We start from the raw sequence: 140,021 nt of genomic DNA, 5'->3' as shown, positions 1-140,021 counted from the left end.
TACATCACACACAGCTGTTCTAGACCCCAAACAGTGGCTTTTTGCATTGTGCAGTCTTGTGTAGACCTTCTGTAATGTCTTGCACCTGTTGTAAGGCACTGTAGACGCATATAGCTGGCCCATCCTGCCATATCATTGCCCTGCCCCCTTCCATAGCTGGGACCAGAAGTCAAAGAATACTCTTATTATTTCGCCGTTGCCTCAGGCCCCAACCAAACCCTTCTGGGTGACTGGCCATATCCAGTTCACAAGCCTGTCCCTGAGTTAATATCCCTAAAGCATGTGTCTGTAATTGCTTAGGGGTGATGGGTTGGGGGTAGGCTTGTCTTACCCAAACAGATAACACCCAAGTAGCTGATAGATAATCCAGGTCCTCGTGTTTTGTCTGTATCCACCAGCCATCCCAGGCAGTCAGAAGATCCATGAGCTGAGGGCTGTTACTTTTAGGCTGGAAAGAGACTTAGGCTTACAGGTCTCACATGTTAGTGGATGGTCACCTCAGGATTTCCCCCACAGTCCTCTGTTTCCCATCCTTATTTACCGACATCTTGGCACTCATGGGGGTTTCCTTAGCTTCCTGGCTGGTTGCACCCTGCAGGCCTGCAAGTCTTGTATTGACCTAACCTCAAGACCATAGCAAGAGCCCAGGAACAAGTGACAGAGACATCAACAGCTTACTGTACAGGGGGTCTTACATGACCAAATCAGAGTGTCCTGGAGCGATATCCCACCGTATGCAGCAGACGACAGGAGGGACACGGCAGCCAACTTTGCTACTCGGGAGAGGCTGCCATTTATAGGGGAATTGACGTCAGGTTGGCAGTTACCAGGGAAACCAGGGCCAGGCAGGGGGCAAGCACATAGGCAGTTACTAATTAAGCCCTATAATTAAGAGGATTGTATAGTCCTGTGAGTGCAGCAGGGCCCAGTCAAGCAGGGGATGTACAGGGAGCAAGAAAATAGCCATTTTCAGTGGCCTGAACATTATACCTGGCAACCACTAACCTCCTTTCTTTCTCTATGGATTTGCATACTCTTCAGTTCAGTTCCGTTCAGTCGCTCAGTCGTGTCTGACTCTTTTCGACCCCAAAGAATGCAGCACACCAGGCCTCCCTGTCCATTACTGACTCATGGAGCTTACTCAAACTCATGTCCATCCAGTCAGTGATGCTATCCAACTATCTCATCCTCTGTCGTCCCCTTTTCCTCCCACCTTCAATCTTTCCCAGCATCAGGGTCTTTTCCGACAGGTCAGTTCTTCACATCAGTCAGTTCAGTTGCTCAGTCGTGTCTGACTCTTTGCCACCCCATGAACCACAGCACGCCAGGCCTCCCTGTCCATCACCAACTCCTGGAGTCCACCCAAACCCATGTCCATTGAGTTGATAATGCCATCCAACCATCTCATCCTCTGTTGTCCCCTTCTCCTCCTGCCCTCAATCTTTCCCAGCATCGGGGTCTTTACAAACGAGTCAGATCTTCACATCAGGTGGCCAAAGTATTGGAGTTTCAGCTTCAACGTCAGTCCTTCCAATGAACACCCAGGACTGATTTCCTTTAGGATGGACTGGTTGGATCTCCTTGCAGTCCAAGGGACTCTCAAGAGTCTTCTCCAACACCACAGTTCAAAAGCATCAATTCTTCGGCACTCAGCTCTCTTTATAGTCCAACTCTCACATCCATACATGACCTCTGGAAAAACTATAGCCTTGACTAGACGGACCTTTGTTGGCAAAATATGTCTCTGTTTTTTAACATGCTATCTAGGTTGGTCATAACTTTCCTTCCAAGGAGTAAGCGTCTTTTAATTTCATGGCTGCAATCACCACCTGCAGTGATTTTGGAGTCCTCAAAAATAAAGTCTGACACTGTTTTCACTGTTTCCCCATCTATTTCCCATGAAGTGATGGGACCAGATGCCATGATCTTAGTTTTCTGAATGTTGAGCTTTAAGCCAACTTTTTCACTCTCCTCTTATATTTTCATCAAGAGGCTCTTTAGTTCTTCACTTTCTGCCATAAGGGTGGTGTCATCTGCATATCTGAGGTTATTGATATTTCTCCCGGTAATCTTGATTCCAGCTTGTGCTTCATCCGGCTCAGCATTTTGCATGATGTACTCTGCATATAAGTTAAATAAGCAGGGTGACAATATACAGCCTTGACGTACTCCTTTCCCAATTTGGAATCAGTCAATTCCATGTCCAGTTCTAACTGTTGCTTCCTGACCTGCATACAGATTTCTTAGGAGGCAGGTCAGGTGGTCTGGCATTCCCATCTCTTTCAGGATTTTCCACAGTTTGTTGTGATCCATACAGTGAAAGGCTTTGGTGTAATCAATAAAGCAGAAATAGATGGTTTTTCTGGAACTCTCTTGCTTTTTCAATGATCCAATGGATGTTGGCAATTTGACCTCTGGTTCCTCTGCCTTTTCTACATCCAGCTTGAACATCTGGCAGTTCGCGGTTCTTAACATTGCATATAAATTAACATAGTATAAGCATATAAGTTAACATTGCATATAACTTACATGCAATATAAGCATAAGTTAACATTGCCTACTCTTAACATTGCGTATAAATGGAATCATACAATGTGCGGCCTATTGTGGGGCTTCCCTGGTAGCTCAGCTGGTAAAGAATCCACCTGCAATGCAGGAGACCTGGGTTTGATCCCTGGGTTGGGACAATTCCCTGGAGGAGGGCATAGAAACTCACTCCTGTATTCTTGCCTGGAAAATCCCCATGGACAGAGCCGCCTGATGGGCTACAGTCCATGGAGTCGCAGAGAGTCGGACACGGCTGAGCGACTAAGCACAGCACAGCATGGTCAATTGTGCCTGGCTTCTTTCACTTGGCATAATGTTTAAATTAGTGTCTTCTGTGTCCAACCACAGTCAAACAAAAATGAATTCTGCCACATGTTATTCTGTCCCTTTAAAAAAATACACAGAAATGGTAGCATATTATTTACACTGGGAAATTACTGTTGGGTTCTTTGTGACAATGGCTGGTTCTCCTACTTCAGAATCCTGTGGTGGCTTTGTGTTCTCAGAATGGCAAGGACTTTCATCTGAAGATTCTAAGCATCTTTGTTGAATCAGCCCTTGGCTGCTTGCTCAGAGCACCCTGCCCGCTCTCTGATTGGGTCAGGCTGCTGGGATTGATTATCCCACTGCCCAATGAGGCAGCAAAACTGCAGCCCAACCCCGCCCCCTACCTCAAGGTGTGTCATAGAGGCTCCTACACACCTGGCCTGACCTCCCAAGACTCAACAGTGGGAAAACACTTGGATTGGTTCCTCTGCAATCATTGAAAGAATGATTACTTTAGAGTGGTAGGAAATTCCAAGTGAAGAAACAGTTTGGGGGGCTCTGACTCACATTTCCTTGGCTACAGTTTCTGGATTTCAACATGTTTGATAGACCAATTTCATTGATCTTTAAAACACCCAGCAGGTGTGGGGAGAGACAGTCACTCCTAGTTCTGGATAGAGGCCCGAGAGAGGAGGAGTTTGAGACATCAAAAGTGAATTTGGGAGGGGGGGCTTTTTTAAAGCCCAGGATGAGTATCGTCACAATCATTATCAAATAGCAGGCATCTCCTAGGCAACTAGTAACCTTGGACTTAGGAAATCTGGGTCCATGGAAGAACAATGAAGGAGTGACAAATCCAAGACTTGTTTCTTCAGTGCACAAGTGACTGGATGAACAGGTTCATAATGGGGCGTGCAGACTAGCTAGCAAGATGGAAAACACAGAGCATAAATAAAAATAATATAAGATTGTATTTTCTCAATGATGATTGATTGGTTTTGCCAAGATGTTTTTGTAGGAGTGTCAGAGGAAGGGTTGTATTTAAACTGAGGAAGGGTTGTATTTATAAAGGGTGGTTAACTTTGAAGCCCAAGATTTGGATCTAGCATTTGCAGGGACCTCCAACTTATCCATTTTGTGGAAGGCGGTCCTTTAAGGAAAGGAATATAGAAATTAGGTGTGTAAGTGAATATTTATTTAAAACAATAAAAGAACCCACAAACTACAAATTTCTGGATTCATGATTATTCAAATGTATTCCCTATTGATTGAATCCCATAGAACATATAGGTTCTCTCCCCTCATATAAAAAAAAATTATTTAATTTTGGCTGTGCTGGGTCTTCGTTGCTGCATGGGCTTTCTCTAATTGTGGAGCACAAGCTCCGGGCTGTGAGGGCTTCAGTAGTTGCGGTACATGGGCTCAGTAGTTGCAGATCCTAGGATCTAGGGCACCGTCTCAATAGTCGTGGTGCATGGGCTTAGTGGCTCCGGGGCATGTGGGATCTTCCTGGTCCAGGGATCAAACCTGTGTCTCCTGCAATGGCAGATGGATTCTTTACCACCGATCCACCAGGGAAGCCCCCTCCCCTCATTTTTATTCTTTATCTTTGTTCTGGTATAACTCTTTATTTCAAAATTCCTTTCTTCTAAGTCATTTATTCTATCTTCCCTCTGCTTTATTACAGATGCTATTTCATTCTTCAACTCATTCACTGAATTCTTCAACTCCAGAATTTTTGTCTGGCCCTTTTTTATATTTTCAATGTCTTTCATAAGTAGCTCATTTTGTTCATGTATCTTTTCCTAATATAATTGAGCTTTTTTTTTTCTTTTCTTTGGCTGTGCTGGATCTGTTGCTTTTGCACAGGCTTCCTCTGTTTCAGCGAGCAAGGGCTACTCTTGACTGCAGTGTGTGGGCTTCTCATTGTGGTGGCTTCTCCTGTGGAGCACAGACTCTAGGCACATGGGCTTCAGTAGTTGCGGCTTGTGGGCTCTAGAGTGCAAGCTCAGTAGTTGTGGCATATAGGCTTAGTTGCTCCTCAGCATGTAGAATCTTCCTGGACCAGGGATCAAACTCATGTTCCCTGCATTGGCAGGTGGGTTCCCATCCACCACACCACCAGGGAAGTCCTACTGAGCTGTTTTAATTCTTTTTGTAGCTTACTGAATTTCTTCAGTACCACTATTTTGAATTCTGTATCAGATAGATTGCAGTGTGCTGGGACTTTGGGCTCAGCTCTTGGAGAACTGTTGATAACTTTTGGTGATGGCGTATTTCCTCGACTTTTAAAGTTCTTTGTGTTTCTGTATTGCTGCTTTAGCGTTTGAAGTCTCTTTACTGGTTATCTTTGATGAGGTAGTGTTCTTTGGTGTTGCTTCTCCAGGGATCCCAGGTTTCTAAGGGGTAGACTTGCTCCACTCTCGTCCTCTCCTGGGGTAGAATTCTTCCTTCTGTTTCCTCTTGTTCTCATAACTCCGCACGCTGCCTGCAGGAAACCTCTCTTTTGTCTTCCAGAAGGTGGCACTGTAGCCTCAGTTTGCTGATTCTCACTTGTCCGTGGACCCTGGTCCATCTTTCTGAGTATTCAGATTACCTAACCTGTTCTCACTGCCACACTTGGGAGCACACGGGAGGAGCTGGCTGCAGGGTTGAGGGCGGGGGCTAGGGGGAGAGACGTGTGGGTTTAGCACTTGGAGCTTTGAGACGCCAGCGGGGCCAGGGGGAGATCTTCCAGTGGATACTCCCCAGAGGCTTGTGGGTGGTCCTGCTGAAGTCCTAAAGCAGCCGGCAGGACCTGCGCATGTTTAAAGCCCACAGATGTTACCACGTGCTTCCTTTCTTCTCCCTTCCCCATCATGGAGGTCCTGCCTCAGAAAATGCAGTGCTGCTGGAGAGAAATAAGGTCCTCCAAGCATAACCTGCCCAGCAGGAGGAGCCAGGCAGTCACTCACTGTTTTCACTTCACCTGTCCTCCATCAAGAGGCTGCTTTCAAACTACTCTGCCTGAGACATTGCTGCTGCGGGAAGCCCAGCCTGTTACATCTTTGCCGTAGGGAAGGAGGCTCCCTTGGCAAGTGCTACCCTTTCCTCTGCTTCCAAACTCTACCTCACGCTGATGGCATGACATAGTTCTCCCCTTACACAGACTTTTTTTAGTCGCTCAGTCATGTCTGACTTTTTGCGACCCCATGGACTGAAGCCCACCAGGCTCCTCTGTCCATGGAATTCTCCAGGCAAGAATACTGGAGTGGGTTGCCATTCCTTTCTCCAGGGATCTTCCCAACGCAGGGATCAAAGCTGGGTCTCCTGCCTTGCAGGCGGATTCTTTACCAACTGAGCCACCCTGGCCCTCCTCAAATTCTTTATTGCCCATGAGTAACCACCTAGTTCTGTACTAACCAGCTCCCCTCTTACCCAATCCCAGGGCATAGGGGTAGGGGTGGCTTGCCAACTCCTTGGATTCCATGACTGAGATCTGATATGTAAGAACTTCCTGGATATCCAGGTACAATGTGATGTGCAGAGGCACTTCTGTTTGGTTAAGGATATCCAAATAGTTGTTAATTAAAAGGGAGAGAAAAAAGAGATGCTCCACACCACCTAGAACACTTGTAATAAAAACCTCTCTGAGAACTGCTTGCTTGCAGCATTGAGGATACTGTTATGTGAGTGAATGAAGCTTATAACCTTTCTCCAATGCATAGAGAGATGAGTTTAAGAACAATTATAATAATACAGATGTTTCTAAAACTGCAATTTGCTTGCTGAGTTGAGAACAGTTTCTATCAGTGAGTGGCAGTTCTAGGCATCAACAGTGCATATACAGAAGTGTTTAAATACACTTGTCTTAAAGCAATTTTTCAAAACACTAACACTTGCTGCATTGAGAACAGCATTATATCAGTGAATGGAGGTTATGCCCATTCTGCACTGCATGTACAGAAATGTTTGGGAATGCTTATAATAAAGATTTTTCTAAGAAACTACTTGCTGCTGCATTGAGTACAGAGTTATATGTGAGAATGGAACAGGTTTTGCGATGCATGTGAAGTGCTAAGAATACCTGTAATACAGATGTTCCTAAGTACATTTTTTTCTGGCTGCTGTGACCACAGTTGTAACAGTAAATGGAAGTGGTGCACATTTCTCAATGCATTGAGAGAAGTATTTGAGAACATTTGCAAAAAAAAAAGATGTTTCTCAAGAACGGTACTTGCTTTCTTTATTGAGAACAGTGTACACTGGTGAATGGGAGTGGGCACCATCTACAAGGCATGAAGAGGTGTGTTTAAGAACATTGATACCACTATGGAGAACAGTATGGTGGTTCCTTTAAAAACTAAAAACAGAACTATTATATGATCCAGCAATCCCACTCCTGGGCATATATCCAGAGAAAACCATAATTCAAAAATATACATGTGCTTTATTTGTTCACAGCAGCACTATTTACAATAGCCAAAACATGGAAGCAACCTACGTATCCATCAACAGATGAATAAACATGTGGTACATATATACAATGGAACATTACTCAGCCATAAGAATGAAATAATGCCATTTGCAACCACATGGATGGACCCAGAGATGATCATACTAAGTGAAGTAAGCCAGACAAAAACAAATATCATATGATAACACATATGTAGAATCTAAAAAAATTATGCAAATGAAACTTACATATAAAACAGAAATAGATCCACTCATAGTCATAGAAAACAAACTTGTGATTACCAAAGTAGGGGCAGAGATAAATTAGGAGCTGAGGGTTAACATTCACACACACACTGCATAATGTGGATAAACATTTAACGTCTAATGGATAAACAACAAGGACTTACTGTAGAGCACAGGGAACTACACTCAGTATCTTGTAATAAAACCTATAAGGGAAAACAAGCCGGAAAAAATAGATGTATGTGTATGTATGAGTGAATCACTTTGTTGTACACCTGAAACATACAACATTATAAATCAACTATACTTCAATTTTTAAAGAAGCATCTAAGGCAATAATAGCTATCCAAAAAAAAAAAGGAACACTTGTAATAAAGATGTTTCTAAGAGTGCTACTTGTGGCTACATTGAGAACAGTGTTAAAATAGTGAATGGTAGTGATACCCATGTGGCAATGCATGTAGAGAAATTTACAAGCATATTTGTAATAAAGCTGTGTCTGGTAACAATCCTTATTTGCTGTGTTGAGAACAGTATTATATCATTTAGTGGAATTTATACCTATTCAGCAAATCATGTAAAAAATGTTTAATAGCTATAATAAAGTAAATAGGTGTTACTGTGAATGCTGTTTGCTGGCTGCAGAGGGAACTGTGTTATGTATCAGTGAATGGAAGACGCACCCACGCTGCAGCGCATGTTGACAAGTGAAAGAACACGAATGAGAAGACATTTCTAAAAATGCCACCTGATGCTGTATTGAAAACACTGTTTATACGCAAGAAAGGACCTGTCACCCATTCTGCAACTCATGTAGAGAAGTGTTTAAGGCCAATTGTAATAAAAACGCTTTCTAGAAACACTTGTTTGCTGTGTTTAAAACAGTTTTATATCAGTCAAAGGAGGTTATACTAGTTCTATAAAGCATGTACAAAAGTGTTTTAAACACTGTAATAAGATCATTTCTGAAACACCACTTATTAACACATTCTGTGTGGAGAAAAGTAATATATCCATGGAAGGAGGGGCACTCCTTTTGCAAGGCATGTGGAGAGGTTTTGAGAGCCCTTGTAATAAAGGTGTTTCTAAGGATGCTACTTGCTTGCCAAGTTGACAGTGTTTCCTGGGTGAATGGAAATGGCACCATTTCTGCAATGCATGTCAAGAAGTGTTTAAAACTACATGAAATAAAGATATGTCTAAAAACAATGCTTGGTAGGCGACTTGAGAGCAATACTACATCAGTGATTGACATTATGCCCATTCATTAAGGCATGGATGGAATTAAGAACAATTTTGGAAAGATTGTCCTAAGCACACAATTTGCTTTCTGCATTGGCAAAAGTCATATCAGGAAGTGAATGTTATAAAAAAGAATGTATATATGTATATAAGTAAATCACTTCTATACAGCAGAAATTAGTACAACACTGTAAGTCAACTATACCTCAATTTTTTTAAATAAAATAATTAATTACAACGAAAAAAAGAAAACAAATGTTACACACATTCCACACTGTATGAATAGAACTTTTTAGGGACACTTGTCATAAAGATGTTTCCAGGAACACTACTGCATGCTGTATTGAAAACAGTGCCCTGCCGATGAAAAGACATTGTACGCATTCTCAAACGCAGTCCAGGAGTCTTTCTGAACACCAGTTAAAAAGATGTTTCTAAGAATCCTACTTGCATGCTGCCTTACAACACTGTTTTATCAGCACATCAACTTAAAGAAAAAATGCACAACATAAGCGTTGTGAGTTTAAGGGAATTCCCTGGCAGTCCAGTGGTTAAAACTCTGCACTTCCAATTCAAAGGTACAAGTTTGATCCCTGGTCAGAGAAGTAAGATCCCACATGCTGTGCTGCCAAGAAAAAGAAAAGAGTTGTGAGTTTAAGTTTTATTCAGGGAACTTACTGGGGATGATAGCCCAGGAGACAGCCTCCCAGTAGTTCTGGGGGAACTGCTCTGAAGAGCTATGGAGGGAAGCTAGCTTATATGTGATTTTTGGCTATGGGACACTTAGAGTCTAGCATGTGTGTGCATGTTAAGACACTTCAGTCGTGTCTGACTCTTTGTGACCCTATGGACTATAGCCCGCCAGGCTCTTCTGTCCATGGGATTTTCCAGGGAAGAATACTGGAGTGGGCTCCCATGCCCTCCTCCAGGGATCTTCCTGACCCAGGGATTGAACCCCCATCTCTTACGTCTCCTGCATTGGCAGGCGGGTTCTACCACTAGTGCCACCTGGGAAGCCCAGAGTCTAGCACACATCTTGCTAAAAGATTACTGCTAGTCACAAAGAACAGACATCTCAAATGAATGATTTTAGTGCTTTTCTATGTATGGACAGATGCAAAATCTGGGTTCCTTCGAATTCTTCCTGAGATCTAACTATCTAAGAGAGCTGCTTGCCCAAAGCACAGAGAAGCTTATGATGGTCTTAATTTTCTCTCGGAGTGCACTGTCAGTCAGCAACTGCAGCCAGTTATAATTAATCCTAATCGAATTTAGTGGTTAGTGAAAACACTCTGATTTTCCAAGTGAATGGAAGTGGCACCCATCTGCAATGCATTTAGAGAAATGTTTAAAGACACTTGTTATAAAAATGCTTCAGAGAACTACTTATTTCCTGCATTAAGAACAGTGTTATATCATTGACTGGAAGTTATAACCATCTGTAATTCATGTAGAGAAGTGTTTAAGAAAACTTGTAATCTAGCTGTTTCTAAGAATGCTACTTACTGCTGCAATGAGAAAAGTGATAGTCATTTAATGAAAGTTATACTCATTCTGCAAAGAATGTACAGACCTGTTTCAGTTCAGTTCAGTTGCTCAGTCGTGTCCGACTCTTTGCAACCGCATGAACCGCAGCGTGCCAGGCCTCCCTGCCCATCACCAACTCCCAGAGTTTACCCAAACTCATGCCCATTGAGTCGGTGATGCCATCTAACCATCTCCTCCTCTGTCGTCCCCTTCTCCTCCTGCCTTTAATCTTTCCCAATTAAGAACACATAATAAACATGTTTCTAGTGCTCACTTCAGCAGCACATATACTAAAATTGGAATGATACACAGAAGATTAGTATGGCCCCTGTGCAAGGATGATAACACAAATTCGTGAAGCATTCCATATTTTTAAAGTTGATAGAGCCACTATGAAAGATGGTATGGAGATTCCTTTAAAAACTAGGAATAAAACCACCATATGACCCAGCAATCCCACCCCTAGGCATATACCCTGAGGAAGCCAAAACTGAAAAAGACACATGTATTCCATTGTTCATTGCAGCACTATTTACAATAGCTAGAACATGGCAGCTGCGTGGTGCTGGAGCAAGCAGCCATGAGGAGATACCCTAGGTCCAAGGTCAGAAGCAGTGACTGCGCTTTGCTGGAGCAAGCAGCTGTGAGGAGATAACCCACGTTCAAAGTCAGGAGCGGTGGCTGGGCTTTGTTGGAGCAGCTGTGAGGAGATACCCCACACCCAAGGGCAAAGGAGAAGTCCCAGCAAGACGGTAGGAGGGGCAAATTTGTGTTTAGAATCAAACCCCATTCCTGCCAGAGACACTCAGAGGGCTCAAACAAACCTGTGTGCACCAGGACTCAGGGACCCTACAGAGACTGAGACAGAACTGTGTTTGACCATCTCCTGTGGAGGTACGGGTCAGCAGTGGACTGCCACAGGGACAAGGGCTCTGGGTGCAGTAGGACTGGGTATGGCATAAGCCCTCTTGGAGGAGGTCACCATTAACCCCACCATAGAGCTGTCAGAACTTACACAGGACTGGGAAATAGACTCTTGGAGGGCACAACAGAACCTTGTGCACCAGGACCCAGGAGAAAGGAGCAGGGACCCCAAAAGACACTGACCCAGACTTGCCCGTGAGTGTCTAGGAGTCTCCAGTGGAGGTGTCGGTCGGTGGTGGCCTGCTGCAGGGTTGGGGGCCCTGAGTGTACCAGCACATGCATGGGATCTTCTGAAGGAGGTCACCATTATCTTCATTGCCTCCACCATAGTTTGGCCCCAGGTAAATAGTGGGAAAAGTGGCTGACTTTATTTTTCTGGGCTCCAAAATCACTGCAGATGGTGATTGCAGCCATGAAATTAAAAGACACTTACTCCTTGGAAGGAAAGTTATGACCAACCTAGATAGCATATTAAAAAGCAGAGACATTACTTTGTCAACACAGCTCTGTCTAGTCAAGGCTATGGTTTTGCCAGTGGTCACGTATGGATGTGAGAGTTGGACTATAAAGAAAGCTGAATGCTGAAGAATTGATGCTTTTGAACTGTGGTGTTGGAGAAGACTCTTGAGAGTCCCTTGGACTGCAAGGAGATCCAACCAGTCCATCCTAAATGAGATCAGTTCTGGGTGTTCATTGGTAGGACTGACATTGAAGCTGAAACTCCAATACTTTGGCCACCTGATGTGAAGAGCTGACTCATTGGAAAAGACCCTGATGCTGGGAAAGATTGAGGGCAGGAGGAGAAGGGGATGCCAGAGGATGAGATGGTTGGATGGCATCGCTGATTCAATGGATGTGGGTTTGGGTAAACTCTGGCAGTTGGTGATTGACAGAAGCCCGGCGTGCTGCGGTTTATGGGGTCGCAAAGAGTAGGACACAACTGAGCGACTAAACTAACTACTACTGACTAAACTAACTACTACTACTAAATAGCAGGGAGGGAACACAGCTCCACCCATTGACAGAAAATTGGATAAAAGATTTACCAAGCATGGCCCCGCATATCAGAACAAGACCCAATTTCCCCCTCAGTCAGTCTCTCCCATCAGGAAGCTTCCATAAGCCTCTTATCCTTCTCCATCAGAGGGCAGACAGACTGAAAACTACAATCACAGAAAACTAACCAATCTAAATCACATGGATCACAGCCTTGTCTAACTCAATGAAACTATGAGCCATGCCCTGTAGGGCCACCCAAGATGGACAGGTCATGGTGGAGAGTTCTGACAAAATGTGGTCCACTGGAGAAGGGAATGGCAAACCACTTCAGTACTCTTGCCTTGAGAACCCCATGAACAGTATGAAAAGGCAAAAAGATAGGACACTGAAAGATGAACTCCCCAGGTTGGTAGGTGACCAATATGCTACTGGAGATCAGTGGAGAAATAACTCCAGAAAGAATGAAGAGATGGAGCCAAAGAAAAAACAACACCCAGTAGTGGATGTGACTGGTGATGGAAGCAAGGTCTGATGCTGTAAAAGAACCATATTGCATAGGAACCTGGAATGTTAGGTCCATGAATCAAGGCAAATTGGAAGTGGTCAAATAGGAGATGGCAAGAGTGAACATGGACATTTTCAGTTTAGTTCAGTTCAGTTGCTCAGTCGTGTCCGACTCTTTGTGACCCCATGAATAGCAGCATGCCAGGCCTCCCTGTGCATCACCAACTCCCGGAGTTTACTCAAACTCATGCCCATTGAGTCGGTGATGCCATCCAGCCATCTCATCCTCTGTCGTCCCCTTCTCCTCCTGCCCTCAATCCCTCCCAGCATCAGGGTCTTTTCCAATGAGTCAGCTCTTCGCATCAGGTGGCCAAAGTATTGGAGTTCAGCTTCATCATTCAGTCCTTCAATAAACACCAGGATGATCTCCTTTAGGAGGACTGGTTGGATCTCCTTGCATCCAAGGGACTCTCAAGAGTCCTCTCCAACACCAGTTCAAAAGCATCAATTTTTCAGTGCTCAGTTTTCTTCACCATCCAACTCTCACATCCATACATGACCACTGGAAAAACCATAGCCTTGACTAGACGGACCTTTGTTGGCAAAGTAATGTCTCTGCTTTTTAATATGCTGTCTAGGTTGGTCATAACTTTCCTTCCAAGGAGTAAGCGTCTTTTAATTCATGGCTGCAATCACCATCTGCAGTGATTTTGGAGCCCCCAAAAAATAAAGTCAGCCACTGCTTCCACTGTTTCCCATCTATTTCCCATGAGGTGATGGGACCAGATGGGAATCAGAAAACTAAAATGGACTGGAATGGTGTGAATTTAACTTTCAGATGATCATTATATTCTACTACTGTGAGGCAAAGAATTCCTTTGAAAGAAATGGAGTAGCCAATCATAGTCAACAAGAGTCTGAAATGCAGTACTTAGATGAATTCTCAAAGTGAGAGAATGATCTCTGTTCGTTTCCAAGACAAACCATTCAATATCCATGGTAAATCCAAGTTCATTGCCTGACCATAATGCTGAAGAAGCTGAAGTTGAATGTTCTATGAAGACCTACAAGACCTTTTAGAACTAACACTCAAAAAAGATGCCCTTTTCATTATAGGGGACTGGAATGCAAAAGTAGGAAGTCAAGAGATACCTGGCTGCTGCTGCTAAGTCACTTCAGTCGTGTCCGACTCTGTGCAACCCCATAGACAGCAGCCCACCAGGCTCCTCTGTCCACAGGATTCTCTAGGCAAGAATACTGGAGTGGGTTGCGGTTTCCTTCTCCAAGAGTAACAGGCAAATTTGTCCTTGGGGTACAGAATGAAGCAGGGCAAAGGCTAATAGGGTTTTGCCAAGAGAACGCACCGCTCATAGCAAACACCCTCTTCGAACAACATAAGAGAAGACTCTACACATGGACATCACCAGATGGTCAATACCAAAATCAGGTTGATTATATTCTCTCAGTCAAAGGGGGAGAAGCACTATACAGTCAGCAAAAACAAGACCAGGAGCTGAGTGTGGCTCAGATCATGAAATCCTTATTGCCAAATTCAGACTTAAATTGAAGAAAGTAGGGAAAACCACTAAACCATACAGGTATGACCTAAATCAAATCCCTTACAGTTATACAGTGGAAGTGAGAAATAGATTTAAGGGACTAGATCTGATAGACACAGTGCCTGATGAACTATGGACAGAGGTTCCTGACATTATACAGGAAACAGGGATCAAGACCATCCCCAAGGAAAAGAAATGCAAAAAAGCAAAATGGCAGTCTGAGGAGGCCTTACAAATAGCTGAGAAAAGAAGAGAAGCAAAAAGCAAAGGAGAAAAGGAAAGAAATACCCATTTGAATGCAGAGTTCCAAAGACTAACAAGGAGAGAGAAGAAAGCCTTCCTCTGTGATCAATGCAAAGAAATAGACGAAAACAATAGAATGGGAAAGACTAGATATCTCTTCAAGAAAATTAGAGTTACCAAGGGAACATTTCATGCAAAGATGGGCTCAATAAAGGACAGAAACTGTATGAGCCTAACAGAAGCAGAAGATTTTAAGAAGAGGTGGCAAGAATATACAGAACTATCCAAAAAAGATCTTCACAACCCAGATAATCATGATGGTGTGATCACTCACCTAGAGCAAGACATCCTGGAATGTGAAGTCAAGTTGGCCTTAGGAAGCGTCATTACAAACAAAGCTAGTGGAGGTGATGGAATTTCAGTTGAGCTATTTCAAATCCTGAAAGATGATGCCATGAAAGTGCTACACTCAATATGCCAGCAAATTTGGAACATGCAGCAGTGGCCACAGGACTGGAAAAGGTCAGTTTTCATTCCAATCCCAAGGATAGGCAATGCCAAAGAATGCTCAAACTATCACACAATTGTACTCATCTCACACGCTAGTAAAGTAATGCTCAAAATTCTCCAAGCCAGGCTTCAACAATCCATGAACCATGAAATTCCAGATGTTCAAGCTGGATTTAGAAAAGGCAGAGGAACCAGAGATCAAATTGCCAACATCCGTTGGATCATCGAAAAAACAAGAGAGTTCCAGAAAAACATCTACTTCTGCTTTTATTGACTATGCCAAAGCCTTTGACTATGTGGAACACCACAAACTGTGGAAAATTCTTAACGAGATGGGAATACCAGACCACCTGACCTGCCTCCTGAGAAATCTGTATGCAGGTCAGGAAGCAACAGTTAGAATTGGACATGGAACAACAGACTGGTTCCAAATAGGAAAAGGAGTACGTCAAGGCTGTATATTGTCACCCTGCTTATTTAACTTATATGCAGCATACATCATGGGAAACACTGGGCTGGATGAAGCACGAGCTGGAGTCAAGATTTCCAGGAGAAATATCAATAACCTCAGATATGCAGATGACACCACCCTTATGGCAAAAAGCAAAGAAGAACTAAAGAGCCTCTTGATGAAAGTGAAAGAGGAGAGTGAAAAAGTTGGCTTAAAACTCAACATTCAGAAAACTAAGATCATGGCATCCAGTCCCATCACTTCATGGCAAATAGATGGGGAAACAGTGGAAACAGTGATAGACTTTATTTTGGGGGACTCCAAAATCCCTGCAGATGGTGATTGCAGCCATGAAATTAAAAGGAACTTACTCCTTGGAAGGAAAGTTATGACCAACCTAGACAGCATATTAAAAAGCAGAGACATTACTTTGCCAACAAAGGTCCGTCTGGTCAAGGCTGTGGTTTTTCCAGTAGTCGTGTATGGATGTGAGAGTTGGACTATAAAGAAAGCTGAGTGCCGAAGAATTGATGCTTTTGAACTGTGTTGTTAGAGAAGACTCTTGAGAGTCCCTTGTACTGCAAGGAGATCCAACCAGTCCATCCTGAAGGAGATCAGTCCTGGGTGTTCATTGGAAGGACTGATGCTGAAGCTGAAACTCCAATACTTTGGCCACCTGATGCAAAGACCTGACTCACTGGAAAAGACCCTTATTCTGGGAAAGATTGAGGGCAGGAGGAGAAGGGGACAACAGAGGATGAGGTGGTTGGATGGCATCACCAACTTGATGGACATGAGTTTGAGCAAGCTCTGGAAGTTGGTGATGGACAGGGAAGCCTGCCGTGCTGCAGTCCATGGAGTCCCAAAGAGTCGGACATGACTGAGTGACTAAACTGAGAACATGGAAGCAACCTAGATGTCTATCGACAGATGAATGGATAAAGAAGTTGTGATACATATACACAATGGAATATTACTCAGCCATAAAAAGGAATGCATGTGAGTCACTTCTGATGAGGTGGATGAACCTAGAACCTATTATACAGAGTGAAGTAAGTCAGAAAGAGAAAGATAAATATCATATTCAAATGCATATGTATGGAATCTAGAAAAATGGTACTGAAGAATTTATTTACAGGGCAGCAGTGGAGAAACAGACATAGAGAATAGACTTATGGACACAGGGAGAGGGGAGGAGAGAGTGAGATGTATGGAGAGAGTAACATGGAAACTTACATTACCACATGTAAAATAGATGGCCAAGGGAGTTTGCTGTCTGGCTCAGGAAACTCAAACAGGGGCTCTGTGTCAACCTAGAGGGGTGGGGTGGGGAGGGAGATGGGAGGGAGGTTCAAAAGGGAGGGGGTATATGTATACCTATGGCTGATTCATGTTGAGGTTTGACAGAAAACAACAAAATTCTGTAAAGCAATTATCCTTAAAAAAAAAAAAAAAGTTTCTAAGAATGCTACTTGCTTGCTGCCCTGAGAACAGTATTATATCATTTAATGGAAATTATGCTCATTTGGAAATCATGTTAAAGTGTTCTAAAACACTTGTACAAAAGATGTTTCAAAGAACACTACTTGCTCTTCGCATTGACCAGTGAGTTTTATCAGTGAATGAGAGACATATATTCAGCAATGCATTATAGATTAGTGTTTATGAACACTTGTAATAAAGGCGTTTCAAAGAAAAGGCTCACAGACAGAAAACAGATTTGTAGTTCACCAGTGGGGAGGGGGATAGAAGGTGGATTAGAAGCTTGGGATTAGAAGACACAAAATATTGTATATAGGATGGATAAACAAGGTCCTCCTGTATAGCACAGGGAAATATGTTCAATAACCTGTGATAAACCATAATGGAAAATAATATGAAGAGGAATATATATATACAACTGAATCACTTATCTGTTCAGCAGAAATTAACACATTATAAATCAACTAGACTTCAATACAATTTAAAAAAAATAAAAAACAAACCAAAATGTGTTTCTAGGAACACTACTTGCATGCATCATTGAGAACATGGTTTTGTCAGTGAAAGGGTAGCACCTATTCTGTAACTGCATGTACAGAATTTTTAAGAACACTTGAAATAGAGACTTCTAATAACACTACCTGCCTATTACATTGAGAATAGTGTTACATCATTGATGGAAATGGTAGGCATTCTGCCAAGCATTTAGACATGTTGTTTAAGAATCCTTGTAATAAAAAATGTTTTCTAAGAGTGATACACAGGGGTCTCCCATCCCCAGGCCACAGACTGCTACTGGTCTGTGGCCTGTTAGGAACCAGGTCACACAGCAAGAGGTGAGCAGTGGGCAAATAAGTGAAACTTCATTTGTATTTACAGCTGCTCCCTATGGCTCACGTTACCACCTGAGCTCAGGAAAACAAGCTCAGGGCTCCCACTGATTCTTCATATGGTGAGTTATATAATTGTTTCATTATATATCACAATGTAATAATAACAGGGCTTTCCTTGTAACTCAGATGGGAAAGAATCTGCCTTCATTGCAGGAGACCTGAGTTCGATCCCTGGGTTGGAAAGATCCCCTGGAGAAGGGAAAGGCAACTTACTCCAGTATTCTTGTCTGGAGAATTCCATGGACAGAGGAGCCTGGCAGGCTACAGTCCGTGTGCTTACAAAGAATCAGACATGACTAAGCGACTCACACACACACACACACAATAATAATAGAAATGAAGTGCACAGTAAATGTACTGTGCCTGAATCATCCTAAACCATCCCCCAGCCACCCGGTCTGTGGAAAAATTGTCTTCCGTGAAACCGGTCCCTGGTGACAAAAAGGTTAGGAGCTGTTGCTTTAAGCTGTTCCGCACGGCATTAGAGAAATGTTTCAGTCAGTTCAATCACTCAGTCGTGTCCGACTCTTTGCGACCCCATGGACTACAGCACACCAGGCCTCCCTGTCCATCACCAACTCCTGGAGTTTACTCATTCTCATGTCCATTGAGTCAGTGATGTCATCCAACCATCTCATCCTCTGTAATCCCCTTCTCCTTCTGCCTTCAATCTTTCCCAGCATCAGGGTCTTTTCAAATGAGTCAGCTCTTCGCATCAGGTGGCCAAAGTATTGGAGTTTCAGCTTCAACATCAGTCCTTCCAATGAACATTCAGGACTGATTTCCTTTAGGATGGACTGGTTGGGTCTCCTTGACTTGAGAAGTGTTTAAGAATATTTAAAATAAAAATGTTTCTAACCATTTGCTTGCTGCATTGAGAAGAGGATTATATGTGAATAAAAGTGGCCCCTATTGTGCCATGCATGTAGAGAAGTGTTTAAGGACATGTAATAAAGATGTTTCTAAAAATTTTACTTGCTTGATGTGCTGAGAACAGAGTTATCTCTGTGAATGGAAGTGGTATTTGTTCTGCAATGAATGGAGAGAACTATTAAGATCACTATGTATAATGCTGAAGAGCATGGGGAGAAAGGGAACCCTCCTCCACTGTTGGGGGAATGTAAATTGGTGCAGCTACTACGGAGAACAGTATGGAGATTCCTTAAAAAACTAAAAATAGAGTTACCATACAATCCAGCAACCTGGGCATATATCTAGAAAAGATGAAAACTATAAGTAAAAAAAATACATGCACCCCTATATTCACTGCAGCACTGTTTACAATAGCCAAAACATGGAAGCAAACTAAATGTCCATCAACAGATGAATGGATAAAGACAATGTGATATACATACAATGGACTGTTTACTTAGCCGTAAAAAATCAAATAATGCCACCTGCAGCAACAAGATGGACCTAAAGATTATTATACTAAGTGAAGTAAGTCAGAGAGAGAAATACAAATATTATATGATGTCAATTATATGTGGAATCTGAAAAATAATACAAATGAACTTATTTATAAAACAGAAACTGACTCACAGACATAGAAAACAAAGTGTGATTACCAAAAAGGGAAAGGAGTGGGTGGGGGGAGGAATTAATTAGAAACATGGATTAGGAACACGTGTGTGTACACACATACATAATAATGTGTATCTGTTAATTCCATGTTCCTAATTACATATAATATATATATTTTATCTATATATTAGGTATTATTATATCTATGTACTATATCTATTACATATATAATGGATAACTAACAAGGACTTACTGTATAGCACAGGGAACTATATTCAATATCTTGTAATAACCTACAATGGAAAATATCTGAAGAAAGGATGTATATAGAAGCATATGTATATCTGAATCACTTTGTTGTACACCTGAAACTAACACAATATTGTAAATCAACTTAGTTCAATAAAAAAATAAACTTTAAAAAATCCTAATTATAAAGACTTATCTAGAACTTCTTGTGCTTGCTGTATTGAGAACCGTTTCATTCAGTGAGTGGAAGTTATACCTATTTTGTAATGCCTGCACTTACATGTTTAGGAAAAACTGTAATAAAGATTTTCTAAGAATGCACCTTGCTTGCTGAATACAGTGTCATATCAGTTTTACCCATGCTAAGAGTTTTCTTTTATTTCTTTTATTTTTTGGCTGTGTTATGGCTTCCCAGGTAGCGTTAGTGGTAAAGAACTCACCTGCCCATGCAGGAGACTTAAGAGATGCGGGTTCAATCCCTGGGTGGGGAAGATCCCCTGGAGAAGCAAATGGTAACCCACCCCAGTATTCCTGCCTAGAGAATCCCTATGGACAGAGGAGCCTGGTGGGCTACAGTCCAGAGGGTCACAAAGAGTCAGACACAACTGAAGCAACTTAGCATGCACACACAGGTCTTCCTTGCTGTCAGTGGGCTTTCTCCAGTGGCAGCGAGTGGGGTCTGCTCTCTAGTTGTGGTGCATGGGCTTCTCATCATGCTGGCTTCTCTTTTTGTGGAGCATAGACTCTAGGGTGCACAGGCTTCAGTAGCTTCGACACGCGGCCTCAGTAGTTGTGATGCACTGGTTTAGTTGCCCCGAGGCATGTGGAATCTTCCTTGACCAGGGGACATGCATCAAACCCATTTCCCCTGCATTGGCAGGCAGATTCTTAACCACTGAACCACCAGAGAAGTCCTACCCACTCTGTACATGTGTGGTAGTGTGTAAGTACACTTATAATAGAGATATTTCCCTAAAAGTACTTGTAGCTTACACTGCAAAGTGTTGTTATCAGTGAATGAAAGTTATACCTGTTTTAAATTATTTTTAGTTGACAGATAATATTATATGAGTTTCAGTTGTACAATATTATTTGATATTTGTATATATACTGTGAAATTATCACAACTCTAGTTACCATCCATTGCCACACATAGTTCTATTTTTTCTTATGATGAGAACTTTTAAGATCTACTCTTAGCAACTTCCAGACCCACACTACGGGATTAACTATAGTCACCGTGCTGTACGTTACATTCCAGTAGTTATTCACAACTGGAAGTTTGCATCTTCTGACCCCGGTCATCCATTTCTCCTCCCATCCCCTGCCTCTGGCAACCAATCTGTTCCTTATATCTATGAACTTGGGTTTGTTTGTTTGTTTGTTTGTTTTAGATCCCACATATAAGTAAGATCATAGGTATTTGTCCCTCTTTGTCTGACTTATTTCCCTTAGTGTAATGCCCTCAAAGCCCATCCACGTTAACACAAATGGCAAAGATTTCCTTCTTTTTTAAAATTCACTTTGTAATGTATGTAGAGAAGTAATAACATAGCTATAAAGATGTTTTCAAGAGTAGTACTTACTTATTGCATTGAGAACAGTCATGTCTGTGATTAGACTTATACCTAAGGCTTCCCTGGTAGCTCAGCTGGTAAAGGAATCTGCCTGCAATGCAGGAGACCCCAGTTCAATCCCTAGGTTGGGAAGATCCGCTGGAGAAGGGATAGGCTACCCACTCCACTATTCTTGGGCTTACCTGATGGCTATTCTGTAGTAACTGTACGGAAGTGTTTAAAAGCTCTAGTAATAAAGATATTCCTAAGAAGGAACTGCTTGCTGTGTTATTGCTTGCTTGTTGTGTTAAGAAGTCTTATACTAGCGAATGGAAGTTACATCTACTCTGCAATGCACACAAAGAAGTTTTTAAGGATACTCACAAAGGATTGCCATTTTCATTTTAGAAATTTATTCAAAACTTATATCCCCCAATCTCCTTTATATGACTTTTTCTTTTTCTTTTCTTGGCCACATTGCTTGTGAAACTTCCCTGACCAGGGATTGAACCCTGCCACCTTGGAGAAGAAGCATGGAATCTTAACCACTGGGCCACCAGGGAAGTCAGTCTTACATAATCTTTATGTTTTAAAAGAACTTACTTATTTTTGGCTGTGCTGGGTCTTCGTTGCTGCACTGGCTTTTCTCTAGTTGCAGCACACAGGCTTCTCTTTACGGTGGCTTCTCTTATTGCAGAGCTCAGGCTCTAGGGCACTTGGGCTTCAGTAGCTGCAGCATGTGGGCTCAGGAATTGTGGCTCCCAGCCTCTAGAGCACCGGCTCAATAGTTGTGGTGCATGGGCTTAGTTGCTCTGTGGCATGGGGGATCTTCCAAGATCAGGGACTGAACCCATGTCTCCTGTATTGGCAGGTGGATTATATACCACTGACCCACCAGGGAAGCCCCTATCTTACATCATTTTTAAAACTAACCAACAAGATTGCTGGGAGAAACATCAGTAACCTCAGATATGCAGATGACACCACCCTTATGGCAGAAAGTGAAGAGGAACTAAAAAGCCTCTTGATGAAAGTGAAAGAGGAGAGTGAAAAAGTTGGCTTAAAGCTCAACATTCAGAAAACTAAGATCATGGCATCTGGTCCCATCACTTCATGGGAAATAGATGGGGAAACAGTGGAAACAGTGTCAGACTTTATTTTGGGGGGCTCCAAAATCCCTGCAGATGGTGATAGCAGGCATGAAATTAAAAGACGCTTACTCCTTGGAAGGAAAGTTATGACCAACCTAGATAGCATATTAAAAAGCAGAGACAGTACTTTGCCAACAAAGGTCCGTCTAGTCAAGGCTGTGGTTTTGCCAGTGGTCATGTATGGATGTGAGAGTTGGACTGTGAAGAAAGCTGAGCGCCAAAGAATTGATGCTTTTGAACTGTGTTGTTAGAGAAGACTCTTGAGAGTCCCTTGGACTGCAAGAAGATCCAACCAGTCCATCCTAAAGGAGATCAGTCCCGGGTGTTCATTGGAAGGACTGATGTTGAAGCTGAAACTCCAATACTTTGGCCACAAGATGCAGAGTTGACTCACTGGAAAAGACCCTGATGCTGGGAGGGATTGGGGGCAGAAGGAGAAGGGGACGACAGAGAATGAGATGGCTGGATGGCATCACCGACTCGATGGACATGAGTTTGAGTAAACTCCGGGAGTTGGTGATGGATAGGGAGGCCTGGCGTGCTGCAATTCATGGGGTCACGAAGAGTCAGACACGACTGAGCGACTGAACTGAACCGAACCAACTGTTTGGAATAATTGTGTCTGAAGAAAAAGCAAAGTTAGTATTAAGAAAACTTGAACAAAATAATTTTGCTAACTATAAATTTGAGGAATAATATACATTACTTCTTTAATTCATTAATCTAAAAAAAAGTTTTCTTTTTTTTTTTTAGAAAAAGGGCTGGGAAAAAAATGGAAACTGGAAAAAAAAAAGAACAACTCTTGAGTTGTCTCTTATGTTTGAGCTTTTGGAGAGTCATTGGTTAAGAATGTGAAAATGTGGCTTCCTACATCTGCCATCTGTCTGTGATTATCGCTTTGGCAGGCTGTCAACACTCTAGGCAAGCCTGGGTTTACAAGCTATGCTCTAGGAGTAAGCTGTTTTTAAAGAAAAACTATAATTATATTAATTTATAATACAGGCAACCATTTAACAAAAGTATGATTTGAGGCCTACAAAAAAGCTTATTTTTCCATGTATACTGATGACAGAAATATCAGCCAAATTAAAGAAAATGACAGCCACTGTTATTTATTGCTCACCACCTACGTGCATACAGTAGAAAAGAGAAGACAATGAATTCATACGAGAGAGGACTCAAGTGGGGAAGTGAAGCTTAAGTAGAAGTTACCTACTAAACAGGTCTTCTTCTAACCCTAAAACTCTATGGTTCTGTGGAAGAGAATGATAAACACAAATCATAAATGTCTATTCTGGTCCTTTGCCCAATTTTAAACTGGATTACTTTAATTTTTATTTTTGCTATTGAGTTCTACAGTTCAGCTCAGTTCAGTCACCAAGTCATGTCCACTCTTTGAGACCCCATGAAACACAGAACGCCAGGCCTCCCTGTCCATCACCAACTCCCGGAGTCTACCCAAACCCATGTCCATCGAGTTGGTGATGCCATCCAACCATCTCATCCTCTGTCGTCCCCTTCTCTTCCTGCCCCCAATCCCTCCCAGCATTAGGGTCTTTTCCAAGTCAACTCTTCTCATGAGGTGGCCGAAGAATTGGAGTTTCAGCTTCAACATCAGTCCTTCCAATGAACACCCGGGACTGATCTCCTTTAGGATGGACTGGTTGGATCTTCTTGCAGTCCAAGGGACTCTCAAGAGTCTTTGCCAACACTACAGTTCAAAAGCATCAATTCTTTGGCACCCAGCTTTCTTCACTGTCCAACTCTCACATCCATACATGATGTGAGATGGCAAAACCACAGCCTTGACTAGACGGACCTTTGTTGGCAAAGTACTGTCTCTGCTTTTTAATATGCTATCCAGGTTGGTCATAACTTTCCTTCCAAGGAATAAGGGTCTTTTAATTTCACGGCTGCAATCACCATCTGCAGTGATTTTGGAGCCCAAAAAAGTAAAGTCTGACACTGTTTCCACTGTTTCCCCATCTATTTCCCATGAAGTGATGGGACCAGATGCCATGATCTTAGTTTTCTGAATGTTGAGCTTTAAGCCAACTTTTTCACAAGTTCTTTATATATTTTGGTTTATTAATCCCTAATCAGATATATCTTTTGCAAATATTTTTCCCCATTGAATAAATTGTCCCCACTTTGTTTATGGTCTCTTTCTGTTCAGTTCAGTTCAGTCACTCAGTCGTGTCCCAACTCTTTGTGACCCCATGGACTGCAGCATGCCAGGCCTCCCTGACCATTACCAACTCCCGGAGTTTACTCAAACTCATGTCCATCGAGTCGGTGATGCCATCCAGCCATCTCATCCTCTGTCGTCCCCTTCTCCTCCCGCCTTCAATCTTTCCCAGCATCAGGGTCTTTTCCAATGAGTCAGCTCTTCGCATGAGGTGGCCAAAGTATTGGAGTTTCAGCTTCAACATCAGTCCTTTCAATGAACATTCAGGACTGGTTTCTTTTAGGATGGACTGATTAGATCTCCTTGTAGTCCAAGGGACTCTCAAAGAGTCTTCTCCAACTTTTTTGTTTGATGTAGTCTCACTTTTTGATTTTTTGTTTCATATGCTTTAGATGTGATTTCCTAAATACCAATACCAAAACCCATGTCTGGAATTTTGCTTTGTTTTTAAACTTTTTATTTTATATTGGTATAGCCAGTTAACAATGTTGTGATAGTTTCAGGTGGACAACAAAGGACTCAGCCATACATAGTAAGGAGTTTTTTTTCCCCTCTGTTTTCTTTCAGGAGTTTAATGGGCTTTAGGACTCACATTTACGTCTTTACTCCTTTCAAGTTAATTTTTTTGTGAATGGTGTAAGTTAGAAGTCATTTCACTCTTTAACATGTGACTATTTCCAACATCAAGACTCTCTTTTCTCCACTAAGTATTCTTGATCCCCTTGTCAATTATTAGTTTACTATATATGCTCAGGTTTATTTCTGATCTCTCAATTATGTTCCATTGGCCTATTTTTTTAATGCTGATACCATACTGTTTTGATGACTAAAGCTTCATAGTATAGCTTAAAATCAAGAAGTGTAATGCCTTATGCTTTGTTCTTTCTCAGGATTCATTTGGCTAATTGGGTCTTTTTGGTTTCATATAAATTTTAGGACAGTTTTTCTATTTCTGTCAAAAAAAATGTCATTGGACTCTTAATAGAGATTGCATCTATAGATGGCTTTTAGTAGTATTGACATTTTAATAATATTAATTATTCTAGAGATTTCCCTGGTGGTCCAGTGGTTAAGAATCTGCCATCTAGTGCAAGGGACATGGGTTCCATCCCTGCTGGGGAACTAAGTTCCCATAGGCCGCAGGGCAACTAAGCCCACATGCACTACAACTATTGAGCTCACACATTCTAGAGCCTGTGCACCACAACTGCTGAAGCCCGCTCACTCTAGAGCCCATGTGTACTCTGCAACCAGTGAAGCCAGCATGCTGCAACTAGAGAGAAGCCCCCATGTACTGCAAGGGAGAACCAGCATGCTTCAATGAACACCCAGCACAACCAAAATAAAAATAATTTTTTAAAAAAGACTAGAGATGAGAAATTATTATTTTTTTTTTTACTTCTAGATTAGTTTATTATAAAAAGATCTAACTCAGGAACAGCCAGATGAAAGAGACACACAGGGCAAAGGTACAGGGAAAGATTCAGTAGCTTCGCTAAATCTCCATGTGTTCCTCAACCCAGAAGCTCTCTGAACCCTGGCCTTCCAGGTTTTTATGGAGGCTTTATTACCTAGATATGATTGTTTAAGTCACTGGTCATTGGCTATTTTGTTTTATTTTTTAATTGGAGTATAACCACTCATCTGAATGCAATTTACAAGTAGTACTGTAAGAAACATGGCATCTGGTCCCATTACTTCATGGCAAATAGATGGGAAACAGCGAAGGGCTTCATTTTCTTGGATTCCAAAATCACTGCAGACGGTGACCGCAGCCATAAAATTAAAACACACTTGCTCCTTAGAAGAAAAGCTATGACAAACCTAGACAGCATATTAAAAAGCAGAGACATCACTTTGCTGACAAAGGTTAGTATTCCAGTAGTCATGTACAGATGTGAGAGTTGGACCATAAGAAAGGCTGAGCACCAAAGAATTGATGCTTTCCAACTGCGGTGCTGGAGAAGACTGTTGAGAGTCCCTTGGATAGCAAGGAGACCAAACTGGTCAATCCCAAAGCAAATCAACCCTGAATATTCATTGGAAGGACTGATGCTGAAGTTCCAATACTTTGGCCACCTGATGCAAAGCACCAACTCATTGGAAAAGACCCTGATGCTGGGAAACATTGAGGGCAAGAGGAGAAAGGGAACAACAGAGGATAAAATGGTTGGATGGCATCATCAACTCAATGGACATGAGTTTGAGCAAACTCCGGGAGACAGGGAAGGCCAGGGAAGCCTGGCATGCTGCAGTCCGTGGAGTTGCCAAGAGTTGGACACAACTTAGTGACTGGACAACAACTGTAAGAAACACATTTATTACAAATATTTTTAAACACTTCAGTCCTTGCATTACATTTGTGTACAAGTCTTATTAAACACTTCAGTATATGTGTTACAAAATGAGTACATTCATTCACTGAAAGAACACTGCCACAGCTTGCAAATGGCTTGTAAGAACTCTCTTACTACAAGTCACGTGTCAAAAATACTATATCAACGTGTAATAAATGTGAAAAGTCATTGAGACAAAAAAAAAGAACTCTCTTACTACAAATCATTACAGATAACAATAATAAAAGAACAATAAGAGAATACAACACTACGGACAACCCTACATACATAAATTCAATAGGTTAGATAAAATGGACTGATTTCTTTAAAGTCAAAAACTACCAAAATTCACCCAAGGTAAGTAGATAAACCTGAATAGTATGTATCTATTAAAGAAACTGAATTCATAGGTTAAAACCTTTCAAAAAAGAACTTTCCAGGCCAGAAGTTTCCACTGGTGAACTCTATTAAACATTTAAAGAAAAAATAATAATTCTACATATCTTCCAAAAAATAAAAGAGGAGGGAATGCTTCCCAAAAAAGTTTATAAAGTCAACAATAATGATACCAAAACCAGACAAAGGCAGTATAAGAAAACTAGAGACCAATATCCTTCATTAACACAGACACAAAAATCCTCAATAACATACTAGCAAGTTAAACCCAGGAGTATACAAAAAAGAATAATACACCAAGGCTGTGTATTGGTGGGATACACAATGGGATTTACCCCTGGAATGCAAAGCTGGCTCAATATTCCAAAAATCAACCAATGTTAACCACTAAAGACGAAAATAATCATGATCATATAACTTGATGCAGAAAAGTGAAGGTGAAAGTCACTCAGTTGTGTCCGACTCTTTGCGACCCCATGGGCTTAGTTCATGGAATTCTCCAGGCCAGAATACTCGAGTGGGTATCCTTTCCCTTCTCCAGGGGATCTTCCCAACCCAGGGATCAAACCCAGGTCTTCCACATTGCAGGCGGGTTCCTTAGCAGCTGAGCCACAAGGGAAGCCCAAGAATACTGGAGTGGGTAGCCTATCTGTTCTCCAGCAGATCTTCCTGACCCAGGATTTGAACCAGGGCCTCCTGCATTGCAGACAGATTCTTTACCAACTGAGCTATGAGGGCATGATGCAGAAAAAGTATCTGGCAAAACCTTACAACCATTCATTATAAAAACTGTCAGAAAACTAATGGTAAAGGTGAGTTTCCTTAATTTTATAAAAGGCACTTAGAAAAGCTCTGCATGTAACATTTTACTTAATAGTGAAATACTGAAACCAAAAGTTGGGAACAAAGCAAAGATGCCCACTCTCGCTATACCTAAGCAACATAGAACTGGAAATTCAAGTCAGTGCAATAAGGCAAGAAAAAGAAAAAAGGCAACCAGATTGTGAAAGGAGAAATGAAATTGTTTCTGTTCACAGATGACAAGATTATTTATGTAGATAACAGAATGGAATCTACCAAAAATCTTTTAAAATTTAAAGTGAGTGTTGTAAAGTTTCAAGATGAACATATGAAAATCAATTGATTTCTATGTGTTAGCAATAAACAACTGGAAACTGAAACAAACAAAATTCTATAACAGCTTCAAGATAATGAAACATGTATAAATCCAGCAAAACAGGTACTGGTTTTATACGCTGAAAATCTATTTATTTCACTCATGAAAGAAATCAAAGAAGGCCAAAGAACTTTCCTCAAATTGTTCTATAGGTTTAAGGCAATTCCAATTGAAATTCCAAAACAGCATTTTATAGACAAATTGATTCTAAAATGTCTTTGGAAAGTCAAAGGCAATAAAATAGCCAAAACAATTTTTAAAAGAACAAAATGAGAGGACTCACACTACCTGATATTAAGCATTACTGTAAAATTCAAGTTAATCGAGTTTACACAGTATTTTTAAAGGAAAAGACACTAGAGATAAATGGAACAGAATAGAGTCCAGAAACTGCACCACAGAGATAGCTAGCTGACTTTTTACAAAGGTTCAAAGGCAATTCAGTAGAGAAAGGATGATGTTTTCAAATAATAGTGCCAGAAAATTTGGGCATCCATAAGCAAATAAATGAATTCAACCTAAACCTCCCACTTCAAACAAAAATTAACTAAAAATGAATTCTAGATATAAACTGCACAACTATAGAAGAAAACAGAGAAAATGTTTATAACTTGGAGTCACCTGAGGTTATAGGCATGATTCAAAAGGGAAAAAAATGAGAAAAAATAACTGGTAAACTAGACTTCATCAAAAATTAATGTATTGGCTTTGAAAAATTATACTGAAAAAAAAAACACTGATAAGAGAATAAAAAGATAACCTACACACTGGGAGAAAATATTTATTAATCACATAACTAACAAAGGACTTATATAAAATACATAAAGAATTTTCAAAATTCGACAATAAGAAAACTAACCATTCATTTTTTTTAAATAGGCAAAAAATTTGAATAGATACTGCACCAGAGAGAATATACAGATGTAAATAAGCCAGTGAAAAGATGGTTAACATCGTAAGATATTTGAAGAATGTAAATTAAAGCCACAGTGAGTGGGACTTCCCTGGTGGTCCAGTGGTTAACACTCTGCCTTGCAGTGCAAGGAACATGGATTTGATCCCTGGTCAGGGAACTAAGATCCCATATACCATGGGGCTACTAAGCCTGTTCATTGCAACTACTGAGCCCCTACACCACAACTTGAGAGCCCCTGCACCACAATGAAGATCCTGCATGACGCAACAAAGGATCCGGCGTGCTATAACTAAGATCTGACACAGCCAGAAACCCATCCCTGCTATACACCTACTAGGGCGGTTAAAGACTCAAAATACTAAGTGCTGGCAAGGATACAGACTATCTGGCATCTGGTACATGTTTAACCTACATGTGTGGCTCTCCTCACTGGTGATATAAGTGTAACCTGGAAGGGTTAATTTTGACTCCATACTGGATCTACTCCTGTGACTTTTATCATTTTGCCGCTTTTGTTACTATAGGCAAACATAATGGCCTGCCTCTGGGAGCCCTGCCTGTCCCCCACCCCACAGCCTGACACTTGGGCCTTTGTTTGGCTCACAGGGAGATAGGCTGACTCTGCCCACCTGTGAAGGACTGACACTCTCGAGTTCTTCATGTGGGAAATGGCGCCCCTCGTCTGCTACTTACGGGCATGGCTCAGAAATTCACATTTTGGGGGCCAGAACTGCAGATAGCTGTGGCATCTCTGTTTACTGATACGACAGGAAATATTCCATTTCACCCTACCCGTGAAATTAATGTAAGGATGTGAAACTAACACAGCCCCCTGCCTGAGGCTTGCCATTTTAGGAGGTATTTGCAATAATTAAATGGTCTTTTTACTTTGTTTCCTTGCCTCCCCCCCACCCCCCATCTCTGATTCATAAAAGAACCTGGCATCCAGGCCCCGACAAGGTGGTTATTTCCGGACTTTAGTCTGCCATCTCCCCATCAGCTGGCTCTCCAAATAAAGTATTCCTTGTCTCAACACCTTCTCTCTCGAATTTACTGGCCTATTGTGTGGCAAGTAGAGTGAGCTTGGACTCGGTAACAAGCACTATGGAAAACAGTTCTACAGATTCCTACAAAGTTAAACATACACTAACTGTATAACCTTGTAAATCCTATGTCTCACCCAAGAGAGATGAAAAGCTCTGTTCACACAAAACCTCTATAGGAAGTCTATTCATAATCACCTAAACCTGGAAACAACTCAAATGTTCAACAGGTAAATGGGTAAACTGTGGACTATCTATGGCATGGAATGTTGTGCAACAAGAAAGAGAAATAGCAGCAACCTAGGTGAATCTCAAAGACATATTGAGTGAGAGAGGCTAGCCTCAAAAGGTTATATACAGTCAGGATCCATTTATATGACCTTCTGGAGAAGGCAAAACTATAGGGACACAGAACAACCAGGTGAGCAGGGACACATGACCACAATGGGACAGAATAAGGGGATGTCTTGATTTTGGTTGAGGTGAAGGGGTCTAAATATGTGTTAAAATCTATACTGAAAGAGTCCATTTTCCTGAATGTTAACTTTAAAAATTAAATTTATGGGGTGATTGGCCAGGGAAGTCCTCGCTCAATAAAGTTTTGAATTGCAAGACTAATTCCAGGTGGATAGTGCAGCAAGGGAAAAGGCCCTGAGGCAAGCAGCATGCCTGGGGATTTGAGAAACAGAGGACAACACATGGCCAGCACCCCAGTGAGAGGATGAAACACCCCCTGGCCTTGTGGGTGTCTGGGACAGTTCAAATGGGAAAGCAATGAGTGCAGGAATGCACCTGGCTCCTCACAGGACAGTGGAACTTGAGAGAGGGGTAGTGCAGGAGATAAGGCCAGTGGGGGTGCATGGACACAGAAATACTAGAGCCCCAGGGGCCACTGTAAGGACTTTGGCTTTACTGAGAGGTGGGGAAATGCTGGAGGCCTTTGCTCTAGAAGTAAAAGACACCATGTAACCTGTTTTTAAGACTTCTGAGGACAGACCTTAAAGGAACAAGGGTGGAAACAGGAAGCCTGGGAGCCTGGTTGGGAGATGTGAGCTTAACTCAGGCAGAAGGCAATGGCTCTGCATTGAAAGTTCTCTTCCTCCCACTTTGCTACCCCTGGGCCCTTTCTCCAGATGCCCTAGCACACCCTTTAGTGCCCCAGACCAAACACAGACTCCTAACAGGCAAGAAAACTGCCTCTACTCCTCAGGTCACAGACCTGGAAGGTAGAAGCTGAATCATGCATTGTGCAAAGCACTTGCCATCCAGGCTCTATAAGAACCCCAGAAACAAAGCCCCATTCAGGTCCCCACTCTTAGAGGAAAAGCCTGAGGCCTCTGGCCCAGGGTCACTCAGCTATGATGCCATTGTTAAAAAAATTAATAAACAGAAACTTCAGTTAAATAGAGCTGGGAGGTCAGAAGGGGGAGCTCTCACCCTCTACAATAGCAGACTGTTGAAGATTGTTGGGAAGAAAATTCTTCTCAATCCTGACAACAACCCAGCCAATTAAAAGCCCTGCCAACTTCCTTTCTCCTGCCTCCTTCCCTTGCCACATGGGGACTTGCCTGCAGCTCACTGTGGTTGCAGACCCTGAATTGCAATTCTCTGCCGATCTCAAATAAACCCAATTTTGCTGGAGAAGTAACTGACAGTCTGTTTTAGGTCAACATTTTGGTGGCTTTTACTGGGATCTAAAGACATCTGATGGGCTGGTAAGTAAACAGGTGATGTGCCTACCTGAGCCCATTACTGATGATTTTCTCATTGACCTTGGAATTTGAAGGTCTTCTTTCTCCTGTATCTGAGCCTCCACCCTCTTTGCATTTTGAAGCTCTCCAAGCTTTACCTGGGATCTGTTTCAAGGTTTTATCCTTTCTGGTTAAGGCCTTGTTCTGTACTCGAGTACTTGTTTGGAACTTCAGTCTGATTTTGAAGTCAGACTGTTCCAACTGGAACTGGCTAGGCTTCAGCCCATTCCTTTGAGCACAGAGGCTATTTCATTGGGATTGTGCCAGTTCAGCCTTCAGGCCATTCCTTTGGAATAGACAGAGGTTGTTTTATTGGAACTCTGCTGAGAAGCCTTCGGCCTGGCTCCACTAGGACCAACCTATTCCTTTAGAACTGGCTGGGTATTCGGTCTGCAGGCTGTTAGAGACATCTGAACTGTTCAAGCAGACTGTTTAAGCTATAAGCTGCTTGAGCTGTTGAGGCTTTTAAAAAATTCTTCTCTTACTCTAGGAAAAAACTTCTGAGAAATGGGATTCCAGTTACCTAAATATTTTGAGGGCACCCTTCTATAAGGACTCTGGCTGATTTTGTGCTTAAAAATTGTAACCCTTCCTCATGAGAATTTCTAGCTAGGCCAACCAACCTAAGGCAATCTAGAACATCATATGGCCATTATGGGGAACTTTAGAAATCCCCAAACTTACTTTTCTTAAAACCGAATGGGACTATCAGAGCCCTAAAATTTCCAAAACTGAATGGAATGCCTATTTTGATTGGTATTTTGAGGCTTCCAAACATTATCAGCAGCCTAAAATTGACTAAAATTGATCTAATATAAGACTGAGGCAAACAAATGATCAAAAAGACAGAATGGCTCCCCAAGCCTCAGGCTATGCCTCCAGGGCCATCCTGTCTCCCTTCCCTCAGCTGCTTGTGCTCAGGTCCCATCTCCAATGCCATCTTCCTGCTTCTCTCCTAGACCACCTGCACCTGCTCCTGCCCCTCAGTTCCCCAGCATGTATTCTCCCACTGAACTTCCCCTTGTCTCTAAAACTCTTCCCATTCCCTTTTCCTTTGAACTTTTCAGAACCTGTCCCTTTAAAATTAAGCCTCCTGAGGATCCAGAGGATAAACGCTCTGTTTTATATATTGCCTGGACTAAAGCTGAACTCTGAGACATAGTCAAAGATTTCTTCTCAAGTAACTGGAGAGCCTCACAGATTTGCTGAGGAATTTAATACAGTCCTTCAAACTCAGCAACTGTTTTCTTTAACTGAATCAGCTAGTTCATAACTTGTCACGAAGGCTAGGCCCAGCATTGGATGAAAACTGCTACTTGGGAATATCCTCAAAGGCCTTTAGAATTACAACTGGGAGCCCACCCTCCTAACTTCTATGATCAGGCTCAGGCAATCGCTAAGTGGTTTCATGGGGCAATGCCTACAGCTCTTCCAAAGCCTGCTGATTGGAATAAAATGCAGGCTTATACACAATAACCTAATGAATGTGTTCCTGACTATTCCAATTGACTTCAGATTGTTTTTAAAGAAAATTCTGATCTTCCTTCAGATGTTAATCCTACACAAGCAGCTTTTAACTCCATGTTTATTAGTGGGCTGAAGCAGGACCATTCCCTTTTAGCAAAAAGGACCAAGATGGAAGGGGAAATGTTCATTCCAGATTTAATTAATCTGGCAAACCAGCTCTCTCACACTGTAGAAGAGTCACCTAAAATGGAGACAGCTAAAATCCTTTATCTTCAACTCCAGCAAATGAAGCCTCCTAAATGAAACAAAAACTCTCCTAGTTTCTGCTATTATTGCAAAGATTCAGGACTTTGGGAAAGAGATTGTTACAAATTTAAGTGCTTCAGGCACCTTCAGTCTTTTAATTAGCCTTTTCAAGTGAAGTGAAGTGAAGTAGCTCAGTCGTGTCCACCTCTTTGCGACCTCATGGATTGCAGCCTACCAGGCTCCTCCGTCCATGGGATTCTCCAGGCAAGAATACTGGAGTGGGTTGCCATTTCCTTCTCCAGGGGATATTCCCAATCCAGGGATCGAATCCCAGTCTCCCGCATTGGAGGCAGACGCTTTAACCTCCGAGCCACCAGGAAAGCCTTTTCAACATCCTCCCAATTCTCAATGATTGGACTCCAAAGAACTCTAGAGGCTCTTCCAAATCCTTCCTCTTAACTGGCTTAGAGAAATATTTCTCCAGATTGGGGTCAATCTCTTCCAGTTCTGGCACTGAAGCCACCCTCTCACTGATCAGCCCCACTACCATAAAAGCAGCCCTTGCCTTCGAGTAAACAATTCAAATAGCAGGGATCTCTAAGGAATCTATTCCATGTTGTTTTAGGCCCTTTGAGAAATACACTCTTTTCTCCTTAGTTCTTCCCCCTCTATCCATTTATTAGGGCAAGACTTTTTAGAGAAGTATCATGCCAGAATTTCTTTCTCCCTAAAAGGGGAAATGATTTCAGAATTTGGCAGTACTCATCAAAGTAATCAACAAGGTGAATTAAATGACTCTTCAATATCTCTGCTCCATCTCTGATGATACTAGAGCTGATTCTATAAGCACAGATTATCTTCCCCTATTGAATCAGCTACCATCCTCCTTATAGGCAAAATCTCCAGCTGATATTGGCAAAATTCACAGATGTCCCCCATCAAGATTCAAACAAATCTCTCAAAACCTCTTCCCAGAATCACCACCATATACATAAAGAAGCCATTCCAGGCATAAAGGCCATAACAGAAGATACAAAGTTTAAGGCCTCATTATCCCTTGTATTAGCTCCTATAACACTCCCATTTTACAGGTGAGGAAACCTAAAAGCCAAGGGTATAGGTTTGTCCAGACATGGAAGTATTAAACAACACTGTTAACCCTTGACACCTTGTTGCTTTTCTCATGTGTTAGTAACAGCCATTCCTACAGAAGATAAATTCTTTACTGTAATTGATTTATACAGTACATTTCTGTAACATTCCAATTGAAACAACTAAATACCTTTCTGCCTTCACTGAAGAAGAAAAACTATCCACTTGAACAGTAATACCTGCTGGCTTACTGAGTCTCCTTATTTCTCAAAAACCCTGAAGGCTGATCTGATGATACAAAGTTTCCGAGAGGTTAAACTTTGATACAATATGTAGATGATTTGCTTCTCTACTCTCTTTCTCAAACCTTCTTGCAGAAGTCATCATCCACCTCCTGAAGTGTTTAGCCTTAAAGGGACATAAGGTGGTAAAGATAAACAGCAATCTGCCCCAAACCTAGGTTCATTATTTAGGGCATCTGATATCAGAACAAGGACAACATTTAGATCCAGTTAGACTTCCTGGTATCCTAAGTTTCTCTAAACCCAAAAGGAAGCACCAACCGTGAGGTGTTCTTAGGTTAGTTGAATACAGACAAAATTGAGTTCCAAATTTCTCTTATGGCCAAACCTCTGTATGTTTTACCAAAGCAAAACCACAACCCAATTTTAAGGTAAGAACCAAATGACATAGCTTTTAAGGACTTAAAGGAAAGTTTGATGAACCCACCTGCCTGTGGGCATCCCAATGATCAGATTCCCTTTTTGTATATGAAAAGGAAGGGACTGCCCTTGGGATACTCTCCCCAAAACATGGGGACCACCATCAACCCATAGGCCACTATGGCCAGCAACTGGACCCTGTCACACAGAAATACCCTTCTTCCCTAAAGCCATCATGGCCACTGTCATTACTGTTAAGGCTGCTGAGAAAATCATTGTGGGACCTCCTTTCCAAACCTCATGCAATAGTCCTCACGAATTCTCATCACACTCATTTCTCAGCCAGTCATCTCACCTCCAATGGAGTCCTTTCGTTAGCTGCTCTTCACATAACTCTTCTACACTGTGATAATCAGAACCCTGCTACTCTTCTGTCACCAATGAAGTACCCCACAACGGCTTAACCTTGACAGACCACCTCCTGACTCATAATGATCTGTAGGAAATTTCATTGGGAAACACTGACTTTTCATGTTTACTGATGGTTCTTATTTAAAAGGAGACAATGGCAGATACTGTGCTGGGCATGTTATCTCAACTTCTTTTGATGTTGTTGAGGCAGCATCTTTACCTGTGGCTACAGACAGAGGAGAGTGGTAGGCTACGGTCCATGGGGTCGCAAAGAGCCAGACACGACTGAGCGACTTCACTTGCACTTCCAGTTTGGCCCAACAGGCTGAATGATGTGCTCTTACACAGGCTCGTACTTCAGCCAAGAGCAAAACCGCCAATATTTATATTGATAATAGATACATTTTTGGAGTAGCTTATGATTTTGGAATATTGTGGAAGCAATGTGGTTTCCCAAATTCCTGCAGAAATAAAATTTAAAATGGCCCCAATGTTCAGGAATTGATGGATGCAACACTTTTATTCATCCTTGATTAGTAAGATCCAGGCTATTCTAAACTTGACTCTCTGGAAACTAAGGTAAATCACCTTGCTAAAATTTCTGCAAGGATTTCTGTCTTTAAAGGAACAGCAGCTAAACTTCTGTCTTGGTCCAAAGGGTTATTCCCCTGAATGAGAACTCTAAGCCCAAGAAGCCCAAAAATTGGCCCCAGGAAAAGAGAAACAAGATTGGAAATTCAATGACAGTTGGTTTGATAAAAAGAGAAAATTCTGGTTCAGACCAAACAATTACCCAGTCCTACCAGAGACTGAAATTCCCACTCTTCACCACTGTACATGCATTAAACCACCGGTAAAGAATCCTCCTGCAATGCAGGAGACCTAGGTTCAATCCCTGGGTTGGAAAGATTCCCTGGAGAAAGGAAAGGCTCCCCACTCCAGTATTCTGGCCTGGAGAATTCCATGGACTGTATAGTCCATGGGGTCACAAAGAATCAGACACAACTGAGTGACTTTCACTTTCTTTCACACTGACAAAATGATAGGCTTCATGAGTCAATATTGTTGGGGAAACATTAACAAAGCCCCAGAAAGTACCTATCTCACAGTCCCCTTTGTCTAAAATACACCCAGGGAAGCCTGTTTGTACTGCTTCTGGAAATTTTAGATTGCTGATGGGTCATCTGAGTTCTGGCAGATGGATTTCATGCAACTTCCTTCAGATCATGGATATAGGTATCTGTTAGTCATGGTCTGTTATGTTGGCACACTGGGCTAAAGCTTCCATTATAGATAGGTTACTACCCTCTTCTATGACTAAAGTACTTTTGGAATAGATTTATGCCTACCTGGGAAACTTCTTGTAAATTTCATAATGATCGAGGAACTCATTTCACTGTCCAGGTACTTCAACAAGTCTGCGCAGTTTGGCCAGTTTTACAACACTTATACTGTACTTACCACCCTCAATTCTCTGGTTTGATCAAACACACTAACAGCATTCAGTTCAGTTCAGTCACTCAGTCGTGTCCGACTCTTTGTGACCCCATGAACTGCAGCACGCCAGGCCTCCCTGTCCATCACCAACTCCTGGAGTTTACCCAAACACATGTCCATTGAGCCAGTGATGCCATCCAACTATCTCATCCTCTGTCTTCGCCGTCTCCTCCTGCCCTCAATCTTTCCCAGCATCAGGGTCTTTTCCAGTGCATCAGTTCTTCGCATCAGGTGGCCAAAGTATTGGAGTTTCAGCTTCAACATCAGTCCTTCCAATGAACACCCAGGACTGATATCCTTTAGGATGGACTGGTTGGATCTCCTTGCAGTCCAAGGGACTCTCAAGAGTCTTCTCCAACACCACAATTCAAAACCATCAATTCTTTGGCACTCAGCTTTCTTTATAGTCCAACTCTCACATGCATACATGACTACTGGAAAAACCATAGCCTTGACTAGACGGACCTTTGTTGACAAAGTAATGTCTCTGCTTTTTAATATGCTGTCTAGGTTGGCCATAACTTTCCTTCCAAGGAGTAAGTGTATTTTAATTTCATGGCTGTAGTCACCATCTGTGGTGATTTTGGAGTCCCCAAAAATAAAGTCAGTCACTGTTTCCCCATCTATTTGCCATGAAGTGATAGGACCAGATGCCATGATCTTAGTTTTCTGAATGTTGAGTTTAAGCCAACTTTTTCATTCTCATCTTTCACTTCCATCAAGAGGCTCTTTAGTTCTTCTTCACTTTCTGTCATAAGGGTGGTGTCATCTGCATATCTGAGGTTATTGACATTTCTCCCGGCAATCTTGATTCTAATTTGTGCTTCATCCAGCCCAGCATTTCTCATGATGTACTCTGCATATAAGTTAAATAAGCATGGTGACAATATACAGCCTTGACGTACTCCTTTTCCTATTTGGAACCAGTGTGTTGTTCCATGTCTAGTTCTAACTGTTGCTTCCTGACCTGCATATACGTTTCTCAAGAGGCAGGTCAGGTGGTCTGGTATTCCCATCTCGTTAAGAATTTTCCACAGTTTGTGGTGATCCACACAGTCAAAGACTTTGGCATAGTCAATAAAAGCAGAAGTAGATGTTTTTCTGGAACTTTCTCACTTTTTCAATGATCCAACGGATGTTGGCAATTTGATCTCTGGTCCCTCTGCCTTTTCTAAATCCACCTTGAACATCTGGAATTTCATGGTTCATGTATTGTTGAAGCCTGGCTTGGAGAATTTTGAGCATTACTTTACTAGCGTGTGAGATGAGTACAATTGTGTGATAGTTTGAGCATTCTTTGGCATTGCCTGTCCTTGGGATTGGAATGAAAACTGACCTTTTTCAGTCCTGTGGCCGCTGCTGCATGTTCCAAATTTGCTGGCATATTGAGTGTAGCACTTTCACAGCATCATCTTTTAGGATTTGAAATAGCTCAACTGAAATTCCCTCACCTCTACTAGCTTTGTTCGTAGTGATTCTTCCTAAGGCCCACTTGACCTCACATTCCAGGATGTCTGGCTCTAGGTAAATGATCACACCATCATGATTATCTGGGTCGTGAAGATCTTTTTTGTATAGTTCTTCTGTGTATTCTTGCCACCTCGTCTTAAAATCTGCTTCTGTTAGGTCCCTACCATTTCTGTCCTTTATTGTGCCCCATCTTTGTATGAAATGTTCCTTTGGTATCTCTAATTTCCTTGAAGAGATATCTAGTCTTTCCCACTCTATTGTTTTCCTCCATTTCTTTGCATTGATCACAGAGGAAGGCTTTCTTCTCTCTGTTAGTCTTTAGAACTCTGCATTCAAATGGGTATTTCCTTCCTTTTGTCCTTTGCTGTTCTCTTCTCTTCTCTTCACAGCTATTCTAAGGCCTCCTCAGACAACCATTTAGCCTTTTTGCATTTCTTTTTCTTGGGGATGGAGCTGGAGTGACTGTGAAGAGATACCCCACATCCAAGAGCAGAGAAGCCCCAGCAAGACGGTAGGTGCTAGAGCAGCGGCTGCGTGGCGCTGGAGCAAAGGAGAAGCCCCAACAAGATGGCAGCAGGGGCAAAATCATGTGTAGAATCAAAGCTCACACCCTCCAGAGACGCTCAGAGGGCTCAAACATACCTTGTGCACACCAGGACACAGAGACCCCACACAGACTAAGACAGAACTGTGTTTGAGTGTCTCCTGAGGAGGTGCCGGTCAGCAGTGGCCTGCCGCAGGGGCAGGGGCTCTGGGTGCAGTAGACATGGTTATGGCATAAGCCCACTTGGAGGAGGTCACCATTAACCCCACCACAGAGCTGCCAGAACTTACACAGAACTGGGGAGACAGACTCTTGGAGGGCACAAACAGAACCTTGTGTGCATCAGGACTCAGGAGAAAAGAGCAGTGATTCCACAAAAGACTGACCCAGACTTGCCCATGAGTGTCCAGGAGTCTCCAGCAGAGGTGTGGGTTGGTGGTGGCCTGCTGCAGGGTTGGGAGCACTGAGTGTAGCAGTGTGTGGTGGGACCTTTTGAAGGAGGTTGCCATTATCTTTATTACCATATTTTGGCCTCAGGTCAAATAACAGGGAAGGAACATAGCCCTGACCATCAACAGAAAATTGGATAAAAGATTTACCAAGCATGGCCCCGCATATCAGAACAAGACCCAATTTCCCCCTCAGTCAGTCTCTCCCATCAGGAAGCTTCCATAAGCCTCTTATCCTTCTCCATCAGAGGGCAGACAGACTGAAAACTACAATCACAGAAAACTAACCAATCTAAATCACATGGATCACAGCCTTGTCTAACTCAATGAAACTATGAGCCATGCCCTGTAGGGCCACCCAAGATGGACAGGTCATGGTGGAGAGTTCTGACAAAATGTGGTCCACTGGAGAAGGGAATGGCAAACCACTTCAGTACTCTTGCCTTGAGAACCCCATGAACAGTATGAAAAGGCAAAAAGATAGGACACTGAAAGATGAACTCCCCAGGTTGGTAGGTGACCAATATGCTACTGGAGATCAGTGGAGAAATAACTCCAGAAAGAATGAAGAGATGGAGCCAAAGAAAAAACAACACCCAGTAGTGGATGTGACTAGTGATGGAAGTAAAGTCTGATGCTGTAAAGAGCAACATTGCATAGGAACCTGGAATGTTAGGTCCATGAATCAAGGCAAAGTGGTCAAACAGAAGATGGCAAGAGTGAACATTGACATTTTAGGAATCAGCAAACTAAAATGGACTGGAATGGGTGAATTTAACTCAGGTGACCATTATATCTACTACTGTGGGCAAGAATTCCTTAGAAGAAATGGAGTAGCCATCATAGTCAACAAAAGAGTCCAATATGCAGTACTTAGATGCAATCTCAAAAGGAACAAAATGATTTCTGTTCATTTCCAAGGCAAACCATTCAATATCACAGTAATCCAGGTCTATGCCCCAACCAAAAATGCTGAAAAAGCTGAAGCTGAACAGTTCTATGAAGACCTACAAGAACTTTTAGAACACCCCCAAAAAGATGTCCTTTCCATTATAGGGGACTGGAATGCAAAAGCAGGAAGTCAAGAGATACCTGGAGTAACAGGCAAATTTGTCTTGGAGTACAGAATGAAGCAGGGGAAAGGCTAATAGAGAGAATGCATTGGTCACAGCAAACACTTCTGACAACACAAGAGAAGACAAGACCCTCTACACATGGACATCACCAGATGGTCAATACCAAAATCAGACTGATTATATTCTTTGCAGCCAAAGATGGAGAAGCTCTATACAGTCAGCAAAAACAAGACTGGGAGCTGACTGTGGCTCAGATCATGAACTCCTTATTGCCAAATTCAGACTTAAATTGAAGAAAGTAGGGAAAACCACTAGACCATTCAGGTATGACCTAAGAGCTTTATTAAGATTCAATTGGCAACACTTGTAGAGACCCTCCAAATCCCTCTTACAAAAGCATTGCTGTTGGTCTCTCTGAATCAAAGAGCCACCTCCTGTCGCGCTCTCACACCCTTTGAGATAATCACAGGATGTGCAGTGCACTGGACTCTTGCCTCTTTTGACCCCAACTAAAAAAAGGAGGGGTACACCAATACTACAAAGGCCTAATTGTTTTTTTTAAAATAACCATGTTTTAGGACTTCCCTGGGAGTCCAATAGTTAAGAATCCACTTTCCAATGCAGGGGACATGGTCCCCTAGTTGGGGAACTAAGATCCCACATATCACAAGTCAACTAAGCCCACGCACTGCAACTCCTGAGCCCGTGCATTCTATTGCCCGAGTGCCACAACTGGAGAGGAACCCACACGCCCCAGGAAAAGGTCCTGCATGCCACAGCAAGACCTGAAGCAGCCAAATGAATAAATATTTTAATGAAAAAACAGAACAAAGTCACGTTTTGGGAAAACAATCTTTTTCACAGTGCACGCTTGGGAGAGAAAGACCTTGATCATCGTATCTTGCAACCTGGAAATTTCATCTGTTGGAAAAGACACCAAGAGAAGGAGGCTGCTATCAGTATTGCTAACCCCCCTGTGCTGCAAAGCTCCAAGGAATACAACTCCTATTTTCATATGATACACCTAAGGAAAGCACCAAACCCTGTCTGGACCTTCAAATCATCTGGTGACCTGAAAGTAGATTTCCCTGAATTGAAGCAGATGACATCTGCTGAGACAGCTTTCCAAAGATACTTAGACCAGGCCTGTTGGAAATTTGTCACCAAACCTTTGATGACATAATGCTACACAGGCTCTTTAACATCGAGGAACTTGGTAACATATGGACTTCCGATAAAAAGTGCCTAAGAGTTCTCCCTCCTACCCCTCGATTCTTAAATATGACCTCAACAGATCTCCAATCTGTGCATTTTCTCCCTGATGTGGGACACTACACCGAGGAAAAGCCTTTCCTTGCACAGAAGGTCAATAAGACCCTGAAACTAGAAAACCTGACTCAGATTAGTGATGCTTTCAGAAAAAGATCTTGATCGAAAGGGGAAAATGTTAAAAAAAAATTAACAGAAACCTCAAGAGTTGGGAGACCAGAAGGGTGAGCACTCATGCCCTATAATGATAGCAAGAGCCCAACAGAAAGAAAGACTTCCACTTCTTTCCTGACAAGGACTCAGCCAACAAAAAGCCATGGACTCACGTTTACCTATAGGCCTCCCAAATTCCTTTTTCCCCTCTATAAAAGTTTTCCTCTCCATTTTTGCTGGGGACTTGCACATGGCTTGCCATGGTTACAGACTGATTCTACGCTGATCCTGAATAAGCCCATTTTTGTTGGAGAAATAACTGGAAGTCTATTTGCTGGGTCAACATCCTCCACCCTCACTGACACCCCAAAGCTGACCTCTGGGCAGAAGCAGGCACCGTGCTCCTCAGTCACCCACACCAGCAGCACATTCAGAAAATACAGCTTTGTTTGTTCCACATGCTAATTTCATCACATCTTGAACTGGGTATAGGTGGGGGAGTGGTGGTTCACAGACAGGGCTCCCACATGGAAGGGGTAAGGACTTGGGGCAGCAGCACATCTTCTGACTGGAAATAGTTAGGGGCCAAAAACACCCATAGAGTCTGGCTCAAATGACCCCCTCCATTTCCAGAGTAGAGGTCGGGTTGATAGGATCAGGCATTTCTCTGCTCTGGGGGAAGGTACTCAAGGTCGAGGAGTTTGAAGATGTCTTCCTCTGAGGCCACGTGGAAAACCGTCTTCTGCAACAGAATGCAGGCATTAGGGCCTGGGGGCCGTTCCCTCCACTGAAGCAGATTCCCCGAGAAAGGTATGGGGAGGAGGCTAGAAATGCTGGCAGAGCCCAGCCCTATGGTAGATGCCTCTTGAGGGCCCTGTGGGTTCCAGGCTTGAGGGACCTGGGGCTGATTCATACTGTGAGCCAAAGAGAAAGCTGTTTTCTAGCCCCCAGACCTCTCATCACAGCAACACACCTGCTCTGGATCAAACAGACCATGGCTGTTCAGGCAGAGGCCCCTCTCCTTCCTGCTGAAGCGGCGTAGCTCCCGCTCAAAATGCTGGGGAAAAAGTGACCACGTCTCAGCAGGATCACCAACCCCAGATCCCACGGCCAGCCCCAGCAGCACACTCCCTACCTTGGAGCCAGTCCAGCCAAGCAGGGCAAAGGGGAACTGGCTGACAGGAGCAACCACCAGGTCCACCCGCACTGCCTTCCAGGCGAAGCAGGGCTTCTGGGCACCACCCACAGCAGCCCCTGGGGGTTGTGGCAGGCGGAAAATGCAGAAACTCCTCTCAAAGGCATCCATGGTGTGGCTCTGCTGGGTCAGGTCTCCCTGGTGGCTGTGCTGGTGCTGGTGGTACAGGACAAGGCCCTGGAGGAGAGCAGACATGGCCGGGCACTGCCATGTGGGACTGAGAAACCAGGGGCTGGAATCCCAGCAGGACTCTCAGCAGGGGAAGCGGGAAGCCCCTCACCTGCTTCTTCAGGTAGCACATCACTCTGGGCAGCAGCCCTGCCTCCTGGCCCTCCTGGGGGTGGGTGATGAGGAAGTCCACGTCGTGGCCCTGCAACTTCCCCCTGAGGGGGCCAGTCTGACTCACAGCCTCCATGTTCTCCCAAAACCCCTCAGTGAGGGAAGGCCCGCCTCAGTGGTCCCACCTCAGACGCCTTCCCTGAGGAGGACCTGGAGCTGAGCCGGAGGGCGTGTCGAGTCCCCTTACCTCCGGAAGCCTCCGGCCAGCGTGACAGTGGCCCCAGGAAGGGCCTGCCTCACGGCTGCCTCCACCACTTGCTGCAGGGCCTCAACATCTGACCGCAGGATTGGGGCACTCAGGTCCTGGTGGTGCTGGAGTCCTGTGGACAGTACCGCTCTCCTCACTGGCCCAACCCAGCCCTCTCCAGCTATCTACCACCACCCCTCCTCTCTCTTAAATATTAAACTTTTATTTTGAAATAATTGTAGATCCACATATAGTTGAAGGAAATAATAGAGGTCCTCTGTGCTCTCAGTAACATCTTGCAGGACTATTGTACATCACACCAGAATTCTGACATTGACACAATCAAGATACAGACTATCCTTTTCAACTTCTCTGTTTTCCTATCCATAAAATGGGACTAGGAGGTATTAGATGTGAAGAGGATGACCCTGCCACTTAAGAACACCTCACTTGAACCCAAATCCATCTCCTCACCTGTCAGAGAAATCACTGCACCTTCCACACAGTGTTAGGAGGGGACTAAGGGTGGGAGTTAGGGCTCTTGGCACAGGGCGAGCTCAGTAAGCACTGCTGGCCATTCCTTGGGGAGAGGTGAATAAGTGGAACCAACAGATGTCACTGCATAACGCTCCACTGGACACACGGCTCTCTGGTCTCACTTCCTGCTGACCAACCAGACAGCTCTCCCAGGACCCCAAGGTGGCCTCCCCTCCCCCAGCCCCTGGGAGGATGTTCAAAGAGGCAAGGAGTGCTGGGCTGTGGGGCTCCTTCAGAAGGGCCCCCAACCCAGGCCACATGGAGACGGAGAATCCGCTCAACACCTGCTACATGCTGCTTCCACGCCAAAGAGCTCACAGAATCCCATGCTTTAGAGAGAACATAACTGAGGCTCAGAGAAGTCAAATCTCAGGGCCACGGTCTCCTACCTAGTAAGCAGCAGAGATGGAACTCAAATCCAGGCCTAGTCAACTCTCAAGTTCACGTTCTTTCCATTGCATAGCGCTACCTCCCACTAGCAGGGTCCTCACCGAACCTCTCCCCACTGAGCAACAGCCAGCAGGCCAGGCCACCAGGCACCACACTGGTAAGTGTGTCCAGGGCCTGGGCTCCTCTGACCTGCTCTCCCTCCCATGAAATCAGGAGTACAGGGTCCATGCCTGGTTCAGGTCCAAGTCTAACCAGAAGGCAGCTACTGTGACCATTATCATTCACTGAGAAGGGCTTGCAATGGGTCCTGACTCCACCGGTTCAGGAAGCCACCAAATAGAGGTGCCTGTTTTCACACTCACCCTGCTCCCTGCCACACAGGCAGCCATGAGCACATGCCATGCATCAGAGCTAAGGGTTCTGTGGTGTGGGAGGCTTTCAGGCCCTGGTACTTTGGGGGAGCCCAGGGCTCCGCCCTCTCTCAGAAAGCTCACCTGCTTTCTGCTGCTGGGTCAGTCTCTGGGACTCCTCTCGGAGGTCGTCCAGCGTCCGGAGCCCTTTTCGGTACCACTGGTCAGCAGTCCTTACCCCGACCCCAAAGATCTGAGTGAAGAGCTGTTTAGAGGATGAGTACAGTGTGGTCAGGAGCAAAGCTCTTAGTGCAAGATGAGGATGGGCGCCACTGATGTATGCAAGGCATGTCCTAGGACAGCACCCCTGTGGCACTGCACAAATGACCTCATTAAGTCATCATGTGGTCTGGCAGGTGGCACCCTACTCACATTTCTCATGTTTAAATAATCTGCTCAGGCCACACAGTGGGTGCACAGACAGGACTCAAACCCCGAGCCTGGCCCTGACGCAAACATATCGGGGGACGGCAGGGAAGGATCAGGCCCCTCCTTGAAAATGATCTCTCCTCACAACTTGTACAGTTCTAGCCCATGATTCCAACATCACCAAAGGAGTCATCCTAACAGTCTGTCCACTCACTGGGAAAACCATACTGCTCCCACCCAAGAGTAGCTGGGACTTGTTACTGTGGCTATGCCTCTTAAAACAGCAAAAACAGGCAGTTAACAGCTAAGGGGTTGTTTTACCAGGATCTGGAAGGAATAGCTGGGGGCTGGCTATGGCTCTGTTCCAGGAACAAACACAGCAAGTGCCACTGCCTGGCCATGGGTCAGCAGAGGTGTCCAGGCCAGTGGAAACTATGTTGCTGGAGCCGACCTCTCATAGGGTGGCCGCCTGCCCTTGCATGGGTCTTCCACACACAGGGTGGGCCCTAGAAACTCACTGTTTCTTCACTGACTATAGCTCATTCGTCAGGGGTGGGCACCTGCCCTAGGTCAGCCACTTAAGAGTCCCTCCTCAGGAACTTTTGGGGCTGAAACAAAAAGGCAACCTTGCAGTGGTACAGACTGCAGTACATGCCAGGGGCACCTTCATGGGGAGGCTGCTGGCATGCACAGAGAAGAACAGCCGGGTGGCACTCATGTCCCTGAGTCCTACTTCCTGCAGACTGGGCTGTGTTATCCCCTGAACCAACAGCATGAACAGGATCACTTTCACCAACAGACTCCTGAGAGGAAAGATGCTGAAAATAACCTAATCACGTTTGTAACAATAAACCTCTCATTGTTCATCCTTCTCTCCTGGCCTGGATGCCTTCTGGGACTCAGGGGTACCCAGGAAGAGACAGATGGCTCTGCACCCTCTCAGCGCCTCTCCACTCATCAACTCCTGTGTTGCCCCACCCCTGAGCCCCTGCTTCATCCATGGCTCCTCTACCTCTCTGAAGCTCCCCACCTCATTGATCCTCACATTCTGGGTGACCTTCCATGGCACCTGACACATCCTGCTAGGGAAGCCCCAATTACATGACCAGTCGCTGGTCTGACGACCTCCAGTCACAAAACTGGAGTGTCTGAGAAGCATGACTGAGCATCCACAAGACCAGAAGTGGGTGGGAATAACGAGAAGGTGTGCCGTGGACACAGGCAAGACGACACCAACAAATGAGCATGTGAGATTACAAAAGGCAGAGACAGTGCAAGGACGAGCAGCCCCTCAGACTGAATCATCCCTGTGGCACCCAGAGAAAGGTTCTGTTCTGTTCAGGGTGCTCTGTTTAAGATGCCAGGGCGTGTAATATCCTGGACAATATGCCATCAATAGTCAAATAAGAACTCAGATGCTGCTGAGTGATCTAGAAAATTCCCTGTGCTCAAAACAACCTTCTCACTGCCCATCTGTTTGGCTGCCTCATGCTCATCAGGTGTCCTCAGTAAGACCCTCTCTGACCCCAGGGTGGGACCTGCCACCCTCCTTGCTGTCTGACATGGTGGTAACCTTGCTGTGGCTCTGGGGGAACACAGTGGAGCTGCGGGCCCCTGCTGGGGGCTGCCCTGCATACCTTCATGGTCTGGTATCTCTCTGAGAGCTGGACTCTCTCCACCTCCTCACACACTCCGTGTTCCAGCAGCTCCTGTGGGAGGAGACATAGCCTCACTGGAAAGAAGAGGGCTGGGGGGCCCAAGGCCTCAGCAGAACCCCTAACACCCGGAAGCGGCGTCTTTGTGGGGCCAGGATCCCAGGGAACTTGTAATGAAGAATATACCAGGGATCCTCCAAACCCCTTGGGCGAGGAACAAGGGCCCCCTCTCAGATAAACAACAAACCCTGGGGTATGTCAACAACTGCTTTTTTAAAACATAGGTGAATTCAATAAGACTTCTTTTAAAGGCAAGGGGTGCAGGTTCAGTCAGGGAACTAAGATCTCACATGCCATGCAGCCAAAAAATACAATAAATTTTAAAAAAACACACAGAGGTGAATTCAAAAGTATTTTTTCTGTCATGATAAATTTGCTCAGTGGTAACATACAAAAGGACAACTTCACATTTTAAAAAGAAGGGCTCATGCTCAGGGGTCCTCTCCCACCATCCCTGACAGTCTGGGCCAATGCCCACGATGTCAGCTACCAGCCTGCCAGACTCCTGGCAGCTCCCTTGGCTGAGACCTCTCAGTAAGCCTCAGGCAGGTGGTGCCGACCCAATTTACACATGAGGAATGTGGGTGAGCAGGGTGGTTTGCTGCTGCCTGGGCACCATCAGTGGCCACAGCTGGGCTCTGAGCCACCCAGTCACCTGCCCTCACCAGGCTCCCAGGCCTCCTCGCCACCCCCCATTCACACTCACAGCTCTGCCTGTCTACATGCAGTGAGCACAAACCTGGACAACCCTGCAGGAGTGTTCTCCGAAGTGGGGCAGGCCCTGCAGCTGGCTCAGGGCTGTGACCTGGCTGGGGAGGGCCTTGAGCACCGAGGCCGCTCTGTAGAAGGCGATCTGGCGGCCTTCACAGCCATCAAAGCCAGCGGCCTCTGCCAGCGTCTCCAGAGCCTCCTGCAGGGAAGGGTCCTTGGTAAGAGGCAGGGATGGCGGGGTGCTTTACCCTAACCCTCCCTCCAAGGCTGGGACACGGGAGCGCCTGGCTCCATCCCAGGGAGGTGGGGGAGCCACAGCTCACCGAGAGGCTGGCATTGTGGTGCACGAGGGGTGTGGGACGCTGGCAGGCATAGGGCAGCATCCATGCTGGGCTTGGCATCTCCTTTTTGGGCACAGCCACCTAGGGATGGGCAACGCGCAGGCTGCTTTGAGGCTGCAGGGTTGGCAGAGGACCAGGCAGCCCCCCAGGGCCCTACTTCTCCTGGCAGGGGGGTCACCTCGGGCTCTCAGGACAGAAGCCAACTCTGAGAGGGCAGAACTGCTAGAGGCACAGGGCAGAGGCCAGAACAGCAGTAGCGGTACAATGCTACCTCTCACAGGGCATGTGTCCTGTCACTTCCTCTCAATCAAGTGGGCCTGGCGTGCCCATCACCCTCACGTCACAGCTGGGGACTCTGAGACCTTGTGGCTCATGGGCAGAGCCAGGATTTGATGCAGGCAGCCCTGTTCCGAGCCCACACCTGAACCCCTCCACTGTGCTCACCCAGGAAGCACCAGGACCTTCCCTGTGGTGGTCTGGATGGGGCCCTCACTGCCCAACTCACGGGAAGGACACTGAGGCACTGCTGCCATGTCACCTGTCCCAGCTGAGGTCTGGCCAGCACTGGGGCTTCCTCAGTGGCTCTACCCTAAGCCTCCACCCAGCTCACCTCCAGGCGGTGCCGGCATTGCACAGGGACAGGCTGCCCAGCTTCCATGCTCTCTGTGAACCAACTTATGTCTAAAAGCTCTGGGCGGGTACAACCTGGGGGAAGAGCCGACGTCTTGCGCTCCTGCCAGCAGACAGCCTCCTCCGCTGAGGTCCCCTCCATCACCACATGTGTCACCTCCGGGCTGGGGGGAGGGAAGAGAATGTGAGGCCTGAAGCCCTTTCCCAGGCCTGCCATTCTTCCTGCTCCATTCTACATCTCCAAGCCTTCGCCAATACTATCCCCTCTGCCTGGTGAGCATCTGTTCACTCCAGATTTTCAGCCCCTCCTCCTGGCAGCCAAACATCTCCATCACTCCAGCATCTGCTGAGCTGTGGTTCTCTGCTATAGCTAGGATCACAAACCCAACCCTTTTTTGTTAATTTGTCTGTCTTCTTCTCCCTCAAACCCAGAGAAAGGAGAGGCCAGGGGCCTGGGGTCCAGGAAGCAAGGTGGGTGGGGGTGGTGGGTCATACTTCCAAGTGCTGGAGACAGACTACTTGGCTTTGAACTTCAGCTCTGCCCCACACTTGCTCTGTGCCCTTGCGCACATCATTTATCTCTGTACTTTTGACTTCCAACTCTGCAAAGCAGAGATATTAATATATCTACTTTGTAGGCTTGCTGTAAAGATTAAACGAGCTAATAATAAGCAAAGGGGCTTAGATAGTGCCCAGTACACTCTAGGCTGCTGTCATCATCCTGAGTGGGTCTGCCACAACCCTGGGTATGGTTAACTAAGCTTCAGGGGGACTGGCCCCTGGTTCACTTTGCTCTTTCAACTTCAAAACGATTGGAACCCTCCTCCCTTACTTTTAGCATTGCTTCTGTGACTGTTTTGTTTGGTTTAATTCTACTCTTGGAAGTCTCACTTAAGTCACTTTCTCAGCTCTGAGGAGAGAGATCTGTTTAGCTAACAGGGCAAGATGAATTCACCTAATGAAGCATTACTAACCCAACACACACCCGCACGACTTTTACAAAGCCTCCGGCATGTTCTCTCCTTGTCCTACAGAAACACTCCTGGACATAACAGCTAACACCCTTTTACAAAAAAGGAAATTAACAAAAGCCGTATGACCATGAAGTGCCAGGGTTAACTTGGAATCCAAAAACCTCAGGTGCCCCTCCGCCCCGGGGTCAGCTGCATGGGAGTCTTTTCCGTATCCTCAGCTCTAAGGTAACACCGTGTATTCAAGTGGCTGGTCAGCTGCAAAATTCCTAGGACGGGCATTTTGTGCTCAGGCCATCACGCCACACAGCAGCGCCCCTCGGCCGGCCTGGCGCGGCGGCGCGGTGATAGATATGGGCGTGCCACATTCCTCGGTGAGGCGAGGCCTTTGGCCGGCACCCGCCCCGCGCCCCTCGGAAAGCAAGCCCTGGAAAGGCGGCCCCAGGCAGGTGCCCCCGCCTAGCAGTGAGCTTCGCCACGACCGCGCACCTGTAGTCATTAAGGACGTGGAAACCCTTGGAGACAGCCAGGCGTGTGAGAAAAGCCTGGCGACTGCGGCCCATGTGTGGTTCGGCCAGGTAGATAGTGACCCCCGGGAAGCGCGCCGCGGAGGAGGGGGCGGCGCTGGGGGACGCGACCCGCGCTCGCCGTCGTTTCGGTAGCATTAGGGCCCCGGCCACCCGCAGCGCCCAGCGAAAGCAGCGGAAGCCTGGACAGAAGCCAGAAAGAAATCTTGGGGAAGGCAGACAGAAGCCGGAAGCGATAGCGAGCGGAAGCCGACTGGAAGGGGAAGTGGCTCCGGGCTCCACTTAAAGAGGCAGGCCCCGCCCCCTGCAAATTAAGTCTCCGGGTGGTTCTCTCCCCCTGGGTCGTTCGGAGCGAGGTGGAGGCAGGCTTTAGAGGCCCCGCCTCTATGCAAATAGAACCAGAGCACACACCTTTTATTTAAATTACCCTCGTAGAAAGTCCCCTCCCATTCCTGGGACCACCCAGGAGGAGAGACTAGGGTTGGGGGTGGGAGCTGAGAGCGAGGAGGTGGGAGGTAAGGGAGACTTCCTCGACGTGGGTCAGGGGGCTTTGTCCTTGGAGGGTGGAGGTGAAGTCGCGGTAGTGGTGTCTGTGGGTTGTCCTGGGCGCAAGGGTGAGGAAAGGGGGTTAGTGGTCGGTCGGTGGCTGGTACGAGTGGAATAGTTCTCAGGAGCGGAATATCCACTCCACACGCTTCTTTTCGCCTCCTCCGACTAGACCTGGCGGGACAGATGGGCCGCGGAAACCTGGCGGCGAGGGGTCTTTGGACCGCGGGCCCGGGCAAACGCGCTAGCTTGAAGCATGCTGGTGGAGTGGTCGCTTCAAACCCCGGGAAAGATTTTTCAGTCTTTTTCAATCGAACGGCGTTAGGACGGCTGGCCAGCCATTTGGAAAAATAGAAGTTGGCTCCCTCCCTCGCGCTTAACACCAAAATAAAATCCAGATGGATCATACATTCAAATCTAAGAAAGAAACAACACAAAAATTGTGCTGGGGAGCCGATGAATGTTTTTTAAGCCCTAAGTATCACAATAAACCTGGAGACACTAAAGGAAAAAAATGATGTTTGACATACATATTTTAAATTATTTAAAAATTTAAAGGCAAACGGGGGGATACTATGACACATCTTGAATTTAATTCCTGTAATTAAGAAATTGTTCACAGATAAATAAGGAAAATACAATGAGCAAGAACACCAGTAGGCAATTTACAGAAGAAAGGCTTCTCAAAAACGTACTAGGGACTTCCCTGGTGGTCCAGTGGTTAAGATTCCACCCTTCCACTGGAGGGGGTGCAGGTTTCATCCTTGGTGGGAGAACTAAGATTCCCCTGTGTCCCACAGCCAAACAATTATGTTTTTTTTTCCTTTTAAAAACAGAAAAGCACATACCAGATTGCCTGATGGGTCCAATCACCACACAAGGGCAAATTTAAATGAATATTTTTACCTGTCACATTAACCAATGTTTACAAATTGATCACACATGAGGGAATTGGCAATTTGTAGGAGGGACTTTTTGGAAGCCAATTTAGCAACCATACCCAACAAAATGAAAACAGAAATCTCACCCCACAATTCCTTTTCCAAGACTGGTATTGCATTGAATCTCTAGATCAGGTTGGGAAAGCAGACATCTTGACAACATTGAATGTTCTGTGTGTCTCTCCTATTTTCAGGCATTACATTTTGGAATCTCTTTGTTATATCATCTTATATCCTTCATCTCCCTCCCCCACTCCCCATACCCCACAGCCCTTCACTAGTCAGTGGGCACAGGGCTGAGGGAGGCAGGTGCCTGAGCCCAGGTCCCCTCTGGGCCTCCCCACCAGCTCCCAGTCTGCCCTCCTGGGCCCAGCACACACACTGTGAAGCTGGGAGGCCTGGGATGCAGCCCCTCTCTCATTTCCCATGCTCATTTCTCCTCCTGCCATGTGGGAAGGGGGAGCTCACAGGTTCTTTGTAAGGGGTTACTTCCCCATCTGCGGGTGCTGCCTTTCCTCAGGGAGCAGTAGCCTACCCCCTGAAACCAGTCCTGTTCCTTTTAATGGCCTCTGGCTCCATTTTGGGTTACCTGAGTTCTCTCCTGGGGAGGCAGAGGCAACTTTTAATGACCCATCATACTTAAAACACTGGACAGCTTGCAAAAATGAGGAACACAGGGCTTTCCGTTGGCCCAGGGAGGCTTTATGAAGGGTGATCCTTGGTAGCCACCCAGTGGAGGCCTGGGCACCAACGCACAAGGCCATGGCCTTGATGGTTGCCCTTTTCCTCTTCACCCCTTCCTGGACCACTAGGTCACTGTCCAGCCAGCTGAGAAGTGGAGACCTCAGCCCTCTCTTTCCAATAAACCTGGCTTGGAGTTCCCAGATGTCTAAGTCCCCGGCCTCCTGCTGCCCACACTGAGACCAGCCCCAGGAAAAATCAGAGGCTGCAAAAGCCCACTCAGCGGCCCTGAGGGTTGCAGTCCGCCCCCTGCTCTGCACTGTGGTATCTCATGCTGTGTTTTGGATTAGTTTTACCCAGATGTATGAGCTTGCATTTTTCCAAGATGAATCTCATTTAGCTATTTCCTGTTCCCACTTCCAGTTCAGAAAAGGCCCCTGGGGGTGATTTTTCAGGCCTTGTGACCTTCGCAAAACTTCCCCACGGAGCACCTTCTTTGAAGTTCACTTCAGCGCTGTTGGCGCCTATCCTTGGCCTGTTGGGGCCAGGACTCTGCCCTGGCTCTGAGGCCCAACCCGCCCCCTGCCGGTTCCCGTCCCCTGCCGGCGACTTGCCAGCAGCATTCCAGAGGGCGTGCGGTCAGACTGCTGATGCTGCTGCTGGACCGGAGCGCCTGCGGGCCACTGGCCCAAAGCTCTGGCCTCAAGTGCTGGCCCTGTACTTTCCTGAGCTACTCACCGCATCTCTGTGGGTTTGGCCTACCTGGTCCACTCAGGCTGACAGAACAAAATACCACTGACAGGGCAGCTTAAACAAAAGAAACATTTCTCACTGTTCTAGAGGCCACGATCTAGGATCAAGGTGTGGCAAGGCAGGTTTCATTCTGAGGCCTTCCCTCTTGGTTTGCAGGCGGCCACCATCTCCCTGTGTGCCCACGCAATCTCTCCGGGTGCTCGTGGAGAGAGAGAAAGATCTCTTCCTCTCCCTTAAGGTCACCAGTCATATCAAATTAGGACCACACCCCATGACCTCATTTAACTTTATTACTCTTAAAAGCCCTTTCTCCAAATACAGTCATTTTGAGGGTTAGGGCTTCAACAGACAAATTGGAGGGAACACAGTTCAGCCCACAGCTCCTGGTGTATTTGGTCCTGTGGCTGCTATAACAAATAAGCACAAACTGGGTAGCTTAAGACAACAGAAATGCATTCTCTAGCAGTTCTGGAGACCAGAATTCTAAGCCATGTTCCCTCTGAAAGCTCTAGGGCAGCGGTCCCCAACCTTTTGGCACCAGGGACCAGTTTCGTGGAAGACAGTGTTTCCACAGACTGGTCCACGGTGGCGGGGGCGGGAGAATGGTTTCTGGATGATTCAAGCATATTACATTTATTGTGCACTTTGTTTCTATTATTATTATTATTACATCATCAGGCATTAGGTTCCGGAAATTGGGGACCCCTGCTCTAGATGACTATCCTTCCCACCTCTTGTATCTTCTTGTGGCTCCCAGCATTCCTCGGCTTGAGGCTGCATCCCTCCAACCTCTGGCCCATCTCCAGTGGCTGTCTTCCCTCTGTCCCTTCCACTTTGCTTACATTTTTTAAGGTTTTTGAATTTTTTATATTTAAAACATTTTTGGCTGTGGGCAGGATCTGGAGTTGGAAGACCAGACCAAGGGGTGGAGAAGAATCCCTGACTCCCTCCCACCATGGGAAATTAGCCTGAAAATGATGGAGAAGAGATGTCCTTAAAATGAAGGCCCTTCGAGTTCATTAGGGGCTTTCCAGATGGTGCTAGTGGTAAAGAACCCACCTGCCAATGAGGGAGAAATAAGAGATACAGGTTCGATCCCTGGATCGGGAAGATCTACTGGAGGAGGGCATGGCAACCCACTGCAGTATTATTTCCAGGAGAATCCCATGGACTGAGGAGCCTGGCGGGCTATGGTCCATAGGGTCACAGAGTCGGACACAACTGAAGAAACCTAGCATACACGCACTTAGAGTTCATTGATCCAACCAACCCTAACTCAACATGATTAGCCTTGGGAGGGGAAAGGCTAAGGGGTCTGGAAGAATTACAAGAAGAGGGATGTTTGCTGGGCACTTAGGAATAAGAGCAAAGAGCTGAGTGGCCAGGCAGAGTGAGCAGGGCCGGGACAGGAAGGGAGGCCCATCAGCAACAGGCAGGACTGACGTCTACCTAGAACTTGGAGGATACGGGAATGTGATCCCATTCACAAGACCACCCTGCCCCTGTTGCTGTCTGGAGAGCAGACTGAGCGACAAGAGAGGAAGCCAGGAGACCCCTCTGATCCAGGTGAGGTGGAGGTGGGGTGACTGGACCAGGCTGAAGCATGTGAGTAGAACAGACCAACCTGGTAAGCGGGTCAGATCTGACGGTCAGAGACAAAGAGAAGAGACTTGCTCCGTGTCCTGAGATGGGACAGCCTGTGGGGAGCTCAGGAGTGGGGCTGCAGACCAGGTCCCTGAAATTCAGTAGAAACAGAGGCAAGGGTTCCAGTCTGACAGCTGCAGCCAGCACTCCGGGAGGGGCGAGGTCTATAGCTACACATTAGGGATTGCTGGGGGCCAGGAAGTCACCAGATATAGAAGATGTGCAAGCACTGAACCCCAGATTCCCCCACATTAGAGGTTAGAGACTGTCCCCCAGGGCAGGGGGTGGGGCAGGGGGAACTGGGTAAGGTGGTGTCCAAATGGAAAGGCTTTCGCAGCAGAAGGTATGAGCGATTCTATCAGATGCCTGGAGGGTCACCTGAGATGAGGACCGAGGAGTGACTGGGTGCCTGGGATTGACCCAGTTTCTGGTGGTGATGCCAGGTTGGTCCTGCCCTCGTCTCCTCCAGATGCCCTTTGTCATCCATCCTCTTCAGGGTGGTGCGTGGCTTCTGTCACCAGTTATTTAAGTCACTTAATCAACATAAGCCCTAGTCTGCTCATCTGTAAGTGGGAGTAATAAGGTACCCTTCTTCCCAGGGCTGATGTTCAGACCAAATGCAAACTGACAGATTTAAGAAACATCGGTCAGTCACAGCACATGGGCCTCATTTGGATCCCAATTCTAAGTAAAGTGTAAAAACTAAAACATAGGGGACTTCCCTGGAGGTCTAGTTGTTAAGACTTCCCCTTTAAGTGCAGGGGGCGCAGGTTCGATCCCTCATTGGGTAGTTAAGATTTCACATGCCTCGCAGCCAAAAAAAAAAAAACAACAACAACAAACCAAAACATAAAATAGAAGCAATATTGTAACAAATTCATAAATGATCCACAGGAAAAAAAAAAAAACTTAAAAAAATGTATGCTGCAATCAGAAAATATGTACCCTGCTTGATATTAACATCATATATTAAAAGAAATGTGGTTGAGAGTTGTCACATGTAGCACTGGTTATGTTAGAGCAGGAGAGAGAGAACAAGAGGCAGGCGAGAAAGAACAAGAGGAGTTCTTTCTTTCGTAAGTACACAGTAAAATATTTCCTGGTGAAATCACATGATGTCTGGGATATGCTTCAAAATTAAGATGGGGGAAAGGGGAGGACTTAGATGAAACAAGATGGGCCTGGAGTTGAGAATTTTGATGCCGGAGGTAGGCGGGAAGTTCGGCACATCATCTCTCCACTTCTGCATATGTTTGAAATTTCAATAATGAAATGTTTTTTAAGCACATGCGCTTACACAGGATGAGATCAGTGCTCTGCCAGGAGCAGTTCTAAGCCCTTTACACGTGTCAGCTCATTCAGGCCCAGGACATTCTTGTCCGCAGACGACATCCATGTCCCCATCTTGCTGGGGAGAAGAGAGAGACACAGAGAGGTCAAGTGACTTGCCAGAGTTTGCACAGCTGGTGAACAATAGCTTTGGGATGCTGTCTTGGAAAAACACTCCTGTGTTCTCCTTTACTCTCACATGATACTTCTGACACTTGCCATGGATTTTCCACACCCGGCAATTCTCCAGCACCAGTTGGGTGTCCTAAGTTTAACTCAGTTCTGACACTGACCAGGGTTAGTGCAGAAACCCCCCCCCCAACACACACACACACAATTCAGATGCCAATCTCAGATCCAGGTTGTCATTTTGATCTTGAGTGGCCTGGCCTGCAGTGACTTGAAATGGGGGTTTTGGTTCCCAGCCAGAGATTGAGGTCAAGTCATGGCAGTAAGAGCACCGAATCCTAGCCACTAGACCTAGTGACAAGGCTCTGGCTCTTCAGCTTTGCAGAAAAGAACTGCCACAAAGACAGAAAGTAGTGAAACAAGTAAAGTGTTTATTAGGAGGAAAAAGAGTACAGTCCATGTGGATAGACACACGTGAGCGCTGAGACATTCACATCCTCATGGTGGTTTGAATCACTTTTGGGGGCATTTCTTCCAGATTTCTTTTGCCTGGTTTTGATTTGCCTGGTTCTGTGGCCGTATTTGGTATATCTCAGGGTCCGCTCATGTGTGCGTGCTCATCCCGCAGCCAAGATGGAGTCTAGTGAAGAGGCTCGTGGGTGGTTGACATCACTTACTATGAGGTGTCATGCCCTCCCTTTTTGACCTCCAAGGAGTCTTTCTGCACATGTGTATTCAGGGAGGTCTCCTTAACTTTGAGGAGGAGGAATATGTGGTCTTCTATCTCTTATCTGGGCAGGGCCCAGCCTTCTCCATCCTCTTGCTTTTATGCAGTTTCTGCTATTATGGAGCGTCTGTCCACGGGGGAAGCTGTCCAGCCTGTAGGCTATTAGCTGGAGTTCCCACCATCCCCTCCTCCAGTTTGGTAATTTGTTACAACAGCTCACATGACTCAAGACTACTAAATTACCAGCTTATTGCAAAGGATATTGAAGGATATGAATGAATAGCCAGATGAAGAAATAGATAGGTTGGGGTCCAGAAGTGTCCTGAGCACAGGAGATTCTGTCTCCATGTAGCTGGGGTGAGCCCCTCATACATATGTGTTCACCAACCAGAAGCTCTCTGAACCCCATCTAGGGATTTTTATATAGGGGCCTTCATCACATGGGCATGATCAATCAATAACTCAAATCTCCAGCCCACTCCTCTACCCAGATGATAGGGAGCAGGGCCAAAAGTGCCAAGCTCCTAATCATGGCTTGGTCTCTCTGGTGACCAGCCCTGATCCTGAAGCCATCCAGTAAGCCACTCAGAGTCACTGAATTAGAACAAAAAGATCCTTCTTTCTGCCAGTAAATTCCAAGGGATTATGAGCTCTGTGTCACGAACTGGGTTCAAAGATGAAATATTAGAACAAGAAATGCTCCTAGTGTTCTTATCACTCAGGAAATTCCAAGGGATTTAGGAACTCTGCACCAGGAACCCAGGGCAGAGACCAATACATATTTTTTTCTATCATTTCACAGATGTGACCCAGGGAGCCTTAGCTCCATCCCAGAACTCCTGGTCTTTGTGCTTCAAAAATTCCCACATGAATCTCTGTCACAAACTTACTTGTTCCCTCTGGAGGATCAGATGGTTCGAAATTCAATAAAACATATCATAGTCAGTTTGTTATTTTGCCTACTTGTGCTTTCTAGATTTTCTATAATGAGTACACACCACTTGCATGATAAAGAGATTTGTAATAAGAAGAGTTTTTGATAGACACAAAGCCAGCAGCAGTGAGGCCAGGTGCTCTGGGTGGGAGCCCTGGGTGGCACCCACTAGAGTGCAAGGGTTGCAGGGGAGTTACCTGAGACTTCCCAGGCCTCACCCCTGTTTCTGATGGCCCACAGCTGGCAGGATTTCAGACCTGGCCACAAGGTCAGCAGGACTGCTGGGTGCCCAGCCCAGCACACGCGCTGGGTGCCCAGCCCAGCACACGCACTTGGGGCCCATTACAGCCCTGCCCTGTGAGGGGCACAGACTAATTTCGGGGTGTGGCATCTCGAAGGGCAGGGGTAGGGCGATCCCTGAGGCTTGGTGAGAGTGCCAGGTGCAAGAACAGCTGCATGGAACTGAGGAAGTGGAACAAGGAGTGTGAACAACTCCTTCAAGAAGCTTGGTTCTTAAGAGGAAGGTCAGGGTAGAGAGGGCAGCTATGAGTTCCAGCACTAAGAACTCTGGGCACGATAGGGGCTTTGGGGACATTCTGGCTCTTCATGCTAATGGCAGGAGCCATGGAGCTGGGGTTACAGCTGCTGACGGTCCTCTTCCTCCAAAAGGGTTTGTCACTACTTCTTGTTTTTGTTGGCTGGGCTTCTGGCTCAGGTCTGCAGACAAACATGCAAGAATGTGACTACCTTACACACAAAAAGATTATAAAATGGCTAATACTATGACATGTTTCTTATACTTTCTTGGGATTTCAGCTTTTACACCTTCTTCTACCAGACACTACTTTTTTTTTTAAACACTTTTCTAAGATCTTGGTAATCTTATCAGATACAAAAGTGAAAATAATATCATCTGTAGCAAAGACTGTTCATTATTCCTCAGTGTCTATTGTCTCATTCTTGTTTAGTAACAGAACTCCTGACATTTAGCTGGCACATGGTCATCAGAAAAAGACTACACTTCTTGGCTTCCCTTGCAGCTGGGTGTGGCCCATGACTGAGATCTGGCCAAGGCCAATGGAACGAACTTGGAGCTTTGTGTGAGCTTCTAGAAAAAGTTCTTAAAGGAAGAAATTGTGCTCTACTATTCCTTTCTGCTGGCTGGGATGATGCAATGATGGCTGGACCTCAAGCAGCTGCTTTGTACCATGACATGGAAGCCAGATGCAGAAAATGGAGGCGCAATAAAATGAAAAGAAAGGGACACTGGACTGGTCTTCATCTTGAAGACAGGACTACATCAATTATTGAGGCCTATTTGGTGCTTACCCACTGCCATGCTCCTCACTAGTGCTAGTACTACCCTCTTTTCCTACTCAGTTCTGACTAGTTCCAGGACTGTTGTCTGTCTCACAAGATCCTGTTAAGGTATTTACCCTATATTTAGCCATTTAACAGATATTTACTCAGGACCTCTGCATGCCAGAGAGCTGTCGCAGTAAATGTCACAGCCCCCGATCCCCTGGTCTTGTGACACTGGCAGTGCTGGTAGGGAGAACGATAATAAACATCTGAGATAAGTGTTAGCTATTGCTGAGTAACCAACCACCCAACTCAGCAGATTAGAACAATCACATTTATTAGCTCACCCGCCTGCCAGCTGCCTGGGCAACTCTTCCCATCTGAGCCCAGCTTGGCTGCTCTTGCTGATCTCCCTCTTATGTCCAGCCTGTGGCAGCCTGTCTTGCATGGTCCCAGCTTGGCCCCCTGTGGTCTTGTCCTTCAGCAGGACAGCCCAGGTGTGCTCACACAGTTCTGGAAGTTTGGAGGAGAGGAGAGGGGATGCCACAAGCATTTTTTTCAAGCCTCTCCTTGGACTGAGTTTGTTCCTGCCGACTGGCCTAAGTCATCAGAGGGCCATGCCTGTAGTCAGAGTGGGAGGCTCCTACAAAGTTACAGGGCACAGGGCAAAGGAAGGCGGCTTAGCTAGAGCCACCAGCATCATCAGTATAGCCTAATGGGTCAATGTGTCCGAAATAAAGTAGCCGTGTGGGAAGCTGGATAAAGGCCCAAAGGTATGATGTCTGAGGAAAGGGCACTGCATGCAGAAAGAACAGCAATACATCCCCCATGGCAGGATGCGCTCATGGTGTTGGTGGGATTTCCTCCCACTAAATCAGGAATGTGTTGTATTGGTCTGGGGAGGAGGGCCAGGGAGGCTTTCTCAGGGGCTAAATCAGCACGTCATTCCCAGGAGTCCCTGTGGACAGGTTGGCCATCACAGGCTCCTCACCTCCAGAGCCACAGGCTCCTTGCGCCTTGAGGTCACAGTGCACCGCAGGGCAGGAGAGTCTGTCCTCGATGTGGGGGAGGGTTGTAGATGTTGGGTCACATGCTTGTTTATAAGGCTGGCATCCAGCTTCCCAAGAAGATGAGCCCAGGGCCTACCTAACCCTGGAATCCTCTCATGGCTCCTTGGGAGGTGGCTGGCACACGGCCAATCCCTCCAGCAGCTGATTGGAATAAGGCACAGGGTAGAGTCCCATTGCCTGGTCCGAGACCCCACTGGCAAATACATCGAGCTGAAGTCCAGACTGAAGTCCTGGGGTGTGGAGGGGCGCTGGGCTGCAGAGGGATTCAGAGGCCCTCTGTCCTACCAGGCACCTGTGGGATGATGGTCTGTTGGGGCTCAGCTGCTTTAGCAGGTGTATTGGTCAGGGTTCTCCCTAGAAACAGAACCCACAGGATACATACACAGAGCGTGTGTGCTAAGTTGCTTCAGTCGTGACCGATTCTGCAACAATATGGACAGTAGCACACCAGGCTCCACCAGCCACACGGAGTCTCCAGATAAGAATACTGGAGTGGGTTGCCGTGCCCTCCTCCAAGGACATATACAGAGAGAGACTTACAATGAAAGATTGGGTCACATGATTAGGGAGGCTTTAATCTGCCATCTGTGATCTGGAAGCCCAGGAGAGCCGGTGGTGCAGTTCAGCGCAAACCCAAAGGCCCAAGAACCAGGAGAGCCGATGTCCAAGGGCAGGAGATGGATGTCCCAGTTCAAGCAGAGACTGGGGCCACCCACCCTGGGGAGGGCCATCTGCTTTCTCAGTCCACTGATTTAGTTCGACAACTCTCTTTCGGAAGTAGTGTCACAGACACATCCAGAAATAAAGATTCACCAGTGATCTGGACATCCCTTCCCTGATAGCTCAGTTGGTAAAGAATCCACCTGCAATGCAGGAGACCCTGGTTCAATTCCTGGGTTGGGAAGATCCCCTGGAGAAGGGAAAGGCTACCCACTCCAGTATTCTGGCTTAGAGAATTCCATGGACTATATAGTCCAGGGACTCGCAAAGAATCAGACACAACTAAGCGACTTTCTTTCATTAGCCCAATCAGGGAACACACAAAGTTAGCCATCATAGTGAATTTCTGTTCTTTGTAACAAATGATCCTGAATGACAGTGTTTGATTTCCCGGTACTGCCTCCACCAGGAGGGTTTTAATCTTTGGGAATTTGATATTGGAAAAGGAGTCCTCAGTGTATTTTAATTTGCATTTGCATATTTTTTTGTGTGAGGGAAACATGTTTGCATATGTTTACTGGCCACTTACGTTTCTTCTTTTGTGAACTGCTTATGTCTCGGGGCTCACTTGTGAAAATGGTAGCAAGGTTGGACTTCCCTTGTGGTCCAGTGGTTAAGACTCTACACTTCCACTCCAGAGGGTGCAAGTTTGATCCCTTGTTGAGGAACTAAGATCCCACATGCAGCTCAGCCAAAATAATAATAATAAAGGAAACAAGGTCAAATTAGCTTTAAAAATGTAAAAAAAAAAAACCAGCGGGGGCGGGGGGAGGGGGGAGGCTTCCCTAGTGGCTCAGTGGTAAAGAATCCACCTACCAGAGCAGGAGACATGAATTAGATCCCTGATCCAGGAAGATCCCACATGCCTCACAACAACTAAGCCCATGCACCACAACTATTGAGCCTGTGCTCCAGAGCCTGAAAGCTGTAACTACTGAGCCCTTGTGCTGCAATTACTGAAGCCCAAGCACCCTAGAGCCTGTGCTCCACGACAGGAGAAACCACAACAATGAGAAGCCCGAGCGTCACAAGTGGGGAGTAGCCCCCACTCTCCGCAACTAGAAAAAAGCCCATGCAGCAACGAAGACCCAGCACAGCCAAAATAAAATAAAATAAAATAAGAATGGCTTCCCTTTATTGAAGAATTAGTACTTTTCAGTCACAGCTTTCTAGATTTATTTCAGTGAGTCCTTGTGCCCTTTTCACAAGGGAGTGACAGAGTTAATATTATCCCATCGTACAGAAGAGAGAAACTGAGGCTTCGAGAGAAATTCTGAGGCTAGGGACAGCTCCTAAAATGTTTTTCTTTCTGATCTCGGGGTTGCAGGTATATTTCCAGTGTTTTGTTTGCCTTTAAACTTCACTTTCAGGATATTTTGAACAGAAATCTAGAGCTTTTATGCAACCAAAATTCTGCATCCTCCTACAGTTTCTACTTGGAAAGACTTCCCCCACAAAAGTATAAGCACAGATTCCTATGTTTTCTTTTGCTACTGTGATGGTGTCTCTGTCAACAGCTACATCTTTAATCCATTGGGACTCAATTTAGATGAAGGTGGGAGGAACGATTCACATACTTTTTTCCACTACAGCCCGTCTGGAACCGAACAGGCCCGGCTGATGGTCACATGACACCATCGCCCTCATCCCAGTCTGCGGGCTGCAGAATTACTCAGGCACTGGAGGCCCCCGCCTCCCGCCCCCTCGGCTCCTCAGCCCCCCTGCGGCTGTGGTGACCCCCCAGTCTCCTGGGGGCTGGGTCCTGTGGTGAGTGGAAGGAATTCTGGTGAACTCTGCTCACTCAGCAGTCCGGGCCTAGGGAGCTGGGCGGGGGCACAGGACTGTGGAAAATCACATGTGGTTTTCAAGTTGTCGGAAACCAAGAAAATCATTCGGCCAGTTGTGCGGATGACTAGACACTGTCTGGGAGACCCCGGGTCCCCTGGCTCTGGGAACCACCCTCCTGGTGAGCCTGAGCAGATTTATCCCCTGGTAACATCCAGACTGCAGACAGAGGGCGTTTCCAGGGCCCCCCCTGAGAAGGAGCAGAGAGACCTGGTGGGCCTGGGTCCTTCTTCCTTGGTCCCTGGAGGCAGACTCAGGACTCCAGGAGGCTGGGAGAGCCTGGTGCCTGATCCCAGTGCCTAAGGTCCAGAGACCTGGCTTCCAGTTACACCCCTCCAGTTACACCCCTCCCTGGCCCCTATCATTCTGGCCAGCTGGGCCGTGTCTGAGCTGCTGCCTTGGGGACCCAAACCTCCCGGTGCTCTGCGGCTGCCCCAGTTAGAACTGGGACACACTGGTCCTTTTGGCAGGTGAGTTTCCCAACTCTGCCCAGGCTGAGGCACTAGGGTGGTTCCTGGTGATGCTTGGGTCTCAGCAGGATGGGCTGGTGGCCCCGTGGCCCTGTGGCCTGGTGCCAGAGACTATGTAAACTGAAGGGAAAGAGCTTTTGGTCTGGCCTCACAGACATACCATCACTGATGAGGACACGTCTCTTCTCCCTGAACCCAAGTTTCCTCACATGAATATGGGGGAAGCTGCTGCATGTGCACCACAAGAACTGAAATCATCATTACTGTCCAGTCCACTGCCCACGTGCTGGGGCCCAAGACGTGGGTGACCGATGTGATGAGTCTGAGCTTGGAGAGGCAGAACCTCTCCCACGAGTAACTCCCTTCCCTTTTACTCACGGGCAGAGCTCCACATCCCTGGGGGTCAATGTCCGCCCCTGTGCCCTCTGTTCTGGGGAGTCTAGTCACTTATATCCTGTTCCCTCTGACTTGAACGTCTTCAGAAGAAGGCTACCTCCACAATTGTTGGGTCTCCGGGCCACACTCAGACCTGGACCTTGTTGAAAACTTTGTGGAGACCTGCCTAGTGAACACATGAGCTGCAGTCAGAGTCACACACCCACAGTTACGTGCTCAGACTGCTGGGGACCCAGAGTGGAGGGGCTGGTGCTGTGGTGGGGTGGGGACTGGGAGATGGAGGGTGATGAGATCACCCACCTTCTGGCCACAGTGACTTGGGATGAGGCAGTTCTCCTGCTGACGTGGCTAGCAGTCCTGGCAGGACGGCCTGGGGACATCTTCTCAGGCACTCAGGAAGCTGAGACTTGGTGCCCCTTGGTGCAGAGACTCTGCTGAGACCGTTAGAATGGACAAGTTCCCCGAGAGGCCCATTAGAGGCTCTATTTAGGGAAAGGCACCCATGGCTTGGGGCATCATCCTCTAGGGACTCCTAACTTCCCTGGATGTGGAGAGTGAGTGCTTGGATTGAGCCACTGCATCATCTCCCCATCTCGTGGGGAGGGTGTGGTCACCACGTTTGTAGGACAGGAACTCTGAGGTCTTGTGGTGGGGGGAATGGGGTCAAGGCCACCTGGGATCCACTCCAGGAAGGAACTGACCCTCACACCTCCTGAGGCTCAGGCCAGAGTTGCCTCGAGTTCCAAATTGTCTGATGTGCAAAGACAGATGCTAATCTTGCTAGACACGGACTGTCTGAATGGGAGACCCTTCCACTCAGGGGTGGGGAGCTGCTAGTGGTCACGGAGTCACCCCCTCAACTTACAGCCTGAGAAAATCAAGTTATTTAAGGTCATAGTTTTAATAGTGGCTTCTGAGATGAGCTGGAGGAAGCAGGAAAGCCCTCTCCCCCATGGCCCGGGTCCATCCTGGGTCCCTCTTCTCACTGGGGAAGCTGTCACAGCTGAAAGATTAACAAGGCAAGCCCATTCTGCACTGATTTCTTATCCCTGTATGAGTGACCCTACCATAGTGGGAAGAGGGTGGGTTTCATTCCTTCCCATCTCTGCTCCACTTCCTCACCCTCTCCCAATGTGGGAGCTTCTGGCTCCCCACCCTGCTGGGGGCATTACTGAAAGGGGCAAAATGGCCTTGGTGCCCCAACGTGACAGCTTTGCCTACATGTCCACCCCCCTCCTGCCCTTCACTGCAGCCCACAGGGCCTCTACATTGCACCGTTCCTCCCAGATGGACCTTGTTACACACCTCTGCAGTGTCCCTGCTCCGGACCCGAGGTGGGAGCACCCCGCACCCCTATCCCAGTCTCTCCTGGGGCCCTCCCACCCTGGCAGGCAGCCCTCCTGGCATGGTCTTTCTCAATGGCTCTCAGAGGTGAGCTCTTGGCCCATGAGTTAAACAGGACCCATCCCAGTCTGGTCAGAGCTTGGGAGCACCGGCCATGCCCCTTCCTCTCCCCACCGTGGCATCTGTGGGCTCCACCAGCCTGACCCTCACAAGGCTGCGGAAAAACTCCACGCACACGGTCTCCCTCCCTCCCCAGTCCATGTCAGCTCCCCCCAGAATGCCCCTTCCCCACTCTGGAAGCAGCAAGGATAGGTCCACCAGGGTGATAAGTTGCCTTGCCTCTGCCTGTCACGTCCAGTCCTGTTGTGGCCCCTAGGGCAGGCTTCACTGTGCTGGAGGGAAAGGCCCAGGCTTCTCCTTAGGAAGCTGGAGGTAGGGGGCCCAAGATGTCCGGCAGACTCCCAGACTGGCTCAGGAGAATCCATGGACTTGGATACAGATGCCCCACCCACTGGCAAGGGGTGCTGGACCCCAGGAGGGTGAGTGGCAGCCACAAGAGGCATCAAGCCTCCCACCTCTTGGCCTGCCTCTTCCTGGCCTGGGCTGCTGCCCTTGGGGAGTTTGGTTTAGATGACAGGGCTCCTCAGCAGACAGGCGTCTCCTGACGGGCCCAGGTCTGCGCGACTTCCTGAGTGCAGGTCTGAAAGCTGAGTGGAATCCCAGCCCTGCTCCCTGAGGGGAGATACGGGCTTGGCAGGGACATCAGCCACCACCCCCTCACCTGCTCAGACCCTCAAGGCAGGCAGGGATGGCCCCCAGCCCCCTGCCCACCCCACTTCAGGGCCCAGCTTCCCACAAGTCCTTGCTCATGTTCCCGTTGGTGACTCACCGTGACTGAGGAAAAGTTTCTATTTCTTTTTTAATTTTCTTATGGCTTTTATTTTCCCTGGCAGAGGGTGTGGAGCTCAAATCTGATCCATGTGTGAGCCAGCTGAACTTGGGAGCTGTTCCCAGGGAAGTGACGTTCTAGAGCTGCCCCCTCCCCCGAGCCTTGGGCCTTCCTACTTGACACACTCAACTGGGGGCCACAGAACAAATTCCAAGGCAGAAGTTTTGAGAATGATGATTCAGAGGCTCGCAGAGGACATTTATGGGTAAGAGCTTGCTTCATCCTACTGCTGCCAGGACAGCAGGGCATGGACAGCACAGGGACAAGGAGGCCTGACTGGGGTGGGGGTGAGGCATGCTCCGAGAGCCCAGGTGGGCGGCCTTGGTCTCCTCAGGGAAGTGACAGGAGCTGGGAGTGAAGGAAGGGCCTTGAGAGAAAGAGGTGAGAGAAGGCAGAGCCCCCTGGGTCCTGCCCCTGCCCCCAGGTCGGGGCTGAGTCAGCAGCCCTCACAGCACTCCTCGGCTGCCTCCTGTTCGTCATCTCAGGGCCTCCTGAGACAGACAGCGTTGGTTCAGGGCTGAGTGCTGCTAAACTTGGCCCATAGGCTCCAGGTATACTTTTATTGCTTCCTCATCCCATCAAGGAGGACTGTTCTGGGAGCTCTGGCCTTAGGTGTCATGCCCATCTGGGGCCAGCCAACATCTGCCCTTTGAGAAGCCATATGGAAATACCAGGCACACATGGCAGCACATGGCGCCCATGGCAGACATTACTAATCGATCTGGGAGTCTCTGACTACCCGATCCATGTACCACAACCCCACAGACACTACCGCCCGCCCTCCACCCCCTCATCAATGTGATAGAGGGAGGTACAGTAAACACAGTTTTAAAAGACTGGGATCTGGTAAGAGGAAGGAGAAGAATGCCTGTTTGTCCTTGTTGGGATGTCAGCTGTTGGGGAAAACAGTGTATTCCTAGAGGTGAAGCAATGTTCACCAAGGAAACAGTAAAAGAAACTATAGGGGATGGGGTCTGCCCGAAAACATCCGTGGCTCCTATTCGGGTGCTGAGTGATCTGTTCCCATGGCAGGTTCCAGCACACAGCTTGGTTGTGTTGAAGGCACCCACCAACTCTCTCAGCTGATGCATGTCCTCAGGGGTAGTGTCTTATCTCCTGCCTCCTGCCTCCTTTCTAGGGTTCTTAATCTGGGATGCCTCCCTCTGTTGCTCGGAGTGCAGAAGAGGGCAAAAACTCCCTGAATCTGTATAGAGATTGCTGTGTCAGGGCTGAGTCCCTCCATGCCCCTGACAGCTCATTCCTATGAATGACCATACAATTTAATAAAATGTGAAAGGCATCTCCTCCCTCCTTGCTCCATCTCTGACCCCCCTCCAAACTTGTCCTTGTAAGTCAGTATCCTCGGAAGGGAGAGGCAATCTTAAATGGGGGATCCTACTTCCAACAGAGCAGTTAGCCCGTCCTCAGGGCAGTTTTGCACCTGTCCCTGGCTAGAGTGAATTCCCAAAGTGTGGTGTCTCCCTGAGGGCCAGCATAGCGGTCTCATGGACCTGGGGGGTTAGCTGGATGTCTGACTGAAGACTCCAGAGAGAGGAAAGGATGGGTTGGGACTCTCCCGCGGGTCTGTAGAGGGGGTAAGGTCCTCGAGGCCAGAGTCCATGGCTTGGCTCTGCTCTCAGGGTTCCTGCTCACCTCCAGCAGGCTCTGGAGGGGCATCCCTGGGGCACCGACTCCATTTCTCATCTGGCTTGGAGGTGGTACTGCAGACAGAACGGGGCAGGGGCGTCGGGGCCCTCCCACCAGCACCCTCAGGACCTCACAGTCTCTCCAGCCCTCCTTCCCCGGGGGCCGTCCTTCCTGGGCGCGGGACCCAGGTCCGGGACACCGCCCGCAGTTCCCACTTCGGAAAGTGCCAAGCGCGCGCTGCGCCTGGACTGCTCAGCCCCCCCGCAGCCCCTCCGTCCACGCCCGGCTCCTCCTCCTCCTCCTCCTTCCCCCCGGGTGGGGAGAGCCGGCTCCGGAAGCCCCGGCGCCCCCGCCCCGGCCGCCACTGGCGCTTTGGAGAAGGCGGTCCGCGCGGGAGCGCGCCACGCGGGACCTGAGCTCCCAGCCGCCGCCAGCGCCTTGGAACCCCCTGACCATCCCTGAGCCCCCACCGACCCCTGAGTCACTGCCTGGCCCGGAGCACCCCCGCGCCGCATGCCTGAGTCCCCTACCCACCCCTGATCCTCCCACCCGCCCCTCCCCGAATCACCCCCCACCCCTCCCCGAGCAACACCCCCCGCCCCGCCCCGGCCGCTCCGAAGCCCCCTGCCCGCCCCTCCCCGACCCCCTCCCCGCACCTCTCCCCCGGAGCCCCCTCCCCAGCGCCCCTGCCTCCCAGTGTGTGCTGTGACCATGGCGGCCCTGCTCCGGGCGCCCCTGCTCGGCTGCCTCCTGGTGCTGCTGGCGCTGTGCCCCGGGGGGCGCCCGCAGACGGTGCTGACCGACGACGAGATCGAGGAGTTCCTCGAGGGCTTCCTGTCCGAGCTGGAGTCCGAGCCCCGGGAGGACGACGTGGACGCCCCACCGCCCCCTGAACCCACCCTTCCCGCCCGCAAAGCCCAGACAGGGGGCAAGCCGGGGGCGCGTCCGGGGGTGGCCGAAGAGGGTAAGAGCTTTGGGTAGGGGTGGCCCTTGGCGTGATGGGGGGCCGCCGGGACAGCCTGCGCCACAGGTGAGAATGGCGGGCCTCGGTAGGGTTTGGCCGATGTCCAGTCTGCCCAGCGTGAGGAATGGCTCCGTAAGGCACAAGAAAGCCCAGATGTCTGGCGGGACAGTGTGCCAGGCAAAGGTCAGCGCTGGCTGGTAGCCCTGAGGTTGGAGACACATCCAGCAGGTCCACTGCCCAGTGGATTGGGTCCTCCCAGTCCCTGTTGCACAGCCCCCAAACCCCTGGAGGGACTAGACTCGCGCTAACAGGGGACTTGGCAGCCCCCTCCCCAGGGCGGTGTGAAGGTGAAGGGCCCTGCTGTCTCAGTGGGGCCACTCAGCCTGATGGTGGCACACACTGTCCGTGCCACACCACTGCCAGAGACCCAGCCTCCAGCCTTCCCTGGGAAGGATCCGCAGCCCTCTGCTGCCTGGCCTCCTGCTCCAGGAGTAGAGGCAGGGGAAGGGGTGCAGAAGACCTCCTGTCTCCTCAAGGCTTCCAGGAGCAGCGGGGCAGTGGTCTCAGGTTATTGTGAGGATTAAATGAGGTGATACATCACCAAAGCATTTATTTAGCCCAGTGCCTCTTATATAATCAGTTGTCAATAAATCTTAGCTGTTTATCATGACCTTCTGGAGGGTGGGCAAGGGTCTTGCTGATCTCTCTCCCAGGCGACTTCCAAGGCACCATCCATCATTCCTGAGGTCAGCGGCCCCTCCCCTTTGTCCTGCTCTAGATCTTTCCTGGCTCCTCCCCCACCCCTGGGGGACGGGTTCTGGAACCCATCTCAGCACCCCTGTCTATTCCAGGATTGCTGTCCTGGCCTCTTTCTTGCTGCTGGGGCAGCTCTATTTCTCCTGGCTGTATTTCAGTCATGTGGCCCCCACAACCCCATTACATTTTCAGCGGCATTTGCTTAGGGTCCTGGAAGATTCCTACAGGCAACCCCAGGCCCTGCCCTTGCTCCCTGCACTTCCCCCCCCCCCCCTCGCCGGACTCTGAGATGGGCAAGCAGCTGCAGTACTTGCCTGTCCCTCTGTCCTCTGCATGGCCCCAGGATACCCTGTAGTTATGGCTTCCAACCTACCCCAGACTCCTTAGTCCTGGACAGGGGATCGTGCATGCGTATCCCTATTCAGTGAAGCTTTTCTAGCTCCAGGGAGGCCCCAGGCCCATGCCCTTTACTTTGTGTGAGAGGAACGAGACTGCCTCCCCCTTCAGACTGGGTGCTCCTTCAGGCCTGGATGACTTAGTCACCCTCTGCTGTTTCCATGACCAGTGCAGAATAGTGGGCCCTGACTGACCAAGGGGCTGTGTGGAGAAAGAGTTGATTGTGAGGTGCTCCTGGGGCAGATGGGAGGGTGAGGGCCTGCTCCTGAGAAGCTGAGCCACCCAGGTCAATGTGTGGTGGCAACAGCACGTCTCGCAGACAGAAAGCCTGGGTTCCAACCCCAGCTCTTCCATGACCACAAGTGGCTTAACGTCTCAGTTTCCTTGATTTAGGAAACACAGAACTACCAACAGCCCCTTTGCCCAGGTTGTGGGCACCTTGCGGGGGATACCTGGGGCATAGAGGGGGCTCTTCATTGATTTGACCTGAATCTGCATCTTGAACAGCGCCTCCCGGAAAAGCCAAAGACAAAGGGAAGAAAGGGAAGAAGGACAAAGGCCCCAAGGCGACCAAGCAGCCCCCAGAGGGGTCCTCTAGGCCTCCTAAGAAACCCAAGGAGAAGCCACCCAAGGAGAAGCCCCCCAAGGCCACCAAGAAGCCCAAGGAAAAGCCACCCAAAGCCACCAAGAAGCCCAAGGAGAAGCAGCCCAAGGAGAAGCCCCCCAAGGAGAAGCCCCCCAAGGCCACCAAGAAGCCCAAGGAGAAGCCCCCCAAGGCCACCAAGAGGCCGCTAGCTGGGAAGAAACTCCCCACCCCAACCCCCTCTGAAAGCCCGCAATGGCCACTGCCCCCACTCCTCAGCCCCGACCACGAGGAACTACCCCAGGAGGGAGGTGTGTACTCAGCTCTTCTGGGGTTCGGGGGCTCTGACCTGCTGGGCTGCAGAGGGGTGGTGGTAAGGGCAGGTTCCTGAGTCCCTGCCTCTTGCAGACCCTCAGACCCGATGGGCGCTGGGGCCTCATTGTTGTCACGAACACAATTCAGCTGAGGCTCCCTCAGTACCACTCCTTCCCTGGGGAGGGAGTGCTTGGTGGCCTTGTGGGTGGGGCTAGCTCTCCACCATCCTGGGCTCTGACCCTTGAGCCCCCCCAAGAGCCACCTGCCCGTGTTACTGGGCTGTGAGCCTACAGGGTGCCCCTCTGCTGGGGCAGCAGGTCCTCCCAGACAGCGGTGCCTGGATTCCCCAGAAAGCCATCTAGCTCTCTGTCCCTCCAGAAGTGCCAGCAGGGTGCGAAGGGCCGGAGCAGCCCAGGCCTCCCTGGGAGTGAGCTGTTCAGAGGGTGTCAGCAGGGCCCAGATCTTGTGGAGCCTCGCTGTGGAGCCAGTGGTCAGGGCAGGCCTCCCATCCACACCCCCCTGGGGTCTGTGTTGCAGGTGGACCCCTCCCAGATCCCTGGGGGGGTCCAGGAGAAGAGACCGACGTGGAGCACCAGCCTGGTGAGTGGGCACCAGCTGCCTGGCCTCACGGGACCAATCACCCTGGCCTGCTGGGTTTCCAGGGTGGGGCTGGGTGGGGGCATCGGGGAGTATCTTCCACGAGGTGGCCACAAGCACTTTCCCCCAGAGCTGGAGGAGGAGACGGAGCAGCCCACGCTGGACTACAACGACCAGATAGAGCGGGAGGACTACGAGGACTGTGAGTAGGATCCGCCGTCTGGGAGGCCCGCCTGCCCTGCCTCCCCGGCTAGATCCCGACGCCTGGCCCGGGTTTACGATAGTCCACTTGGAGGCCCCACCTTCCCTGACCTTGGCCCGGCTCAGAGTCCACCCTCTCCCCTAGTTGAATACATCCGCCGGCAGAAGCAGCCCAGGCCGCCCCCCAGCAGGAGAAGGCCAGAGAGGCCCTGGCCTGAGCGCCCTGAGGAGAAGGCTGAGCCGCCTGGGCGGGGCTCTGAGGCCCCAGAGGAGAAGATCGGTAGGATGTGGGCAGACTTGGGGTGGGGGTGCCAGGAGAAGGGACTCTGGCCCACCCCTGCCTCCCACCTCCACAGAGCCGCCGCCTCTGAAGCCCCTGCCACCCCCGCTGCTCCCCGACTATGAGGATGGCTACGTGATCCCTAACTATGATGACAGTGAGTGCCCACGGCCCCCCGTCCGCCACAGCTGCATCCCAGGGCCAAGCTGCCTGTATCTCCAGCTTGGTGGCAGTGACCTCACCAACCCCACTGCCCCTGCCACCCCTCCAACCTGCCTGCCCTCAACTGATCTCCTCCGTCAGGCTGGATCTTCCTGGCTCCTGAATTTAGCTCTTCCCCATTGCCCTCGGTTCTGGCCTATTCTTCCTAAGCTCCGTGGGCGTCACTCTCTGACCCTCCTGAGCTCCCGTCCTAGCCGCCCCTCACCCCTCGGGACTTCCATCCCTTCAAAGCTGCTGCCTTCCTCTCCCTCCTGCATGGTCCCTTCGGACTCCATTCCCCTCCTGTCTTGCCCACTGGGCTCCTGTGAACCTGGGAGCTCCTGGGGTGGGGTCCTGGGACCAGCCCCAGACCCTCTCATCAGGGCTCTCCCTCCCCACAGTGGACTATTACTTCCGGCCTCCCAAGCCCCAGAAGCCCGACACTGGCCTGGAAACAGATGAAGAGAAAGAAGAGCTGAGTGAGTGGACCCAGACTGTCCCCACCCCCGGGCCGGCCCCCAGGGCAGGCCTGACCCCCACAACACCTGCCCCCTGAACTCCGAGGCTAAGCCAACAGGACCCTCTCACCTTCCATCCTTCAGAGAAACCCAAAAAGGAGGGCAGCAGCCCCAAGGAGGAGGAGACGGATGACAAATGGACTGTGGAGAAGGGCAAGGACCCCAAAGGTGTGTCTCTGGGGGCTGGGGGCTGGGCCTACACAGCCTGGGTCCTTGTGAGAGGCCAGCCAGACTCCCAGATGCTCTGGGACCCTTATCACTGCCTCCTCCCTTTGTTGCTCCCCAGGACCCCGGAAGGGTGAGGAGTCGGAGGAGGAGTGGGCTCCAGCAGAGAAAATCAGTGAGTGAGGGGTGTAGAGGCTAGGGTGTATAAGGACAGGGGGATTGGAGGGGTTGCAGGATGGATGTGGGGACGGGGTGTGCTGGGGGATGTGGGTATGTATGGGGGCTGTAGGGTGGGTATGAGGGCTGTGGGGTGGGGCAATAGCAGCTGGGTAAGCATGATGGGAGAAGTGACCCATCCAAGGCCACATGTGGGTCCCAAACCCAGATTTCCTGATGGCACTCTAGGCCTCCAGAACTCTCTCCTGCTCTTAGTGATGCAAAAGGGAGAGACCCTGGAGTGTCTGCCCTGGGCCTGACCCCAAGGACAGCTTGGGGCACAAGGCTGGTGTGCAGATGGCCCTGATACAGACAATGCCTGTGATGGGTCAGGCCCTGGGGTGGCCGTCCCTGTGATTTCATGTAGGCCTCATGGCCCCTTGGCATCCGGCATCCTCAGCACATTCCCCGGAGGTGGAAGCTGAGGCCCAAGGAGGGGAAGTATGGGATGGGGTGGAGCTGCCCTAACTAGCACCCCCTGATGTGAGGAGAAGTGGGTACTGGGCTCCTCCATTCTGGGTTTAGTGAAGGGAGGGACCGATGGAGGGATGAAGCCAATGGGCCACTAGCCTGGGGTGCCGTGTCTCCAGAGTGCCCCCCCATCGGGATGGAGTCGCACCGCATTGAGGACAACCAGATCCGGGCCTCCTCCATGCTGCGCCACGGCCTGGGCGCACAGCGGGGCCGGCTCAACATGCAGGTGGGTGTCAGGATGGGCCCGTCTCCCCGCTGCATAGGGGCTCCCTGCCCGCTCAGCCTCCCTGCTGTCCCTGACAGGCCGGCGACACTGAGGACGACTACTACGATGGGGCGTGGTGTGCTGAGGATGACTCCCAGACCCAGTGGATCGAGGTAGACACGAGAAGGACCACCAAGTTCACAGGCGTCATCACCCAGGGCCGCGACTCCAGCATCCAGTATGTCCGCCAGGCTCACAGGCACTTGGTGGGGGTGGGTGGCTCCAGACGTGGCTCCGAGTCCCGTTCAGAACCTTCCAGTGGGCTCTCGAGGGCCCCCACCCTGGCTCCTTGGGTGTGGCCGGTCAGCTCCCTGAGTCCAGATAAGCAAAGCAACCACCCTCAGGCGTGCAGCAGGCATGGCAGCCTCTCCTGATCCCCAGCTAGCCCCACATGTGCTAGCTCTGGGTTCTTGGGCCCAGAAGAGGGGGCTCAGGCTGCCCGAAGGCCTGGGCCTTAGCCTGGGGTGGGGAGAGCAGCCTTGCCCTGACCGCCATCTGCCCCCCAGTGACGACTTTGTGACCTCCTTCTTCGTGGGCTTCAGCAACGACAGCCAGACATGGGTGATGTACACCAACGGCTACGAGGAAATGGTGGGCACCCGAGCCCTTGGCTCTACCCTCCTGGGCCACAGGTGGGTCTCAGCTGGGGTTGGGGGCTGCTCTGAGGCCTGCCTCTCCCCAGACCTTCCATGGGAACGTGGACAAGGACACGCCCGTGCTGAGCGAGCTCCCGGAACCAGTAGTGGCCCGTTTCATCCGCATCTACCCACTCACTTGGAACGGCAGCCTGTGCATGCGCCTGGAGGTGCTGGGGTGCCCCGTGTCCCGTGAGTGCCTGGGGCTGGCAGGGGCACGGACGGGTGGCTGGGGCGACCTGGGCTGGGCTGGCAGGTGGACTGCTCAAGGTCCTGCCCGCCTGCCACTTCTGCAGCTGTCCACAGCTACTACACACAGAATGAGGTGGTGACCACCGACGACCTGGACTTCCGGCACCACAACTACAAGGACATGCGGCAGGTGGGGTACTTGTCCTGAGGCTGGGGTCCTGTCCAGGGGCTGGGCTTAGGGCTAACGGGTGCTTCCCCACAGAACAGATGGGGCCGTGGGAAAGGCGTGGTCACTGGGGGTGGGTTGGGGGCAGGGGGGTGGGCTGTGTAATGCCCTGTCTTTTCTGGCACCCAGCTGATGAAGGTGGTGAATGAGCAGTGCCCCACGATCACCCGCACATACAGCCTGGGGAAGAGCTCGCGAGGGCTCAAGATCTACGCCATGGAGATCTCGGACAATCCTGGGGATCACGAGCTGGGTGAGGGCCCGCACAGCCCCCTGGACCCCCTGGAAGCCTGGTCCTCCCCAAGCCCAACAGATAGAGGCAAGGCCTTGGTACTGCAGTTGAGCCTGCGCTGTTGATGTTGCCGGCTCACCACCTCCCACCTGTCTTTGGAGCCCCTCCTTGGCCCTGCAAGCCTCAGCCACTCCCAGTCTCCTGGGAATGAGGCCCCTTTGCGTCCTCCCTCAGATCCCCTGGGCCTCAGGCCTCAGGAGGCTGGCTGGTTGCTGAGGTTCCTACCCTCACAGGGGAGCCCGAGTTCCGCTACACAGCTGGCATCCACGGCAATGAGGTGCTGGGCCGAGAGCTGCTGCTCCTACTCATGCAATACCTGTGCCGTGAATACCGCGATGGGAACCCACGCGTGCGCAGCCTGGTGCACGACACGCGCATCCACCTGGTGCCCTCGCTGAACCCTGACGGCTACGAGGTGGCAGCGCAGATGGTGAGTGGAGGCAAGGGGGTCAGGGCGGAGCCTGGGTGGGGCAGGGCTGGGAGTGGGCTGCTGATGCTGACCCCCTCTCTCCTGGCTTCCCCAGGGCTCAGAGTTTGGGAACTGGGCACTGGGTTTGTGGACCGAGGAGGGCTTTGACATCTATGAGGACTTCCCGGATCTCAACTCTGTGCTCTGGGGAGCCGAGGAGAGGAAGTGGGTCCCCTACCGGGTGCCCAACAATAACCTGCCCATCCCCGAACGCTACCTCTCTCCAGACGCCACGGTGAGGCCACAGCCTGGCCAACAGGGCCTGGGGGAGCAACCTAGACCTGGGGTCCGGGTGGAGCTCGGGACTTGGGGTGGGTTAAGGGAGACTGCTGGGTTGTGCTGAGACTGCAGGGGCTCTGAGGGGCTAAGGGGATGTGAGTTCTGCTGCGGGGTCTGCAGGGCAGGTGATGGAGGCTGTGGACCAGACCTCTCCCCCTGGCCACCCCCAGGTATCCACGGAAGTTCGGGCCATCATTGCCTGGATGGAGAAGAACCCCTTCGTGCTGGGGGCAAACCTGAATGGTGGCGAGCGGCTTGTGTCCTACCCCTACGATATGGCCCGCACACCCAGCCAGGAGCAGCTTCTGGCTGCGGCCATGGCGGCTGCCCGGGGAGAGGATGAAGAAGAGGCATCTGAGGCCCAGGAGACCCCAGACCACGCCATCTTCCGCTGGCTGGCCATCTCCTTCGCCTCTACCCACCTCACCATGACCGAGCCCTACCGGGGAGGGTGCCAGGCACAGGACTACACTGGCGGCATGGGCATCGTCAATGGGGCCAAGTGGAAACCCCGCTCTGGGAGTGAGTTGGCCTGGGAGGGTCTGTGGTGGGGCATTTGGCATGGGCAGGGGTGACTGCGGCTCTGTGTCCTCCCTGCCCAGCTATCAACGACTTCAGCTACCTGCACACCAACTGCCTGGAGCTCTCCATCTACCTGGGCTGCGATAAGTTCCCTCATGAGAGCGAGCTGCCCCGAGAGTGGGAGAACAACAAGGAAGCTCTGCTCACCTTCATGGAGCAGGTGTGAGGGCCACCATGAGGACTGGCAGAGGGGTGGGGCAGCATTTGGGGAGAGGCTGGTGAAGGGCTGGGGGACCTCGTGGATGGGACAGGGGAATAGCAGGCCCTGTGGGGTCTCCATGTAGACACCACCTTGCCTCCTCCCTGCAGGTTCACCGTGGCATCAAGGGGGTTGTGACAGACGAACAAGGCATCCCGATAGCCAATGCCACCATCTCCGTGAGTGGCATTAACCATGGAGTGAAAACAGGTACACAAGTGTACAACTGTACTCCACTTCCCAGGATGGGGGGCCAAACCTGTGCATGCCCTTGGCAAAGCAAGCCTGGCTTGTCCTGCCCTGAAGTCCCTGCTCCTCTGGATCCCGACCAGACAGAGGGAGGGCTGGAGGGACTGTGGGTTTCTCAGACAGAGCTGGGGCCTGGGAGGGAGGGGGGACTCCCAGGTAGCCAAACCCGTCCTCCCTCTGCAGCCAGTGGTGGTGATTACTGGCGCATCCTGAACCCTGGTGAGTACCGCGTGACAGCCCATGCAGAGGGCTACACCCCAAGCTCGAAGACCTGCAACGTGGATTATGACATCGGGGCCACTCAGTGCAATTTCATCTTGGCTCGCTCCAACTGGAAGCGCATCCGTGAGATCATGGCCATGAACGGGAATCGCCCCATCCCACACATCGACCCATCGCGCCCCATGACCCCCCAGCAGAGGCGCATGCAACGCCGCCGCCTGCAGTATCGGCTGCGCATGCGCGAACAGATGCGGCTCCGACGCCTCAACGCCACCACGAGCCCGGCCACCGCCCCCACGTCGCCCCCCACCACCCCAACACTGCTTCCCACCGCCGACCTTGCCCCCTCCCCAACCCCAAGTTCTACGCTGGGGCCTTGGCAGTTTCTACCAGAGACCACAGTCAATTGGGAGGAGTCGGAGACGGAGACGGAGACGGAGACAGAGACCTACACGGAGGTGGTGACGGAGTTTGGGACAGAGCTGGGGCCTGAGGAGGGGGAAGGGGAGGAGGAGGGAGAGATGGTCACAGGCCCGGACTTCCCCTTCACTACAGTTGAGACCTACACAGTAAACTTTGGGGACTTCTGAGAACAGGTCTGCCAACACGCGAGCTTCTACCAGTAGTCACACTGCCTTGGGCAGCTCCGCGGCCATCAGCACAGGGAAGGCCCCCCCGCGGTGTGGGTTCTGCCAGGAGGGGGCATGAATGATAGAGACCTAAGAGCCAGGATCACCTGCTGCTCCGCTGCAGGGCTGGGATGGGGCCGGACGAGCAAGTCCCGGGGCAGACTTCTCAACCACTTGCCCAGGCCACACCAATAAACCAAGCTCACTGGCAGATGTATCACTGACCACTTGCCATCCTGACCAGCCGGGAGAGGGGAGGAGGAGGGAGGCTCCTTCCACAGGAGTGTCCCGGCCCCGCACAGGGACTGCTCAGCTCAATACCAGTAAATAGTTAGGCTTTATTTACAGAGCCAAAGCTGTCATGGTGCTGACGCCACAGGGAAAGAATGGCCAGGGCTGCTCTGGACAAGGCTGCCTTTGTGAGTCAGGGACCCAGACCTCCCAGGTCTTCGTCCTCTGCCCCGAAGCCTGAGAAGCTGATGGGCTGGCAGGCCAGGCTGCGCAGATTCACGAGACAGGCAGTCTGGGTGGTGCTGAAGTCTGGGACAGCCACCAACAACACTGTCTGGTCTTCGGGGCCTGCAAAGAAGCCAGGTGGGAGCCCATCTTAGGTTTTGGGTGAGCCCTGTCTCAAAGGGAAGTCACAAGAGGTAAACAGGAGCCCTCCCCCACCTCCTGCCATCAATACCATGGAGCACTGACCACAGAAGCTCCTTGAGACCAGAAATGAAAAAGGGCCAAGAACACTGTAAAGGTCCAAAGCTAGAGCCACACTGACCAGGATGAGCTCTGGGCAAGGACAATCTCAGCCCTTGCAAAGCCTGGCCTGTCCACCCCATGGGGGCCTGGACACCCCAACACAGGCCTTCTCTGTGAGCCTTGGCCCCAGCTGAGAGCATGTCCCTCGTGACAGCCCAGGCCTGGGGCCCCCAGAACTTACCTTGGATGATTTTGGAGCCAAAACTGGGGGTGTTGCCACAAAAGTAGACGTGAGGGCACTCCGGAAAGATAAATGGGTCGGTTTTATAGAAAGGGTAACAACCTGGAGGAGGAGGAGGTACAGCTGAGAGTGGGACTTCTCAGCCTCACACAGGAGACACCTGCACATTCGGGGTAGGGCCGTCCCATGTAGGACATGGAGCGCCATCTCACACACGAGACCCTGCAGCTGTCACAACAAAAATCCCTCCAGACTTGGCCACGTGACCCCAGAGGCAGGGCAACGTGTTGTGCTGCTGCTGCTTCTGTCCTTCTCGGGCAGTGTGGCAGGGTGCAGGACTCTTGACTGGCTCAAGCTCCCAATATGCTCCCATGGCCTTCAGCCCTAAGCAGGGCCTTGGCCATAAACAGAGATAAGATTCCAGAGTAGCTCTCAAAACAAAGGTCAGGCTTCGGGGCTTTTCCTCAGACAGGTCACAGCAAGGCTGGTGGGTGCAAATCCATGCTGGGAACCCTCTGAGCATCCTTGGAGCCCCTTTGGTCTTTCCCGATCCTTTGCTCCCACCTCACGTGTCTAAGCCCCGTTACCTAGGGTGTCAGGGGCTGTGGGGCTGATGTGCCGGACTTGTAGCGTCCACTCCAGGATCTCCAAGTGGTCCTCCATGCTGCTGTATCGGAAGATGTCACTCACGTTCTGTCCCGACGTCCCCAGGAATCTGCAAGTCAAGGCTCGGCTGACCCTTCCCTGGGGCGGCCACCATCTGTGCTCCTCCCACAGTTGCTGGCCTGGCGCCCTCATGGCAGGTTCCCAAGCCCGCCTTGAGAAAGAGCCCAATCCCAGGTGGGCTTTCTTGCAGCCCTGGGTGCCATCCTCCCCTCTTGGTGTCACCAACGCAAAAGGCCAGGAATCAGGCTGGAGTGGGGCTACCTGACTCCATCGATGGTGGCTTGGTAGGGGTTGGTGACCAGCTGGAGCGTGGAGTAGGCAGTGGCCAGAGGGAACATGCAGGGGTGCAGGGGCTGCTGGGGAAGCGTGTAGTTTGTTGGGTCAAATTCGCCCGGCATCACGTCCACGGGCACGGAGGCCTGGAGGGCACAGGAGCAGGGGAGCTTGTGGGGCCCAGCGCCCTCCACAGTCACCCCGTTGGAGTCTGCTTCCCCTGCCCGCCTTCCAGTGCCCAACTGCACCACCAGAGACTCCTGGTCCTGGGTGCTGGCCTGGCCCAGCTCACTCACGCTCAGCTGCAGGAGGATCTCGTCTAGCATCTTGACGGCCTCCACGCTGGCGGCCTGGGTTTTCTTGGTCAAGTACTTGGCCTGGGAGTAGAAGTCCATACACAGGCTGTCAGGTCCCAAGGGAGACTTAGATCAAAGGGACACTCAGAGCCCCTGCCAGGAGGGCTGAGAGCAGAGCGAAGCCCCACTTTTAGGGGGACAGTAAGAGTTCTGGGCCTCTGGCCCCATGCTGCCCTCAGAAGGGAGGTTTGCGAACGAGGCTGGGTCCCCAAGCACCAGAGATTCCTGGGTCATCAGACCTGCAAGACCCCATCCCCAGCCCTCCGTGGGGAAAGCAGGGCTTGAATGCAGGCAGGTAGGTGCCATACCTTGTTGATGGAATCTCTGCTCTGTGTGTTGTGGCTGAGGAGGTTCCCGGCAAGGATGACCCGGGAGACGTGGGCGGCGCTGCACTGCTCCCCTTCATCCCCAAGCTGCCCTGTCACCACGTCCACCAGCAGCTGGGTGCCCAGCAGGCTCTCGCCCCCGCCTCCACCCAGGCCCAGACCAGACACCAGCAGCACAAACCTGCCAGAGAAGTCAGGGTCCTCTTGGGTGCTGGGAAAGCAAGGGGGTCTCCCAAGAGGGCTGTTTGGAGCTACTGGTGGGGCTCCTCACCATCACAAGGAAGCGGGGGGATAGAGGCAGTGACTGTGACTCCCCTGGACCACTGCCCAGACCCTGGGCCCCTGATCCTCACCTGTCTGTGTCGAGGGGGTGTGTAGGCTTCTGAGGGGCAAGCCCTGCAAAGCAGTGGTCCTCCACCAGGAACTTTCCGTCATCTCCCGCAGAGCCCAGCACAGCCAGGACCGTTCCTGGGGAGCAGCAGGGTCAGGTCTGGGAGGATCCTCCGAGAGGCTACCACCCAACATGCTACCATAGTCTAACCCTCTCCCTGAACCCAAACTCATTGCTCCAAGAATGCAAGTGTGAGCCAGCACCCAGATGCACAGGCCACCCCCTCCCTACTTCCCACCTGTGACCAGCTTTGACACGTCGATGGTGCCCTCCAGTTTGATACGCTGCAATTCATCTTCCAAGATCAGTTCATCATCGGGGTGGATGTATTTGCTCCGAGGAGGCTGGGGGAGCAGGTTGTGCTGGAATTCAAAGATGACAGTGGTCACGAGGCCAGAGCCCAGCAAGGCTCCAGTGCTGGATCAGTGAGATGGCCCTGCAGCCAGCAACCCCATGGGCAGAGGCCCAGCCTTGATTCTCTGGATCCAAGGCAGGTAGCCCCATCGTGCCCTCTGGGATGGGAACACTGTTCTGGGGATGGTGTGTGGGAGCCAGCTGGCCTTACCTCTTCACTGACTTCCCGTAGGATGGAGGGCTGGAGCGGCATGGCCTTGAAGAGGGTCCCCACCACACAGCATTTCTCCCCAGGCTGCAGTTCACATAGCTTCTTCACTAGGACTCCACTGCCTGGGGCACAAAGAGAATGTGCTCAGAGACCAGGTGGCCCTCCTCTCCCCACAAAGCACTGGCCCAGTCCTCACTGAGCACTGTGGCCCTGGGGCCCTGGTCTCCACCAGGAGGGAGAGAACATCAAATGCAAGGACCCCCTGGACCTAAAGGATCAGCCCCAGGAGGAGAGAGGGACTCTGGATGCCAGGTGTCCTTGCAGGAGAGGCAGACATGCAGAGAAGGCAGTGTGAAGATGGTGCAGGGGCAGAGACCAGAGGGATGCGGCCACAGGCCAGCAGTGCTGGGTCAGTCACCAGAGGCTAGAAGAGGCAAAGAAGGATCAGAGGGAGCGTGGTGCTGCCGACACCTGGATTTTGGACCCCTGGCCTCCAGAACTGGAAGGGAATACATTTCTGCTGTTTGTGGGACCGGCCCTTTCCTTAGCCGGGTTCTCCAGCACAAGCCTTTCTTGCCCTAACCCTAACCAATAACATTCCACAGATCTACACCCTGGGGAGCAAAGGAGAGTAATTCAGAGTAAGATAGGGAGGGCAGCTGAATGCTGCCACTAGATAGAATGCCAGACACCAACGGGAACAACAGATCTCAAAGCCATGATGTCCACTGAGCCTTCACTCAGCCCCAGGGAGCTGTGCCCAGCCCTGAGCGTGGAGCTCTTCTACCCCCGACAACACATCACTGGAGATATTATCACACACTACCTGGCTGAGGAAACTGAGGCACAGAGAGATTAAGTAACATGTCCAAGGCTACACAGCTTGAGATCCAACATGTATGTCTGAGCACCAGGCAGAACTGCACACCCCAGTGCTGATGGGAGGACATCCATCCATTCCAGCCTGTGGGCACCAGGCCAGGCTCCAGCACTGAGAGTGAACCCAAAGGCCCATCCTTGCTCTCACTGAGCTTCCGGTGCAGAGGGAGAGGCAACAGCAGGAGAAGAGGGATCCACTGCTGGGACAAGTGCCACAAACAGATGGGAGCGAAGGCAATAGATGCTGAGAAGGCCCTGGTGGCCCAGGCGGCCTCTCAAGGCACAGGACATCTAAACTGAGGTCGTGAAGGAAGCCTGGGGATGGAGCATGCCAGTTGCAGGGAGAGCCGACGGCAAGAAAGGGCTTGAGGTGTTCAGGAAACTTGTGAGTAGAGAGGAACTCTGCCAGGGGCTGAGCTCTGGGGAGGAAGCCCGGCCACATGGAGAAGCCACGTGGTGAGTGAGGGATGCTGCCCCACTGTCCATCATCCAGTCAAGGCCCCACTTATCATGGGCCCCTGTCTGAATTCCTGGTCCTACTCTGTGAGCAGAATAAACTGGCTGTTTCCTGTTACTGGGCAGCTTTGTGAGAAGAGAGACCTGGTACCACAGCAGGTTAAAAGATATGACATTGACCTTGGGCTCGAGGAGGATGTCCTTGAGGACGTCATGGAAAGCGAGAGAAAGGCCAGAGGAAGGAGACCCTTCTTATGTGGCGGAGAAAAGGTGAATGATACTTCTGCCTGAAGTAAAGAAAACGGAAAACATCTTTAATATGATGATGTACCTAGGAGATTGGGTCATGTATTCTCCTTACTGCCTAAAATATTAATAAAACTAGAGCTTCCCAGGTGGTGCAGGGGTAAAGAATCTGCGTACCAATGCAGGAGATGTGGGTTCGCTCCCTGGGTCAGGCAGATCCCCTGGGGTAGGAAATGGCAACCCACTCCAGTATTCTTGCCTGGAAAATCCCATGGACAGAGGAACCTGGTGGGCTACAGTCCATAGGGTCACACAGAGTCAGACACGACTAAAGTCACTTAGCACACACACACACCACCCAGCTAATCTAATGGGACAGAGTGGACCTGGGAGCCAGAGCTTTACAAAGCTTTTCAAGTGCTTCCAATGTGCAACCTGGGCTGAGACCCAGCCACCCAGGTGGCAGTTGGGGGTGGGGGGAAGGCAATAAAAATGAGTAAGACACAATGTTACCTACAAAATTTCTGTTTAAAGGCATAACAGATTAATTCAAAACTCATGGAAAACCACTCCTTTTCTTTTTTTTTAAATTTTTTGCTCCCCGTGTGGCATGTGGGATTCCAATTCCCCTACCAGGGATTGAACCCATGCCTCCTGCATTGGAAGCGTGGAGTCTTAACCACTGGACCAGCAAGGAAGTCCTGGAAGCCACGTATAAATATTAAGAACGGGGTGATGCAGCATCACCTGAAAGTTGAATGTGGTGCGGGGTGGGGAGGGTGGGAGTCCTGCTTCACCAGGAATAACTTAAAGCAGGAGAGATCACCAAGGAAGAACCGGCAAGAAAGAAAAAGGTCTGCACTGTCCAGGTCACTTGATTAGGAAAGACAGATGACCCCAAGGGGCAGGAAATACATACCCAACAAACTCGGAAGCATTTCCCCAACCTCATCACTTACCCCAGCGCTGCTGGGCCCGGCTCACCAAGAAGGGCCTCATCTGGATGAGACGGGTGGCATAAATGTGGGCATACTGCCGGCTAAAGCTGCGCTCTCCCAGCCGGAAGGGCTGCGAGGAGTTGGTGTAAGTCACCACAGGCACCCGGGCAAAAGTGGCATTGCTGGCTGATGGCGGGGACAGCAGAGTGTGGGCCCTCTGGGCAGCCTGCTCAGAAAACATGGCCCTGCTCGATGTGTCCAAGCCAAGGAGGAGGTGGTCCCTGTGAAAACACAAATGCAGTCCTGCAACCCCAGCCCACATGCACAGCAGACAGCCAGAACAGCACCTGGAACTTACTGTGTTGGCTACCAACGTCTCACCCAGTAACCTGCATCCAAAAAGGGAGATGGAGCAAGTTAGGGAATGCATCTCCCACCTAGAGCTCTCGAAACCCGGCTCAAGTGTCCACTGACCGCTCCACACATCTACCTGGATGACTATCAGGGCTTCAAACTCCACACACCTCACATGAGGGGATTCCTCATCTGCCCCCATCCAGCTCCCTGGCACCTGCCCCATTTCAGGGCGTGAAGACAGCTTTATTATTATACAAGCCTACCATAAAATAATTAGCTTATTTTTTTTAATAATTAGCTTATGATTAAATACCAAAACATACATCAGTCACTCCTCTGCTCAAAACCCTCCAAATATCCCCCGTTTCATGGAATAAAACCCCAGGTTCCTACAGTGGCCTATGAGATCTGCCCCACTGGTCCTGCCCTTCTGTCCAACCCCCCCCCCCACCCCAGGAGCACTGCTCTCCGCCCTCCTATACAAGTATGGTCCACTGCCACCTCTCCCTCAGGTCTGCTCAAACCTTCTCCATCTGCATCCCTCCCCTGGCATGTCTGCTCCTCCAATGTTTATTGTTTTTCATAGCATTTACCTTTCAACAAACAATACCTTTTAAGCTTATTGTCTGCCTCCTCTGACTAGAATAAGAGCTCTAGGAGACCAGAGGTAGCAGCATTTAAGCCCACTTTTCAAAAGCAGCCCCGAGCCTGAGTGAGATGTGCCAAGAACGTCAAATCCACAGCAGGTCCCAAGATCAATTCATGGAGCAGCTCAATCTATACAGACGTGCAGGGATGATAATAGTTCGCATGTAATGGGTTAAACAGGATGTGGTACTAAAACCGGTATCTACCCCCACCCCGTTTTTTTACAGCTATAAGTGGCTTGAATTCTGACCCTACCGAACAGATACTGGGCCGGGACTGTATCTGAATTAACTTTCTGCCCCAAAGTGCAGAGCAGCGGCAGCACTCCGGCCGCAATCTCAAAGGAGCCTCTCGGTCTGAAGCCCCAGACCACGGCCCCAGCCCGCACCCAGGGGCCGTCTTGGGAGATACAGCAAAGACCCTGCTCAGACTTCCCTCGCGAGATGCCGCTTAACCCGCCGCCACGCGTGAACACCAAGAGAGTTACCCCCCAGGCTCCACGAGGTCCAGGGAAGCAAGACCCCACTCACCTCTCCGGACGCCGCGGCCCCGCCCCCTGCCGCGCGCCATCTCCCGCCAATCCGCGCGCCTTGCCCCGCCCACAGAGGCATCCCACCAATCACCGCGCGCTCCACCAAGCTCATCACCGCGGGACCCGCCCGCCGCTGCGCACCGCCTCCCGCCACTCCGCGCGCCTCGCCCCACCCTTGCTGTATCTCACCAGTCACCGCGCGCTTTATTATGCTAATCACTACGGGGCCCGCCCCCCGCTTCGCCCCGCCCCCCCGCCAATCCGCACGTGCACTGCCCCAGCCATGACACGTACCCCGCCCCTTAGCCCTGCGCACGCGCAGGGTTACGCCCCACAGGTTGCAGGGCAACGAGGGGCGGGGTCAGTGGCTAGGGACCCGGGCGCTCGCTTGTGTGCACTGTCGCAGAGACCTCGGCCCTTCGTGAGGCTTGTCCTGAAGTCACCTCGCCTCCTCGAGAACTGGCGCCCTTTTTCCCACCACAGGACCCCGCTGGGTGCCCGCTTCTGCAGTGGACACTGCTGACAACAGGGTGGGCGGACTGAGGCCAATGGTCGCACCGCCCACGGGGAGCGATTACTCAGCCGCTGGCCCGAGGAGTAGGTGGGGCACTGGGATACTGAAAGTCTGGAGAGGGTTTGAGTTAGGGTCAGGACTAGGGAAACTGGATGTCTAAGGCCCTACGCACAGGGCCAACAGGCCTCCCAACCTCCACCCAACACTCCTCAGTCTCTGTTTTCCTCACTGACCCTCATCTTTCTCACTCCTCCCTACCCACCAAGACTTTCCCATGCCATCCCCCACTTCATGGGGGCTCTTTTCCACTTCTCCACCAATCCACAGAATTCCTAAACGAGCCCTAGTGGCCCTTCCGCATGAAGCTTCCTATTGGCTTCAGAGCCGGGATTCAGTCTCATGCCCTCTGGTTCACTCTGCATCTGTTTCCCAAGTACCGGTCTTGTCTTTGGAACAAAGTAGGTAATAGTTACAGATAACACATAAAAGCCCTTTCTGTGGACCTGACACTGTTTTAAATTCTTGACACATACTAATTCAACTAATCCTCAAATAACGCTTTGAAAATGCGGAAACTGAGGCACAGGTCACATGGCAGGAGTCACCCTGTGAGTAACAACCAGGATTCAGCCCGAGGCAGCCTGACTCTTCGCCTTAACATCCTATGTGTTCTGGCCCTCTTGTGCAGGTCAGCTGAACTTCCCATCTAATTATCCATTACTTCATTTTGCCCCTGCCATTTAATTAGGCATTTGTCAAACATCCAATTAGACTGAACTGGAGTTTGCCCTCAGAAGATGTGTGGAAACCTAGTCTAGTTCACTTACCGCAGTGCTTGGCACATGGAGACTCCCAGATCTGCTTATATTTATAAGGTAAATATAAATATAAATAGGTGAGCACTTTTTGGGTGCATATTATATACTAAGTGTCTTAAGAGTGAGGCCAGTCCTAGGATTTCCATTTTATAGAAAGATTCATAGTTGCAGAAGGTCACACAGCCAGGAAACCAGGACCAAAATTGGAACTAACCTGCCTGATTCTCTTGCTCAGACATAAAGCTGGGCGGCCTCTCCGCTGAGCTCTGCTACTGGCAGGCCTGTATCAGGCACACAGTTGGGGCAGCTAAGGGGGTCTGGGAGAGACCCCCAAGACAAAAGCCATAGTAGGAATGATGGTGGCTGGTAACGGGGGATGGACAAGTGGGTATAGTTCCTTGGGTGGCTTGCACTTCCCAACTGTCTTCCCCTGGCTGACTGCAAGGATGAAAGGGCTAAAGTGTTGACTTTTTAGGCCTCCCTGGCAGTCATTGGTGATGGTGAGATCAGACCTGGCAAAGACATAGGGGAAGTCTGGCAGGAATGGTTGGAGGGGGGCGGAGCATGCAGAGGCAGGTTGGGCTTCTGAGAAATCTGGTTTTGTGATAAAAAGGAAAAGCACAGGCCTGGAGGGGAGGGGAGTTTGGGGGGAGACTGGGTATATGTATGTGTTTGGCGGAGTCCCTTTGCTATTCATCTGAACTTTTCACAACATTGTTAATCAGCTGTGCCCCAATACAAAATAAAAGTTTAAAAAAGAAGGGACATCAGAGAGCTTTCTCTCTCCTTACCACATGAACACACCAAGAGGTCATCTGAGCACACAGTACTTTCTCTGCAAACCGGGAAGTCTTCATAGAACCCAAGTGTGCTGGCATCCTGATCTGACTTCTAGCTTCCAAAACTATGAGAAAATAAATTTCTCTTGGGTGGAAAAAAAAAAAAAGAAGGAGAACCACAGCCTACTCCCTTTCCTCCTTCTTTCTGTAATGAATAGAGTTCCTGGCAGTGTCCTGCCAAAGATGCCAACCCGGATACCACTTAGCTACTGGATCAGGACCAGCAATTGCTAACTTATTTCACTTTAACAAAGGAACCCCCTGAAGTTTTCTCCACTTTGAGTTTTCTGAACATGAAACCAAGCATATTCTTAAATGAATTATGTAAAGACTTCCCTGGTTGTCCAGTGGCTAAGACTCCACACTCTAATGCAGGGGGCCCGGATTCCATTCCCTGGTCTGGTAACTAGAACCCACATGCCACAAATAAGAGTTTGCATGCAATGACTAAAGATCCTGCATGCTACAACAAAGATCAAAGATCCATTGTGCCACAGCTAAGACCCAGTGTAACCAAATAAATGAAAGTTTTTTTGAATGGAGTATGTAGGTACATAAAAGAGCAGAGGTCTCCTAAAAGGCTTAACAGAAACAGTGTCTTTGGGGTTGGGCTTCAAAGTAAGTCTTGTTTCCACTGAAAGAAAGGTCTGGGTGGAATGACATTATAGGGACCGGGCTTTCTGTGATGCTCATTAATGTGTTTTTATTTTTAAAAATTTTTAATTGTGGTGAAACATAATATAAAACAGTGTTTTAGCCATTATGAAGCATACAGTTTATTTGATGTTTTTGTTTTTCTGTCGCTTAGTCATGTCTGACTACAACCCCGTAGACTGCAGCACACCAAGCCTCCCTGTCCTTCACTATCTCCTGGAGTTTGCTCCAACTCATGTCCATTGAAGATAATACCATCCAAGTTTATTGGCATAAGTATATGTCATTAAGTATATGCAACCATCACCACTGTCTCCAGGTGTTTTTCTTGATCCCAAACTGAATCTCTGTATCCGTTAAACAATAACTCTCCATTCCCTCAACCCCAGCCTGTGTTACTCTCAAATCTACTTTCTGTCTTTGTGAATTTGCCTATTCTAGGTACCTCATATAAGTGGAAATTATATTATATGTCTTTTTGTAGCTGGCTTATTTCAATTAAAATAGCTTCAAGGTATATCATGTTGTAGAACGTGTCAGAATTTCATCCCTTTTATGGACAAATAATACTTGGTTGTATGTGTATAACACATTTTGTTTATTTATCCATTGATGGACATTGATTTGGGTTGTTTTCATCTCTTGGCTATTGTGAGCAATGCTGCTAGGAACAGGGACATACAACTATCTGTTTGAGGTCCTGTTTCAATTCTTTTTGGTATATATCCAGAAGTAGGATAACTGGATTAAATGGTAATTCTGTTTAGTTTTCTGAGGAACCATCATACTATTTTCCACAGCAGCTCTACCACTTTGCATTCACACTAAGAATACACAAGAGTTCCAATTTCTCCAGTCTTTCTACATCATCACCAACACTTGTTTTCTGGGATTTTTGGATAGTAGACTTTTGCTCCTTGGAAGAAAAGCTGTGACCAATGTACACAATGTATTAATAAGCAGAGACATTATTGCTGACAAGGTCCATGTAGTCAAAGCTGTGGTTTTTCCAGTAGTCATGATGGCTGTGAGAGTTGGATCAGAAGCTGAAGCTCCAATACTTTGGCCACCTGATGAAAAGAGCTGACTCATCATAGAAGACCCTGATGCTGGGAAAGATTGAAGGCAGGGGGAGAAGGGGATGACAGAGGACAAGATGGTTGGATGACATCATGGACATGAGTTTGAGTAAGCTCTGGGAGATGGTGAAGGACAGGGAAGCCTGTTGTGCTGCAGTCCATGGGGTCACAAAGAGTTGGACACCACTGAGTGACTGAATGACAACAACAACAACAAGCCATCTTAATGGATGTGACACGGTATCTCCTTGTGGTCTTGATTTGCATTTCCCTATTGATTAGTGACATTGCACATTTTTTCATGTGCTTGTTGGCTGATTCATGTCGATAAATGGCAAAAAAAATCACAATATTGTAAAGTAATTATTCTTCAATTAAAATAAGGAATTTTCATTCCTGTATCTTCCATTTTTTAAATTGGGTTGTGTTTTTGTTGAGCTTTAGGATTTTTTTACATATTCCAGATGTGAATTCCTTATTAAATATGTGATTTGCAAATATTTTCTTCCATTCCATGGGTTGCCTTTTACTCTGTTGATGGTGTCCTTGGACGCACAAAAGGACTCAGCAGTGTGAGTATACACTGTAGAAATCAAGCAAGCAAAATCAGTAATTGTTTGAACACTATACAAACATTCTCAGTTTCCTGTTGGAGAAGGAAAGGGAAACCCAGTCCAGTACTCTTGCCTGGAAAATCCCTTGGATGCAGATGCCTGGTAGGCTACAGTCCATGCTGTTTCAAAGAGTCGGACACGACTGAGCGACTTCACTTGCACTTTCTTTCGGTTTCCTATATGGCCTAAGACAAAGATTGAATTTCTTGACAGTGATTCTTGAGTTCCTAAAAGTTGTTTCTTCCATAGGCCCAATGATAAGTTTGTAAATTAGCATAAAAGGGAGAAAAGTTATCACCATTGTTTGAAACATTTTTTGTATGTAATTAGTATGAGGTGGAAGCAGAACTGGATACACACCTGGCAGACTGGGTGGCCCTCGGCTTCCCTAGGGAGACAGGAGTGTCACTTAAAGGCCATAGTAGGAGACGGGCTGGTTTGATGTCTAAGCCCTGTGGCAGGGTGTGTAGGATGGAGCCACATCACTGGGCAGGGCAGCTTGGGAGCCATAGTGGGGCAGTGAACAGGAGGAAGAGCCAAAGCAAAGGTCAGAGTGCAGTGGACCAGGGCCAGTAAGCCTGGAGGTAGAGGACCCAGACAGGGAAATCTGGGAGGTAAGGTGGGGGACTCTGAAAACCAGGATGCTTTCAGCCATTCTTTGGTCATGAGATACCTGGCTCAAGACATGGTGGACATAAGACCAAGATGGTGGCCATCCTCGTGGCTATGGGATAATATACCCTGAAGGGGACTGACGCTTGAAAGACTTCAGCCTTTGAAAAGTGCTGAAGTCGGGCAGAGTCAGCTGCAGTTCAGTGTATCATGTGGTCATGGTCAACTTAAACCTAAGGTAGTTGATTAGCTGGATATCAGGGATACACAGCGTTGGTGGGAGGTTGGAGGATGGGTTTGCAAGCAGATGGGGCCCATAGGAGAGCCATGGAGCTGGAAGCACAGCAACCGTCTCCTATCAGGAATTCTTTGATCTGATGCCAGCCCTGGGATGGATAGCCTCCAGAGTTCCCACTTCCCTTGGATTTACTCGCTCACGAAACAGTCTGGGAGAGGTGGTCTAGCTGACTGGCAAGTGCCCACTGCCTGCTGTGTTAGAAGAGGTCTGAGCCCCTACGTCTCTGTAGGGTTGGTTACCAGGAACTACCCCCACCAGAGCCACACACGGTCTGAGAGCAGTTACTCCCCATGGGAAACAGTGCTTTGGGAACGTGGACAAGCACTGAGCTGGTAGATGACCCCCTGTCCACTGCAGGGCACCTCCTTGCAGTATGAAAGCAGAAAGCTGTGGGCATCTGTGGGAAGGGTCCCAGGGGTCAGGTCAGACCGACAGCTGGAGTTGGAGCGGTGGAAGTCCCTGGAGGGGTGACATGGGTAAGAGCAAGATGAGGCTGGCTTGGAAGGAGGTGTTCTGGATGGGGGTGTGGGGGATGTGCAGGGGAGATTATAAGGCTGGTCTACTTCCCAGAATCAGTCCTGAAGTAAGGACCTGGGTCCTGATCACAAGTCACGGAAACCAGCTGGAGGCAGATTAAGCACAAACGAGGTCTCATCACAGGGGAAAGCCCCACGGGACCACGGGCAGGACGGGTGGCCCTCTCCTGTCTGTCACTTGACCTCAGGGCTTGTGTCTCTGCCCCTGTCTGATCCCCTGCCTCTCTCTCCCCCTCAGACCTGCTGCCTCTGGTCTGTGTCCCTCTGGGAGCAATGGTCACCTCAGTCCAATTGCCTGGGCCAAGGCAAAGTCCCCATCTCCTAAGGGGGCCACAGCAAGTAGAGGCTCTGAATATAACCCGGTGGGACCTCAGTGTGGCTAGACTAGGCAGTGCCTGGAGGGGGCAGGAGGACCAGGCCGACCGGGGCACTTCACTGGGGCCTGGGGTGGCTCTGGGGAGGGCAGCCTGGTAGGGGGAGTGGCGGGAGGGGGAGGAAGTGGAGCATTAAGGAGGGGGTCCCAGGAGGAAGATGGGAGAAGTGTTGCTGACGGCAGAGCAGGGCAGGCGGGGGTGATAAGGTTCTATTTTGGACCTGGGTGTCTCAGCACGTCAGCAGACCATCTTGTGAGGAGAGGCAGGGCCGAGGCAAATTGGCAGGTGGGAGGTCAGAGCCTGTTCTAGAGCCCTGGGGTGGGGCAGACAGGCACTGAAGGGCATCAGGTGGCAGAGCTGGGGGTGCGGGCAGCAGAAGAGCTTTCCCTTCTCCCCGAAACCACAACTCCTGCCTCTTTCCTCTGTGCCCTCTCCTGCAGCCAAAGCCTTACTGGAGAGAAACCAGAGATCCCGCCCTCCAGGGACCCACAGAGTCTACAGAGCCTCCTGGTCTCAGGCTCCAGAGTCTGGAGATTCATAGTATCACCTTAACTATTCATGAGACGTTCCCCGAGCACTTGCTACATACCACACCTGGTGCTTGGGTGGGATAACTCTCATCTGTCCTTTTGGTGCTGAAGTTGGGAAGCTGGGCCAATCTCAGGGTGGGCTGGATGAGCCCTAGGTGGAGCATGGCCCAGACCTGCATCAGGAGAGGGCTTCCTAGGGAGGTGACACCTGTGCTGGGGCTGAAGCCCAAGGAGGCCAGATGCAGGATCTGCGAAGGGTTGGGCACAGCCCGGATGACGGCCAGAGCTGTTCCAGCACCTTCTGGCTCAGTTCCCTCAAGCCTGGACTCTGGGCACCTCTGTGTCCTGTGTCCCCCATCAGAGGAGCCGATCACAGTAAGTCTCCAAACCAAAACCATGGGCACCTGGGCTACCAGTGAGCCATGAGTCAGTTGGAGTGGGTCTCTTTTCCAGTAACTGAAAGTCAAAATGAAGGAAAGAATCTCAATTTTCAGTTAATCTTTCTTAAACTTTGCTAAAAGCAAACAAAAGCATTCTTTCTTAAAGAATGCTACTGTTGGGGCTCAGGGCAGATACCCCCAAAATATGCCACAATGGCATATTGATTATTTTGAGTTAAAATCACTTAAGAAATGGCCAATGCAGGAGGGACACCCCAAGCCTCCTGTCTCACTGAAAACAGGAAGTCATCTCTCATGTGAAAGGTGTGCTCCCTCCATCTGGACGGAGGACACTCTTACCGATAGAGATGGGGAGTTCGGGCGAGAAGCCTGTATGAACACATCTTGTGACTCCTTAAATTTACTACCCTAAACCCAAACCCTGCTTAGATTCTTCACCAATTGAGCACTCAAAACCTTAGTTTCTTCTTGCTGTTAATGCCTCCCAAATTTGTTTCTTTGTCTAAAAAGTATAAAAACTACCTCCTTTGGCCACTTCTTAGGGCCCCTTCCCATGAAACCTCTATGGGCAGGAATTAAAATGTGTTTCTTTTTCTCCTGTTAATCAGTCTTGTGTCGATTTTATTATTGGTCCAACTACAAGAACTCGAGAGGGGGAAAGTGAAAGTGTTAGTCGCTGATTTGTGTCCGACTCTTTGTGATCCTCTGGACTATAGCCCTCCAGTCTCCTCTGTCCTTGGAATTCTCCAGGCAAGAGTACTGGAGTGAGTTGCCATTTCCTACTCCAGGGAACCTTCCCAACAAGAACTAGAGAGCAGGAGTGGTGGAAATTTCCTCCTCCCAGACATTACTTTAGTATATAGATAAGATGCTGGATGGCATCACCAATGCAATGGACATGAACTTGGGCAAACTTCAGGAGATGGTGAGGGACAGTGAGACCTGGCATGCTGCAGTCCATGGGGTCGCAAAGAGTCAGACAAAACTGGGCAACTGAACAACAACAACAACAGCATAGATAAGATGGATGTGTGCTCAGTCATCTCCCACTTTTTGTAGCCCCATGGACTGTAGCCTACCAGGCTCCTCTGTCCTTGGGATTTTCCAGGCAAGAATACTGCAGTGGGTTGCCATTTCCTACTCCAGGGGATCTTCCAGACCCAGGGATTGAACCCGCATATTCTGCATACTTCCTGCATTGCAGACAGATTCTTTACTGCCGAGCCACCACCAAGGAAGCCCAATAGATAAGATGATGTACTCCTTATGTTCAACTGCAAAACAAACCATCCCACATCTTACTGGCTTAAAGCAACAATAGTTTCCTATTTCTCGTGGTGCAGTGTGTACCCCAACTGCTCATCCTCTCTTCCTGCTTGAGCTTGGACCAGACATTTGACAGGAACTGGGGGTGGGGGGGGGGTGGGTCCAACCATCTCAGTTCAAAGTCCAGCCTTGGGTGGGTTGGCCAAGGGCCAGATCTCCCTCTCGTGTGATCTTTATCCTGGGCTTTATCTCAACACAGTGACCTCTGGGTTCCAAGAAAGTGAGAACAGAACCACAGACTACTTGAGGCCAACAAGCCATAAGCCAGCCCAGATTTCTGGTTGGAGAAAATAACTTGGTCTCCTGATAGGAGCAGCTCTGCCCGAACGTGACATGCAGAAAGCCTTGACTATGGTGTGATCACTCCACTGTGGTGAGTGGATGAGCTACGTGGCTCCTAGGGGCTCTGTCAAATCAAGGCAGACAGCAATCCTCCAACTTACCACCCTTTCAAGGTGCTCTCTGTCCCTCCTCTTGTTGCTGCTAGGAAATTGTCATCTGTGCAGACAGCACCTGTGAACTGTCTGGGGTACCAGTCTACCCCCAAGCCATCTGCACGTTCCTCCAGCTGCACATTTAACCAGAAAAACAAAGTCAAGGGCTGTAGTGGCCTCTCATTTGCTGCTTACCAGCATGGCCCAGAAATACATATGTGGGGAAGTCAGTCACAGATAAATGTGGCATCTTTTTTTGCTGATATGACAGGAGATATTCCATTTCACACCACCCTTGAAATGACTGTACAGAAGTGAAACAAACACATTCCCCTGCCTGAGGCTTGCCATTCTAGGGGACATTTGCAAGGATTGAATAGTCTTTTTACTTTGTTTCCTCACCCCCCTCCCAATCTCAGATCCATAAAAGAACCTGGCATCCAGGCCCGCAAAAATGGCTATTTTGAGGCACTACCCTGCCATCTTCTCAGCCAGCCAGCTCCCGAATAAAGTCCCCTCCTTATCCCAAAACCTCATTTTGGATTTATTGGCCTACTGTGTGGCAAACAGAGAGAGCCTGGACTTTGTAACATATTTAGACCTAAATTGACTAAATTGACTGGTCTCTCCAGGATCACTGTATTCTTGTTGTGGTGAAATCAGAGCAAAGCGCCAACATCACCATCTTTCAGATCCTCTCTCTCAGCCTGCTGGGAGAGGCCCAAAGCAGAGGATGGGCAAGGTGGGCTGGGGACCATGACAGCCATCAGACCCTGTCGCCTAGTCCTCCAGACAGGCCACATCTTCAGCAGAAGCAGACGGATCACAGATTTCTCATGCCAGAGCTGGTCTTTATCAGTGGTGTTAAAATAACTAAAGAAAGAAAGAATGTACACCCTGCCTCCAAGATGGAGTGGGGGCAGGGCAGGGACCAAGGCCCGGATTGGGGGCTGAACAGTCTCAGGATAAATTTAGAAAATACAGTGAACAGAAGCCTGGATCCACACTGCCCACCCAGCCAGGCTGGCGAAGCCACTCTGCCCCCTACTCCCACCCCATCCACTTCCACCCCCACCATCCAGGCCGAGGCTCTGGTGGCATGGGACCAAGCTGAGGAGATAATTCAAACAAAACGTCTTGCCAATCCAGAAAACCTCTCTACCAAAGTCACAAGAAAGAAGGCAGATGTGGTCCTGAACAACCACTAAGCCCGGCCCTGTGCTCATCACAGAGACATCAGACCAGGAAGTAGTCCCTCCCCTTTCAAGGCAGTTCAACCCATCCTTCCCCAAGAGAAACAGAAACCAGTCCTGTCACATAGCTCACCCCCCACACACCCCCGGCCCCACTGGGACTGGGTGGGGGGCCACCTTTGTTTACTGATTGCCTTATCTGGAGGAAAAGCAAACTTCTCATCTCTTTACAACTGGAAGTACACTCACAAGCCGGGCCATGGTAGTCAGGCTTCTACGTCCCAGGGAAACTGGGCAAGGAGGGTACTACTCTCTTCAGAGAGATGTCCCCAGGTCCTTGGGAAACATTTCAGGGTTGTCACACTGGCGAGAGGCTGATTTAGCTTTTAAACAGATTTATACACACGCGCGCGCACACACACACACAAAGGAAGGGAAAGAACTTACAGGTTTTCTAAAGGAAATGCTCTAAGAAGAGGGAGGAGAAAAGTGTTTACTTTCTTTGCATCGGGGAGTATTAACGTTTTCTCATTTTTAATTTGCATTTGCCTCTACAGCCATCTCTGCATGCACTCAAAGCCCAAGGGACTGAGCAGCACAGCGGGCTGGCCCTGGCTCCAGGCCCTCCTGCAGGTCTCACCGAGGACTCAGCCTGAGAGATAGCTGATAGTTAGCTCTGAGGAACTGCTTGGAAGAGGAAGGGGAGAGGCCAGTTTCTATGTGAATTTCTTTCTTTTTTTTTTTTGGCTAGAAAATACCTGCAGTCAAGCATACATCATGGTAAAAGAGTACTGCTAATCACAAAGAACAGACATCTCATGGTAATGATTTTAGGGTTTTTCCATGTATGGGAAGAGATAAGACTCTGGGGTCATTGGAATCCTCCCTGAGATACGCATCTAACTATCTAGGGGCTCCGGTTATCCACAGCACAGAGTGCTTCCTTCTGTTTCCGTCCAGATGGTGGGTGACTGCTGCGGGTTGTGAGTTAACCCTTGTAGAACTGGGTGGTGAATGATACTTTTTTTTCTTTGTTCACACATCTATGATTTTTTTGGTCTGTTTCAGAGTCTTTCACAACTTTTCTTTATAGAGGCTTGAATTATTAAATCATCCCTTACTTCTTTTTTTTTAATATTTATTTTTATTTAGTTAGTTGCACCAGGTCTTAGTTGCAGCATGCTGTATCTTTAGTTGGGGCATCTGGGCTCTAGTTCCCTGACAAGGGATCAAACCCAGGCCCCGGACACTGGGAGCACTGAGTCTTAGCCACTGGATTACCAAGGAAGTCCCCATCCCCCGCTTCTTGAAATCAGTTTGATGAAAAAGCAGAACTCATGAGCTAGAATCATAACACATGCTTGATCTTATTCACCCATCTTCATAGCAAGCATGCTGGGAGGGGCAGTTTGCTTGCTCCCTGATGAAGATTCAGGCAGTGCCATGACTTCTGTGATCACAAATAAGCAGTAGAAGGCACCATTGATAACTTTATATCTGAAGTCTCAATGTAAGAATTAAACTTGCCAAGTTCCAGGTAAACATCAAAATGGAACACCTCTCGGGTGAATTGTTTTTCCTCTTGTTTGCCTTCTGGAGGGACTGTGGTCAGCTCCCCCTTCTCCCTCACCTCCTCCCACCTCCCTAGCCTGTAGTGGGGGCGGGGTACTGCATCAGGGCTTGGGGGGGGGAGGAGTCAGGCAGAGAAGGATTTCCTGTGTTCTAGGTCTTGCCCTCCCCTCTGCACCCTCCTGCCCTCTCCTCTCCCCTCCTCTGCTGCTGACACTCTGGAGGTTGCCCTGCTGCCCCTCCTGTTCCTACGATGAGGCTGGGTGCCCCCAGCTCCCGGTTTCTGCAGGTGAGGTGGGGGACGAACACGCACAGTTCCCTCCAGAGAAACCCTCTCCTCTCTCCAGCAGCCTCATCTTTTCACCCGGAGGCATGAGGCCCGTTTCGGTGTACTTCCCTTACAAACTGTGTGTGCTCCAGCCTCTCCGTTGGTGTCAGGGCACCTCACTTGTGTTTTCACATGGGTCCTTCAGTGCCTTTCACACAGAGCCCAGCACACCACATGCGTGTGCAGAGAAAGCCCACCTGAGCCTGGGTGCAAAGATGGGGGCTGTGAGGGGGAGGGGGTTCCCAGGAGGGCAGAGTCCCCGGGCCATTGGCAGGTGTTTGCTGAGCAGAGAAACCTCATGTGGCTCATTCTAGGCCTGGTGGAGATGGGCATAAAGGCCCCCGTTTCCTCTCCTAGAGGAGTGGCCTTGGGTGCCATGCCCACCCTCGCAGGCCTCAGTGTCCTCATCTATAACCTGGGCACATCAGGGTTCGTAGGTCACAGGGCAGTGTGGGGTGCATGCAGGGGATTGGCAAGGGCCAGGCTGGTTGTCACAGCAATCTCTGCATTGGCCCCTCAGCTCACCTCGGCGCCCCCACCCCATCTGCCACAGACAGGCCACCACTGAGATCTAATTCGGAAATAGTGTTTATTGAGGTGTCCCCACAGGCCTGGCCTTGAGTCCCAGCCGCTGGCACCTCGGGCTCACTCCTCCTTCTCGTCCCCGTGGGTGATGATGTAGCACAGGGACTTGTAGTCGATGTTCCCCGCCAGGTCCATGGGCGTCAGGGCGAACATCTGCTCCACCTGCGGAGGCGCTGGGCAGAGTGATCTGACAGAGGCCTGTGACCTTTGCCCTGCCCCTGGGGCCATGCACTGCCCCTCAGCTTTTCGGGCGGAGGGTTGGGGCAGGAGTGAGGGGTGCAGTGGGCCACAGGGCCCACCCTGCTCACAGAGCCACCCTCCCTCCTGTGTTGGAAATCTTTCAGATGCTAAGGTTCACTGTGCTCTCACCCCTGGACCTCTGCACACAGAGCTTGCCCAGCCCGCACACCTCTGACTCCACGTCCTTCACCCTCCAGATTTCAACAGAGGCAGCACCTCCTCCAGTAAGTTGGGCTCTAAGCCCACAAGGGTAGTGGGTCACTGAGGCCCCCACCCTCCAGACCCTGTGGGGTGGAGCCCTGTGAAGGGGCCCAGGAGGGATGGTTGAAGGAGCCCAGAATCCTCACCTCGGCTGGAGAGAACTTGTCTGCCTGGGTCAGGAGAAGCTGCTTGAACCTGAGGGAGTAAGTGGGGAACAGTGGGGAGAGCCTGGTGGGGCTGGCTGCACGGGGAGAGGATGGAGGCTCTCACAGCCCAGATGGTCAGCTCCCCCCAAAAGCAGAGAGGACCCCAAAAGACAGGTGGCCACCCTCACAAGGGGACCCACCTCCCTCCCTGCTTCCGGCACGGTGCCCCCCACCATCCACTCCGTTGTCCCACTTACTCATCCTTGTTCACCACGCCTTTGCCACTGGGGTCAAAGAGGCGGAAGGCGCTCAGGATGGCTTCTTCAGGGTCTGTCCCTGGGAGGCCAAGGGAGCCAGGTGAGCACCCACACCGCCAGCTTCCCAGCCCCACCGAGGAAGAACCCGGGGTGCGGGAGGGAACCTTCCATATCACAGAGAGGGGGGAGGGTACCCAATACAAAGTGCTCCTTGGGGCTCAGAGAAGCTGGGATCGGCTGTTTCTGAAATGGCAGGCTTGGCCAGGAGGTTGGGATTGGGGATTTGGGAGTGAAAGCGAAGGCATATTTCCCAGTCCTGAGGCTTGGAGTGATCAGTGCTTATGGAATGCAGAGGTGGGTCCCACATCTTCTGGGTGGGCAAGGGCCAGATGGGGTCTGGACAGGCTCTGGGTGGGATTCAGGTTGGGTCCAAGCAGGGTCCAGGTGGAGTGCACACTTGCTGCTCAGCCAGGGACTCCAGACCTGCCCCGGGCTCACCATTGAGCTTCTCCCCAAACAGTGTGAGGAAGACGGTGAAGTTGATGGGCCCCTTCCCTTCCTGCAGCATGGCGTCCAGCTCCTCTTCTGGAACATTCACCTTCCCTGTGGGGATGTTAGATGGACACAGGGCCCTTGAGTGTCCCTGAGTAGGGCTGGGCTGCCCCTCCCCCATTCCAGCCACCAAGGATAGAGAACGCTCTCTGAGTGGGGGAGGTGACGTGGAAAGAAGGTGGTCTGGGGGTGGGTGGGTGGTGTGAGCCAGGACAGGAGTAGAGCCAGCTAGCAGCTCTGAGGCGGGTCTGAGCTGGGCCAGCCAGCAGCTCTGAGCCGGGTTCCTGGTGCAAGAGGGGCTGGGCCAGGCAGGAGACGGGTGCCCTCACCGAGCTGGGAGTAGGTCTCTCTAAGGTCCGACTTGCAGATGATGCCATCACGGTTCTGGTCGATGCAGCTGAAGGCCTGTGAGGTGGGGTGGGGGGGCCCACAGTCTCCAGTGGGAGCAGCCCACACCCCAGGCAAGGCAGGAGGTGAGGGGGTCCTAGGTGGTGGGAGGAACAAGGACAGGGGCCAAGACCCCTGATCTACAGGGAAGAAGGGATGTACTGGGGGCATGGTGCCCAGATGGGGCCCAGGCTAGTGGGAGTGGGGCACTCACTTCCTTGAACTCCTGGATCTGGGCTTGCTCGAACATGGAAAAGACGTTGGAAGAGCCTCGCTGGGCCTGCTTGGTGGCCGCGGCCTTGCCCCGGGTCCCTGCCTTCCTGCTGGCCTGCAACACCACAGGTGGGGATGGGTCCTCTCCCCAGCTCCCCAAAGACTCCCTGCCATCAACAACCCTAGAACATTCCCAGGAGAACCGGGGCGCAGGCTCCTGCTTCTCTCCCTGGAGACCACCTCTCTGGGCCCAGCACAGGCACAGAAGTACCAGCTCCATGCCCCCAGCCCAGAGGACAGCACCTGGGAGTCCGCCAGCCTGGAGTCCCCCACCTGGCACTCACCATCCTCTCTCTCTGCAGCGGCCTGGTTGCCTCGAGGGGCCCACAGCCCCCTTTATGTCTCAGCCTTATCACCTGGAACGCCAAATAAGGACAGGAGGAGAGGATAGGCCCAAACTTGGCAGGCTCTGCTTGGGCTGGGGGAAGACAGGGCCCCCGAGCGGATTCCAGCCACCTTCCCAGCGACCTTCAGGCCCCCGACAGACGTGTGACATGCAGTGTCCACCCGTCCCGGCACTGCTGAGTGCACCGCCTCCTGAGAGAAGAGCAGGCTCGCAGCTCTCGCCGCTCCAGGGCTGAACGAGGGGCCCCTGTTACCAGACGTCCTTCCTGCAATTCCAGCCCAGGCCACGGGGACAGCTGGGCTTGGGAAGGGAGTCAGTGGTTCTGAGGATGGTCTCTGGCCCGAGACCCGCCCCCCCACCAGGGATTCCCCAAGGTGAGGACACTTGGCCCTGGCCTCTCGCCCCTCTGACCAAGGGGCAAAAGGCAGCCCTGAGCTAATGGTGACCCCGACGAGAACTTGCATGTGATGCTGTTGGAGCATGGAGCACTGCCTGGACCCGAGCATCCCCTGTGACCCCCAGGGAAGTGGGTCCCAAGCCCTTCTTGTGGAGCTTCACTACAGAGTGAGGGGCCTGTGCCAGAGCAGCAGCCTCTCAGCTCCCTGTGGGCCCAGGGCAGAAAGGGGTTGGGGGGCTGGGGACTTGCCAGAGCAGGAAGAATGAGCAGTTGGAGGCTCCCCTGAACCCAGAACAGGAGAGGGCCCATGGCTGTCCCTCTGCCCATTGAGGCGAGGATGCAGGGAGGCCAGCTAGGAGAGCAGGGTTCTTGTCCATCAGACCCAAGGTCCCTTTTGTGTAACAAGTAGCTTGCAACACCTCTTTTACTCTCCTAAAATGAAATTCATAGGCTATTCCTATAACCTACCTCCATGGAGAATTTTAAACAATCAATACAGGGCTCTGAATTATAACATAAAGGACACCTAGAAAATAATTTATGATAATGTGAGATCCAATACTGTAGGTGAATGCTGGAACGTGAGTACATTAGTACTGATAATGACATCATCAAAGACTCGAACAGACTTCTAATGCATAATTTAGACTTGAGAGAAAGAAAAAGATCAGAAGTAATTCCACATGTGGCATACCATAAAATGAGATAGCATCTCAAGGAGGACATGAAAACTCAAAATCACAACTTTGGGTTAAGTACTGAATGAAACAACATAGTCATTCCAGATTTGCTGGTTTCTCTCATTGAAAAGTGAATGTAATACACACTACGCATGTGTGCTCAGTTACTTCAGACATGCCCGACTGTGCGATCCTATGGACTGTAGCCCACCAGGCCCCTCTGTCCATGGGATTCTCCAGACAAGAATACTGCAGTGGGTTGCCATGCCCTCCTCCAGCAGATCTTCCTGACCTAGGGATTGAACCCATGTCTCGTGCATCGCAGGTGAATTTTTTTAACCACTGAGCCACAGGGGAAGCCCTACTATGTATAAAATAGATAATCAACAAAGACCTACTGTATAACAAAGGGAACTCTACTCAGTATTCTGTAATAACTGAGAGGGGAAAATAATCTGAAAAAGAATGGGTATAGGTATAACTGAACCACTTTGCTGTATACCTAAAACTAACACAACACTGTAAATCAACAATGTGTTAAGTCTCTTCAGTCATGTCCGACTACTCCAACATAAAATAAAAATTAAATTAAAAAAGATAACAGCATCCAAAAACCTGGAAAAAAAAGTGAGTGTATGTTAAAATCTTACATGTTCATATGTAACTGGGTTTGTGTGTAAGAAGATCTTAGCCCTGAGGCTTGGCTAATGTGAAATAGGCATTTCTTTTAGGAGCAAGCTTGAAAGGATCACAGAAATCATGTGACTTCTTTTAAAAAATATATTTATTTGGTTGCACTGGGCCTTAACTGCAGCCCGCAGGATCTTTAGTTGCAGCATGAAAACTCTTAGTTGTGGCATGTGGGATCTAGTTCCCAGACCAGGGATGGAACCCAGGCCCCCTTCATTGGGAGTGCGGAGTCTTAGCCACTGAACCACCAGGGAAGTCCCCATGTGACTTCTTGTAATTCTGTCTCCAACCCCTTCCATCACTGTCACAACCTAAGTGGCTCCAGGGACTCCCTGCTGAGACCAATCTGCAGCAGGACCAGTCCCCAGAGATCAGCCCTGTCCCCCTTCTTAGAGTAGCCCCACTCCCTCCAGGATTGCACCTGAAGTTCTCAGAGACCTCAGAGCTGCTGAGTGATTACAGACATGTGGAACTACACCCTGAATCCCACAGGCCGGTGGGCAGAGGCCTGGTCAAGTCCAGGACCCCTAACCACACCCCCCACACTGCCCCCAAGCCATTCCTGTTCCTGCAGCCTTGTGTGTTACTCTTCATACTCCCCAGCATGGCTCACCAGAGAGGATGGCAAATTTCAAGACACACCTTGGCCTGCAGAATGTCTGTGTGCACAGGATCACATCTGTATGTGTGCTGTCCCACAGTCTCATACACAGAGGTCAAAGAACAGCGGACAAGGTCATGTTCTAAACTTTTAAAACTTTTAATTAAAAAAAAAACAAAACAAAACCACACAGTTCCAGGTTGGGCATGGATATGTTGGTGTGGTACATGGAAGTCTGCTGAGAAGAAAGAGGCCTAGCTTGTCCCTTGGGATGTGTGCTGAGTGCTGCTGGGCTTTTTGAGTGCCCAGGGCCATGGGAGCCAGGGACTCGATCTCAGAGATGCTCCCAGGCCTGTCTGTGGGTGGGGGAACTCCTCCTTTTCCTGGGCCCCTCTGGGCAGAGACTTTGGGGACTCTGTCTCCTGCATCTCCTGTGAGGGTCCATCCCAGAACCACAGACCACTCAGGGATGGCAGGATAGGAGGGAAAAGGCTGCCATCTCCAGGCCTCAGGGTAACCACAGCCTCCACTGTGGAGCTTGCCCCTTCCATTTCCTGGGCCTGAGTGATCAGCAGCTCCCCAGGGCCCCTGTGGAATCCAGGTCTAGGTCTGGCCAGGTGATGAGGGCTGCCTCCCCACACAGGCTGAGCTCATGGGGAAACCAGGCTGTGGTAGGATCCAGAGGGCACCCCCTTCTCAGAGCCAAGGCTGAGCCAGGCTGAAAGCTCCAAGAGACAAGCAGTGCAGAAATGCAACAAAATCCTGAGTGAATAACTCCCTTCTGGGTCCTTGATTCCAGCAAGAAAGGCGAGGTACTTTGAGGGTTCTCCATTCCTGTTCATTTCTGCTCCCAACCCAGTCAGGGCCCTAGGGCTATCTCACCAACTGACCCTGAGAGAAGAGGCCTGCCTGGACCCTCCGCAACCTCTCCAGAGGCTTTCCCCCATCTTCTGGGGGTGACAGCCGGGATGGAAGGCATCCAAGGTCCTCACAAGGAGAAGCCTCTCAATTGGGCCAGGTCGGGGAGACTTGTAAGGAGAGTGTCCCCTGGCGCCCAGGTCCAGTAGCCGGCCACAGCTTCCTTCCTGCCTTGCAGCCTTTCTTCTTACTGGCCCAGCATGCAAGCCTTCTTGCAGGCCACCGCGGAGATCAAGGCCGCGCCCCGACCGCTGCCCTCCTCGGACTCAATGAAGGTGATTTCACAGCTGGGCGTCAGCCTGCGCACGATGGTGTGGAACCGCTCCTTGAAGCTGCGTAGAGGGGAAGCTTGGCTGCTGCTACCGCGCTGAATGCAGCACAGGGGGTAAAACAAGGGAACCCTCCTCCTGTGTCTGGGGGCCAAGGGAGTACGGAGAGTTTAAGAATTCTCGGGACCTCGGAGAGTTTCCGTCTCAGCCTGCGTATCATAGATGGAGACCAACGCCCGGGTTCTGCCCTAAGGATGCAAACTCACAAGGCGCAGGCTGGACCAGGGCTGGACCGGCAGAAGGCCGCGCGGGCTCACCTGGGGTGCAGCTTGTACACGGAGCCGTCCACACCCACGGTGATGCGCATCACGTCCTCGCTGCGGCTCTCGCGCATCCGATTGATGACGCCCGCCAGTCCCGCGGCGCACATGTGCGCGGCGCGCGTCGACACGCTCTCGCAGGCTCGGCGCACGATGTCACAGTCAGTGGCCGAGGGCCGCAGCCCTAGTGTGCTCAGGATATTGTAGATCTGCTTGCGGTCACCGGAATCGCTGCAGGGAGGGGATGGGAGGGCACTGAGGGAGGGTCTCTTGGCCTGGGACCAGACAGATTCCCACCGCGGCGGCCTCTGCCCCTCCCCCTGCCCACCTCTCCCAGGCAGAGAGCTTGGGTCTACCGAGTCCCGAGGGGAGCGGGTCTGACTTCGCCAGGGACCAGCAGTAATTTGGTCATTACTCGTCTCTCTAAGTCCAGGGTCTCCACCCTAACGTGGACGATAACTGCCGCGCCTCTGGGCTGTTGTGTGGATGAAATGAGCCTAGGTCCACGGCGTGTCGGGGAGCCACAGAAGGGAGGCTTGGTTTCCGTCGACTGTCCCGCAGGGAGTTCCCTTGGAGCCGGAAGGCATACCCACCCCCGGTGCCCCAACCCGGGACCTTAGCCGGTCCTGAGCCCCTGCGCCCTGCGCCTTGCCCTCTGAGCCCGGCTCCCCGCACGCGTCCCAGGACCTCACTGCTACCCTGGGACCCCGACTCGGGTCCCGGCCCCGCCCTCTGCCCCCCTGAGCTCCGCCCGGGCCGCACTTGGAGCCCGCCCCCCCATGACTTCCGCGTTTGGGTCCTGGAAATTCTGGGTGCACACCGCCACCCGTACCTTACCACTAGCCCCTGAGAGCCCCACGCACCTCTCCACCTGCGACACGAAGCGTGTCTCGAAGGCGCCGCGCGTGCGCAGCTGCTCTGAGGCCTCTCCGTGGAAGAGCAAATTCTCGTCCACAAGCTTCAGCAGCACAAGCCGCACCAGTTCGCCCATGTACTTGCCACCGATGAGCTTCTCGTACCTGGGCAGAGAACAGCCAGGTCATTCCCCGCAGGGAGGTCCCCACGAGCGGACGGAGGTCGGCCACCGCCCCCATCACAGCCAAAAGGAGGCCATGTGGGACGCTGTGACTCTGGGTTCAAGCCCATTCTGGCATCAATCCACCTGTGCTTTGGGGCCTTGGGAGAATGCTCCATGGTGGGGCCACCGTTCAGTCCCTCTAACACCTTCCTCCAGAAGGACCCTGAGCTGAGCCCACTTCAATTTCCCCGCATGTATGTGATAGGAGCTCTTCTCATCACCCAGAGACATTTGGGGAAGCTCAGGCTCAGAGTGGCTAGTGGCCAGCCTGGAGCAGGCCTTTGCCCACTTGCTAGGGCTCCTAGGGTCCCTGTGCTCCTGGATCCACTGAGTTGGCACGTCAGCCCTAGAGTCTGTAGGCCTCCAGTGTTTTCCTCTTTCACTGAATACTACTGACCTCGCCGAGGTTTAGGAGAGCCAGAGAAGAAGCTCAGGTGCCTGGTGCAGAGTAGGCAGTTGATAAAGGAAAGCCCTGACTCAGGACAAGCTCTGTGAACCGTAATATCCTCCAGATTACTCCAGTTCATTCTGGCAAGTTGTTTAGAGCCGGACTTTGGGGACCTCTGGATTAAGCCCAGTCAGCGTTGCTGGGGCTTCTCAGAGTCTTCCTGTGCCAGTGGTCACCTGCTGGAACGGGGGAGGTCCCTGCTCATCTGTCCATAGACCCTCTTTTTAAAGACTAATCTTGGCATTTCTCACTATTTCCAGTTCACAGAGGGGCACTCGTGTCTGAGCTGAAGGCTTATGAAGAGATTGTCAGTTTGCTTTTCCCCAGAGCTGTTTAAAAACAAGCCCATTATCTGCTGGCAGGCCCCATCTGCCGCGCGGTCGGGGGAGGGGCGGTCCTTACAGCTGCTGCCCGGGGTTCAGGGAGTTCTCATCCACCACGCGGTCGTACTCCAGCAGGAACTCGTCCAGCTCGCCTGAGTCCCCGAAGGCGCCCCACTCGGTGTTGACACACATGCGGCCCTCGTCCCCTTCCACCAGCTCCACGTTCTGCATCTCCTCCATGTAGCAAGCGTTGCAGCCCGTGCCTATGGGAAGTGGCATCATCAGACCCCACCTGGGATGCCAGTTGTCCTGGGTGCATCACCCCTGTAGGAAGCCCTATGTGGCTCTGTCTTCCCAGCTTCTTTGAGCCCTCCATCCTCACCACTCCCTCCATCCCCCTGCAGCAAAGGAAAACCAGCTCTCTCCCAGGAGCTGGGAGGTCAGGGTTTGCTGTGTGACCTCAGGTTGATAAGCCCACCTCCCTGGGTGGTTCCTCTTCCCCAAAAGGGATTGGTAACACCTACTCCTCCTGTTACCTGGAGTTGAGAGAAGTGAGGGAAAGAATGTATGTTAAAGTGCTTTGCCAATTACAGATGTGAGTGGAATGTTATGATTTTGTCTTGTCTGTGCATCTCTCTTGTTTTCTGGCACTTTCTAAACATTTATTTGCGCTTCTCTGTCTCAGCCCCTGTTCTTTTTTTTTGGGGGGGGGGGCACCCAGAGGTAGGGCTTCCCAGGTGACTCAGTGGTAAAGAATCCATCTGCCAATGCAGGAGATGCAGGAGGCATGGGTCCAATCCCTGGGTTGGGAGGATCTGCTGAAAGAGGAAATGGCAACCCACTCTAGTATTCTTGCCTGGAGAATCCCATGGACAGAGGCGCCTGGCAGGCTACAGTCCACAGGGTCACTAAGAGTTGGACACCACTGAGCAACTGAGCAGGCACGCACATACCCAGTGGTGACTGAGGCAGCGTGTGGGTCCTTGGGAGCAGCACACGGGCCACTGCAGGTGGGCCTGGCTATGGAATTTATAATCTGCAGGGTCCCATGCAAAGTGAGAACATGGAGTCCTTTGTTCATAAATTGAGTTTCAAAATGGTGACAGCAGAGCATCAATCTGAACGTGACTGCACACCCCTCAAGCTGTGAGGGACAGCCACTCAGTCATGCCAACCTCATACCAGCAGTGGAGCTGCCTGGTATGAGGGAAAAAAGTACAGAAATCCAGCCTTTGACATGATTCCTCCCAACTTTTAACTCTTGGTAATTATCATAAACGTGTTTAACCACAGAGCAGAGACACCTAGAGTGTTGCAGGGCAAATGTGATCATGGGCCACTCTACCATCTCTGCTCCAGGGGCAGAGGCCATCGGCCACAGAGCCCAGGTGGAGGTGGGCTGGGGAACTGACCCAGGCGGTTCTCTCTCCTCTCAGGGAGGAGAGAGCCAGGGCCCCTGGAGCTTCTGTTCAGGGGTGGACTTAACTTTCAGCTGGAAGGCGAAGGTGGAAGGAAGAGATGTGAGAAACTAGAGGAGAGGCAGAGTCGACCAGGCTGCCCCTTAGGACGTGTTCATACAGTTGCAGAGGGATGGTAAGAACATGAATGCAGACCCCTCAGGGCTGACTCTGAAGGGGCCGTAGAAGCAAATAAACTTAACGCTGCCTTTCTGGGTAACCAGGGCCCAGAGAGTCCAGGGAAATACCCACATGCCTGTGTGTTCAAGCGTTGCAGTAAACATTGTAAAGGCCTCGGGAACTTCTGGGAAAGGCCCACGGTTGGTGGGAAGGGCCCACTGGGGCCCACATTGTCCCCTTTCCTGGTACCTGCCTTCATTTCCAGCAGGGTGGCCGGCTGCCCTGGGGTGTGGTAAGACTGTCCAGGAAGGGATGACGCCACTTGGGTTTATCCTCTTCCACTTGGACAAATCTGTCCACATTGGTCAATTTACCAGATGAGGTGATTTAATCAAATCCTGACGGGCCAGGTGGACATGCAGCTGGTGTGCCATCTGAGGCAGTGACTTGCGAGTGTTGAAATGCTTCCTACCAATAAATAGCACGTGCATTTGGGACACCCCTGCTGCTCACAAGACCACCCTGGGCTCCAGCAGCTCGGGTGGCTGTGACTGGCACAGAGGCCCTGTGCAGCCTGCTGTAGATGAGAAGCCTCAGCTCTGTCTTTGGGTGGCTGGGGCCCCTGGGTCGGGCAGCGCGTGCATCCTTACCCACAATCATGCCAACCTCACACCGGCGGTCTTCATAGTAGCAGGAGATCATCGTGGCCACAGTGTCATTCACCATCGCCACCACGTCCATCTCAAAGTCCTGCCAAGAGGTGGAGAGACAGTGGTGATGGGGTTGGATGGGGGTGGGGGTCTCAGCTTAGTGGGCTCCAAGCCGTTCCAACCAGGAACAGGAGGCAGAGACCCCTTCCTGAGGGGACACCCAGCAGGCCCTCGCTAGCATCCTGGCCTAAGGTGAGGGGAGAAGGGTCCAGGGCAGTCACAGGGGCAGGTGCAGATGCCACTTACACCTCTCCGTTTGATGGCATCTCGCAGGAGCCCCACGATGTTGTTGCCTTCTGCTCCCGAGGCCTTGAAACCCTTGGTCCAGTTGAGAAGGATGCCCTGGGGGGAGAGGAGGGTCTCAGTGACTGCTGGATGCTAGGGTTAGATGTGAGGGTATGGGAGCTAACTTGGACCACAGGGATGTGCACCCACTTTATTTATTTATTTTAAATTTTTGGCCATGTGGCTCAGCATGCGAGTTCTTAATTCCCTGACCAGGGATCAAACCTATGCCTCATGCATTGGAAGCATGGAATCTTAACCACTGGGTCACCAGGGAAGTACAAGGTGCACCCACTTTAAAGCTGAGCAAACTGAGGCTCAAAGCAGTCATATAACTTTGAAAAGTGTTGGAGACAATTCTCTATCCATATCTCATATTTCTGCAGAGCTGGGTTCCAGCCAATTTAAGAATGCCTATATAGTTAAGCCTAGAGTCATCATCCCTGAGTGAGAAGGCGGTCCGGAGGGGAGCAGCCAATGTAAGACCAGGGCTCTTCCCCTGTGTGCAGCTCCTGTGTGTGAAGGTCCCATCTGGCCCCCAGTGTCCAGTGGGGACTGGGGATGGGAAAACCAACATAAGATGTTGCTCCCACAGCTGCTTCTGCCAGGAGTACTGACTTTGGCTTTCTCTCTGACCCAGAGGTCTCGTGTGTTGTGTATAATTGTGTGTATGTATGTATGTATAATTCACACACACATGTATATATATTTGTATAATTAATATGTGTAAATGAGTATGTATCATTTACCTGTGAATGTGTGTATATGTATATATGATCACATGCATATACACATGTAGGTATGATTGACATGTGTAAATATGCAGGTGTAATTTACATGTGTATATGTATATATACTTGATGTGTATAATTTACATGTATATATGAATGTATAATTAACATGTGTAGATATATACAAATATATAACTGACCTGTGTGTGTATATATGTATGTGTAATATATTTATGTATAAAAATATGCATGTACAACTTATGTGTTTATATATGTATAATCAGCATGAGTGCATACATGTGTGTAATTTAAACACATGCAGTGCATGCATATATAATTTATGTGCACACAAGTTATTCACATGTATAACTTATGCACATATATACACATAATTTACATGTGTCTATGTGTGTGTCGTTTACATATATGTGCGTGTGTGTGGAGGCATGTATAACTGGCAGGCTAACTTACCTGCCAGAAGGCAGGGTAGAGCTGCAGCCCTGGGACATTGCCGCCTCCCCAACAGAAGGTATAGTGTAGTGATGACATGCTGGTGTGTTGGAGCCTGGCTGCCTGAGTTTGAGCCCCAGAGCTGCCACTTCCCACTGTGGGCAAGTTGCTATGCCTCAGTTTCCTACTCTGTAATGGGGGTGTTATACATACCTCATAGGGTTGCGAGAAGGCTTGAGTCAAATAGTAAGAATCAGCTAATATTATGACTATTTCCCAGAGTCTCACAGGAGTTAAGTGATGGAGCTTGTTTGAATCCAAGGCTCTTTCCCAACATGGGGTGCTGCATTTGAAAGCAGCCCAGGGCAGAGTTCATGGGCCCTTTTTTCTGGGGTGCCTGTCCACCCATCCATCCATCTCCTCCCCTGCCAACCTCACACCTAGCCCCACCTTGTCGATGTCTTCATGCCTCACGGGAAAGGAGAAAGTGAAGCCCAAGGGCAGCTTCTTATGCTTCATCTGATGTTTATCCAGGAAGTCAGAGATGCACTCAGAGATGTAGTCAAAGAGCTGGAAGACAACACCAAGGTGGCCATCGGCTGCAGAGGGCAAGCCTCATGCCAGGATGCTCCTCAGCCCTTGTTGAACTGTAGGTGCCTGAAAGCATGGCCTCTGGACCTGCCCTCAGTCCCCTGCTCCTGATCACCACTGCTTGTCGGGACTCAAGCAAGCCCTGTGCGCAACCCCCATGCCAGAGTCCCACAGACAGCAGTCCTCAGGACAGGCAATGCCAGGACAATGGGGCTGGTCCCCAGCCCAGCTGTGCTCTGCCAGTCTGGCACTCCCAGCTGGACCCAGCAGCATCTAGCCTCAGACTTTGGACAGAAGTGTATCCCTGGCTGTAACTATGGTTTCTGGCTTCAAAACCCAAAATGTTCTTTGCTGCCTCCAAGTGTCCTGGCCACCCAACCCCTGGACCTGTGAGGACTGGCCACCACCCCACTCACATAGGCCTGTCCACAGAGCTGGGCATTACTGAGTGCCTGCTGGTCGATTAAGCTTCCCAGTGGGTTCCAGGCCCAGGGAGGCAGCAACCCATCCTGCTTCCTTGGTGCAAGCCCCGTCCTGCAGCATTCCAGGGTATGGCAAGGACGAGGCTGCCATGGGCCTGTCCCTCAAGGAAATTGGCTCTTAAAACCCTGTGCCTCAAGGAAATTGGCTCTGGCTCCATCCATGTCCCCTAGGGTTCATTCTACTTCTGTGGTCCTTCTTGAGTTCTCCCCATGGGCAGATATTATCATTGCAGTCACGCCACCTGGCATCTGTGTTGGTGGAGGATGAGGGAACGCCACGTGGGGAGGAAGTAGAATGCGTGCATGAACTGTGAGCCTGTTGGACCAGAGTGTTCTCTTGACTGTCCTACCATGTTTCTGATTCTTCTGGGAAACTGGGCAGGGGTGCGACTTTCTGGGGCCATGCCCCACGGCCATCCACCTAGGCCTCTCAGCTGCTTCCCTTTCCTGTAGCAGGGCCCCCTGAAGTTGGGCCCCCAGCCACCTGCCCTTGATGAACAGGTAGGCCCTAACACCAGGACTAACCAAGCTCCAAGATCCTGGATGGCCTTGACCTTGGTCATTGCACCACCCGCCCCTGATCCCCTTATTCCCTAGCCCAGGGTGCTCACCATCTCAGCAGTGCCCGTCATGGCATCCTCAGGGATGGAGTACATCTGGTGCTTGGTTTTCACACTCCACTGTCCCGCCTCGCCTTCTCCCACCTTCACCAGCATCACCCGGAAGTTGGTGCCACCCAGGTCCAGGGAGAGGAAGTCCCCAACTTCTGCAGCCACAGAGAGAAGTACATCAGTCTCATGGGCACCGCCTGGCAGGACCCCTGAGACTGGAGAAGAGGAGGTAAAGGCATGGTGGGGGCACCAGAGGGGCCCCTGGTACCGGACCCCAGAGTAAACTGTGGAAAGGGTCAAAGATGAACTGGGTGAGTCAGCAGGAATTCCTTGCCTTGGACTGAAGTCCCCGCAAGCCCAGAGCCCACCCGAAGATCTAGGAAAATGGTCCAGACTCAGGATTGGGCTGAGAGTCCCCCAAATGACTATAGGAAACCATTTTTCTCCTTGTGAAATGAAAAAAGCCAGTTTCTCTGAGGTCAGAATGAGCCTGAAGGCCCCAGGGTTGGGCCAATGGAGCCAAGAGTAAGAACAGGCCAGTGTCTGGGGCCCAGCACACTGAGGCTGCTAGGGACAGTCAGGGCTATTAGGAAGGGCCTAGGGCACTTCTCCCTGCCGGAGCCAGGGGACAGCTGCCTATGGCTGAGGACCTGCTGGCTCCCCTGTGGGTTCCACCCCAGCCCCGTCCTGACCACAGTACCTGAGCCCTCTGGGGTGGAGCGCACGTAGGTGGGCAGCATCTTCACACTGGCCTCCTCGTGGGTCTCCAGCCTCAGGCCTCGGTCCATCTCCTTCTGCATCCGCCTCATCACCTTCTTCAAGTCCTCCTCCTGCAGCTGGAACTCCGCCAGGATCTGTTCCGCCTGCACAGGGAGGGGGATGGGGAGCAGTTGGGTGGGAGAGGAGCTGTGCAGAGTTGGGGAGGGGGGACCTGCGGAGAGGGTGTTTCTCACCCACACCAAGGGTCTCCTTTTGCCCCCTAACCCTGAGTCCAGGATGACCCATCATTTCAAACTACCGCAGTTAAAACCAGTTGGAAAATTAAGACAGTGGAGTCCCAACACTCCTTCTAAACAAATGCAGCCTGGGGGTGAGGGGCAGAGGGCAGATGAGGCACCTCCCTTTGTACCCCTGATCCAGGTCAGGGGAAGAGGGAGGTGTTAACCAGGAGAGTGGGTAAGACACAGGCTGGAAGAGCCTGTCTAGAGGGTGATGGGCAGCTGGCATTATTGTCTAAGAGATCCGATCACTCTACCTCTAGGAGTTTATGCTAAAGGAGTAAATGGGCCAGTGGTGCAAATTTTCATTGTTAGTCAAGGCACCAGTTAGAGGTGACACCAGTTAGTTAGAGGTGTCTGTTGGGCATGTGTCCACAGCCTGGAAGTTGCTAGAGGGAGGAAGGGTCCCTATGTATAAAAGATAGATTCAATGTCACCATTCCTGTGAGTATGGACAGCCTGGGCGAGGGTCTCTTCCCAACACTCTTTGGAGGAGTGGCCATTCACTCACCCCTTCGTGGTGGCACGAGGTTGGGTGTAAACACAGTACCCGTGCCCATGAATCCCCAGGAAGCAGAGACCCTGCTCTGACCTTGCATGTGGACAGTGGTATGCCGGCCCTTCCTTCTTTGCACAATAGCACGTATTCATGCAGAAAAGGCCATTTTGATTCCCTGGATATTCGGACCAAAAAAGAAAGGGCAGATACTCAAATAAAAGCCATGGATCCACTCTTCAACAACCTCACCCTCTTTTGCTGGCAGTTTTCCATGTGAGCTCGGGGGTGGAGATGCTCTGAATTCCAAAAAGGAGACGACACAGCTATTTGCTCCTTCTTCCTCAGTTTTGATAGCCCACATTTTGTTGGGAGACTGCCCCTCACCAGGCTGAGGGGACATCCCATGATTGAGCTAAGCCAAGCCCAGTTATCCTGTCCCGTTTTTGCTGGTGATTTGGTTAATAGTTGGGCTTGTGGCCCAGTTCTGGCCAATGGCAGGTGAAGGGAAGCCTGTTTTTAGCAGGAGGAGGGCCCTCTGGGGGAGGTCAGTGCCCTGCCAACTTTGTGTACATAGCTGTATAAGGGTGTGATAACCGGCACTGTAGCAGCTATCCCGAACCATGAGGAGACAAGGCTGAAGAGAAAAGGCTGTTAGCATATTATGGATGGCAGTGAAGAGAGGCAGAGTGAATTCAGCCCTGATGACGTCACTGACAGGCTGAGTCAGCCCTGGACCCACACACCTCCCTGTGCTGGTTGTGGAAGCGAGCACTCATCACTTAAGGCCATGGTTAGTCAGGTCTTTCATTTCCTGAAGCCCAAAGCATTTCTAATGGATACAGATCCTTACTTAGGAACCAATTCTCTTACCAAGACCCCTTGCTTAAAACTTAAACCCACAGAAGGTCACATAGGAATGGGGCTGACAAAGTCTACAACAAAGCACGCAGATTCAAACATCAATGTTTGCTAAGCTATTCTGCAGCTCTGGGCATGAGGTGGGGTGCAGCTTGCCCCAAGGCTCTTCTCACAGGACACAGCCCTGGAGAGGCCCCCATGCTCTGTGAATCCATCCAGGCTGTCCTCAGAGGCCCACACCTACAGCTTGGACCCCTCTCTCTCTCACACACACACTTTAAAACATAAAACATGCCAAGAAGGAATAGTAACATTAACATTCGTTAAATCCTTCCAGTATGCCAGGTGCTGAGCTGAATATACTATACAAGCTGCCTCGCATCCCTGGCATAAGAGGAGGTGTTAGAGTCTGCTCATCTTTTGGATGGTGGCCACAGGCAGCCAACACACAGCGTGGGTCCAGCACCCAAGACCAGGTACACAAGGGCTGCCTGGCATCTTTCCCCAAACAGGACTGTGGGACATCACGGGCTCTTATCAAAAGCAATGCTAGTCCTGCAGAGGCCCAGCCCTCAGGCCCCGCTGGGTTTTATCCCCTCTCCTTCCATTATGGCAGCCTGTCCAATAGCCGTAAGCCTGGCACCATGAGGGGTCGTGACCCAGTGGCTTCACTTCCTGTGTCCAGGCCCATGTGGGCACATGTTTGGAAAGGGTCTGGAAGGTTCCGTGGCTGCAGACCAACACTGCAGGTGGCCATAGACTGACGTGGGGATCATCCTCCAAGACGGTGCAAACCCCTTCCTTGAGTATCTGCAGGCGCCACGCTTAGCCTGCAACCCCGAGAGGAGGTGCTCCTAACTGCACAGTCCCTCAACTCTCAAGGCTGTGTGTCCAGGTGGGGTTCAAGTCACAGGGAAGAGGTCTGCCTCACAGACCCCCTGCGAACATCCCCAGAAGCAGGCACTGTGCACCAGACCCTGCCCAGGGCATCTCCAGTTCTCCTTTATGCTTAATCCCTGGGACCCAAGCATTTTATTACCCCTACTTCCTTTCTGAGGCCACAGATCTAGACAGCTCAGATCTGGCTTTGAACCCGGGCACTGGCTCTGAGACCACCTCCCCTCCCCACCCCAGTGGGCTGCCCAGCCCTTCCCAGAGCCCGGGCCGGGTGTCCAGGAGCCCTGGCTTAAAGGTCTTGTTGAGCAGCCTAGGGACAGCAGGGAGTTGCCTGAGGAACCCCAAGAAGCCACCTGTCCCCCAGGTCACAGACAGAGCCTGTCTCCCACTCTCACCCCACAACTGCACCCCTGCCTGCTCACCAAGAGGTCACAGGACACAGCATCAAGGCTCACGGCTACACCCGAATATTGTGTGTGTGTGTGGGGTGGGGGGGGGTCTCTTGCCTGAGTAACTCTACTATGCTCCAGGCAGGGCCACCGCCGCCACCTGACAGTGCCATGGCCCCCAGGATCCCGGCTTCTGGTGCCCCGGCCCTCTGGCTCTCCTGGGTACTCCCATCTTGGCTCTCCTGGGATTCTCAAGGCAGGTATGGGGTTGGCAGATTGGGGAACTGCTTCCCCAGGAGTACGTGGCAGCTGGCCCAGGGTCACCCTCTGTGTGTACACAGCCATCCAGTGGCTGCAGCTGGATGCACATGGGGCTCACACTGCCCTCCAGGGAAATGGATGGGCTCTAAAGCCCACAGAGTGTCCAGCGTTTACCCAGCGGTCCCATGCCCTGGCCCTCTGGGGCCCTCGCAGTACTATGCTGGGGTGGGAGGCACTCTCACACCTTCACCTATCTCATCCATCAGAAGGACTTAGCCCGGCAGCATGTCCTGCCTTCTTTCTTGAGCCAAGGAAGTGGGGTCCCAAAGCGCCGAGTATGGCATAAAGAGGGCAGTCGTCCTCAACCAAGTCCCACAGACCCAGCCCCCATCATCTCTGCCCAACCAACCTGGCCCCTCCCACTTTGCTTCCAACCTATACATCCAATGGCTTTGTCCAGACCTGTGGCCTTAAGGACTATCTGCATACCGATGGCTGCGCACTAGGAGGGGAGGTTCCAAGGACCGAGAGGTGTGGGTAGGGCTGGGGGAATCCACCTGGTCTTGGCATGTCAGTGTGTCTGCTAGTCAAGGGGAGACTGGTGCCAAGGAGCAGTTGGATTTGTGAGGCCAGAGTGCAGCAGACAGTCTGGCTCTGTCAACCCAGGAGCAAGTCCCCAAGAAGACACTGTCCATGGAGACCCCTCCTAGAGAGGCTGGACAGTGGAGGGATCAGCTGCTGCCTAGCTTCCGTGCCTCCTTCCAGGGGGTCCAGCGTCACCCCGACCTCTGCTGTCCCAGCCATGGCCCCAGGGACCACTCACCTGGCTTTGCAGTGACCCTCGCCAGGTTCAAAGCTGTCTGGACCTGGCTCCTTGTGGCTTCCATCACCACTTCTCTGAGAGGCCAAGAGGTAGGTTTGGGGGGAGGTGGAGACACTTGTATCTGCTGTGGCACAGGGCTGGCCTGTAGCCTGGAAGTCAGGGGCCCACTTGTGCAGCTATGGGCCTTGGAGCAGAGAGCTGCCCACTCAGGCTGCCGGGGGCTTCTGCAGAGAACAATCAGCAGGCAGCTGCTAAAATACTCTGCCCACTGCCACAGAGTCAGGCAGGGCCAAAAGAGCAAAGGAGGCCTGCGTGGGGTCAGGAGTGACAACGGCTGTGGAGTGGTGCCCCATGCCTTCAGCCCACGGGGGTGGAGATTTGTTGCCCAGAGTTTCTGGAGAGGGGGCAGAACCAGTCTATGTCCCCTCCAGTACTTGGACATCCAGGATGGACAGTCTTCACACTGCCCAGGTCAGGAAAGCACATTGAAGAGCTGGCAGGCCGGGAGGGGGCTGCTGAGGGCCTGATCCTTTGTGGGATGAAGAATCTGGACCTGGTCTTGGTCTTGGACCATGGGGACCCCTGGCCAGTTTTCCCCTGAGGTCTGTACTGCGCTTGGGAGGGGAGAGGCAGGCTGGTGGCAGGGAGGCCTGGCCTGAGGACCTGAGCAAGGCAGACTCCTTGTGAAACTGGGATGCTAAGGGTGAGAGACCTCCTGAGACTCTCGGCTCCTCTCCTGAGCCCTCAAAGCCATCGTTTGTCCAATCAGGCAGGTGGGTTGAATGAGGGGTTGGAGGGTGTACCTAAGACATCATTTGGGTCATTGAGAGCCAGGCTCAGGCCTGGGCTGAGGCAGGGGTAGGCTGGGGGTGAGGATTGATGGTCGCTGGGGGCTGGGGGTGGGGCCAGGAGGTGGGAAGGGGAGGGGTGGGGCAAGGGTGGGGAGTAGATGGAGGCAGGGCACCACTCTGATGACTGGCTCCACCCTTACCTCAGGGCCATGCCCCCTCCTCCCCGCCCAAGTAGAAAATGCTTATTTTCATCAAAAGTCTTCAACTGTAAATCATAAAAACCTGCCTCAAAAGGTGGGGAAGGTCATTCTTGGGTTTGGGGTCTGCAAAGTCCAGGCCAGCGCTCACTTTGAGAACCATCCCTCCTCCCCACCTCCCAGCTCCTTGCCTGGGAGTGAACTTGTCTAGTGGGACTTGCCTGCAGCTGCCAAGCACTGCTAAAATTAGCAAGAGCTCACAAGTGGGCCGGGTGTCTGGACAGAATGCCAGGCTCTCCAGCCAATGGCCAGTGTGGTCATCCCCAAGGAAGCCCTTGACATGATTGATCTCTTTCCCAAAATAGAGCAAAAAGGGCTTCACCAGACCCACATGTGACAGATCACTGTCCCACCAGACCCTGGCTCTGTGCCTCTGTCTTCACAGAGGGGGCAGGACTCATCCCTGGGTTTGGAGTCCCCACACTGGCCTTCTGGACAGGCCAGACCAAGGAGAAGCTGCCCTTCTATTGGTCCAGGCTCACAGCACCTGACAGGAGGATCAGAATCCCCCAGCTCTGTCCTCTGGGAGGCTGGAGAGGACAGGGCTGGGCAGAGATCACTGGGTCCCTTTCTGGTTTGCTGGACTTCCGGGGCCCTCTCTGGCTTTCAATTTGACCAGTGAGCATCCTTCCCCAGACCCCTTTCCCAGGCCTCCTCCTTACACCTGTGAGGGCAAGAAGGAAGGAGGCCAACACCCCCACTTGCCCACACTAGTTAATCCTCCAGAGCCAGACTCTCATGCCTCAGCCAGCTCTCCTATGCTCCCACCACAGGAGGTGTGCCCTGGCTCATCGCTTCCCTTTCAGGTGAGGGAGTGACACCAGAGGGTCAGCACTGGGCTGGAGTCAAGGATCACTGTAGCAAGCAACAGACCTGTCCAGGGAAGAGAGGCCAGGAGAGGGAGGACATCAAAGATAATGGCTCCTGAGGGATGCCCGGGACACAGAGTTTTCAGTATTGCAAGGGTTGTTCTAAGGAAGTTGGATGTATGTGGTCTCTGCTTAGACTTTCTCAAAAATAAAACAACAGAGCTGCCCAGCAATGGGCTAGGATGTCTCAGCAGATAGTAAGCTCCTGACTTAATGGGAGAGAGAGAGATGTGGGGTATTAGAGAGAGTAGGAGCTGAAGGACTTCTATGTCCTCATTAGTGTCCTCATCCTTTGGTTGCTCAAGGAGCTGATTGATAGGCATGATTTAATTTTCTTTTTAATTTATCTCTAGGAAATAATCTAACAAATTCAGTGATAGATATTCCAGGTTACTCTTTATAGGATCAAAAAATGAGACATAATCCACACACCCAACTTTAGGAAATTGGTTAAATAAACTATGCTACATTTATATGCAGTCATTTAAAATGATAAGATTGATCTGCTTTAGTTGGCATGGAAAGATGTTAATGACATTTTGTTTAAAGAGAATGTGGGACTTCCCTGGTGGTCCAGTAGCTAAGACGCCATGCTCCCAATGCAGGGGGCCTGGGTGTGATCCCTCACCAGGGAACTAGATCCCATATGCCACAGCTAGAGTCCAAATGCCACAGTGAAGATCAAGGGTCCTATATGCCCCAACTAAGACCCAGCAAGGCCAAATAAATAATTTTCTTTTAAAGGAGAGAACATGGTGGCTACCCTCTGAAAGGTCCTCCAGTGAGCCTCATATCTGGCATTCAAGCCACTGTGTAGGCCCCACCCATGCTGAATAGGTCTAACCTGTGTAACTAACAAGCTATTGCAGAAATGATGGACTGAAGTGTGAGGCTAGGCCATCAAAGACAAAGAAGCTTCCGCATTTCTCTATTGGCTTCTTCACTCTATGGGAAGCCAGCACCAGGTCATGAGGACACTCAGGTTCTATCAGGAGGTCTACTGAGAAAAACTGAGGCCACCTGCTAACGGGCATCTCCAACTTGCCAGGCAGGTGAGCGAACCACCTTGGGAGCAGATCCAACAGCCCCAGTCAAGCCTTCAGATGATGCAGCCCCAGGCAACATCTTGACTGCAACCTCAGGAGAGATGCTGAGCCAGAACTTCCCAGCTGAGCCACTCCTGGATTCCAGACCCACAGAAATGGTGTGAGATTAAGTTTTGTTGTTTCAAGCCACTAAGTGTTTATATAGTAATAGATGACAAATACAGAGCAAAAACAGGTTAAAAATATAACACAATCCATTTTTCCCATATTTATTTATACATACATATATATATTTAAATCTCTCTCTTTTTTTTTGGCCACACCACACAGCATGCAGATCTTAATTCCCCAACCAGGGATTGAATCTGTGCCTTCTGCAGTGGAGGCTTGGAGTCTTAACTGCTGGGTCACCAGGGAAGACCCTGTCATATATGTGTATATATGATATACACGTGGGAGGAAATACAGAAAAATAGTAATAGTAGTTATCTTGATGATGGAAATATGAGTGACTTTATTTTCCTCTTTGCTTATCTGTATGTCCTGCATTTTCTGCAATGGATTTGTACTAATGAAATAGCATTTAAAAATCAAGTTAAAAACAAAAGGTTGGGCCTTATCTGCTATCTTTGCACAGAGGCTCTGAGGATGGAGGCTCAAAGTTGAATGGGTCAGATTACCAGACTCCATATTCCGTGGGAAAGAAAGTGAGGCTGGGAACCGGAGAACCCCGCCTGCAAGCGCCTTCCCCACTGGCCTGACAGCCCTCCCCACCAGCTGGGCAACAGTGTGGGCACTCCCTGACCTGATGCAACAGGGCCTGGAGGTCAGTATGGTGTTGCAAGTGTTTGCTTACAGCAGGGTTGCCGGGAGACTGGCTGCGCCCTCGTGTAAGGGCAGACCAGGGGCCTGGTGATGAGAGGGTATCACGTAGTGTGGCCATGTCAGGGACAGAGGAAGGGGGAGATGAGCCAAGAGACAGCAGACTGGGCTGGGGTCCCAGTAACCACGGCTGGTGAGGACCCAGTGCCTTCCATGGGCCAGCTGCTGTGCCAGATGCTTACATGGATCACAACTGGCCGGCAAGCTCAGGGCCGTCCTTTTAAATGTGGGGACACTGGGACCCAGGGGAGTGAAGGGATTTCTGATACACAGCAGCCATCAGTGACTTAACCAGGATTCACCCCCAGTTCAGCCTGACTCTGGGTGTGCTGGAAGATGAGTCTGACTAGATGGGGCGGGTCCCTCCAGGGTCAAGCACATGCTGGGGGTCAGGAAGTAGCTCTGGAGCTGCTTCCATGATGGAGATGTTCAGAGACCTCAGCTTCAGCCAGGGGAGGTGGGGAGGAGTGAAGGGGTGGCTGGGGGGAGCCGCAGCAGCCGCAGAGGTCTGTCCAGCACAGTGCTTGCCTCTGACAACAGGTGGGCCTGAAGGCCTGGGGCCAGATGTGGGGGTGAAACCTAAAGGCTGGGGCCATGGGAGGGATCGGGGCAGAGACTGGGTGAGGAACAGGGTGTGTCCTGCATATCGGCTAGCTGCAGGATCATTCAGGACCCAAAGGAGGCAGGATAATGCTGAGGTAACATGGGAGCAAACACAATTCGGCTCTGTAGGTCCATTTCCTGTTTGGTATTGGTTACAGCGATTAAACCTGCCCTAATTAACTCTCAGAATGAAAGCACTAATGACCCAAACAGAGCTTCGGAAGGGATTGAATCACACATTTATTTAAGATTTATTGAGCACCTAATTTGTGTTCAGTCCGAGGTTATGAAAATGACTAGTTTTTAGTTCTCAAGGACCTTACAATCTGGCAGAAGAGACAAGCAAATAAACAAATACTAACTGATACTGGCAGAGCTGCAGAGTCTTGGGGGAACACGAAAGAGGCTGGGAGGGTTCTCTGGAGAACAGGGTTTCTCAGGACCTCTTCCTGCAGCCCTTGATGTATGAGCAGGAAATGGCCAGCAGAGAAGCACATTCTAGATTGAGGGGCCAGCAGAACAAAGTCAGAGCCATTTGGAGCAATACATATATTTATAGTGACTTGAAATAATGCACTCAAAGGGTACACAAAGGAAATTAGGCTGTTGTAAATGGCACTTCGGCTAAAGAGGAAATCTGAGTTGGGTTACAGCCCTCTTTATAAATGTATAACCATGAGTGTACCAAATATAAAAAGTACGAATAATAGCTAAAGCAAAACTCAAAGGAACCCTTAATTCACTTACAAAAAGAAAACAGAAAAATCAACGAGCAAAGAATTTCTCTAAAGATATTAAAAAAAAAACCCAACACATAGAATATAAAGTAAACCTAAGAATAAAGGAATCAACAATGATAAAAATAGAAACAAATTTACAGAAAATACGCAAATATGGATGTACCTATGGCTGATTCTTCTTGATGTATGACAGAAAACCACAAAATTCTGTAAAGCAATTATCCTTCAATTAAAAATTAAAAAAAAAAAATACAATAGCAAACTTGAGGGACTTCCCTGGCGGTCCAGTGGCTAAGACTCCATGCTCCCAATGCAGGGGGCCCAGGTTTGATCTCTGTTTAGGGGACTAGATCCCACACGCCACAACTGAAGATTGAAAATCCCACAACTGGGACTCCTTTGGTGGTCCAGTGGTTAAGAGTCCACCTGCCAATGCAGGAGACATGGGTTCGATCCCTGGTCCGGGAGGATCCCTCATGTTGTGGGGCAGCTGAGCCTGTGAGCAGCAACCACTGAGCCTGTGCCCTAGAGCCCATGAGCAACAGCTATTCAGACCATGTGCTGCAGCTACTGAAGCCTAAGTGTCCTAGAACCCATGCTCTGCAACAAGAGAAGCCACTACAATGAGAAGTCTGTAGCACTGCAACTAGAGAGTGGCCCCTGCTTGCCACGACTAGAGAAAACTCTCTCTCCTGGCAATGAAGACCCCATGGACTGTAGCCCACCAGGCTCCTCCATCCAGGGATTCTCCAGGCAAGAATACTGGAGTGGTTTGCCATTCCCTTCTCCAGGAGATCTTCTTGACCCAGGGATCGAACCTGGGTCTCCTGTTTGCAGGAAGATTCTTTACCATCTGAGCCACCAGGAAAGCCCAATGAAGACCCAGCGCAGTCAAAAATAAACAAATAAAAAAATTTTTAAAAGAAAATCCCACAACTAAGACCTGGTACAGCCAAATGAATAAATAAATATTTTTAAATTATATCTATAAAAACAAAAAGTAATCTTGATTAAAAAGGTGAATTTCATTGCATGTATTTTATATCAACATTAAAATAAGAAGAGTAACAGACGAAGTAGAAGAGTCAGGGGTCCGAATTACTGATGGAAAAAGACAAGGGCCCCTGGAGAGAGCTGCCTCATCCTCAAGCCTCCCTGGGCAGTGGTCTTTCCCTTGTAGGAAACACGACCCTGGAAGTCCTTGTTCCAGCTCCCTCATGGCACTTGGAACAGGAAGAGGGAGCTGGAACCTACCTGATCTTGCAACCTACCTGATCTCAGATAAGTGATATATTCAAAATTTCAGTTTCTGTGCCTATAAAACAGTCCTGAGCCTTGGCCCTGGTCAGGTGGGTAGCCTGCTTCTGGGCAGTACCCTAGACATGTGTGCTCTTAGGGGTGGGGGCAAACATTGTTTCTTGCCACCCACAGCTGGTTCCCCTTCATTCTTACTCAAAGAGCCTCCGTTTGTGGCAACGCACCCAGTGCTGGGAGTTGGACCTGCCTGGCCTCACCCCCTTCCTCTTCTGGAGACAACAGGAGGGAGGCAGCTAGGGAACATGTGGCAGCGGAAGCCCCACCCCTCTTGCATTTGGAGCATCACTGGATCTGTTGGTACCCCATACAGTCATGATGGGGAGGACAAGACAAACCGTGGGGTTGACCCAGAGTCTGCCATCCGGGTGTCACTGTATTGGGGTGGGAGCCACCTCTGGACTATTTTTTATGTGAGATTATGAGCCTATCAAAGAATTCAGTGTTCGTTGATGTCAGGTACAGCCTGCTGCTGCTGCTAAGTCGCTTCAGTCGTGTCCGACTCTGTGCGACCCCATAGACGGCAGCCCACCAGGCTCCCCAGTCCCTGGGATTCTCCAGGCAAGAACACTGGAGTGGGTTGCCATTTCCTTCCCCAATGCATGAAAGTGAAAAGTGAAAGTGAAGTCGCTCAGTCGTGTCCGACTCTTCGAGACCTCATGGACTGCAGCCCACCAGGCTCCTCTGTCCATGGGATTTTCCTGGCAAGAGTACTGGAGTGGGTTGCCATTGCCTTCTCCATGGGTACAGCCTAACAGACCATAATTGTCGCATGAGGACTAACAAGTTATTCTGCTTTTCTTCATGTGAGCAAGCCCAAAGAGGGGCACATGTTGGTAATCACCCTCAACAGAGTGGCTCAGGAAAGCCCCCAGGAGGTGGGGCAGGAACTGGACTCCACTCCCTTCAAGGTTATGGAAACTCAGCTGGAAAATGTTTAACAACTGGCTCTCCAGGGGAAAAGGCCCGAGTGGAGGAAGTGAGTGGAGACGGGCTGCAGCCACCGCCCCAGCCTCCCTAGGACCTGGTCCTCTGACCTAGCTGGGCCACCTCGCAGAGGCTGCGGTTCTGGCAGGGGCTGTGGGACCACAGCACGAGGGGTCCGCCACACGCGCTCCTGTCGCTCTGGCCCTACCACCTGCAGATGGAGTGGGGGCTCTGTCCCACCCTCTGACTTACACCAGGTCTAACGATGCCACTGGTCAAGCTGGGTCTGCTGCTGCTCCCCACATGGATTCCCTGCATGGTCGAGCTATATTCAGGAGCTTTGCAATCACTTTGAAAACATCTTAGAGAACTAATTTACAACAGCAAGAGCCTACATTCCTTGTTTTATTTATTTATTTTTTCATTCCTTGTTTTAAATGAAAGGCAAAGATGCCCATCCAAAAACTCCATCCAATTATCCAGATATCACTAAAACTCTGTTCATATATAGCAACCCACCAGTGATTTTTGCATAATATGGAACATTCAAAACACCGATTACCTAATTATTTAACTCTTAAAGAGTTCAATGGTGGCTATAATTGTATGGAGTACACACAATCCTGTTCATGTCACAACCTATCACGTTGTAGATGTTGGAGGCTGCCATGATCCCCTTGTACAGGTACTGTACCCGCCCCCACCTGCCCCAGCTGGCTCCCAACATCTCACAGCTGGGCCCTTCTCCTAAGACTTGCCTTCAATCTACAAAGTCATCCCATTCAGAAATACCTGGGAGGTTATCTGCCTCCAGGGTTGGCAGAGAAAATACAGTATGTCATGCAATATTTGGGACATATGTTAAAATTTTATTTGCTGTTTATCTGAAATTCAAATATAACTGGGCTTTTTTTTTTTTTTTGCTACATTTTTATTTGCTGAATCTGGCAGCCCCTACCCTCCTACCAGGGCCCCCAACCAATACCTGCCCAGTATAGAAGGGCAAAGGCTACCTGGCCTCAGGAGAGACAACTCACACATGAGGCCATTCATGCCCCAGAGCTCCCCATGGGATTAGACTGCAGCTTGACTTCTGCTAAATGTGAATCTGCCTCCATCCTTGTCTTGCCACGTCCCCCATGCACCCAGCCTCAGTCTGTGAATTCTCCTGCTCTCCGTCACAGTATGGTCCCAAGAGACCGAAACCATCTGATCTATGCAGACCACCGAACATTATATCAGCTCACCACATTGATGACATCATCTTAGTTGGACATCATGCTAGTTGAACACAAGAGTCAAGTACCGTGGATGTCTCGTGCTGAGGCACATCTCGAAAAGCCTCAGGGGTTGCCACCTCCGTAAAATTTGCAGGGGCCCAGTGGTCTGAGACATGCCAGGGGCAATTACTTTAAAGTGAGTAACAAATGATTGTGCCTTGTTTCTCTTATCACTAAGAAAGGTGTGTAGAGCTTGATAAGCCTCTTCAGATTTTGGAAGCAGCATATTCTGCACTTGGCGATACTATTCTAACATATTTATTGGATGAAACAGAAGGCTGATAGGTTAAGTGGAGCCAGAGAAAGAAAGCGCTCTGCAGCCAGTCGGCCACAGTCAGCCCTGACTCTGAGGCCATGTGACCTGGCAGCTGTGATACTTGAGATGTTACACTGTGTGGAGTGTGATAAACCCCAAGAGGAGTGTCACAGACCGGACCCCAGGCTCTAGACCAAGGGCCCACCAGCTGCAGCAGAGAACAAAACACCACTTGAAAGGCAGCTCCTGGTCTGTTACTGGGCCCCAATAGAGACAGAACATCTAACCACGGGACACTGAGTGACCGATCATGTGGCCAGAAATGCCCATCCTGAGCTGGGTGATGTCAGAGCTGCTAAGTCATCAGATCAGGCAGACGCCACAGCCATCCATCATAAGACGGAAGAAGGGCGTCTGCAATCAGGCTCAAGCAGGAGCAGGAGGCTCACACCCACCTCCTGTCACTACCACTCCTGCACAGATGCCCCCATGCCCCCCTCAGCTCACACAGATGGCCTTCCCTCTGTCTGGCTGCCGGAAGGGGGCAAAATCCACCCGCTTGGCCCACAGACAGGTCAGCTTGGCCTGTTGGTGCAAGCTGGAAACCGGCATTTGCCAGATAGCAGTCCCACTTAGGGGTGTGGCCGTGGAAGACAGAAATGGGGAGAAAGGCTCTCAAGAGTCAGAGTTTGGGGCAGGCACCCAGTGACTCCCCTTGTGAGGAGAGAGAAATGGCCCACAGGTGAAGGTACCCACAGACCATGGACAGGAGTGAACAGCTTAGCTGGAAGGAGCGAGATTAGAGGACTGGGGACAGGAATGGGGCGGGGAGGAGGAGTATAGAGAAATCCAGGTGCTCAGGAACAAGTCGGCAGAGTTCCAGCCTGTGAGAAGCCACCCACTAGAGAAGAGGCACGGCACAAGCCCGCGGAGGGCTGGCTGGCAGCTTCTCATGTCAGTAGCTTCTCGGCGTTACCACGATGCCACCACAAACCATTAACCATGGCGGCGGATGTGGAAGCTGTGTCTACGCCCCAAAGCATAAGCTCCGTCTTGCCAAGGCCAGCCTAGCTTTTGCTGTTGTCAAATGTATGACCTGCCAGTGTCAGAGACCAACCTTAAACCCCTGGGGTGACACAGTTCCTCCAGGGGACCAACCAGCCACAACCTGGTACAAGTTGATCACACAGAACCGTTCCACTCTAGAAGGGGCAACCACTCATCTGCTCTTCCAGGCACACATCTGCCTTTCCTACCTTCACTGTCTCAGCCAGTGCCAGTACCACCAACCAAGGGACCTCAAATCTACTGATCCGAGATCCCCCACAACACGACCGCAGAACAAGGACCTGCTTCATGGCAAAGGAGGCTTGGCAGTGAGCACACAATCAGGACGCACTAGTCCTCCCACCTAGCAGCTGCCCCCGATAGAGCAGTCAAACAACCTCCTGAAGGCACAGCTGAGCTGTCAGCTTGAAGATGCCCACCCCCAAGTAGAAGGGACCCGTGTCCTCCAGAGTGCAGTGTCCACTCTAACCGCCACTGGGTGATGCTGTGTCCCTAAAAGGTAAAATACATGGTCTGGGAACCAAGGGCTCTTCATCACTCCTCATGACTGATGGGAGGGGATTTGTTCTTTCTGTACCTGCAACCTGAGGTTTTGTGGGCCCAGGGGTCCTGGTTCTCAGAGGAGGGATGCTTCCACAAGAGATACAGGAAGAGCCCCACAGAATTTAAAGTTATGGCTGCAACCTGGTCAGCCCTGCTCCTGGGGTCAGTAGCCAGGCAGGACACCTACAGGAGCCAAGTCCCAGGAGCTGGGCTGGGTACAGTGAATGCACTGGGTCTAGGGCAGCCAGAGTGTGGTGGCAGATTTCAGGCTGTGAGGCTACAGTCAGGGCTGTCTTCTCAGGGTCTGGCTCTGCGCTGAGGTCATGGGAGGCTCTGTGCAGGGGAAGCCCCGCTGGAATTGCACTGATAATGGCTCACTCTGGACCCTGTAGGGAAAGTAAGCTGACTTACAAGGCGAGGATCTGGAGTGGGACAGCCAGCATAGGCAAGGGGAGTGGGGAGGACAGGAGAGCAGAAAGGCTGCTGGGGGCCAGCTGGCCACAGGAGAACACACAGCAACAATGTACTTTGCGAGACAGACAGGCGGCCTTGGGCCAAAGCTGAGAGCACCCACGTGAGTGGCTTGGTGAAGGGAGCTGGGCTGCCTGGAGACCACACTGCAGTAAGGACAGGCGTGGACGAGGGTCAGGGGGCCTGCCCAGAACAGAACCCCTGTCCTGTGTCCCCGCACCAGCTCTCTGACTCCAGAAGGCAGCTGATTCTAGTGCCTCAGGGAGCCAGCGCCTTGGGAACTCCAGTGGGTGCGCTGCCCCAGCAGAGCCCCCAGTCCTTCCTGGGAATCGTGTGTAGCGGAACTCATGGAGAAGAGTTCTCCTTTTGCTCTGATTGTAACACTGTAAGGCTGTGGGTCTGGAGTTTCTATGGCCACATCGTCCGGAGGGGAAGGCGACACCAGCCCCAGACAGAGGTGGACAGAGGGCCCTCAGCCACCCTTGGACCTCAGATCCTGCTCCCCTCCCTTCATCTCACCTCAGCACATGGAACTTGGTCCCATCAGCCAGTCCATCCCCTCTTTGCTTCCCCTGCTTCCATTGAGTTTGCATTGCTTATGGCCAGAGATCCTGACGAATCCCTGGACAATCATCTATCAGAGAAGCTGTCAACTGCACTCTTCAGGGTGGTAGCCACTGACTACATGTGGCTCTTGGTCACTTGACACGTGGCAAGTCCAAATTGGGAGAAGCTGTACGTGGAAAATACACATGGCTTTGGAAGGCAATATAAACCACAGCGTGTAAAATATTTCATTAACAATTTTTATGTGGATTGCATGTTTCACTGATAATACTCTGGATTTTTGTTTTGTTTATATACATATGTAATCTTTTGACCATGCTGCATAGTGTGGATGCTGCAGGATCTTAGTTCCCTGACTAGGGATCAAACCTGAGCCCTCAACAGTGTAGTGGAGTCCTAACCACTGGACCACCAGGGAAGTCCCAATAATATTCTGTTTGTGTGTGCTAGTCTCTCAGTCGTGTCTGACTCTTTGCGACCCCATGGACTGTAGCCCACCAAGCTCCTCTGTCCATGGAATTCTCCAGGCAAGAATACTGGGGTGGGTAGCCATTTCCTTCTCCAGGGGATCTTCCCAACCCAGGGATCAAACCCAGGTCTCCTGCATTGCAGGCAGATTCTTTACCATCTAAGCCACCAGGGAAGCCCTTAATATTCTGTTTATAGTGGGTTAAATAAAGCTTTATGAAAATTAATCTTCCTATTTCTTTTTACTTCTGTAACACAGCGGCTAGAAAACCCTGCATTTCCCCTGGACAGTGATGTGTGGAGTTGTGCCTGCATTAGAGAGAAGGCTAGCACCTTGAGAGTCACCTTCAGACACAAGCAGAACACTCAGCCGTGCACAAGGGAAAAAGCAGTCAACTCCTGTGTTGCTGTCCCTTCATCCTCACAGACAGGAAGTGCCAAGTCCAAGTGCCCATCCCCTAGGACAGTGATTCTCTCCAGCACTAGTGATTCTTTCCTGTCACCCACGGTGTCCCCTCCTGGACGTTCTCCCTGCCTCCAAGCCCTCACAGACATATCCTGTCTGGCTAGCTTCCTCCACAGGTCCCTATGCAGTATCCCTTCTTGCTGGCCTTCCTGGCCAACCCATCTGGAAAGGAACAGAAAGGAAGGCCAGGACTTATACCTCATCCCAAACTCTCTAAGATGCCCACAAGCCACCCTTCCTGGTCCTCAGTCCCTTCCTTCTACTGTTAGTGGACCCCTAGCCCCTCCCCTAGCCTGGTCCCTCCTGCCCTCCACTGGGCCATGCAGGACACTGGTACCAATTTCCAAATGCAAAGAAAATTTCAAGCTGTGACCTTGCATGGGTCTGGGTTTGGGAAGCCTCCTCTTTTGCCCTCCTCAGGGCTGCCCATGAGGGGAAATAGCTCTGTATGTTCTCTTTTATTTTATTTTGACTAAACGTGTCAGAATTTGATTAAGTGTGTGTGTATGTATGTTGGGATGGGGGAGGTGATGTACAGCTGAAAAGAAAAAGTCCTCGAAGCCAGTGAGCCAAAGTGTAAGGCAGGCAGGCAGGGCTGCGCTCATCACTGAGGTGGGGGTGGGGCAGCGTGGGAGGCAGAGCCACAGCCCCCAAGACATTCTAGCCCTTGGAATCTGTGAAACGTGACCTTACATGGCAAAAGGGACGTGGCAGATGTTTAAGAACCCTGAGATGGGGAGATGGTCCTGGATTATTTCATGGGCCCAATAATGTCATAAGCATCCTTATAAGCGGGAGGCAGGAATGTCAGAGAAGATGTAATGACAGACGCAGAGGCTGGAGGGAGCAGCTGCCAACTTTGAAGGTGGAAGAAGGGGCATGAGCCAAGGAATGCACATGGACTTCAGAAGCCAGAAAGACCAAGAACATGGACTCTCCTCTAGAACCTGCAGAGGAACTGGCTCTGCTGACACATTGATTCTAGCCCAGAAGACCCATTTCAGACTTCTGACCTCCAGAACCATCAGTTGATAAATTTGTTTTGTTTTAAACCACTATTTGTGATCATTTCTTACAGAAGCTATAAGAAACTCATGCAAAGAGGGGCCAGCATTTATATTTTTATCTCAACTGTGTGAATATGTGCTCAGTAGTGTATGACTTTTTGCAATCCCATGGACCATAGCCTGTCAGGCTCCCCTGTCCATGGGATTCTCCAGGCAAGAATAGTAGAGTGGGTTGCCATTTCCCACCACAGGGGTTCTTCCTGACCCAGTGACTGAACCCACATCTCTTAGTCTTCTGCATTGGCAGGTGGATTCTTTACCACTGCACCACCTGGGAATCCCTTTTAGCATTAATAAAAGTGTCCACATTAATAAATATAACTCTGGGCAATTGTGCTTCCCAGACATGCTGTGAGGGATGAGCAGTGTTGTGGGGTAGGAAGGGATCACCCTACCACATGTGTCCCCAGCTGGTACCCGCCTTTAAGAGGACTGCCAAGCCTCAGAGTCCCCCGGAGGAGGACTGTACACAGCAGCAGGAGATCACTGGTCCAGAGCATGGCAGAGAACCTGTGAGGCCTGGCATCCAGGCTGAATGGGTCCAGGCTTTCTTGGAAGTCCAGAGGTCTGGCTATATCTTGGCTCCGCACGTGCCCACCTGTGTGACCTTGGGCACAACCTCTGACGGCTCCCGATTCATCATAAGCAAATACAGGTAAAGAGATGCACCCCATCCCATGGAGCAGTTTGAACATAAACTGGCTGGACCACAAAAGGAGAAGACACGGCCACCAGCACCTGTTGGACCAAGACACCACATGTGGGCATGTGGACCTCACTGGACCCAGGGGTCTCAGAGAGAGGGTGCTGGCCACTCTCATGTCCCCCCTGACACATCTTTCCCTGCCTGAGGTCTCATGGTGACTTACGAGCGTTTGCTGTACCATGGGATGAGACGTGGGCCTGTGACAGACCTGGTCAAGCAGGTTCCAGGCAGGTGCCCTCTCTCAGGTATGGAGGTAGTAAATGTACACCCACAGAGGGAGCTGGATGACACAGGGGAGGGGCTGGCACCCAGCGCTGTAATGCTGCTCCTGTCCCATAATCTCCTCCTGGGCAGGCTAAGGTTCGGTCATTGGAAAGCCTGAGTCCTGCCTGATGGTATTTTTTTCACACTACTATTATAATTTCCAAGTGATTTGCTTCTATCAGTGATTATATGATTGTGTGTGTGTGTGTGAATAGGGAAACATTCACTATTTCTTTGTAATGGACTGAAATCACCGCAAAATAGTGGGCCCCTCGTGGGCTATTTTAAAAGACATCTATCACCATTCTCATTGACTTTTTCTTTACAAATGTATGCATTGGCTTTTTTCATAGTATGTTCAAGGGACCCCCTGCCTGCAGGTGAGCCTAAGGGGGTTACACGGGCCAGGGCCAGGGGAAGAAAGCAGCTGCTCTCCCCCAGCACACTGGTCTTGATGTTTCTCCCTGTGTGCATGGCCCTCAGCCCCATCAGCTGAAACAATGCTGCCCTGGAACCTCTGGAGGAAACAGGACCTTGGCTAGATCCAGGAGCCATGCAGGTCATATACATATATATTTGATGTACATGACACGAGTTTCATGTGAGCCTGTGGATGGGAAAATGATGTCCCAAGACATAGAGTGAGGATACTGTATCGTCTGGAAGAGGGTGTGTCACGGTGTGGCATCACCTTCCTTCTGCCTGTCTACTTGTGGGACTTCTCTGCCTTCTACTCAGTGGGAAGCTCTTCTGGAAAGGTCAGTGCTTGGTCACCCAGCATAAGGGGCTCCTCTACTCACCCCTTTGAGAGGCGCACACTTAGGGGCTCACACCCCCACAGTAGCCCTGGCAGGTCATAGTACAGGAGGGGAAACTGAGGTCTGGAGGGATTTCAAAGTTACCAAGTCCTCCCTGCTAGGAAAGGAAAGAGTGGGTTTGAACCCACAGCCTTGCCAGGCACAGGCTGGGGGCAGAGGGCAGTCCTTGGAGGTGGAGCCACCTCCTTCCCTGCTGGGTGCCCAGACTGGTTCTTCTTTTCTGGGAGTGCTAACCAAAGGAGTTCTTTATTTTCTCCCACCCCTCACCTCCCCTGGAGATGAAGGACAGATCTGCTGGGTCTTCATGGGCAGGAAGCACATTCACCCAGGTCTGTCCCCACTGTCCTGTGGGGGGTCAGCAGAGCTCCCCCCTGGGCAGGATGGCCAGCAGGAGTGGGCCCCCACGGGCCCTGCATGAAGGACCAAAGCCCGTGGGGAGCTAGCTCCACCACCCCTCAGCATTTATGTGGTTTGCCCAGGGCTTAGGGGTCTGCCAAGCTGTGGAGGGTCAGGGTCAACTGGAAGGTCAGCAGGCATCTATAGGCATTCGTTGGACAAAAGGCTGTGGTCCTGACTACATATCCCCAGGTAGGCTGTGCTAGGCCCCTTGGAGGGGTGGGAGCCAAGGAGCAGTGTAGTCAGTGTCCACGCTAGAGCAGTGAGCAGCGCCTTCCTTCACAGAGTTGGGTGGGTGTGGGGATGCTTCCTCCACCCAGAGCCCTGGTGCTCTCAGACAGCATAACTTCAAAAGCTCCTGGTTCCCCCAGTCTCCATCCGATCGCCCTCTGACCCCACCTCGCAGAAGTCTCCACACCCAGCCCATGTGGCACACGCTGCTATTAACCCATTTTACAGACCAGGCAAGTGAGGCCCAGAGCCGCCCAGATCTCACAAGGCCTCAAGGAAGCTGACTCCAGAGCCCAGGCAGGCTCTGCCCTCACCAGCAGCCGCCTTTGGGCTCATGAAGTCACTGCTGAAGAACAAATGTGCTCACTGAACCCAGGTCTCCATCACTCACCCCTGTGACTTCAGCAAGTCACTTGGCTTCTCTGCCTGCAGAGCCTTCTTTCTGTGACATTAGGGGCAGGACAGCTTCTGAGCAGAACAGCCAGTGCAGTTGAGCATCGGGCAGACCCGGCCGGTGGGGACCTGGGACCAAGGACCCATCACGGAGGCCCTTCCCCTCTTGCTTGGGTCCAGCACTGGGGGCGGATACTTGGAACACCCCTCCCCTGCCTGCCCCTGCCCCCGCCTGGGCAGGTGTCAGCTAAGAGAGCAAAGCAGAGATGGACTAAGATGCATGAGGAACATGGGAACGGGCTGGGGATCAAGAGTAGGGCAGGACGACTGCGGAGGGGCTGAGGAATTGGGGTCCAGGGGGTGCTAGCTGCCCACCTGGAAAGGTGGGCTCTCTGGTATGGCCAGCCCCCACATCTGGCCCCTCATCCCCCTTATCCCACAGGATTGCTCTGGCTCCAGGAACACCCTCCAACCTTCACGGCCTCTGTAGCCCCGCTCCTTCCAGTGCCCCTTCCCAGGTACCTCCCTGCAGTCTAGCTTATGGCTGGTGCAATTCCCGCTGATTCCAGCTACTGGCGGGACCCCCAGCATCCAGCTCAAGGAGCCTGTGGGAAGATTCAGAGCTGGAGCACCCTGACCCAGCCCAGCCCTCAGGAGGACAGCCAGGACCTCTGGCATCGATGGCTGGAGGTGGATGAGCCAGACTGGCCTTTTTAGGGGTCAGGGAGAGGCCTGGACCAGGAGCTCGACTCTCTTGGAAAGGAGGGTCCAAGACCAAAGAGAGGAAATGTAAATACTTGTCCAAAAAGCAAAGAAAGACACCCCCACCACCAAAAAAGCCATCATCTGAGTCAGGGGGAAGTGGTCCATTTTCTGGGGTAGAAGGTACATCTCTTTCTAGATATAAACCCCGCTTTTTAAGAAACATGCCAGATGGGTTTAAACCTCACTGAGAAAAGGGGAGGCTGGAGCTAGTGCTGTAGCTATATTTGAAACGTGAGTGGCTGCAGCAAGGGATTCCTTGGAGCAGAAGTAAACAAACAGAAATGGATCCTCACCAGGCACGTGTACTTACTGGAACTTAGTCCTATAAAACAGGCTTTTCCAAATAGTTCGATGGCCTGTACACAAACTGGTCGCCAGGAAACAGCTGCTGTTTCAGAAATAAAGGGATAGAATACATGGCACAAGAGAAGAGGTGGCAGCAGTCAGAGCTCCAGGGGCCTTGGCTGACGCCAAGCAGCATCCCCAGAGGCCCTCAGAGGCTGAGGAGGGAAGGGGCCTGGGAGAGGAGTGTGTGGGCCCAGGGACACCCTGGGGCTGAGTACAGCAGGGGTGCAGAGCAGGGGCCAAGGGGATTCCAGTCTTGGAGGGACCTGCGCAGGGGGTGATGTGGAAGGGAGGGGGTTTGGGGAGGAAAAGGGGGTCTCTTTTCACTGTGTGTCCAGCCAGAGAAAGAGAGAGAGAGAAAGAGAAACGAGACACATAGAGACAGTGAGAGACACACGGAGATGAAGAGACAGGAGGAGAGAGACAGAAAAACAGAGAGAAAGCGAGACAGAGGAAGAGACAGACAGACAGACACACACACACATACAGGAACTGTCCTTAGGATCAGTATCTATCTGAGACGGGAAGGGAGATGAAGGTGGAGGGGAGGGGCCAGGCCTGCTCCTCTGACACAGGACTGGGGGGGACGGGTATTCCAGATCCTTCCCGGGAGGGCCTCCCTTCATCACAACTCTCATCTCTCTTGCCTCAGGGTGGTTTCAGGGCAGCTCTGCAGAAACCGGGGGAGGAGGCCGAGAGCACTCTGTGCCTCTCTCTCTCTTCCTCTCTCTTCCTCTCTGTTCCTCTCTCTCTCAGCCCGTCTGCCCTCCGGTCCTGCTCTTGTCGGAGCAGGCATGGGCCTCGCCGGGTCCCTACTGCCTCTCACTGCTGGGTCCCCTTGGCCTGCTCCTGACCCCAGAAACCCCAGACGACAATGCCTCTCTGGAGCAGGGAGATGTTTGGAATTCTAATTCTGTTTCTGAGGCGCCTGGACCCTGGGGCCTGGGATGCAGGCGGCTTGCTCAGCTCTCCTGGAGCAGTCTCTGCCTCACAGTCTGCCAGCTCAGCCCCCCTGCGGGACCGCAGGGACAGCGTGTCACATGCTCAGAGCCAGCAGCTCCTGCTTGAGAGGGGCCCACGGCAGGCAGGCATGGCCCCAGCCCCCACTGCTGAATCCACACCTTACTGGGTCCCAAGAGCCCGGTCGCCCCGTGCTCAGGGTCTTATCACCACTCTGCTCGGGGGAGCCATCTGCTCCTCCCCACTCTGGCCCCTCTGCCAACACATCTGCTTGGGGGCCACCTGGAGCTTTGTGTCCTGAGCATCTGGCAGTAGTAGGGCCTCCAACCAGCTCAGGGGGCAGGGGCCCCAGATAGGCTGGGACAAGTTCTGCCGGGGAAACTGGGAGAGCATGCCTGCTGAGTGATGCACTCTCACCCCATCTCTGAGCCTTCTGCTTCAGCAGCACAGTGCCCAGGGCAGCTGTGGAGGCTGAATGAAGAGAGGTCCGCCTCCTCCCCAGCTCTCCCCCCACCCCAGTGCTATAGACTGAATCTGTGTTCCCCAAATCCATATGCCAAAGCCCTAACCCCCAGTGTATAGTATCAGGGTGTGGGGCCTTTGGGAAATGATCAGTTAGGTGAGGGCATGAGAGTGGAGTCCCCACAAGAGGAAGAGACCAACATGCTGTCTTACCTCTGCATCCCCCCTCCACTATGTGAAGACCCAGCAATAAAGAAGCAGTCTGCAAGCCAAGAAGTGAGCCCTCCCCAGAAGCTGACCATGCTGGTATCCTGATCTCAGACTTCCAGTCTTCAGAGCTGTGAGGAAGCAATGTCTGTTGGTTAAGTCACCTGGTCCATGGTATTTTATTTTGGCACCTGGGCAGACTAAAACACCTCCCCAGTTTTCCTCCTGAAAAGTGCTCCCCAAATCCACCACACACAGCTAACTAAATGGGCTATGGAGCCCCCATCCCTCCTGCCCACTAGCAGAGGGGCACAGATGAGAGAGGGTAAAGAATAGACCAGAAACTTCCAAGGGGGCTCCAAGAACCCAACCTGAGGCCACTCAGAAGTGGTGGCCATCAAGAGATAGAACTCTATAGCAACCTAAATGTCCACTGACAGATGACCAGGTAAAGAAGATGTGGTGTGTGTGTGCTCACTTGCTCAGTTCTGTCCTACTCTTTGCGACCCCATGGACTCTAGCCCGCCAGGCTCCTCTGTCCATGGACTTATCCTGGCAAGAATACTGGAGTGGGTTGCCATTTCCTCCTCCAGGGGATCTTCCTGACCCAGGGATCAAATCCGAGTCTCATTTGCAGGCAGATTCTTTATCACTGGGCCACCTGGGAAGCCCTAAAGAAGATGTGGTACATATATACACTGGAATACTACTCAGCCATTAAAAGATAAAAATAATGCCACTTTGTAGCAACAAGGATAGACCTAGAGATTATCACACTAAGTGAAGTAAGTCAAACAAAGACAAATACCGTATGATATCACTTATATGTGGAACCTAAAAAATAATACGAATGAACTAACTTACAAAACAAAAATAGACTCACTGGCATAGAAAACAAACATATGGTTACCAAAGAGGAAAAGAGAGGGAGGGAGGGGTAAATTAGGAACTGGGGATTAATAGATACACACTACTATATAAAAAATAGATAAAAACAAGGATCTACTGTATAGCATCAGAAACTATATTTAATATCTTGTAATAACCTATAATGGAAAAGAACATGAAAAAGGATATATATATATTCAGTCCATGGAATTCTCCAGGCCAGAATACTGGAATGGGTAGCCTTTCCCTTCTCCAGGGGATCCTCCCAACCCAGGGATTGAGCCCAGGACTCCCACATTGCAGGTGGGTTCTTTACCAGCTGAGTCACAAGGGAAGCCCACATATATATCTGACTCACTTTGCTGTATACCTGAACTAATACAAATCAAAAAATTCTTTTAAAAAAAGAAAAAGATATTTTTAACCTGTCTACAGATGATGGAACTATGGGGAAAAGATAGAGCTCCACGCCGAGGGAATGACTCACGGTATTGAGGTTCCACAGCCACAGGCTGGAGGTGGGGGGAAGCGGCATCACAGGAGCAGGCCTGCTCCCAAGGAGCTCTAGAAGAACCATGTATGAAGCTGCCATCCCCCCGGGAAAGTCACTAAAAATGGTATTGAGGCCACACAGTCCTGCAAACTTAGAGGATGACCCCAGGTGATCTGAGATGTCAGCATAGGCAAGAGGCACCAGGGAAACAGAAAGAACAAAATCAGCCACACTTGAGGCCCCTCCAATGCAACCAGAACACTCTCTTTCTGGGAGCCTGTAGTGGATACAGCCCCAGCCAACCTGCTGAGGACAATTTTGAAATTGCTCACTGCTCCAGGCCAAATGGCTAGTGGTGAGGATGGCATTTGCCAGGGGCACAGGGCTGGACCTGGGCAGGCCTGGCAGCAAGACCTCAGACCCTCAGGAGGGCCCTGAAACCAAGCTGAAGCTTCCCTGCTCCCAGACAAGAGGTGGGCCCTCTGGGCAGCCGGGACAGACAGGAGGGGTGTGCGCATCGCCAGCAGCCCCTACCTCCCTTGTCTGGCCCTGGCAGCCTGCTGACTGGCGCTGTAAGGGCAGCCAGCACAGGCCTGAGACAAGTGAACAAATCAGCAGTACTTGGGCCCTCTTTGGAAATTCGGCATTTTGCTCATCAGAATTTTTTGCATTAATTTTTGATTCTTTAGAATTTGCATTAAAATATTTATCTTGACGATTGATGTTTCTGGTGCCCCTTTAAAGAATGGGCCAGAGGAGGGGCCTCCCTCTCCTCTTGACCCTGACAAGGCTGTTGGTGACCCCCATCCCCCCAGTACTCTGGAGCCAACCAGCACCCCACGCATGTGGAACAGAAACAGTTCACCATGGGAAGCACTGTATCCCCGGGACAAACAAGAAGGCGGCATGGGCCAGCCCCTGTCTGATGTGGTGGGCTCCCCCACAGCAGGCCACAGGCCCCACCTCTCACTGCCACCGTGCCAGCTCTCTGCTTGTGCCAAAGACCCCCTCTCCCTTCTCTCCAGCTGCCCCCCTCCATGGCCCCTCCGCATAGGATTTCTCATCCAAACTCCGGCCAGAGCCCCGGTGACCAGCAGATGCGGGCTTCCTGTTGCCTGCAGCTTGTGGGCGCCCCGACCCGGGCTGGTTGTTTTTCTCCTAACATCATTAGCCCTGCCAGGAGCAGAACCAGGCCAGTGTTTATGCTGACCTCGTCATTTCACAGAAGAAGGAGAAGGAAAGACATGTGAGGGGGAAACCATGCCAAAGGGACTGGATCTGGGCCCTCTCCCCCATCTCCCCCACCCTGCCTGGCTGAGGGGAGCAGGCAGGCGCTCCCCTCCGCCCTGTCACCAGTTCTGGCTCCTTTCCTCATTGCTTGGGGCACAGAGCTGGCTCACAGGATGTCTGGATTTTTCTTTGTTTTGGAAAAAGTAACTGCTCTCCACTTCTTACCAGGAGCAACAGTTCTTGGGCTTAAGTGATTCTGGAGGGGAGGTGTGGGCATCTGAGAGCTCTCACGATGTCTGCTGAGTCTTGCCTCATGGCTAAGTAGTTGGTTCTGCCACTAAGATCCCACATCCTCCCACCCCCCTCCCCAGCTGGGGTTTTAAATTCCCCAGACCCTCCACCCAGCAGGGGTCACTTCCCAGGCCTCCTGGCAGCAATGACTTCCAGGTCACAGGGCTGGACTCTAGAGCAGCAGGTAGAGGACTCAGCGTGCCCAGCCAAGCCAGTGCCCCACAATTCACTCCCAGCAGATTGTCCCTAAAGCGCCTGCGCATACACTCGGCTACGGAGGCACAAACACTCGGTCAAGTTAAACAAGCCACGGAATGCAAGAACATGGAAGAAACTCTTCTAGAAAACTGACTGTGGCAGAGAGCTACCTTTTCCTTCTTGGCGATCTCCATCCTGGCTCTGTCATCCAGCATTTGTGCCGCAGCCAGCCCAGGGGAGCTGGGACCCCTCAGCGTTCCTCGACAGGCTTCCAAGGCAGAAATATCCCTGGACTTCTCCCAACCAAGGGTCACGGCTGGCCCAGGTGTCTGGTTGAGTATGGTCCACCTTCTGGCTGGTTTCTGGCTTGATGTTCAATCACAGAGTTTCCTCCTTTTCATTGCTCTCCAGTTTTCTCTCCTGGGTCACAGTCGGGACCTTTCCCCACTGAGGCCTCGTCAGGCTAGGTATGGTCGGGGGAGGGCCATTGCTGGGCTCCCAGGGCTGGTCAGCTTTCTCTTTGGGCTGTGCTGAGCTGTGACGGTGTGGTGCTCTCTAAACAGACTCAGCAGAAAAGGTCCTCCTTCCTCCCGTGTCTGGGGGACAGCCTTTGAGTCATGAGGCTGCAGACTGTGCGTCTCTCACACACCAACCTGCTTCCCTGAGGCTCCGTCACCGCCCAACACTTCCTGCTCCGACCAGGTGTGGAGTGGGGAATTCTCCTGCCAGGGCTTTCTGCACTCCTGTGAGGGCCCACGCTGCCATGGCAACCAGGAGCAGGCCTCTGTGCTCACGCCCTCCGGCCTCTGCAGGGCTGACCATCCTGTCATTAGAGCTGCCATGCAGAAAACTGGGGCTGATGGCAAAAGGCCTCCATCTTGACATCACCATAGCGACAGCCTGATCGTCTTATCACTGTAGGCTTTGCCACCTGTCCAGTTCCCAGGGGAGACTCAGAGGGTCTTCCAAACTCAAGTCCTAAGGGGGAGAGGCCCCTGGGGTTCTGGGAACCAGAGGAGAGGGGACGGGTGTCTTAGCCACTGGCATGGCCACACGTGCTCAGACCACTCTTAAGCTTGGTCACTGCAT

General features: G+C 50.5%; 6 protein-coding genes and 1 non-coding gene across 18 annotated transcripts; 3 read left to right on the top strand and 4 right to left on the bottom strand.

The window, feature by feature from the left end:
* Positions 1-10,529: 10,529 nt before the first annotated feature.
* LOC122438981 lies at positions 10,530-10,637 on the top strand. Its single transcript, XR_006268725.1, has one exon. It is a non-coding gene; the product is annotated as a U6 spliceosomal RNA (small nuclear RNA).
* A 31,189-nt stretch (positions 10,638-41,826) lies between these two features.
* POLM (DNA polymerase mu) lies at positions 41,827-51,068 on the bottom strand. Of its 6 annotated transcripts, none has more exons than XM_043463495.1 (11): positions 50,736-51,068; positions 49,256-49,439; positions 48,628-48,726; positions 48,333-48,503; positions 47,516-47,587; positions 45,594-45,714; positions 44,173-44,305; positions 43,927-44,029; positions 43,587-43,823; positions 43,425-43,508; positions 41,827-43,190 (listed from the first exon to the last, which is right to left on the bottom strand). In XM_043463495.1, exons 1-11 carry the CDS (start codon positions 50,909-50,911, stop codon positions 43,107-43,109), a joined length of 1,464 nt encoding a protein of 487 aa, XP_043319430.1. In that variant the 5' UTR covers positions 50,912-51,068; the 3' UTR covers positions 41,827-43,106. The 6 variants fall into 6 exon arrangements, with proteins under 6 accessions (XP_043319430.1, XP_043319431.1, XP_043319429.1 ...); XM_043463496.1 differs by having other exon boundaries at positions 41,827-43,193; positions 43,587-43,802; positions 50,736-51,064; XM_043463494.1 differs by having other exon boundaries at positions 41,827-43,193; positions 50,736-51,061.
* Positions 51,069-66,581: 15,513 nt separating this feature from the next.
* Positions 66,582-68,791, top strand: LOC122438536 (homeobox protein B-H1-like). Of its 2 annotated transcripts, none has more exons than XM_043463491.1 (2): positions 66,582-66,758; positions 68,213-68,791. In XM_043463491.1, exons 1-2 carry the CDS (start codon positions 66,755-66,757, stop codon positions 68,614-68,616), a joined length of 408 nt encoding a protein of 135 aa, XP_043319426.1. In that variant the 5' UTR covers positions 66,582-66,754; the 3' UTR covers positions 68,617-68,791. The 2 variants fall into 2 exon arrangements, with proteins under 2 accessions (XP_043319426.1, XP_043319427.1); XM_043463492.1 differs by having other exon boundaries at positions 66,583-66,758; positions 68,216-68,790.
* A 32-nt stretch (positions 68,792-68,823) lies between these two features.
* AEBP1 (AE binding protein 1) lies at positions 68,824-78,322 on the top strand. Its single transcript, XM_043463485.1, has 21 exons — positions 68,824-69,164; positions 70,824-71,210; positions 71,752-71,814; positions 71,942-72,013; positions 72,158-72,292; positions 72,369-72,449; positions 72,895-72,972; positions 73,096-73,179; positions 73,298-73,351; positions 73,983-74,092; positions 74,170-74,309; positions 74,638-74,722; positions 74,814-74,958; positions 75,063-75,148; positions 75,314-75,437; positions 75,710-75,906; positions 76,001-76,180; positions 76,395-76,746; positions 76,827-76,966; positions 77,116-77,215; positions 77,438-78,322. Exons 1-21 carry the CDS (start codon positions 68,912-68,914, stop codon positions 78,064-78,066), a joined length of 3,495 nt encoding a protein of 1,164 aa, XP_043319420.1. The 5' UTR covers positions 68,824-68,911; the 3' UTR covers positions 78,067-78,322.
* Positions 78,323-78,423: 101 nt separating this feature from the next.
* POLD2 (DNA polymerase delta 2, accessory subunit) lies at positions 78,424-85,808 on the bottom strand. 5 transcript variants are annotated; one of them, XM_043463488.1, is made up of 12 exons: positions 85,402-85,601; positions 85,109-85,275; positions 84,163-84,422; positions 81,623-81,744; positions 81,296-81,419; positions 81,020-81,134; positions 80,649-80,847; positions 80,281-80,361; positions 79,973-80,130; positions 79,633-79,760; positions 79,046-79,147; positions 78,424-78,684 (listed from the first exon to the last, which is right to left on the bottom strand). In XM_043463488.1, exons 3-12 carry the CDS (start codon positions 84,380-84,382, stop codon positions 78,530-78,532), a joined length of 1,404 nt encoding a protein of 467 aa, XP_043319423.1. In that variant the 5' UTR covers positions 84,383-84,422; positions 85,109-85,275; positions 85,402-85,601; the 3' UTR covers positions 78,424-78,529. The 5 variants fall into 5 exon arrangements, with proteins under 5 accessions (XP_043319423.1, XP_043319421.1, XP_043319425.1 ...); XM_043463486.1 differs by lacking the exons at positions 85,109-85,275; positions 85,402-85,601 and adding an exon at positions 85,677-85,808; XM_043463490.1 differs by lacking the exons at positions 85,109-85,275; positions 85,402-85,601 and adding an exon at positions 85,634-85,653.
* Positions 85,809-98,367: 12,559 nt separating this feature from the next.
* On the bottom strand, positions 98,368-100,898 carry MYL7 (myosin light chain 7). Its single transcript, XM_043463484.1, has 7 exons — positions 100,723-100,898; positions 100,380-100,493; positions 100,108-100,183; positions 99,725-99,829; positions 99,227-99,305; positions 98,970-99,018; positions 98,368-98,544 (listed from the first exon to the last, which is right to left on the bottom strand). Exons 1-7 carry the CDS (start codon positions 100,723-100,725, stop codon positions 98,443-98,445), a joined length of 528 nt encoding a protein of 175 aa, XP_043319419.1. The 5' UTR covers positions 100,726-100,898; the 3' UTR covers positions 98,368-98,442.
* A 2,389-nt stretch (positions 100,899-103,287) lies between these two features.
* On the bottom strand, positions 103,288-139,718 carry GCK (glucokinase). 2 transcript variants are annotated; one of them, XM_043463480.1, is made up of 10 exons: positions 139,103-139,718; positions 112,646-112,808; positions 111,946-112,100; positions 110,712-110,831; positions 109,042-109,137; positions 108,736-108,835; positions 106,588-106,771; positions 105,523-105,678; positions 104,657-104,890; positions 103,288-104,402 (listed from the first exon to the last, which is right to left on the bottom strand). In XM_043463480.1, the coding sequence occupies exons 1-10, from the start codon at positions 139,145-139,147 to the stop codon at positions 104,258-104,260; spliced, it is 1,398 nt and encodes a 465-aa protein (XP_043319415.1). In that variant the 5' UTR covers positions 139,148-139,718; the 3' UTR covers positions 103,288-104,257. The 2 variants fall into 2 exon arrangements, with proteins under 2 accessions (XP_043319415.1, XP_043319416.1); XM_043463481.1 differs by lacking the exons at positions 105,523-105,678; positions 106,588-106,771; positions 108,736-108,835; ... (3 more) ...; positions 112,646-112,808; positions 139,103-139,718 and adding an exon at positions 105,016-105,309.
* Between the last annotated feature and the right edge of the window lie 303 nt (positions 139,719-140,021).

This window comes from Cervus canadensis, chromosome 3 (genome assembly GCF_019320065.1).
Source record: "Cervus canadensis isolate Bull #8, Minnesota chromosome 3, ASM1932006v1, whole genome shotgun sequence".
NCBI lineage: Eukaryota > Metazoa > Chordata > Mammalia > Artiodactyla > Cervidae > Cervus > Cervus canadensis.
Note: the sequence above shows the minus strand (reverse complement) of the source record. Positions and strands in the feature narration are given on the sequence as shown.

Bases quoted from the DNA above. Each gene is read 5' to 3' on its own strand.
- GCK (XM_043463480.1), bottom strand. From the start codon at position 139,147: ATGCTGGATGACAGAGCCAGGATGGAGATCGCCAAGAAGGAAAAG. The intron at 112,101-112,645 runs GTACTGTGGTCA...CTGTGGCTGCAG, and splicing joins CTCCACCCCAGAGGGCTCAG to AAGTTGGGGACTTCCTCTCC. The intron at 105,679-106,587 runs GTAAGGACCGCC...TTCTCTGCCCAG, and splicing joins CTGAACCCCGGGCAGCAGCT to GTACGAGAAGCTCATCGGTG.
- AEBP1 (XM_043463485.1), top strand. From the start codon at position 68,912: ATGGCGGCCCTGCTCCGGGCGCCCCTGCTCGGCTGCCTCCTGGTGCTG. The intron at 74,310-74,637 runs GTATGTCCGCCA...TCTGCCCCCCAG, and splicing joins GGCCGCGACTCCAGCATCCA to TGACGACTTTGTGACCTCCT. The intron at 75,907-76,000 runs GTGAGTGGAGGC...TGGCTTCCCCAG, and splicing joins ACGAGGTGGCAGCGCAGATG to GGCTCAGAGTTTGGGAACTG.
- POLM (XM_043463494.1), bottom strand. From the start codon at position 50,911: ATGCTACCGAAACGACGGCGAGCGCGGGTCGCGTCCCCCAGCGCCGCC. The intron at 45,715-47,515 runs GTATGCAGGGCA...TCCTCTAAACAG, and splicing joins AGAGATACCAGACCATGAAG to CTCTTCACTCAGATCTTTGG. The intron at 44,030-44,172 runs GTAAGGGGACTC...TGGCCCCCTCAG, and splicing joins CTGGCCGGAGGCTTCCGGAG to GGGGAAGTTGCAGGGCCACG.
- MYL7 (XM_043463484.1), bottom strand. The intron at 99,830-100,107 runs GTGAGGGCACCC...ACATCCCCACAG, and splicing joins AGAGACCTACTCCCAGCTCG to GGAAGGTGAATGTTCCAGAA. The intron at 99,019-99,226 runs GTAAGTGGGACA...TTACTCCCTCAG, and splicing joins GGCGTGGTGAACAAGGATGA to GTTCAAGCAGCTTCTCCTGA.
- POLD2 (XM_043463486.1), bottom strand. From the start codon at position 84,382: ATGTTTTCTGAGCAGGCTGCCCAGAGGGCCCACACTCTGCTGTCCCCG. The intron at 80,131-80,280 runs GTGAGTGAGCTG...TGTGCCCTCCAG, and splicing joins AGATCCTCCTGCAGCTGAGC to GCCTCCGTGCCCGTGGACGT. The intron at 79,148-79,632 runs GTAACGGGGCTT...CTCCTCCTCCAG, and splicing joins CACAGCCCCTGACACCCTAG to GTTGTTACCCTTTCTATAAA.